This window comes from Excalfactoria chinensis, chromosome 5, assembly GCF_039878825.1.
Source record: "Excalfactoria chinensis isolate bCotChi1 chromosome 5, bCotChi1.hap2, whole genome shotgun sequence".
NCBI lineage: Eukaryota > Metazoa > Chordata > Aves > Galliformes > Phasianidae > Excalfactoria > Excalfactoria chinensis.
Genome location: NC_092829.1, coordinates 55,212,556 through 55,355,483, shown reverse-complemented (window position 1 = coordinate 55,355,483; position 142,928 = coordinate 55,212,556). Strand labels below are relative to the sequence as shown.

General features: G+C 46.1%; 3 protein-coding genes and 2 long non-coding RNA genes across 18 annotated transcripts; 2 read left to right on the top strand and 3 right to left on the bottom strand.

The window, feature by feature from the left end:
• Positions 1-35,217: 35,217 nt before the first annotated feature.
• Positions 35,218-59,527, top strand: FIBIN (fin bud initiation factor homolog). Of its 7 annotated transcripts, XM_072339022.1 has the most exons (9): positions 35,218-35,290; positions 40,483-40,564; positions 45,075-45,153; positions 48,204-48,388; positions 52,987-53,129; positions 53,379-53,456; positions 54,394-54,531; positions 56,819-56,989; positions 57,539-59,527. In XM_072339022.1, the coding sequence occupies exons 7-9, from the start codon at positions 54,502-54,504 to the stop codon at positions 57,902-57,904; spliced, it is 567 nt and encodes a 188-aa protein (XP_072195123.1). In that variant the 5' UTR covers positions 35,218-35,290; positions 40,483-40,564; positions 45,075-45,153; positions 48,204-48,388; positions 52,987-53,129; positions 53,379-53,456; positions 54,394-54,501; the 3' UTR covers positions 57,905-59,527. The 7 variants fall into 7 exon arrangements, with proteins under 7 accessions (XP_072195123.1, XP_072195124.1, XP_072195125.1 ...); XM_072339023.1 differs by lacking the exon at positions 45,075-45,153; XM_072339024.1 differs by lacking the exons at positions 35,218-35,290; positions 40,483-40,564 and adding an exon at positions 41,046-41,109.
• Positions 59,528-66,009: 6,482 nt separating this feature from the next.
• Positions 66,010-77,046, top strand: LOC140252547 (uncharacterized). Of its 7 annotated transcripts, none has more exons than XR_011903671.1 (10): positions 66,010-66,144; positions 66,216-66,516; positions 67,293-67,528; positions 69,964-70,056; positions 72,031-72,272; positions 72,790-73,072; positions 73,272-73,356; positions 73,471-73,571; positions 74,085-74,444; positions 76,048-77,046. It is a non-coding gene; the product is annotated as an uncharacterized lncRNA (long non-coding RNA). The 7 variants fall into 7 exon arrangements; XR_011903668.1 differs by having other exon boundaries at positions 69,969-70,056; positions 76,048-77,031; XR_011903670.1 differs by having other exon boundaries at positions 73,272-73,345; positions 76,048-77,029.
• BBOX1 (gamma-butyrobetaine hydroxylase 1) lies at positions 68,460-92,562 on the bottom strand. Of its 2 annotated transcripts, XM_072337381.1 has the most exons (10): positions 92,393-92,562; positions 92,253-92,310; positions 90,415-90,513; positions 88,300-88,651; positions 87,477-87,591; positions 77,112-77,310; positions 72,920-73,025; positions 70,768-70,964; positions 70,044-70,210; positions 68,460-68,772 (listed from the first exon to the last, which is right to left on the bottom strand). In XM_072337381.1, the coding sequence occupies exons 4-10, from the start codon at positions 88,648-88,650 to the stop codon at positions 68,612-68,614; spliced, it is 1,296 nt and encodes a 431-aa protein (XP_072193482.1). In that variant the 5' UTR covers position 88,651; positions 90,415-90,513; positions 92,253-92,310; positions 92,393-92,562; the 3' UTR covers positions 68,460-68,611. The 2 variants fall into 2 exon arrangements, with proteins under 2 accessions (XP_072193482.1, XP_072193481.1); XM_072337380.1 differs by lacking the exons at positions 92,253-92,310; positions 92,393-92,562 and adding an exon at positions 91,592-91,764.
• Positions 92,563-117,575: 25,013 nt separating this feature from the next.
• Positions 117,576-119,258, bottom strand: LOC140253256 (uncharacterized). Its single transcript, XR_011903810.1, has 3 exons — positions 119,059-119,258; positions 118,423-118,679; positions 117,576-117,890 (listed from the first exon to the last, which is right to left on the bottom strand). It is a non-coding gene; the product is annotated as an uncharacterized lncRNA (long non-coding RNA).
• Positions 119,259-131,442: 12,184 nt separating this feature from the next.
• On the bottom strand, positions 131,443-136,606 carry LOC140252532 (kinesin-like protein KIF21B). Its single transcript, XM_072337365.1, has 6 exons — positions 136,497-136,606; positions 136,228-136,392; positions 135,633-135,750; positions 133,513-133,683; positions 132,949-133,148; positions 131,443-131,778 (listed from the first exon to the last, which is right to left on the bottom strand). Exons 1-6 carry the CDS (start codon positions 136,604-136,606, stop codon positions 131,724-131,726), a joined length of 819 nt encoding a protein of 272 aa, XP_072193466.1. The 3' UTR covers positions 131,443-131,723.
• Between the last annotated feature and the right edge of the window lie 6,322 nt (positions 136,607-142,928).

The window sequence follows — 142,928 nt, the reverse complement described above, 5'->3', positions numbered from 1 at the left end:
CCTATTCTAACAGAACCTGCTTTAACAACAGGTCCCTTCCAACCCTGACACTTCTGTGATCCTGTGAATTGGCCTTTTCACAGCCAAAGTTTTTTGCTCACCTATTGGTTCTGCATAGGGAAATGCTTTTGTGTGAATGCAGGTCACAGTCATAATGCAGAAGTGTCTACGTTGCTCTACCCTTGCTCCTTTCCTCAGCTCTATCTCTAAATTTTGATGGATGTTTGGGGTTAGGACCTAAGTACTCTTTACAGGCCACTTATCTTTGATTTATAACCCTGGAACAAGCTATAGAACACTTTGTTCTCAACACTATCTAATCAGGTAATTGAATTAGACTAATACAGATGAGCGCTCAGGGTAGTGCAATTCCTCTCAAATACCACTGTATGCATTAAATATTTCTGAAGTCTTTTGCAGTGTAACTGGTTCATTATCACCTTTCTCCAGGCTTGGTGACAAGGCACAGTTCCGTAATACAGAAAGAGCTGATAAGTGACGTGTCCAGAGGAGAAACCAGATAAGAATAATCAGGGAAAGATACTATAGAAATTGAGATATAACTATGTAGAAAGCTTGGGCTAACATAGGTTTATAACAAGTGGCAATGAGTTGTTCTTTTCCCATTGAGACTGAGTGAGTTTTGCTCAACAGGCTTTGCTCTGCTTTGTTGATCCAAAAGAGTTGTAGGCATCTTGTTTACATGGAGTAGCAAGAGTTGTGGGGAGATTTGAACTTCACATTTATGTTTGCACCATAGCCTTAGGTAATCTAGAATGAAGAGCATAAGGACTGTATGTATGATTGAAGCAAAACATACATATCAAAACCATTTAGCTGTTAGTATTCCAGTCACAATTACTTCTGAGCTTTGTGTGGGTATGGCTCAAAAATGTGTGAAAAGACACTGTGCTGCTAAGCAGCATCTTTGCAAGGCATGCTGTTCTTTGTATGTCGATCCATATTTTTAACATGTAATCATGGTCTGATTTTGAAGGTGAATATCCCAGTTAGCAGTGATTTCTGGCATGAGAAAAGCCTGTTTTAATGTCTCAAGTTGATGAGTGATTCTTTCCTCCTCATTTGTACTTAATTTACTTAAATGTAGACAGAATTTAGATGTTTAACAATTGGAAAATGAATTTCAAGTGCTTAACCTTTTTCAACCTGCAGTGTTTTGGTTTTTTTTTCCATGGTCACATTTCTCCTGAGCTGTTTGATTTTCTTTTTTGTTTTTACTCAAAGTTTGTATCAACTTTCAACTGCAGTTAAACCCTAGGGAAAAAGACGCATATCTGTCTGTCATCTTTAGTGCCCATGGGCTATTGACTGTTGTCCGTCAGTAAAAGATAAGGTTTGAAAGGAATATCAGAGACACTGGAAGGGCTCCTGCATGTGCATATGTAGATGCTAAGTGAGCCATTGGTACACATGAGGGCTGTTCCTAAAGTAATGCCTTCTCTTTTGTTATGTTGGCCCACAACATCAGAGATGGGTGTTGGTGGAATGCAGTAGAGGGTGAGCCTTCCCACTAATATTTCATTACGTTTTGTTGTCGTGTGACAGATGGCAGCAGAGGGATAAAACAGCATCTGACATGGAGGTGTGTGTGTGAACCAAAGGTGTGTCATTCGATCCCTCCATGTGGAAAATTTGGACCCACTGACATCCATCAGTGTTCGCTGTGCATCTGTGCAGACCAAACAGTGGATGTGAGCACAGTGAGGTGGTAGGTGGTGCATTTCAGCAGCGGTGGCAGTGGGTCACCTCTGATAGTGCAGATTTTTATGAGCATGGCACGCAGCCTCTTGCTTATTGCTGGCAAAAATGCACAGCTAATTGTGGTGACTGTGTTGAGAAACGGTGTCTTGTAGCTGAGAATTTGCTCTATCAAATACTGTTATTGAGCTCTTTGTATCAGTTGTAGTTTCTATAGAAGTAAATAGGAAGCTTTATTTTCATACATATTTGGTACCTGTTGGTGTAACTGTACCATGTTGATGTACCAAAGATGACCAGGCCAAACACCAGAAGCCTCTTTGGTGTCCTTTTACACTATAAAGGGAAGCTATGATTGCTGAATTCCAACTGTATTTCCAGTTGTTAACAGTAGAGAGAATCTCTTCAGCTCATAATGTACTGTTTAATACCTACTGACTTTATTTTTCTTGTGTAGCAGTACAGAGGGGCTCCCCTTCTAAACCAGGGTCCACACTCTGTCTGGGGACAGACCAAACTTCTCTTTTCAACACTGGAGGTGTCTGTTTCTTAAGTAGAAAAATTTGAGTTGGGGAAAAAAATACATAATTTTATAGATTAAAGTGAACAATAATCTCTTGCACAATTTATATGTTTTTCTATACGATCAACTGAAGTGAAGCATTTTGGAAGTGCTTTTATGGTGTTAATTTATCAGGAGGATTGAGGAAGGGGAGGGTGACTCTGTCCCTGATTCTCAAACTGAGCATGTACAGTCCCTGTCGTTTTTAAATACTTCAAGCTTTAGACAGCCTTGAAAATGTACAATCAGTGTTATGTGATAGGACTTTCAGAGTCACAGGGTGAGTGTTATATGTAAGGAGGTGGAGACGAAGGATCATTTTGTTTCAGTGAAATACAAACCGTTATGGAAGGTGATAAGAATTGTGAAATGGCAGGCTAAAAATCATTGTCTTAAATTAATAGGGCTTCACTCCCACTTCTTCTATTGATGAAACACAAAGTTCATTCCCATAGCTGCTTGGCACACTTTATTTTAAGTAAAAATACTTTCAAGGTATAATATTTTACAAGTAATGTTTTGACAGGGATGCAACCCCGAAATATCAGTTTATTTTCTCATCTGACTTCCACATCAGCAAGGTGTAAAGGAGAATAATGACCTCTGTAGGGAGTTTTCACTTAAGTGAATGTAGCTGGCTGAGCTGCTGAGATGGCTGGATGGAGCATCCATTCTTGCTACAGGAGCCCTAAATCAAGGTCAGCTCTCGGCTGCAAGGATAGTAATGTGTTTGTTTTTATTATCTTCTGGTGCTGTGTTTACCAAGCTCTGGCTTTTAGTTCCATCATTTAAATTTGTGCAGAACAGAAGAGATGTGAATGACTGATCATTCAGTTAATGTTCTGGAACGTCAAAATTCAAAACATTTTATTCTAAAATTACAAGTGCATTAATACTTTTTTTTGTGTAGCTCTTTTTAAAAAATAGTAATTAAAAGTATCTCAGGTTTATACAAATACAGTTTTTACATACTCTTATTAACAATGATTTAGTAACTAAAACGATTGGCTATGTTCACGTTTCATTCTTTTCTGGAAGAATAGAAGCTTGTGAGTTTGGGGTTGAACTCTGAGAACAGGACATAATTAAATCCAACAGCAATCACCAAAATGAAATGACTCTGAGGTCACAAATGACATAAAGAGTGTATATCAGTACCTGTGATATTAGGAACATTATGTCCTAAGCACCGATCTATCAGAGATATTCTTGTTGCACTGAGATAAGAGATAGCGTACCAAGCTTCTGATAACATAAAAAAGGGCAGAGGTCAGTGGAGCTGTACAGGTACATGCCAGTTTGCTGTCTGCCTCTGTATCAATATCAGAGTAGGCCAGGGGGTGAGTTTGTCCACATTTTGTTCAGATAGTCTCTAAAATAATAATGAAATAAAAAATACTAAACCCCAAACTATGTCAAGCTGTGGTATCTGTTTCTCTGTTGTTTGGAGTAATTCCAAGTGTGGACACATCACACTAAAAATTATCAGCGGCTTCCTACACATGACACAGAATCAAACGGTATTAAGGAGAAAAGATTCACAAGCTACTCAACACTAACAATAATTTTACTTCTGCCTGGCACAACAACCAAATGCAATTTTTGCTATCTGGCTTCTCAGCTCCCTAACTCAGTTTTCACAGGTGTGATGAATATTTTGGTGGGAACAGTACTGGGCAAAGGAAATGGTAGAAGACTGTCCTAAATATTCATAGAATCGTTAAGGTTGGAAATGCCATTAAGATCATCTAGTCCATCTGACAACTCATGGGCATGACTGCTCTAGACCATGATCTTCAGTGCAGCATCTACTCTTTTGTTGAACACTTCCAGGAACAGTGACTCCACCACTGCCTTGGGCAGCCCATTCCAATACCTCACCACTCCTTTCCATGAAATTTTACTTAATATCCAACCTGAACTTTCCTTGCTGACACTTGAGGCCATCCCCTTTCACTCTATTGCTGTCACCTGGGAGAAGAGGCCAGCTCCTACCTTGCTGCAACCTCCTTTCAGGTAATTGTAGACAGTGATAAGGCCTTCTCTTTTCAATACTTAACAAACTCAGTTCTCCGAGCCTCTCCCCATAATATTATGAAATATTCTGAAAACAATGGAATTGCTTTTTAATTCAGCGTGCTGGTGTGCACAGTACCTTATTCAATGCCACAATAAACATTAGCATCCATCATTTTGATTCATAGACAGTGGACTTTTAATTGCGTAAGTTTGCTATTTGTCATGCCTGTTACAGGTTCATCATTCAGATGTCAAACTTGGAGACTACTTATTGAGTTGGTTTCATCATCTTTATCATTGGGTTGTTAAGTGTAGTATGGTTAGGTTGTGGTTGGACTTGATGATCTTGAATGTCTTTTCCAACCTGCGCATTTCTATGATTCCACAGTTATTATCAACATGTTACTAAAAAAAATAGATGTTGTCTCTTCTTTAGATATACAGAATAGGAAATTTCTCCCTAGTCTATTCTAATTATTTTGTAATACTTATGTTTTCAAATGTCAACTCTAGTTATAAAAGTTCTGGTTTGTGGACTGCTTGCCTGAAACAAGTCCAAACTTAATCTTTGTTTTTCTATAATTTAATGTGCAAGGTAACATACTGCAAATGTTAGCTTCAAAACTGTAACAAAGAGTGTGTTGTTCTGCAGCTTCCAAACTGCGCACTGAAATTGCTCTATTATGCAAAATTTTATATCAAGAATTTCTGTTGTCTAATCCAACTCAAACAAGATGTATTCACTCACAGGAAATCTGACTGGGTGGTCATAGCTGTTCAGGATGGCCTTGTTGTTTGCATGTATTTTGTTAATTAAAATATTTAAAGTGTGTCAGTTATAACTGTGGCAAGAAATGCACTAATCCTAATTAATGTCGTGTGTAGCTGTTCCTCACTTAGTCGAGTTGCTGCACCAGAAGTAAAAAATCTCACAAACACATGGGAAATCTTATGAAACCCAGAAGTGGGTTGATACCTCATCTTGTTGAGCACCCAGAAATTGTGCCATAGAAAATGGGATCATATTGGGAAGAAAAAGCTCAGCCCCTTAATCATGCCTTAATGCGCAGAAGTTATTCCTTGTGCCCTAGGTAGTTCTGGCTGCATTTGTATTCTTCAGGTGTGGTGACATAAAATTCCTTTTCTCTCCTGTGTTCTAAGAGCTCCCTGGGCAGGCAAACTAAGGCAGCAGGAAATAAGACACAGTGCTGAAAAACTGTCTGTTTTTTACAGTCCTCTGTCTGGAAAATAAATAAGGTACAAAGAAAAGAGTAAATCAAGAACATTTTGGACTTCTAAAAATAAAGCTGATGTTAATTTATTTAAGAGAGGAAATTACAGAAATGATATTCGATATGCTATTTTTCACTGCAGTCTATTAAGTGAAATTTTTCAACTCCCGTTCCACTGCTTCCAGCCTGGGAATTAGAAATCAAAAGAAATGAGAAATAAAGAATGACCACAGAGATGGGACATCTGGATGTAGGGATAGTATAACCTGGTTCTTCAATTTTCTGTAGCCCTTTTGTATGTGTGCTGATGCAGGTATGGCTTTGAGCCTTAATTTTTGAAGCAGATGATTTTTTTTTCAGTGCTCTAGCCACTTGTGTTATTGTTCTTGATTTGTTGGAGTCCTGTAGCTAAGAACTAGAAATATCATTTGTTTCTGCACACCAGGGCTTTGATTCTCCCGCTGCAGTAGGCAAGTAAATCCTATTAAAGTCGATGGAGTTTTATTGTTTTCTCACTGGGGGGTAAATTTGGTCTCCTTCTTGCTACGTGTCTCTAAAGAATGAAAGCTGAACTGCGGGGATTCCTCTAGTTTCCTTAAGTACAAATGGTAAGCTTCATTTCAGTAGTCCAATAGTCCAAATTCATGTTTGCTGAACACATCTCCTCATTTGCTGGTAGTCACACTAAGGCAGCCCAGGTAAAATCTTCCTTTTCTTTGTTTCACCTTCTCCTTTAAAAGATCACTCTGTCCTCAAGAGGGATTGAAAAACATGCAGACTGCATACTTTGCAATGCAGATTCATTTAATCTAAATTATTCTTTTAGACTGGAAGTAGTGCTCTCCTGAGAGAAAAACAAAAAGCAATATATTGTTTGTACTCTTGACGGTTGGACTGGATGATCTTAGAGGTCTTTTCCAATCTTGGTGATTCTATGATTCTATACAGATGGTTCATAACATAATAATGAAACTGTTGTGGTCAGAAGAGATCAACAGGAGATAACTTATACTCTAGGTGTCTCTTATAGTTGCATCTCTCCGGTCATTTATCTTGTCCAAGTTTTACTAAATCTAAAATAATAAATTGAAATATTTATTTTCCCCACTGAAAAGTAATAATTACTGATCTTGTGAGATGGAATAAGAGTTTGCTTTTAAAGGCTTCAAAGCCCGCAGTCTCATTTTAAGAGATTTTGCTCGTCTTGCTCTGGAGAACACCAGTGTGCCTATGGCCACACACTTCTTGAAAGCTCACTTAGGGCCAGCTGAATCTTGCATTACTAATTTTCACTGTTTAAGCTGGTCTGAAGTCTCCCCAAGAGAAGTGGGCCAAATTCATAGCATGTTAAATGAGTAAGCAAATAACAGTTATGCAATGGTAGTTTTAATTAAAACTCGAAGCATTGCATTCTCTGCAAAAATGTACCACTGTGGACATGCTGCTGTTTAGTGGTAGCTCCTTTGAGTGTCTGGAGAAGAAGATAACCTCAGGAAAAAAACATAAGGAAAGGAATGAATCTTGGATAACCAGAAAATTTATAATCATGCTTATTGTGTATTTTTGAAAGGAGAACAAAAATCTTGGATGTAATGATAGCCAACATACTTTCCTATTTCATACAAGGTTTGGGGACATTGAGATGACTACAGATGCAGTACAAATGTTCCAATATTTGCTGAGGAGTGGAGGGGCACTTTGAAACATCAATTTAACACCCGTGTCTTGTAATAAATAAATAAAAAAAGGGGGGGGGGGGGGGGGGGGAAGCATGGAAATAATACTTAGGGGCAATCAAAAGAGTACTGTAGTAATTCTGCAGGAGAAGACAAATGTTTTTCAGGAAAGAAAATTTTAGTGCTGTTTTTTGTGAATTGGTGCATGCACTGATATGAAGGTTTTGCAATTAACATTGTATTTCAAAGAGTCTAGTAAGATTTCAGCATGAGAGACTGCTTCAGTAGTGTGAATAGAAACAGAGCGATACAGAATCCTTATCCTCATGGGACTTCAACCTTAAGACATTAATGGCAAAATTACTGAATATATTCAGATTAGAATGCTTATTTTAATTACACTAACTAAATGGGAAATGTTTTAGTTCTGTTCTTTTACTTCCTTCATGCGTAGCAGAGGGTGTGAGATGCTCTCAGTCTTACTGAGCTTCATCAGCTTTCATAGAATGGCTTGGGTGTGAAGGGACCTCAAGGACTGTCAAGCTCCAACCCCCCCCCCCCGCTGTGCATGCAGAACCACCACCCTCCATATCTAATACTAGACAAAGCTGCCCAGATTTACCTTAATTCAGCTTTATCTGAATTCTTGCCCAAATTGCTTCGATAGAATTGCCAGTGTCATGCAGCTTAGAAAATAGAGACAGTTTTGAGATCCACAAACAGCCTCCAAATAAATCCACCACTTGTTTCTAAGATAACTGTGAAGTACTACGTTCATCAGTCCTTTAGGAGGACTCCATTGCACTGCAGGGAGAGTCAGACCAACACCATGGGGTTAGCCAAGGGAGCATCTCTAGCATTGACCTGGTGAATGCAGCTGAATAGGTTTCTTCCCAGTCTACCTTCTCATACCCATTTCAGTGATATGTGGATGTGGGGCTTTTGCCATCTTTCTCCGAGGCCTCCACTGGAGAGGGCCTTGATCTCCTCAGAAGTCTTTCAGAGTTATTGTCAAACAAAATTTTCATAAATTACTTTTCTTGCCATATCACATTTGGAAGAAAAAGCCTCCATGGCACAACATGTATTGTGCTTCTATAAGCTTGTTCACAGCCAGTCCCAATTTGGGTTCTGTGGATAGTGCCTTGGATTTGAGCAAGGGAATGCTGTCAGGGCTCAGGCAACATTTGGTCCTAATTCTAAAATAATTCAAGCTGTGTTTAAATACTTACTTGGAATATCTCACTGCTTGGAGATTTTATGCTGGCAATCTCACGAGTTACCTAAATTGTAGAATCATGGAAAAAAAAGTATTTTTATTGAAGACTGTCTCATTTTATTGTAAGCTGGCTAAAACCCAGAAAGCACTGGCTAGGAAATGAGCTTGTTCAAAATGGAAAGATATTTCCACTTAACTTTTTATGGGGGTTCATTTTGAATTTCCAAGATTTTCTTTGCATTTCTAAATTGGTTCTGTCCTTGAACTCTTATTTTACTCCGCCTGCATCTTGCTGCCCAAAGCTGTTCATGAATATGCCTTCTGCCAGTGCTTCTTTGATTACTTGACCAACGTCTCTAGTTTTGGTTGGACTACTTCTTATCAGACTAATTCAGTTTGTCTTAGATATTTCCCCAAGCCTACAAGTTAGCTTAAATTCACTGTGTTAAAATTGGGCTGTACAGTCCTTCGCTTCCCAAAATAGTCTCTGCTGCTATGTGCTCCTCTCCTTCCTTGTCAATACAAGTCCTTCAGAAATTCAGTCTGGTCCTCTGTGAAACTTCTACCAAAATATTACTGGGAGGACAGTTTTCCTGACTCATGCTATACATTGCTGATAAGGATAAGAGAACATCACCAGATGTTTATACCAAATACCTGTCTATGCACTGCTTCACGTCTGTGTCTTATCTGTTGTTGACTCTGCTGTTGTTTTGCCAAAAGGATGAAAAGGTATTATTTCCTACATGGAGCTGAAATGTCCTATAGAAATAAGCAAGGCAACCTTTGGCTTTTGGTCTCCATGTCTAACAGTTTATTTCTGTTGAGACAACTAAAATGGTGTGGGAGGAGGGGGGGGGAATTGACTGTGGACAAACAGATGGTATGTTGTAATTGCTGATTGCCCCTCAAGATGTTCTGACTGTTGCCTTGTGCTCACCTACCTGTTCCTTGCATTAACCTTTTGTCTTATTTCTAGATGGTAGGAAATGGGACATTAAAGGGTCTTGAGCCTGTAGGACTTGTTAGAATAATGAACTAAAGCTAATACATCCATACAGGTAAAGCATCTACGTAGACAGAACAAGACTGATGAGTTGATAGTGAAGATAGATGAGTTGTTCAGCCACTTCTCAGAAGTGAGTGGAAAGAATGATGGAAGGGACAGGACTTATATATATGTCAAAGAATATAATGATATATGATGGAATGAAATCCAGAAAGAGCTCAAAAATGACCATATTGTATATATTTACAGAGGGAGATATAGTACTCTGTTCCATGCATATAAGATTATACCTTTGGCACCATAACCAGTTGTCAAATAATAGCACACAAAATGAATTAGACATTGAAGCTGAGTGAAAGTGAGTGCAGCCTATGCATTCCTTGGGGCAGCAGAGAAGAGGCACAAAGTATCCTAAGTGTTTGTTGTAGAAGTTACACTTGGTCTTCTTTAATGCAAGCTCATAAAGCCTTTGACTGTGTGAATTGGAAAACATTTTTCTTGAGTGTTGTGACATGGAACTCTTTCCCACATGTCTGAGCAATGATTTCCCCAAGGTAAAGAAAAGGAACCTAATCTGGGGATCTGAGGCATTTTAGATTGATAGCAGTGTTTGCAAATGATGCAGTGGGGGGTGGAGGAAGTCCCTTGTGCCCTTCTACTTTCCTCAGCAGCGACAGCTTCTTTGGCAAGGACAAACCTTGGGATCTTGTTTCCAGGCAAATGAGATGTTGATTACTAGAATAGTCTGGAAGTATATGGAGAGTTCAAGACAAGGAATATAGTGAGGAATATGCTCATAACCTTTGAAGAAAACATTCTGAATGGTAGAAAATCCACTTCAGTTGGACAGATTTCTGGCTCTTTGCTTGAGTTTCCCAAGTACTTGTAAGAACTCTCTTAAAATGTGTTTGGAAATACGATTACAGCTAGCGTGAGCTGGTGACTTTATGTCTGAAGGAGTCCCATTCAGTGGGGGGTGATTGGCTCAGTAGCTCTGTGCTGATGACCTACTGGAGAGCTGATTGAAAGGCTGCTGGCTCCAGAGACACTGTCTGAATTTCTTGCCATCATCTCAAGTTAAATCAGAGTAATAGAGAGCCATCAGCAACAGAAGCCATGCGTGCTGGCGAGTCAATCCAGAGTGTACGTTTATGACAGAGTCACAGGCTGTCTCTCATACCGTAACATGTTCCACTTTCTTGGAAGAAACTGTAAAAATAAATAAGTGAAAAGAAAAACATTAAAATCAAGGAGCAAAACTCAGCTGCTTTACATATGTAATAATACTCAATTCAGGTCTGGCGTCTTTTGCACATGGTTGTTTGCAACAAAAGCGACAGGTAATGAGAATATTGAATCCAAACAGAGAGAGGTGCTGGGCAAATGCTCACAGCATCTCTCTCTCATAATTCAGCTCACAGCAGATATTTCACATGCTCGCTTGTACCGGGCTGAGTGGATTTTTTGTTTTCTTTAATCTCATAAACTTTCAGTCTCGTGTTCCTGGCTCAGAGCACCTTGCTCACATACTCCCCTTGCAGCCTAGCGAACCAGCAGCCAGCCCTGCTATTTGTCATCTATGAAATAGAATAAACAATTACATCTGCAGAAATTTTCCTTCCTAGTTTCAAAGCCACACGCTTTTTCTCAGCATGGCAAGAAACTTGCAGGTTCAGTACATCATTAGGGATTTGTCAAATGCTTCTTCAGGCTGCAGTATCACAGAGGGAAGTAAAAACATCATATTCTGTATCTCTTAGATTGCTGCACAGGGAATTTTCTGGAATATGTGATTGTATTTCAGCTCCTGCATATAACTCAATATTGGCAACTGATGACTTCATGGTTGTGTTCTAGACTTCATCTTCTGTTTATTTTCTTCTGGAGGAAAGAACAGCATTCTTCATGCTTCATTGGAGCTGATCTCAAAGCAGGTTTTATTCCTAATGAAGTCAAAATGTTAAAAAGATTTATGTCATAAGTTCTAATCTACTTCTCAGGCTGATTTTTGTGGCCACTGTTTGCCTTGGTGTTTATTCCTTTTTGCATGATCTTCTGTCTACCAAAATAGTTCTGATTTTTTTTTTCTGGCCTTACAGGAGAGGCCTTAGTTGACCAAATTGTTCTGGGTAGGTTTCAGGAGGGCTCCCTGCCCTCACAGGGCTTCTGAGCAGTCATATAGTAACAAACAGATGAGCTTGTTAATAAATATATAAAAAAAAAAATAGAAATTCAATAAGGCATTCCTACATTCAAAACAAAGCAAAAAAACCTCAAACTGATGCATGGTTTCAAATAATGAAAAATAGAAAAGCTAACCACAATGGACTAACAGTGCATTTGTTGGTTTCTAAAGGCAGGTCCCTGTGTACGGCTGTTGGACTGATGACAGTCAGTAACGTCTGCTCATATCATGTCTGCATTAATCACTGTGTCACCCTAAGCTACAGCCCTAATTCCCCATAATTAGGCTTAAGAACATCAAACACTGCCAAGTGTACATTTGTTAGTAGATCATAATCAGGCATTATGTACTCAATATGAAGATAAAGTTCATCTTCAGTTTTTGTCCAGGTGGTATTAATGTGGTGAACTTGGTGGTTGCTATGGCATGGCATGGTTCTAGCAGAAGTGCATACCTTGCAGAACTGGATCTTGAGTCAAAGCCAAGTCCTGCATATGCACACATGTACGGTTTCCATGAAACACAAGGCAAGTTAAAAATTTTCCAATGTACCTTTGTAAATGATGAAGTGAGTTTCTGTTTTCAGATTGATCAGGCCACATATTAATGGTGTTTGGCTGCAAATGAGTGGAATATTAGGTCCTTAGCAGCTGAGTCATTTGAATGAAATGTTGGCAATTGCAGGAACACCTTAAGGTTTTGATGTGAAAGGCCCATAAACAGCTCCCAGTAAATGACAGCAGGTTTTTCTTTCGTGGGCATTGGACTTCTGAGATGAAACAGCATGCATGTAACCACTCAAATGTACTGTGTGTAAACGTGCACTCTGAAGTTTCCTGGAACATTAGAAGTGCTTTGATCTTGGTAGTAGGTTTTGTTTCTAATTTTGTGAACAATTTCATTTTATCCTGATCCATCCAAGAGGTTCTGTTAATCTGCCTTTTTTTTTTTTTGTGGGCTTACCCAATGCAACATACATGTCATCTTACCAACAGGACTGCTTGGACACTGGCTCAAAGCAGCTAAGAAACAGCTGGAGGGGCAAGAGGAAGCATGTGATTTTCTCATGTTTATCTTGGCATGTTAGTGCAGTCTGAGCTTTTCCAGACTTGAGTATTCATTAATACCAAAGAGAAGAAATAAGTCATTCAAGTCAAATAGAGAATTAACGCAGAAATATTTTTGGCTTTCTGTAAACTTGGCATAGCAGGAAGACATGGATGGGTTGAACATGATCAACAGAAAATAGATAACATTTTTAGTTTGGGGATAACGTGAATTTTAACGTAAAGGGAATCTCTACGCATTATACTATGTTTGAAAGGAAAGCGCAGCTGGAATAAAACAGATGAGCCCATGCTCCTAAATTCTTGGCCTTTCAGTCTGTTGCTATGATCTTAGTAGAAAAGGTCTCAAAAAATAAGTCTGGATCTGCAAATATTCCTACCTCCCTCCACCACTGGAAAAGCCATTCTCTCTTTCTTGTTCGTAATTAATCAGCATGAATGAACTGTAGGAGTGTGTTCAGAAGGCATAGAGCACTGAGTAGCCCATGGAAAATTTCTTTCTGTCATCATGTTGGCAGGGAAGTGGTTTCAACCAAATGCTGCTCTGACAGCTGGTACTAAATGAACCCTTCTCCCTCCACTCCTCTTTTCCCCATGGGAAGGTTGGGGGGGAGTAAGGAACCTCAGCTGGGAGAAGGGAGGCAGCAGATTCTGTGCGCTTTGTATTTCTGTATGGAAAGGTCTGCAGTCACTGGTCTTCAGATGGAAAATTTGACCCACATGTGACCACCATACATTCCTGGTTCAGATCTGGACCCATGTGTAGAACAGGGTGTCCTTCTGGGGACCATCCGCTGCAGCCGCAGTGTCCAATAGCTTTGGTCCAGCCTATTGCTTCATGCAAGCTGCAGCAGCTTTTTTTCTTAGTTAATTATTAGCAAATATGGGTGTGGGTTTTTTTGGTTTTGTTTATTTTTTTTTTTAGTTTACTCTTTTGATTCTGATTTTATCAATAAATAAAATTAGGAATCTTTTTTCAAGCAAATGGTCGTTGATAGTTGTAAAATTAGCTCTAAAAAAGTCAGCCTAGAAACAAAGGCCAAGAAGCAGGTTCTATGTGCTTGTGATTAGTACTACTGTCCTTTCCTCTGAATTCCCTGTTACTGCAACAGTTTGATTCCTGGAGATTGAAAGTTCACAAGGTAGCTTAATAGTCATAAATAGTCTGTTCTTAGAACATACTTAAACAATAACTCCTAATTTTATGTTTGGAAGTCTTGACATTTCAACAGTCAAAAAATATTTACTATAATGTAAAATCAGCTTTGAGTTAATAGTAACTACATCTGTGTGTTTCTGCATTCTATGATGGTGAATGTATTGGCTGGCAATAATATCTCAATTGCTGATTATATAGATCCCAAAAAGTTCATCTCGAGACATTTTCTTTTATGAACAGTCATCTCTATTGTTTCTCCTTTTATGATTCACATTACCAACATTTTAAACACGTGAGCTGGTGCTCCTAAATGGGGAGGACTTGTTTTGGAAATAAATAAAATGGAAATAAATATTCTAATGTTTTAAATGTCAATAGATAGATAGATAGATAGATCTCCTCTCTTTTACCATTGCTACAGTGAAGAGGGTGGCAGTCAGCTGCAGCTTTCTGTGTGCTGTGGTGCCCTAGGGCTGGTATTATAAGGAGTGGAACATACCTAGTTGGAGACATGCAATGAATTATTTAATTTTTATAACACCAATTTCTTCAAGGTTTATGTCTAATACAGCAATGTTTTCTGTTCTGAACGGTGATGTAATACCAGGGTGCTACCATAAAACCTAATTCAGACAGATAGTCTAATACACTAATAAAACTCCACACTATTATCTGAAATTACACTTCAATTGCCAAAATAAAGAAAAACAGAGTACAACAAGCTTGATAAAAATCAATCCTTTCAGTAATCGCCAAGTACATTGTGTCTTTATTGTAGCAGAAAGATGTCAGTTCATTTCTTATCATTTCAGGAAACACCAACAGCCCCATTGCTCAACCCATAGCGCGAAATATCATAATGTGTGTGTCAAAGTCCATTTATATATTATGCTTAATGAAATCAATATACCATGAAATTCTGGATTGCTCCTCTGGTAAGCGCAGGAGACAATATGAGGAAACCTTTTGTATTTTTCTTATTCAAGCTTTTGTCAGGCTCCTTCATCCAAAACAGAGAGTAAACTATGATCTTCTATCTAGAATGTTCAGGTTTTTGGTTTTTTTTTTGTTTGTTTGTTTTTTAGCTTATGCAAACCTCCTAGAGCTCCACTATTGCAAAAGAAACCACCTATTGGTTTTAGGTACTCCAAGCCATTGAGTTTTACCTTATTAATCTTTCACAGCAGGACAACCTAAACTGCACTATTTCTGACGTTACAGTCTATCCCACCGCATGACACTGTAGTCATAGGCTCCTTGCTTGGGTTTCTCCATGTGGTTATAATTTGTTGTACTGATTTTTCTAATTCTTCCAAAGAGTTTAAGAATCTTTTTTTTTTCTTTTTTTTCCCCTCCAGAAGACAGTCAAAATTAACAAATTGATGTTCACTTCCTTACCTCTTTCTCCCCTTTCCCAGCAATTGTTCCGAGCCCAAGTGGTTGTCCTCTTGTCATTTGATGCCAAGTCTGGTGGAATCCAGATAGCAGTTATATAAGCTCTGAAGAACAAAGATGAATGTTTGGCATATGCTATTATGCTTTTAAAAATACATTATAAGCATAAATGAAAATGGAAATAATCAATCTTTTTTCTTTCAAAAGAAGGTAACAGCCACTGGAAGTGGAAATTTAAACTTGCCAGACTGTTTAGTCTTGGAAAAAATTACAGGTTTTTGTTCTCAATTTATGTAACACCTTTATTTCTCTACTTATTCAGCCTCAAACGTTGAATTACTAAGTCTTGAAAGGGCCCCCCAAACAAGTGATTCCTACTCATACTATGAACTGACATCAACATCAACAGCTAAGTTGGCCAATTAAATGTTTACCAGATGTTCATTGCATTGACACTTGCCAAAGTATATCCTGTAGCTGAGGCTTTATACTCAGCTTACAGTTTTCCTGCTGTTTCCAGATTGCTTCCAACACCCCACAGTCAAAAGGGGGAATGCTACATAAAAGCCAGCAGGACCATTATGTAAGCTCAAAAGAAGGATATCAGTGTATGTTCACTAATAGGAATGCAAATACAAATAAGATAAGCGTATTTTAGCGAGCCCTGTGTTTTATTATAAAATCATGTAACTGATCAAGTGTGTATTTAGACCTGTGAAGGGGAACTGGCCTATGGAGCAGTGCAGATTTGATTTGAAAGAACAGTGTGGAGCGTGTTGAATATCTCTGGAAAAGACAGTGTTTTTCCCCCCTGGAATAGTGTAGAGATCGTACTGTTATATATATGTTTTTGTGTCTCTCTAAGTATAAGAAAATATCTGGTTGAAGAAATTTCCTTCTACTTGTTTTGGAAGGTTGTGGATTTTTTTTTTCAGGAGTACAACATGTTTTGTTCTCCATCTCATTGCGAGTAGGGGAGGAAAAGAAAATTCCTAGTTTTACAGCTGTACGGAGACAAGAGTCCATCCACAACCTTCTACAAAATGTGGGATCAGAAATTGCTCAAGTGCAGATAAGTTGAAAAGGAATATAAATTAAAGCTAAACTGCTCCATGTGGACTAATAAATAAAATAAATGGCCGTCATCCCAGATGAAATACTCAAATAAGTATTTTCAAAAAGTGCACATCTACTTGGCATTTGCTTCTGTGCTACATCTCCAAATGAGATTAATTAGGTTGGAAATAATGCCTGGTATCTGTTTAACTTTTATTCTCTTGATCACAGATTAATCACCTTCAAAATGCAGACTTTCTCTTTCCTGACAAGTGCTGGTGTTGTCTGTAGGCAGGAAGGCAAGTTGAAATATTGCAATGTTTTGCAGTGTGGAATCTGAATATTTTGGTTTTCCAGAATTCCAAGAGCTTCATAATGTTCTGTCAGAGTTGTAAGTTACCCATGGTTTTCATATCCATGTCTATGATGACTTGTAAGACTTTCTAAGCCAACTACATTTAGTACTGTTCTAGTATGTGATGAACACTACAGAAAATAGTTCCTCAATGAGGAATATATTTTCATTAAAATTAGCTGGCAAGAGTAAAGCTCTGCAGAAACAGCACTTTGAGTAAAAGCAAGTAAACAAATGGGGAAATGATTGTTTATCTCAGCCATCTGCACCGACCAGTACAAATAACACATCCACCAATGCAACCACCTACACATAGGCTGTGTACACAGCCATGCAGGAATGTTTTTTGTTAGGTAAATATGAGATCTTGTTGTTATACTGACATTACTTATATACAAATTTTTGTCTGGGAATCTCAAAGTATTCTCAGCTATGCTTTGCTTCAAATGTTCCAAAATGAAAGGAAAAGCCCACAAGATTTTTCCCATAGTAGGTGGCACTTTTTTTTTTTTCTTGTTGCCAATGTGTAGGAGCTGGTATTTCCACATAGCCACAGATGTTTTTCAACTGGATTTCAGCTCTAGGATGTCTTTCCATCTTTAAACAACTAGCTGCTTACCTAGGAGATACTTTAGCTTGCGTTAAAGAGCCCTAATCTGTACCTTTATCAGAGATTTCAGTAAGTCCCCACATAAACATAGGATTCATCTGTTCCACTGACGCCTCTGCCTTCTCCTTCTCACAAGTTTGAGTTGTTTAAGTGGCCGCAAATGAGAAAAAGGTATATTTTCAAAAGTCCTCAAAGAATAGAAAAAACAGTCCACCATTTCAAGCAGGTAAAATGTCTGAAACCCAGTTGGAATGTATTCAGTCCATTACCACATGGCTGTTAACTGTATCTCCTGCTCAGACACTGTTCCTGAAAGTTTTACAGGCAGCACTGCTGGGAAGGGTGAGGTGAATATGTGAGTCATGAGTTGCAACAGGAATTCAGCTTCAGGTTGAATATTAGGAAAAATTTCTCCTCTGAGAGAGTGGTCTGGCATAGACATGTGGTACCTAAGGAGGTGGTTGAGTCACCACACCTGGAGGGACTAAAGAACTTTGGAGATGTTCTGTAACTGAGAGACATGGTTAGTGGACATGGCAAGGATAGGTTGGGGTTGGACTCGGTGATCTTGGACCTCTTTTCTAACCTTAGTGATGCTATGGTTTCATGATTGCTCTACTCTTGTGGCCAGGGCCTTGCCCCATTATTGCCTTCACTTTGCAGGATGAGTGAATTTGTGAGATGTCTGTTAAATCAACTCTAAAATGAATTGTAGCCTTGTGAAGTTCTCAGAGGGAACTGCGTGTGATGCAGAGTGTACTTGAAAGCAGATGAACCGAAAGGAGTGGAAATCAAACCCTATTGTTTGTAGGTTTAATTTAATGCAGTAACTGCTTTCAATATTTGCCAGTGAGCAGTGGGAAAGATGAATGGAGGGTATAGTCTTACAGAGTCAGAATGAAAGTAGCCAAGTCAAGATGCATTTTGTTTTTATTGTTACTATTTTGATAGAAACTGAACTAAGAGCTTGTATTTCATTTGTAAACTACTTTTGTAGGAAGCCAAGTAATTTGCCAGAGCTAATTGTTTTCACTGCTCAGATGTAACTATCTGATCAGATAAGCCATGAAAACTTAAATAAATAAGAAAGAATTTGTTCCCTCAGCTGTAAGAGATTGAGATCATTTGTTTTTTTAATGGTTCAAGTAAATACTGGCTATTTCTGTTCTAGGCTATTGTCATCTCCTGTTTGTTTGGCTGACCAATATTGAATGTACCCTAACATTGTAAATTCTTGTTTAGTTACCTGAATTCAGTGGGATGTGACCAAGACGTGCAGGTGTCTCTCATCTAGAGACATATATTTGCAAAGTCAAACATTTTCTAAGCAAGCTCATTTTCAGAGTAAACAGATTATAAAGTGCTGATAGAACTACGTATTATCTGAAGTAGAAAACAAAACCAATAGAGTGACTCAGCATGAATGCACTGCAGAAAGAATCTCATCCCTTCGAACACCATGATTAAGCTAAACACTCTCTATTTTTTCTTTAAATGGAATCATACTTCAAGGAGGTTAAGTGAACAACATATACTTGCTGAACTTTATGTGCAGTGTGTTCTTCATGCTGCTGTGACTTCTTTTCATGGATGTCAAACTGTTTTTTCCCCTCCAAAGTGCTGTGCAGTATGTTGTTCTGACCTTGCAATGTCAGGTCTCAGTGAAGGTCTGCTGAAGACAACATTCTGCTGCCGAACATTTTGCCTGATACAGTTGGGTCAAGTCGCTTGTCTTGAAATCTTATGCTGAGGAGAAGTTGTATCAGGCCTGAAGAGACATTAGTTCATTCTTCTATTAGAAGTAATACCTGACCATATCAAAGAAAGAAAAAAGACATGAGTGAATTTTTTTTCCACCCTTTCCAGCTCCTCTGGAGCTGTATTGTATCCAGAAACTGACAGTTCTAATTTCTGTTCAGTAACTGCTTGATTGCATTGCATCATTTCCTCGAAGAAGAAAATAACTATCTTGGTAAATGCCTACCTTTGAAGCTGTTTCAAGTATTTGATTCTGGCTATTTTAGTTATGTGAGCTCTTCCTATGATCCCTCAGGCAACATGATGATCAAAGACAAGCCAGAATATCCCAGTAATTAATTTTGACTATCTTTAATACTGAAGAATGGAGAAATTAAAAGCATGACAGGACAAAATCAATAAACCAAGATTATTCCAGACACATTCTCTTGGGAATGCAAATGAAAGATCAGACTTGCCTGTGATATGTTAACGTAGCCATTCCCCAGGCGATCGGCCCGTCCTGTTTCATGTACAAGCCTACTGTGAGGCCTGGCAAGAGAAGTTTTATTTTCTTTAGTAAGGAGCCTTTTGTGGTAAGAATAACTTTTCAAGAGAAGTACAAATGCAAAAAATACACATATAAAGAAATTGTTCCATAAAACGATATCAACCACTTAGAAATCTCCATCCAGAGGTGTCACCAACACTTGCTGGAAGGAGGCTTGGCAAGGTCATCGGGCAGACACTGGGACGGAGAGGTTTGTGTGCTGCTGCATCTTTTGTTCTGTTGATTTTCTTGGCTGAGAGCAATGGGCTGCAGGACAGGATGTTTGCAGCAAAACAGCCAGAGCAGGAGGACACAGCTTTCTCAAGCAGGAGGTTTCTGCACCCACACAGAGAGGAAACATTCTTCTTGTCTGAGTGGCCTTTAACTTTGTTCTGGATAACAGTTCATTGGTGCAGTTTAATAGAGACTGACCTTGAAAATAGTTTGAGAGTTCATTCAATGTATATTCAGCCTATTTGCAATCATCTTGTTGAGAAAACGACAGTATTTACCTGCTTGTGTTTTAACACCGTTAGCATTTTCCTTTTTTCATAAGCAATTTCCTGAGCATAACTTCCTAAGTTAAAACTATTTTTAATCTGAACTTGCAAATATACATCTCAGATATGATAAAATCCCACTTTTCAGAGATATCACAAGCACAAGAGGGGATTATTGACAACAGCGTATTGGTTTTTTTCTTTCTCTTGGATGCTTCAGACTTGGTTAAAGGGGAAAATATGATTCCCAGACCTGAGGCAGGGTCACTTCCTAGGCCAATACACCGGATTCTGTAACAGTGCCTGAAAACAAGCCAGTGTAGTGACATTGATTTTCTGCCACCGCTCCATAGCTATAGACGTAAAACAGGTAGCAGTTTAAATATATATAAATATTTTAAGGTAGATGCTTTTGATATGTAACCAACAATATATCTTCCATGACAATCAAAGATAAACCTTTTCCTATTGGTTCTTTCAGACCCACTAGGTGACCTTCCACATCTGCGTGCAGAGGGATGTATGTATTATGTATGTGTTGCATCTGTGTTCGTTTAGAGCAGACCTGTGTGTGTATTCTTCATAACTTCAGTACTTCTTTTTGTCCAGTAACAATGATATTAGGGCTTGTTTATAATCAGATGTGGGTTTGAAGACTCCAGTGAATTAGGAACTTAGAAAAGCAGATTTTTGCATTGCTTCAGATACTAAACTGTTTTACGATTTAAAGAATCGTGTATAAGCTGGTGAAAGACTTGGCTAGTGGGGAAGGATGACAGGAAATAAGTATTCTTTGTTGAAAATTAATGATGCTGATTATATGAATATTATCCTCATCTAAACCATTCCTTTTGTGTTTTATCTAGTGTGTGCTCATTAAGGAATCAAAGCTTGTGAGTCAAAGCTGTATCAATTAGAAGCAAAGACATTTGGTTTTTACCTTTCCTTTATGGTCCCTGTTCTAGGATAGTTCTATGTAAAACAAAGTGTCTTCTGAATTGAGCCTGTCAGACACTGGGAATGCCAGTCCAGAGGTGGAGACGAGTGCTGCCTTTGGATGTTACGTTAATTGTCCCAATGTTACTTTAGTGATAATTTATGGTCAGCTCAAGTAGGCCGTATAATAGATGGTTTTTGTGGTTTTTTTTTTCCTTTTTGTTTAATAGTGATTGCACCTTATTTTTGTAACAGTTCTATGCTGCTTGCTCCAGGCTTCTGAAACAGCTTTTCCATCACTTTTATTGATAAAGCCCTAAAAGCTGTTCTAGAAACCACTCAGGATATATTCTGTTAAGACTATTTAAATGAAAGACAGAGGCTCCGTGGCAGGGCTGCCTGAAGAGTAATGTAGCTAATATCCACACAGTATTTTATTGTATTTTGTTCATGATTAGGAGATACAATGTGAAACTGAGAGCTCCTGGGGACTTGCTGAAGTTATACTACACTCCTCTGCTATCTTGAGTTTCTGTAGTTATTCATCTCAGTGTGAAGGTTTCATCACCTCTCCCATAGGGAGGTACGCTTGAATCTCCAGTGGCTCACACAAGATTTTGAAAGCTGGAAAATTCATTTTCCAGCTAACTGTATGTTTTATCAGTCTACTGTGACAATGAAAATAAAGATACTGTGCATACGAAGGGAGATGTGAAGTCACCTTTCAGAGCATGTCTCTATTTGATAGATTTGCTTGGTTTGGGTTGCACCCCATTAAACACAAAATCAGTACACCATACAAACTACTCATCTTGTTAAAAGGCTCTTTTCTCAAATAGATAAGTGAACATATTTATGCAAGGATTATAGCAACAGATGCACTGATGAAATACCTAACGCTGTGCATCTGGGTATTTGTTTGGTAGTGCTGGTCTAACTGTTGCTAGCATCATCTAAGAAAACCCAGCAGGAATGATCCTAAACATTCTGGTATATCATTTAATGCAGAGATATTTTCTTTGCAATGTTACTTGGTAACAAGATGATAGGCATATCATTCGCACCAGAGGGTATATGAGATATTTAAAGTAGTGGGATAATGTGGAAGAAAACTGGATGCCAGGAAAAAATTAACTCTTCTTGAAATCCTATACATTACAGAGCTGTATTCCAGTGCTTAAACCTGCGTTTTCACTTAGCGCACTGGATCTAACCAGACTGAATAAGTGGTTTGTCTTTGGCTTGTGAGCAACCCAAGCATTCAGGCAGCACTTCTAGTTAATGCCAAGTTAAACATTTTCTGCCTTTGACTGTGCCAAGCACTGTTTGCACCCACTGACATCAGGGACAGTGGTACACAGTCTGTCACTGTAACAGTGACCTCAGAAAGCTTGGGCTGATGTGGGTTCTGATGAAATAAGCAATAGTGAAATGCCTTTTTACTCAAGTGCTGCTTGTTTGCCAGTTTGTGACAAAAAATGCTCAGTGTCAGTAGCCATGCCCAATGGACTCATAACAACTCAAACATATGTCTTCAGAAGGACTTAAGTAACATGTAAAATGGTTAAATATATAGGGAATCATAGAATCATTAAAGTTGGAAAAGACCTCTAAAAGCATCTAATCTGACTACAACCCATCCTCACTATGCCCACTGACTGTGTCCCTCAGTGCCACTTGTCCATGGTTCTTGGACACCTCCAGGGACAGTGACTCTACCACATGCCTAGGAAGCCACACTTTCTGAGCAGAAATTGTTCCTAATATCCAACTTGAATTTCCAATTTGTATGTATATACAAATACATGCATACATTTATGTGTTTTTGCTTAATGAGAGAGGGAAATGCACATGTCCTTTGTGCACCCCGTGTCCAGGGATCAGTGGGTGTTTGGGCAACCAAAGCGTAAATGCAGCCATCACAAATCAGTGCACACCAAGCATGGGAGGACTCGCTCTTTTTGAGGGGCACAAAGGTGTAAATATTTGTGTAGATTCAAATCTTGATGGCATGCAGGTAAGCACACACAAACAGTGCAATTCTTCAGAAATGACTAACATCAAAATTGCACGCTGGAGTTTGCCATACTTTGTATTCACTCATCTAAGTTATTTACCCAGGCAATTTCCTTGTTTTCCTTTGTTGTTGCACAACCCTCATCAAAGAAACAGCATAGTGTAAACATGAAATGCGAGTATTTTTCTGACTCTGTTTTTCAGTTTGCAAGGGATATCATAGTATCATAGTATCATGCGAGTTGGAAGGGACCTTAGTGATCATCGAGTCCAACTCCCGGGATTCGAGCCCTCTGTGTAGCAGAGCGGCACTTCTACCCCCTGCTCCACAGGGGGGGATTCGAACCCGGGCTCCCTGGTGTTGCAAACGGGAATTCTACCGCTGCGCCACCGGAGGCACACAATGATCAGGTGTGTTTCTGAAAGTCACTTACCTAATATAGCAAGTGTGCCAGGGTGTTTGAACTAGAAGATTTTTGAGGTCCTTTCCAACACAAGCCATCATGATTGTATGTAAGGGTGCATGGAAACCCAAATTACACTCAAATAATCATTTCAGGCTTTTAAATAAATATTAGATGTTATGACCTTGTGTTCTCACGGGTATCCCAAAGGAACCTAATCAGTATGTCAGTCTGTTTTGCCATATCATCACTAGCTATCAGATCCCACAAGCTAAGCTATAAGTTGGCATCTCTTTTTCTCTGTGCTTTAAAAGAAAATTCCAAGAAACCTTTCAGTGAAATTCTGGGTAGAGATGATGTGTTTGTTTGATAAGGTAGGAGACATGGCATATTACTGAGCTGAAATCACATTGTGATACCAAGGAGCTCATGTGTCCTTGGGTAGCTTGGGACCATTCCAACTGGAGCTTTATAAAGCATACTTAAAATGCTTTTTACTCTGTCTTAACAGTGACGTGCATAGGTGGAATAATAGCTAGGGCTTTGCGTCCCTCTAAAACGAGGGTTCAAATCCTACATAAGTGAGTTAAGACAAGCAAAATTAATTATACTATATGGAAATTTTTGTCTGATGTATGCTTTTCAAGAGCATTGGGCGTCTACAGATGTCTTGTGCACTTAACAGTGTATCCTTCAGAGGGTTATTGTGAATGGTGTCCCCAGCACTGCAAAGATGTATTTATTCATCATTGCAGGGTGCTGTATGGCATGGGGTGAGGAGCAGCCCATCCATTTGGCAGGAGAGAGGTCTGAAGGGCATCAAGCATCAGGGTCCAGTTTGAGCAGTATCAGGTTTCCATCCATTTGGGGACTTTGAGAAGACCAAAATACGTTGCATGTTGCTAGGTATACGTTATTCTGTGCAGCAGCCCACAGCCAGGATTCTTCTGGCTGTTCCCATGCCCCCCAAAATAGACATGCAGCTACTTGAACTGCTGCATGGGAGAAAGCTGCACAGCCTCCTAAAAGATTATAGCCTTTTTAATTTTCCAACCCATAATAGCTGGTTTCATCTTGTCAGTGCTATCCTGATAATGAATAACCTCCACTGTTTTTGCCTCTACTGCATTACATGCACGTTTACTTATATCTAAGCCAAGAGCACAATTTCCACTTGAGTTTCCCACCAACCAAAAACCCTTACAGCCGCTATTGCTCAGGACCATTGACCTTTTGGATAGAAGTCAAGTCATCCTAACAGATTATACTAACTAATGTGTATATTTTTTTTATTTAGAAGGAAAAATAAAAAGAACGCAGTTTATACTAAGTGTTTAATTTAAGAGGACAAGCCAAGTGTTACCACCTGCCGTAAAGTCTAATTGTGCATATTCAGCAGTTTTTCCATGCCTGTGTGGGAATGTCTTCACCCAAAGCAAATTGTTTCCCTATAACCAATGTCGTTTTCACATTCATTCAGCCAGGGAAGATTAGATGATAACTTCTGCAGTATGTGGGTGAAAGGTAATGCCTAAAATATCCACGCTAAATGCCTTTTTTTAAGAGCCATGCACATGAATCTGGAATCTTCCCGATATCCTCGACAACAATCTTTTAGTAAATACTACAACTAATTTTATTTATTAATAGCTGAAATGTACTTCAGCTATTCTTTTGCTTTAAACAGAAGTGCTCATAAATAAATATGGTTAACATTCCAAGGGTTTGATTTCCCCCCTCTCCCCTGCCAAAAGCATGGATTTCCCTTCTTTGTTTTATGAAGAGTTTAGAACCAGATATTTTTCCTTTCAGCTTACCAAGGGATTAATAACATGAAACTTGGCAAGGAAATTGCTGTCTGCAAACTGGAGCTAATATTACTTGATGTAATCCAGATATAACAGTTCCTTGAGCAATCTGTATCTTTTGCAGCACAAGGAACATAGGAACGGTTTGGTGGCCTCTGCACATAAAGAGGAAGCAACTTTATTTGTAAGCATGAAGAAGAGTCTTTGTTTTTTTTCCCCTACAATAAGGCAAAGTATATTTAACACTGAGAAAATAACATTTAAAAATGGATTCAGCTCTGGAGAATTGAGAGATTATGAAATTTGGTTTGGGGTTGGTTTGTTGCTTACACCTTCTAAATTTATGCTTATTCTGGACTGAGATGACACAAATCTCGGTGGTTGTCATGCGTTTTAGAAAGAAAATGAAGTTAGTGGCTCTGAACTATGTAAGCAGCAAACACACAGCTGTAGCAGCCAAAATCCCAAGGCAGAGGAGCTGGGAAGGCTTTGCCACGTCCCTCAGTTATCAGCATGATTGAGAGGGGACAGGGGTCATGCTGCTGGCTTGCAGACTTAACCTGCTATCTTCTTCATCTTATCTTTGAAGTTATTTTTCATACACAGCCTTAATCTCTCTTCTGAGGGTATTTGTGTGTGTGTGTGTGTTATTTCATACACTGGTGTCTGTACTTCCCTGCCTATACAGAGATGATGTGCACAATCATTTGAATTTGATCCAAGGAGTTCAAGCTCTGGTTTTTCCATCTTTCATTTCTACAAGTCAATATCTGCAGAATATCTTTCTCCACCCTCAAGGGGGGCAATAGATCAAATGCTTTGCTAAGTCTTGCTTTTACCTTTTCTGGTGTTTAGGATTCATGAATATCAGCATATAAATCCATCTCATAATAGCAACCTGCTTATCTTAGTGTTTGTTGTACCATTGGTGTCAAATCTCAGAGATTTCATATCAAACCAAGAGCACAACTGTGTGTAAGAGAGTTTGGCTTGTTTCCATGTTACGCTGGTCCCTTTGAACAAAATGTGCTGGCTGTGTGTTTTACAAATGGAAAGCAATTTGCTGAAGTTCTTTAGCTTGCTTTCTCAGCCCCTGTGCTGAACTTGATAGTCTCCTTCATTCATACCCTAAATCCTAAGAGAGCAGCAGTGGGTAAAACTGCCAGTCACAAAAAGTGGTGGGGAGACAAGGGGCCACAGGGGGGCAGGGAGGAATCTTCCAGTTCTGTCAGTTCATAAAGCTCAGATATCCAAAAATGAAGAAAAGGGGTGCATAAGTTTTTACAGGCTTTGGGGAATTTTGCTGTAATTTGCCAGCAGATTTTGTAGGCTTTCTGTTCACAAATGCTTCTTTGCTCACTGAAACACACATATGTACTTTGGCAATGTGTAGATCTCGCAGTAGTGAGGTTTTTCAGTGCTGTCTTTAATAAATATTAGCTGTGGCTGTATATAATGCTAACTACAGTGATGCCTAAGCACTATAGACACTACAGTGTGCTGTTGTGTGCTTTTTCTTCTTCTTCCTACAATAAAAAAGTCAACCGTAGGCCTAATGTTATAATTAAGCTGTTGATTGCAGCCTTAGGGAATTAAATAGGAGAGTGTTATTTAAGATTAAGTGCATAGATAATAGAATTTTACAGGGATGTCATCCTTTGCTAAATACCAGAAGTCATTTTGAAATGTCTTTGCGCATAATGCCTTGATATCCCTTCCATTAATGCTGCAGTTAAAAACATATTCTGTAAATTACACCTTCTATGCATCTGGTAAAATGCTGACATGTTTACCTGGATGAAACATACATTCAATTTATACATATTATATAAAAATACATTTCTATGCCAAAACTTGGGGTCTCAATAGAGAAGGGGATCTTTTCTGCAGGTATTTTTAAGCATTCATAGAGAAAACTTCTACTCTGGTAATCTCTTGAAGCAGTCAAAAGGAGATATTTTGTGTTAAATTCTGTAGGACTTTTCTGGAAAATAATTGAACTGTTAGGCTTTATTTTAGTCTTTTGCTGAAACAAAATAAAGCAGTAATGTTGATTTGGGGGTAATCTTCTTCCGAATATTATGGCTGATCCCAATTTCAGCACAGTGTTTTAGTATCTGTCCATGTCTGTTTCCAGTACCGTTTCCAATACCATTGGTATACTCCAACATCACAAAGCTGCACGTCTTCTTGCGCATATTTTGACCAAGCCATCTCACTCCAAGAGGGAGTGCTTCATAATTTAAGAAAGACATAAATACTTGGAAAAACAAAAACAAACAACAAACTCCAACCAGCAGCCCTAGTAGCATATGGCCTGGCTTTCCATCCCGGTGTCAGAGAGAGTGCTCTCATATGTAAAAGTAAACACATGTCTTTGTAATGTGTTTGAAATGTAGTTTTGTTGCTTGTTTTTTTGCAGAGGGGAAGACCTGATAAGTTAGGCAGAAAGCCTCTGTTTGTCTGAACATATTCTACAGCCATTACACCTCACAAATCATTCAGGCAGCTGCCTTTCCCCCTAAACCATTTGCATCTATTGAATATCACTGTTCTCTCTTTTTTGGCACTTACGCTTAGCAATAGATGTGTTCAAGTAACCTCTTCAATCTTATCATCATCGTGAGCAAACCAAATCATCTACATTTCCAGAACTTGAAGCTACAGTACTTCATGCTCATTTTTCATATCTTGTTTGTTTAGAGTGTAGTTGACGTTTTGTGTGTTCAGGCCTTTTTTTGGCAAGGAGAATGATAAATGTCCTGCATGCTTGGGACAGTGGCTGGCTGAAAGCAGTTTGGCAGTAACCACATAGCTCTGACTGCAGCTTAAAACCCCACAAAAAATATTTTTGTTACCTATCAGTTAGATTTCTTTAAACCACGCCATTGGAATTAGCAGAAAGACTTGTAGTTAGATCTTGTGCAATGTGCAGTTGTTGTGGCACTTCTCATGCTGGCGCTGCTAGAGGCAGGTCAGCTACTGTGGCTTATTGTGTGAACCTGAAAGGTATTTCACACAAATTGGAATGGATGTAGGCTGGAACCCTTATGCTATTTTGAGTGTCTGTTTTCATTTAGACGTTCCGCTGTACAGAGGTAAGATAAGAAAACTTTCCAGGACCAGCTACATTGAAATTTAAAGTAACGTCTTAAACTATTCACAGAAAGCTCAAGATCACATTTTGCCAAGACTTTGAAGCTGAAGTAAATGAGTATCAAAGGAAGACAACTGCACATATCGTTTACTTATGTAGATGAGAAGCGATTTGTGTTCATAGCTGTTGGGCCTCTGTTGAACCAAAATCTGCCTTTTGTCTCTTCTCATGATGGCAGAATTTAGCTGGTGGCAGAAAGGGAAAGTGCTTTTTGTTGGAACCTAGAACACCATCATCACCGGACCGTGAGTTTTTACTCCAGGCTACATCTCATGTGTTTGGCTCATGGCACTCCAAGAGGCACTGAGGTGCCCTGGGTGTTCCCAGTGAGCAAATCCCTTCAGGATCCACACCCTGACTGTGCTACTGTTCCCAGCCCCAGTGCTAGGAGGGAAACAGCCAGCACAGAACTTTAATTGGATCCCCTTTAGAAATGAATGAAAAGAGACAATTAGAACTAATTGGATATCATTTGAAAAAAAACTGAGCATCTTGAGGCTGAAACTGTGAATTTCTTGGAGTCTGGAAATGCCTCGTACATCAGGTATCCAGCAGGAAACATACAACAAGAAGTATTAATTATGAGATGCCCCCAGAGCAGCTGCTGTGTTAGAGCAGATCAGTGTCAAAGGGCTAGGGCAGGACTGGGCATCGTTATCTCTAACACGGTGGCTTGTACAGAGTGGTACTTCTGTTTCTGGAGATCAGATTTGCTCTAGGTTTACTATTTTTAATTTGCAGTCCTTAACATCTTTATTGGAGAGTAAAGATTCCTCCTTTGTTTTCTTTTGAAGTCTTTGCTTTCAAGAGTTTATTTTCTGAATGAAGCCTCAGACAAGCCACAGGAACGTGCTCAGTGAAGCCCAGCATCTGCCCAAGGAGCTGCCATCAATAAGACCTCTAGTTCAGGAACTCGGCAGCCTGTGCTCCCCGTTGCAGAGTGTTGCAGATCCAGCACTTGGCCAGCAGCCTGTTCATGGGCAGTTCTCATCTGAGCTCTGTGTCAAAAGATTATGAGAATGTTTATTCTTCCTTCGTGTATGTGTGTGTGTGTGTTTGTGAGCAAGTCCTGCCTCTGGGCCTTCATTATGGTAAATTGCTATGCTTAGTGGAGAAGGGATCTACTTTTATCTTCCAGCTTCTTGCCTTCAGAATGGCAGCTGAGCCCCTGCCTCTCCCTCTGGTGCTTCTTAGACCAGACTGGCTGGGAGTACAACCAGTGGGGCTGTGGAACATCTCTGCCAGAGCCAGCTACAGGCTTATGTTTGAGCTGACCACAGACAGAAGGGTTAATATGCAATATGTGAAACAGAGGACAGTAATAACCTCATTTTCTTGCTTCAAAAGTCTCTCCAGAACACAGATTTCTCTGAAACTGCTTATTATGCTAGATGATGAGGCACTGGAACAGAATTTCCAGAGAAGCTGTGGGTGCCCCATCCCTGGAGATGCCCAAAACCAGGCTGGTTGGAGCCCTGTGTGGCCTGATCTGATGGGGGCAGCCAGCCCATGGCAGGGTTGAGGCTGAATGGGCTTTAAGCTCCATTCTCACACAAGACATACAATGATTCTACAATTACATGATTCTGTGAATATTATCTGCGGTATGCAGAAGGAATATAACTGCACTGATAAAATGCAGTGTTGCAAGGTGCCTTATTGTAGCTAAAACAAGCGCTTTTTATGTTTGTGTGTTGTTCTGGAATCTGGAAACAAAGCCAGACATTCTCCTCTGCTCTTGAGTTGGGACCATTTGTAAAAGCCTAAGATGTTGGTGACTGTTTTCTGAATCTATTCCAGAAATTACATCAATCAACAGTACATGCTTACGCATATGAATCTGATTACAGCTGATGAACTGGTATAGTGATGATAGCATAGTTTATAAATTACTTGAAAATAATACTCTTATATGAATACCAGGGTATTTCTTCTTTTTCCTTTTTTTTATCTTTTCTGTGAAGTGTTCACAGCTCAGTATTTTCAATTAATACATGTTTATTAGCATGTGAGAGGGCATTTGGGGCATCACCTGTGTGAAACAACACAGAACAGCCATCCATAACCAAGACTGATGGACAAAAGGCTTTTGTAGAGGACCAATATTAGTACTTGTAATGGTTTGGATTTCTTTTTTATTGTTCTCACCATGTTGCAGATCTTGGAGAGTATATTAGACAACTAAATAGAATTACTGTCACCATCTTCACTATGTACTATGTATTCATCTATAACAAACTCATCTAAATCATAAAGAGCAGAGACGTGATGTAGTAGGCATTTACTTGTATGCAAGTTTCCGTGGCAATTTGTGCAAAGAGTAATAAGAAGATGCTGATATCAGGTGAAGGATTTGATTTGCTCCATAAACGCTCTGCTGTCAAGGGCTGGCTACACAGTGCTCTGTCAGGAGCAATGTGTCCCATCCTGCAATCAGTCAAGGAGACCTTGTTCAGGGATGGTTGAACCCAGACAGGTAACACCAAGAGATCTCTCTTGTGATCTGTGAAGTGTTACTGGGAGTCTCCGTCTTCCACTTTTCACAGTATTCATTTCTGTACAGTTAATTAATGTCTGTACAATTAATTAGGTCTCAAAATTGCAAATAGAAGTGAAATTTTACCCCGTGAAGTTTTCCTGCTGGCTTTGGGGGAATGGCTTCGTTGGGAAAGATGATAGCAGTGCACATGGTTATGTTGTTAAGACCTTTACCCTCTGTATGGCAGCCCTGCAGTGATATTTAATTTCATGTCATTACTTGTTCGGTGTATGTCAGATAACACATAATTGCAGCGTTGAGAGGAAACAGTGGCTTGCTATTTGCTTCAGCCCTTTGAATTCTGTCTTGGAACCCTAAAAAAGTGAGGTTTTATGTATGCAAGAGAGTCAAAAAGCAGGCTAAAGACTCCCTTTCTTCCATGCTATTTGTTTCACTGTAAAGTGACAAAAAGTAGCAACTCTATGCAAGAAAACTATAATAAATCCTCCTTAAATACTACAGGGTGTCAGTCAAAAGCATCTATCATCTAGGAGGACAAGGCAGCTGTGGGAGCTCTACTCACTAGATGTGAAACAACTTAAGAACTGGCAGCATAAGGTCTGTGTGCAGTCATCAGCTTAGCTGCTGCTGGGGATACGTCCTATACAGTTTGGCATCTGGCCCCCAGGCTTGCTGGCCAAGCAACGGGGGTGGGGCTCTCGGCCAGAGGGATAAGCCCCTCCAAACTGAGCTCAGACTTTCTGACGTCTCCCATTTGTGTCTGTGCTTCGCTCAGAGCCATGACTGGGACCTTGCTGACAGATTCCATAATGAGAGGCTGAATGCTGTGAGTGTAACGGGTACCCAGGAGCAGCATGCAGTGTGTGAGTGTTCACCCAGCCTGGCTCTTTAATGCAATGGGGTCTTGGAGCTGTGTATTTGTAGCAGCTCCAACACTGTCTGTGTTCCTGTGAAATTAAACCTTAATGTTTTGCTTCACAATCTGCGAAGGTATTGAAGCCACAATATATTTTCTGTAATATTGGGAATAGAAAATTATTGTAACGGAGCATTAAAATGATATCGTATCATTTTTTAATGTAGCTCCAGTGGCATCTCTCCTACCTTGTTGCATACTGTAAACTTGCAAGAGAAACATGCCGGTGGTTCTTGTTTCCAGTCCTCCTCCATCATTGTGAGGAATAAATTATCTCACAGGCTAACAGTGAATCCAGGGCTCTATTGTAATATTTCTTCTAATATTTAAAACTAAGTAGTCCTAGAGATGGTTTTTAAATTGTAGCCATCCTTGGTTGTAATGGAAAGCAAACAGCATCCAAGTCGATACCAAAAGAGGTAAAAATAAGAGCAGTTGTCAGGGCATTACACACAAAGTACTCAATATGTAATTGCATGAAAAAGGAAGAAGTGCATCTATCTGCACTTGTGTTTTCAGGATGCTTTGGAAATATATATATATATATATATATATATATATACACATCATTGTTTTGTAAGGAAATGGGGAACTTCCCAATAAGGGAAGGGACTCCAAGTTCTGTGACAGTCTAAAGTGTATCAATCTATGTTCATGTGCACATCTGTTTAACTTTCTCTCTCTTCACGTATCTAATTTCTGGGTTCTTTTACGATAAAGCTGATAACTCCAGGAAGGTCCTAGGTGAGGACTTAAAAATAGGTAAGAAAGGAACTGTGGAAAAGAGGAACTTACTAATAGTGCAATCTTTTTTTCTTCCTTTCTTTCTTTTTTCTTTTCTGGAGCTCCAGAGAGATGGGAGAAATCTCCCTTGGTAGCTGTGCGCAGACAGTTCCACAAGCTATGTGCTGGGGGGCCAGAGGGGAACTGGCTTAACCTTGTGCTAAAGGAATATGTTATCACTGAAACCAGGGAAAACAAAAGGCTCTTTTGTTTGGAGCTGCCTGCACTGCCCCAGTGGAGGAAGGTTTTATGGCTAGCCTGGAGGGATAAGCTTTCATCCTACCAGGGAAATGACCATGAATCTCTGTAGTGAGGGAGATGACAACCGAGGGTGGGTGGCTGCAGCAGAGCAAGAGTCACATATTCCTGCACACCACGCACTGGTAACATGATTTTGATTGTCTGAAACAATCTGCATTATAAATTTCTGAGATTTCAAAATGCATTTGCACCAATGCAATCGCAGTGAACTGAGCTACATTTTCTTAAGCTCTCCTTCCAAGGAAAAAGGGTGCAGAAATGATTAAGTACCCACTAGTTCCTGTGAATTATGTTTCAAGTTGAAAATATTGCTTCTACATAATGACTTACGTGGCTCCTTTTGCAGACATATGGTTCATTCTCCATGTGTTATATCATGAAGTATGTGGTTTGTAACAGTGCTGGGAAGCATGATGTTAGTGATTACAAACACAAATTACTTAATTACATCAGTATTTATTTCTTTTTTGTTTCTTTTTAAATAAAGTGGGAGCCATTAACTATATTCTGGTCAGGGACAATGACAAGGTTATGCTTTTTATCTGCATTTATAAATGCATATGTGTGTGTACATGTAGCATTCCCAGACAGCAAGATGCAGGTGGCTCTTTCCAGGTCCCAAGAGCTTGATGTTCATCCTGAAGGCAAGCAGTTTTGAGATGATTACTACACACGCTTTGTCAGACTGGAAAAGTGCACCAGCACTGCAATCAGTTAGTAAAAAACTATTCAGGAGAACAGGTTGTCAACAGCTCTGCAGCTTTCATAGTGACAAGTGTGATTTCATGGCTTTTCCACATGTCACTCTGAAACCCAGCTGAACCCATGGAGTACAGCGAATGAAACTGATTCCATTCTGCTGGAGAAGACTGTTCCAGAAGCATTGGCACTCCCAGCATTGGTGTCAGGAGGACTGTGAAGTAGGAAGCATTTATATGTAAGCACAACTAAGTCTTTCTTGCTGCAGAAAGCTGCTTCAGGGGCTGGAAGGATGAGGATGGTAGGACAACTCTTGCTCAGGTTGTAGGCTTTGTTGTGGGATTACACAATGAGTGAAATGCATTATATACAGCTAATTCCTGGGGATGCTGTGCTTGCGACCACAATGGTCATTCCCATTGCAAAAGCTGTAGGGTGAGGCAAAAGGGGCTGAGGAACCCAGGCCTCATGAGCCTGAACAAAGGCACCAGAAATCTCGCAGGAAAGACATCTGCTCTATCTCATCATCTTGAGTGCTTGCAGAAAGCCCAGAGGAGCTTCAGAGGTTTGGCAGAAAATGTAGATAAGATGCAGCCAGACACATTAGGACCAGAATACACTTCTTGGCCCTGGAGATAGAGAATCAGAAAGAAGATACATCATTTCTCCAGACGTGCTTCACCTCTCTTTTTTGTTGTGTAATTCCCCAGTGAGCTTCACTACACTGGAAATTGTCAGTATATTGAGGGTTAGTTGCTTCTCTCCTTCTTTGCCAGTGAAATGTGAAGCCATGAGTAAAAGGCTGGTTGTTCTGATTACTCTACAAGCAGCACATATTTCAACCCTCAGAAAGGAACTTCAGTGTTAACAGTTGTTTTCCAAAAGACTCTTGCTGCTTCGTGAGCAGGAAAAGAATATTTGATGCAGACTTATGTCCTTTTAGCAAGGTTTCCAAGCCAGTCAATTAAACTCAAGACGTTCATCCTGAAGAGCTTCATAGAAACCTGTTAGGACACAGCCCTAAACCTAAAGTCATTTGGTGGCCATTACTGGCATGGTTTTGTCAAAGCAATTATTTTGGTTATGAGGTATTGTCCTTGTTTCAGTGGGCCCAGAAGACTGAAGTGAGCGAAGTGAGAACAAAGCATGCATAAGGGTGGGCTAAAATGAATCCAAGGCAGGAGTTCTGATCCTTTCCAAAGAACCAATCAGTTTAATACTGAAGAAAAATATTTCTGTTGTGTTGTTTTTATCTTCAAATGAGGTCCAAACCAACAAGCAAAATGATGCTAAAGATTGAATTTGCATTCTGGGTTATTTTTTCAGTAGAACACTTAGACAAAAATGCCTGAAAAACAAACAAACAAAAAAAAAAAAACAACCATTTTATATTCCACATTCTTAGACATAACTGCATTATATCATGTCAGGAATCTCTGAAAGAAATATAAAGGAAACAGAACTACTGAGCAATTAAGCAGTTGTCTTTTTAGCAGCAATGTAAGGGAAACTGTTGATCACAGCCTGAACCTCTGATTAACCAGCTGAAGCAAGTGATGAGTCAGCTGCAGGAGCACAGGTGAAGGTAATTCAGCTGTGCTCTGAGAAGGAGTGGAGCTTGACTCCATCTCTCCAAGTCCCATTTAAGGGCTGACCACCACTAAGGTAGCATCTCTTTCTGCAGATTGTTCCTTTGTAGAGTTTTTATGGCAAGCCTCAACATTGGTGGGCGTCCATCTTGATTGAAATCCTCAGCACTGGTGAGTCTTTTCTTAGATACCCTCTGTCTATTTACTCTGTAATACAACTATACACTTGTATTGTTCCAACTACACAACCAAGAAATGTCTTGGCAATTGTATTAGTGCTAACTGCAAATTCTGAAAGCAAACAAGAAAATATTTCCTTCACAGAAACAATAACTAAAAGATGAGGTGACTTCATGTTGTGTTTTAAATGGATTAAGTGGACAAAACATTATCTAGCAAATTTGTGCTTGGTTCCCATTATTTAGTAAAAATGAGGGATTCAGTGTTAGAATCATGGCTTGACTGATCAAATAAGAACTGGAAAAGTTTCTTGGCAGAGATTACTCCAGGAACTTGGCCTATGTACAGTGAAAATATGCTACAGATGTATAAATTATGCAGGTTGGGATAGTGCTGGAGAAAGCCTTCCATGCTGGAGTCATGTGGGAAAGAAAGTCTAGACATCATAGATTAACTTACTTCATTGAAAATCACGCAATCTAGAAATTGCCTAAAATCACATCTGCACAAATACACATACAGAATTTTGTAACCAATGACGCTTAATAGATTTTTAAACCAGGAGCAACCGAAGGATTTTGGCCAATTTGCTCTACTGGTCAAGCTTACAGATAATTTTAGTCAAAACACACAAGAACATTTTAGGTATCTAATAAATTAAGCTAACCAGAGAGATGGGAAAGAAATCTATATTTGACATTAAAAAGAACTCTGCAAATAAGTATAAATTGTTATGGTTTCTCCATTTTTACAGTTTCAAATGGACTTGTTCAGACAAGGATCCAAATTCCTAATTATTATCGCACAAGGCCTATTCATAGTAATTTGATGTTTCTAATAGTTTTAGTCAATGACATAGACTTTTCTGCTGAAGAAGCAAAGTCATGGTGGGAAGGGAATAATGTACAAGTGTGCAGTTATTCTTGGGAAGTGAAAGGAACAATATATGGGACTATAGTCATTTGTGGGAGGAAGGAAAAAATGGAGAGCCTGTAGTGAGATATTACCAGTATGTTTCTAAGAGGTTTAGGGACTGAACCTTTTTGGCTATGCCCCTTTTAATAGTTGTTGATAATGAATTTCTGGAGCTATACTTGCCCATGTCCCAAGTGCCAAGTGTCCCAAGTGGACCTATGTGCTCAGTTCTAAACAGAGGGTCCAAAAATACTGGCAAGGCTCTAAGCTGTTCAAGCAACGCAACAGACTACAGGGAGAAGAGAGCGAGAGCTGCCAAATCTGCTGAGAAGTCCTATGAGCCTGTCTGTGCTGTGTCTGCTGAGAAGACTTACCTGGACAGCCACATACTGTCTTATGTTTAGACATTCTCAAAGAACCACACATATGGACAGCAGGGCTGGAAAGTTTCTGGTTGGCAGTCAGCATGGAAGCACTATGGATGGAGCTGTGCCAGTAGCAGAGGTACTACAAGGTAGCTGTTTAGGAAGATTGAAACAAGTTTTCTAGGTACCATCTCTTTGCTTCCTTCTGTCATGACTCCTTGCCCTCAGGATGCCAATTCTCTATTCCAGCAAGCTGAGTGCGCATACTGAAGGTGTTAAACCTAAACCTTTCTTTGTGGTCTCAGCTCCTGCAACCAATGGGGTCATGAGCCATTGTGTATTCCTTTTTCTCGTAGCTTGTCTGGTGGCCGTTTTCACTGACACTTCTAAATGTTTCCATTTCCAAGTGCCCCTGTGCTTTGAGTGTTCTAAAATAGAATAGCAATGTGATCATGCGCTGTGTGCCTTTAAGCCATGTCCTTTCTGGTGCTGGCAGCTGCCACAGCTCACATTGTATATGAGATATAAGAAATGTCTCAGAACAAGTTGATGCAGGCTGTGCCCAGCTCTGGGCTTTGCTTCAGTCTCACTGCAAACACAAATTCTCTCAGGTGTGTATTAAACTATGAAAGCCACTTTCACTACCTGAAAGTAAACTCTTTCATCTCAAGCTCTGGCATCTACTAGTCTTCTTTTGACCAGTTTCCAGCTCATCTGGTGTTGTGCATTTGTGATTTTTGTTGTCGGTGTTCCACATCAGATCATCATATAAAGCAGTGGGAGTTAGAGAGTTCGTGTTCTAGTGTAAACTGCCTTTTTTGGGGGGCATTTTGGGTTCTTGGTGGGGAGGAGCGGCATTTCCAGAGGTAAAAAAACAAGTGTTTTGGAACTGAGAGCAGGAATTTCTGCCTTGAGCTTGGAACTCAACAAATTAAATGGCAGAAGGAGAGAAAATGCTTTGAGTATCAGTTGATCACAGAATAACTAAACCATTCTAATGCAGCTGGGGGAGGATGAGAGTGGAGCCTAGTGCATTTTAACCAAGATGAGCATGGTTAAAGTTCATGTTCAATTGCTTTTCTTGGTCAAGATTAAATCCATGTTTTCAAGTCTAGCAATTGGAAGATAAGAAATAAATGTCTAACAAACAAACATCCTTCCCAGCTAATATTCTAGCCACCAGCAACTCATTTATCCTTCCAGACACCTCTGCTTCCTTGTGCGAGTGCCCTGCCTGTTGGCACTGTCTCTCCCAGTGACAATATGTGACTGTATTAACCGTTGCCATTCATCCTCTCTGCCACTTTGATTACTCCACGTGTCCTGGTGGTGAACACCCATGTTCAGCTTGCCAGAGCCATGCTGGGCTCTTCTTCCTCTGTTCATCACAAGGACTGGGATGAGCTCAGGAGGAACCTGGACCCCCATTGTCTGCCAGCCCTCTGGCTCATAGAAATGAGCTCCATATCACAAGGGATAACCACGGTATATAATTCTTTTCATAAGCTGCTCAGCCTTTATTTCTGACTTCAGTCCTTGGCCTGTGGTGTTTTACTGGGAGGGTGTTCAAGAACTTTTCTTCTTCAATGGCTCATTTCCATCCAGTTTATGTCTACTTGTTATATTGATGTGTGTATGTATGGTAGTTCAGCTTAAATGATTCTCATATGTTCCTAATATTCAGCCCATAGTGTATTTATGGAAAGAAGCTATATTGCTTCTCAGGCTTTATTTTGCTAAGCTTAATGCATTGAATGTCTCCCACTATCCCCTTTAAGACAGACTTCTCTGTTCTCCTGCTTTTTTTGTTTGCTTGTTTGAAATAAACTTGCTTTAGTAAGAAATTACTTTTAACTCACTTCAAGATGAAGTCCAAGTATTATTTTAATAATCACATTTCCTTGTTTCTGTTCAAAATGTCTTGATTATAATACACTAAGCTTTACTCTCATCTTCCGACAGCTGCATTCAAATGGTTTAGTTATTCTGTGATCAACGGACTCAAAGCATTTTCTCTCCTTCTGCCATTTAATTTGTTGTGTTCCAAGCTCAAGGCAGAAATTCCTGCTCTCAGTTCCAAAACACTTGGTATTTTCCATCCTCTTTCTATTACAGTGTGCAAGTGATACATTCTTATTGATCCACTTTGTAATGATTATGTCTCCCTGTTTTAGAGCACTATCACATTCTGCTAATACCCTGCAGGTTTTTGTGCCAGAATCACCAAGGAAAATGTTAGTTCCAAGAATGGTTCTTGAAGAACTCACTAAGCCACCTTGCCCAAGTCAGGAGTTCTTAGTTTGTTACAACACAAGTAGACCTGCTACTGCCCCTTAACAATACCTAAGTGTGTTTTGATCCTGCAGTACTTAATCTTTTCATCATGAATCTCAGAATGTTTCCTGTTTTTCAACACTGCTTAGTGCATGCAAGATGTATGTCTAGGATCATGAAAAATGACAATGTTCTGATAGGTTCAGTTGGGTTTGGATTTCAATTTTCAGGTCGATTGAAACTTTTAACTTAGCTTAAAATTCAGGGAGATGAGTTCATAAGGCATTCAGCTTCTTGTCTGTTTCCTTTGCAATGTGAACTAGAATGCTCAGTGAATGGAAGATGTTTTGGCATAAGTCTTCATTCTTTAAATAAGATAGCGGTCACGTTACCTCCTGCTGAAATGAAAGTGTGACAGCAATGAACTTTGCAAAAGCTGATCTGTATTATTCTAGGAGAGAAGGAGAGGACAAAGCATGTCAGTGCTTCTATCTGTATAAACAATAATCATATGGAAGAATCATAGAATCATTTAATAAAATTAGTGGTTATTCAGTTACTATCAGAAAATCATTAATGTTCTTCAGAGTATTAAAGATCTATGCCAAACTAGCCAAATGGTCCTGTAATTACAGACCAACCTAGCTCAAATCTGAAGTGTTATCTCCACTTTTAAAAATGCAATAATAATCAAGCTAAGGTACAGTGTAGCAATCTTATCTTAGAAATGTAAGAATACTTGATAGTGTTGGGTATAATCTAATATGCAATAATTGTGAGTATTGGATTCTGAGTATGAGGTTTGCCCTATGTAGAAGACCAGCAGAAGCATCAGGCAGTGCTTAAGTGCCATTTTGGCTTTGGAAATAGAAACCTAATTGGTACCCGGTCCTTGGGCACCCAGGGCAAGATGGGAGCAGTGGGAGCAGAGCCAGCACATCGATGTGTTTTAAGCAGCAGCTCTGGGAACTGGCCAAAACCAAACTGCCTCTGAAAAAATGGACCTAGATATTTAAATGAATGATACTTTAATAAAATCTCATGTGCAATGAAACTGCATGTGTTTTTAGGTGTTGGTATTTGTTAGCTGTATCTTGCAAAATAAGTCATGCGACCAGCTTAGGGAAAGGATTACATGCCCCACTCCCTTTAACATGAGAGGTAGAGCCTCAAGGACCATAAATTCCCTTCTGGAGCTCACTGAGAAGCCAGGTTTTAAGCCTGTGGAAAAGTTTCCGTCATATTTAGCTTGACTTAAAGTAAGTCCAATTCTGTTTTTTAACAAAGCAGCTCTTCCAGCTGCTCACTGGAGTACCTAGTCTGGCCCATTTTGTTACAATAGTTGAAATAGTTTGAGCAATAGTTGTCTATGGTTGTATATCTCAGTTGGGAGTTCACCACTCTGGCACTGATTAAGAGCTCTTCCTGGGATCCTCAAGCGCCTACCTTGGTTCAAATGAAATCTTGACGAAACTGAGACACTCCAACAAAGCACTTCAGTCCCAGCTAAGCAGTCTTTTATTAGATATTTTTGTCTGATTCTTTTCTGTGATCACGCTCACATCTCACTTTCCTATGGCTGGTCTAGCTCAATGTTGTTTTAATTGTTATTCTTCGTTTGAATTGCAGTTGCAACCAGAAGACTCAACTATGTCCGTGAGCTCAGACAGCACTACGGATGGTCTCTGTTTTGGGAACTGTTATCCTCAAGGTGAGACACTTATTATGTGATCAAGATATATATATCATCCCACATCATTTTTGTATACCTCACTGCTGTTAGTCTAAATATTTATGCTAGACCATGAATTTCAAGAACATGAGATAAACTGTATCCCTATAGTGACTTGTTTCATAATGTGTTGAGATTTGCCCAAAAGCAACATAAAGCAGCTTGCTTGCAGGTATGGAGTAAACCAGTGGCAGAGCAGGGAGAATGTCAGTGAAGGGATTCTTTAACTCATTCAGTGTCTGCCACTTGCCACGATCAAACAGAACAGACAAACTTTTCCACTAGAAAATTCCTATGTGAAGGAGACATCCACACAGTAAATTATGTTTTCATAGAAGTATTAAGGAAGATAATCTACTGATTGTCCTACACGGTACATTTTGGTAGAGTTTGGGGAAGAGTCTCTCATCTCCAGGACTGTTAGGTGTTGGTGACAGCGTGTGGACACACTGAAGCACAGGAATGAAAGATACAGGAATGGAAAATCCTTGAAACAAATAAGAAAGCAACCTATCTGCTTTTAGGTAAGAAGAAATACTTAGTCACATAGCTGTTATCGGGGGGAATATTTCACTGTAATCTAATCTAGGGCTACTTAAGAAATATATAGAGTGAGATGCCTGTGCCTTTTCAGGGTTGTAACAGATGTTTTGGCCCCCAAACCAGAGGAGAAGGAGGCTCAGCACTTGACATTCATGCATGAGATGCTCAGTGAGCCCAGAAGGGAAGGTGGTACTGGTAGGAGAGACAATGCCATCATTTTTCCAGCTGCTAATTTGTAGGATAAGTGCCTTCAAAAGAGTAGGTGTCCAGGAAAATCTACAGTTAAGCTAAGCACGTGTATAAAGGCCAAGAATCAGGCTGCATACTTTTTTCAGTACCAAGATATCTTGATTTCATCACATGACCTCTGTTTTGTTTCTCCTCCACTATTAGTTTGCCACAGCAGTGAATGCAAATATGAAAATGAGAGTTTCCACTGCAACTTTAGTGATGAATAGCATGTGGTGATTAATATAATCATGTGACAAAATGCATTTAGCTGCTCGTGGGCCTTTTTGTGATGTGGAAACTGATCTTGGATCAGATCTACCTAAAGCTAGTGTCATGCTGGCAATGCTTTCTCATCCTGAAAGGCTGTCACTAAATCACCAATCCACACTGAAAGCTATTGACGTCAAGATAATGTTTTCTTACTGTCTGATCTTTCATAAAATAAAAAAAAATAGCTGTGGCATGTTGGAAATATAATGATGGCCATTTAGTTCGGATTCTGTCATTGAAGTTAATTTGATTCTGAAGAAGCTGTTTATAACAGTTAATTACCCCAGTCTATAAAGGTCTTGTGTTCTAACCAAGGCAAACCATCACAAATCTCCTTGTCTTCTGGGAAAACAAAAGTTCTAACTGTTCTAACATAAGTTCTAAACACCTTGGATGTGACTGCAATCACAAAAATACTCTCACATTACCATTTTTAATATACTGTTGTAAAAAAATCCTGCAATTAAAAAGGATTTGGCTCTTGTTCTTCAAAATAAATTAATACATACGCAAAAAGACAAGAAAAATTAATAGCAATAGGGTTGCCCTTCCGTATGTCATCCAAAGAAGCTTGTGCTTAGCTTATAGCACTTTCTTGGAGCAGAGTCTTTAGGTAACAGACTTGCTGAAGGATGGGACAGATCAGCAAAGAAAAGGATCATTTACAGAGTCCTGAAACTTTCCCATTAGCAACAGAGAATAAACATAAACAGGAAAATGGATTTATCTGCAAGTACATTCAATGCTGCCTTTTAAACTTGTTAACAGAGCTGCTTCACATATCAGACTTTCTAGAGAAGAGAGCTGTGCTGGATCAGCAAGCCTCCAAAACAGGGACTCTGCAATTGCGTGTAGCTGTAGAAAGAAACTTGAGCCACAAGAGGCTCAAATGCTAATATTTTGCAGCAATGAATGAGCAGGAGCAAACTGAGCTTCTTTCTATGAATTTGTGTAAGGGGAGAATCAAGTCTCATTTAAGAGGAAACTGAGCTGCGTGCCTGGGTTGCCCCTTCCCTCCACGTCCCTCCCATCCCTGCAGCTCAGCACGGCACTAAAACCAAACCTGAGTGCGGACCGTGACCTCTTGGCAGAGGGCTGAAATACGTTTGAAAACTAAGAGCTTAGAATGAGATTGCTTGGTTTCTGCATAAGCCATGGGCTGTTTAGACACATAATTAACGTAGGCTCGCGCTTATGGAAACTTGGCCTTTCTGCTTGGGATTGTTTTGGCTGAGGGTGTGTTCTCACTTTTTTTTTTCTTTAAGGAAGGAATGGCTTGTTATTTATTACTGGGTGAAACAGCAAGCACTATTAATATTGTGGTGCTGACAGAGAAGGCCTTTTCCCAGTTTGCTGTTCTTTTTCCCTTGAAATGCTTGTTCTCTTTCCATGCAGATGCAAACAGGCCAAATGTTTCCTGCAAAATTAGGCAGCGATTACAAAGTGGCAATGGCAGGGCTACCTGATTGGTAAAAAGGCACATCTTAATGTATGTCTTGATGCATCAAAGCAAAAAAAAAAACCAAAACAGTTGCTAAGAAAAGAATTATCCGTGTGAAGGAGTTTGCTTGCACACAACTTTAGGCAACATTATGCCTTATAGAGATGGCACAAATTCACAGGTGAAGGGATGAACTGGAAAGGTTGACTCCTGCATCCCCAGCTGTACGTTGTAATGCTGGTTTGGAGCTCTGAGTTTCAGAGCCACACAGCCGTTCTGTGAACACCAGACTCAGCAGTGCTGCCCTGCCCCAGGAGCGCACGCACTGCAGAACATAGGGCTGCTGTTTTAACCAGAAGTCTGAAATTTGGGAGGCCAGCCCTGCCCCAAACACACCAAACAATGCATACCACATTTCAGGGCAAACTGAGTTCAAACCCCTTAAAAGCAAAAATGCTTTGTAATCTCTGACTGGCAAAGCTGCCACAGCTGGGAAAACTGAACATGAGCATTTCTCACTGCTATGAAAAGAAAGATATTATCTCAACCCAGTATTTTTCATTTAATTATTTATTTATTGTGCCGGGCATCTCCTGAAGCTCTGCCCTTCCTCACTGATGCTTTTGACATAGGATTTTGTTGGCCAGTTTATTTTTTCCCTGGTATGAAGAAGATGGCAAATATTCTTTATTCCTTCAGCTTATCCCTTCTTGTTGTGCCAGGAGCGCTGTGAAACTGTTGGAAGCTAACCAGAATTGGACAAGTATAAGTAGGATGGTAGCTGAAAGAAAAAAATAGTGAGACTGCTTGCTACAGAAAAACCCTGACATTACCATGAGCCTGGGAGTCTATAGTGAATTATATTATGCAACCAGAGCTCTACAGCTCTATTTCCTGGTTGCATGGGTGCGAAGCCACAGTATAGTCATTCATAGAGCTGGTCAGAGGCAAGAGCTGTAAGAAAGAATTGTTCAAGGAAATGTAATATTTTAGGCTAAACCACTGTGGATAAAGAAAAAGTAAGCAGCAGTTTGTGAAATAATAAAAATTAAAAATTAAAGAAAAATAATAGAAGAGGTCTTCATATTTTCTAGGCTTGAAAAGATTTCCAAAGCCTATTTAAAAAGGAGTTCTTTTTAGACCTAGTGATTTACTGTATATGTTCCTGTGGGCAGAGACTGCAGTTTTCTGTTTGTCCAGAACTTACTGCTGCAGGGAGTTATTCACAAGAGAGTTTGCTGTGAAAAGTAAATAAGAAATGACATCTGGAGATAGTAAGAATTTTAGCCAACAGCCTGATGGAATGTCTGCCTGTTGCTTGCATTTCGCATGCCCGGCGCTTCAGTGCACCTCTTATGTTATTATATTCATAATGGTTGGTGAATCTCATTTTTCCTACACGCAAGTGGAAAGAACTGGGGAAATTACAGTGCCCAGCCTCCTCTGCAGTGTGTTGGAAAAAGCACATGTGCCTCTTTTTAGAAGCAGTCCCAACCCTTTCCCAGAGGCAGTCTGAAGCACCAGGAGAGACAGTTTTCCAAACGCTAACTGCTGGAGATGTTGTTAACAATTGCTCTGTTCCTCTCGGTTGTTTGGTTTTAAAGAGCTTACAAGTCAAAAGCTCTGAGGTTTGGGCTGAAAACGTTTCAGGGGTCCCAGGTTTTCAGTAGTGTGGTGCTGGCCCAGTGAGTTATGTGGCAATTTAATTTTCCGCTGGGTTCCGTGGAAGCCTTCTGTAAATGCTATAAATGTACTAGACTGATTTCCCTAGTCTACCCTCAAAGTGTGCTCTCCATACAGGCAGCCTGGGCTTTTATCACCTCATCACTGCTCTTAGTTCCCTGGTAACAGCTGGCGATAAAGGAAATCTCCATCTAGGCTAAAGTTCCCATGTTCTGTCACACATAGACTGCTCTGAGTTTTCCTCCCGTGGCAGCCGTGATTAAAACAATGAACAGATGGAAGACAAAGTGAGTAACCTTGCCCTTCCTATCATCCCCGCAGGGTGTTTCCAGAGGATGCTTTAAGCAATTCCAGGCTAGGCTGTGCTTTATGTTGCTCCACATTGGGACATAACCTTGCCGTAAGTTTGCAAAGGCATTTCTGGATGTATTTGTGTAAGCATGGCTGGGGGCTGCTGAGGCTGCAGGAGCTAGCTGTAAGACAGCTGGCTCACTGTTTGCCTGCAGCAGCACAGAACTGTCTGCAATCTGCAGCGTCATGGGTGAAGCTAGGCAAACACTTGGATGTTTATCTTGACCTGCAATATAGCTACAAACAGCTGTTATCGGCGCACTGATAAAGCGTGGCTAGAAGCTATGCCTCTATATTGCAGGACATTTTGACGGCTGGCGGTAATCCCAAAGATTTCCCCAGCACAGAGCCTCAGTCTCTCACTAATCAGCTAATGGCACTCAGCCTCCAAGGTTATCATTCTGATAACATAAGGACTGGGATTTCTACCTTCAGAGGGCAATTAGGCAGAAGGGCACGTCTCACTGAACTCTTGATGGCAGTATTATTATTATTTTCTTTAAGCTGATGTGCTTCTCTTCTGGCACCTCCAAGCTCTCAGAAGTCACTGAGATCATACCACTGTGTCCATCTTTTCCAAACACAGTGAGATGTTTCAATGGCATCCTGGGCTTCTATAAGAAATAGCGTTGCCAGCAGGAGCAGGTAGGTGATCGTCCCCTTGTACTGAGCTCCGATGAGGCCAGACCTTGAGTACTGTGTTCAGTTTTGGGCCCCTCACTACAAGAAAGACATTGAGGCCCTGGAGCATATCCAGAGAAAGGTGACAAAGCTGTGAGGGGTTTGGAACATAAGCCTTATGAAAAGCAGCTTAGATTGTTTAGCCTGGAGAAGAGGAGGCTCAGGGGAGACTATTGATCTTTTCAACTCCCTGACAGGAGGTCGTAGTGAGATGGGCATCAGCCTTTTCTCCCAGGTAACAGCAATAGGACGAGTGGGAATGGCCTCAAGTTGCACCAGGGGAGATTCAGATTGAATACTAGGAACTCCTCAGAAAGACTGGTCAAGCACTGGAACAGGCTGCCCAGGGAGGTGGTTGATTCACTATCCCTAGAGATGTTTAAGGAATGGGTAGATGTAGTACTTAGGGACACAGCTTAGGGGGCAGTGCTGGTGGTAGGTGAGCATTTGGATTGGCTGATCTTAGAGGTCTTCTCCAACCTTGATCATTCTATGACAAGGACATGTGTATATTGTTTAAATATTCCATACTGAAGGAAGTGTGCCTCAAAGTAGTGTGATGCAGGAGCAGCTGTAATGTACAACACACCTCCCTACATGCCTCTGGTGTGAGAGTCACACTTCCCCTGTAGTTTTAAAGAATTACATTGCCATTATCCCATTGTCAAACATGGTCCACAAAAGTCAAAGTGCAGTAAGGTACAACATGTGCTGTTACCTGTGTTCCACAAGGGATGTGTTCATCAAGCACTCTTAAAGCTCCTGAATGTATCTTTTCTGCTTTCAGTGCTTCTCTGTATATCATGGTATTCTGTCAAGGAGATAAGCAGCCTCGTATACACCAAGAGCAGGCTAAATTTCTCTGATAAACATCCCAAACTGCGTACCCAGCCAAGTTGGGTATTGATGGCAAAATGAAAGATGATTCCAGAGTATAAAATATCGTGAGAATTACACTCAAGTCTGATCAAAGAAAATGTGCTAATACTGCATTTAAAAACAGACCAAATGTCTGCCATCAGACAGGCTGCCCCCCTCCCTGCACTAAACAGAGGCCATGCTGGGATCTGACACCACATCAGTGATGAGAAATGAGGAGGGAGGGAAAAGAGATATGCCATTTCCTACCTGTACCTGCCTTTGACTCTGTGAATGAACCTTTAAGGTTTTTATGATTGGCCCAAGTACAGTGAGAACAAATCAAGCAAGCAGCTGAACAAACCCTTGACATTTCTGACCTTTGCCAGCATGGGAGCATCCAAGTTTGCATCCAAGCATGCCTTGGGATCTAGCAAACCTTTCAAGAAAGGCTTGACGCTTTCTTTTTCACATCTGAGCACCGCAGGTAGCAGCAATGTTGGATATTGTGTGTGTTTTTAGTAGGCTATGTTACCAAGAAGCAGTGTTAAAAAGCTTGTTAAATAGCTCAGTTGTTCAGAACTTGAACTGCTGATCTTTCACATGGACTTTTCCTGAAATGAAATATTTAGTTAACGCTCACCGATAAATGAATGGAAAAAAATACACTTGACTGGCATATATTTTCTTCGATCATTAGTGATTTCAAGCATTTCTGTTCATACTTGTCTTTATTGTCTTCATAGTCGTGGTAAGAAAATGTTATTTCCACATTTTTTCTAGCTTATTCTTGTTTATACTGTATTCTAGTACAATCACCTTCCAGTGTAACTTGTGGCTAAGATAGAAAAGTTGCAGTGGCAAGAAGAAATTCCTGTACATGTTTTTTGGGTTACCCTTCAGTTGATTTGTGCAGTTTCAGAAGTATAAAGCAATTAGGGGGCAGGAGGGAAATGGCTGATGTGCCCAGAAGGGACTTTAGTCAAGCACATAAAATACAACACATCACACAGATATATGTATATAAACATCGCACAGATAGTGATAGCAATGAGAGCATTTAGAAAAGACCTTCAGAGTTGGAAATGTGTCCCTACTTCTGTCCATGTCGGTCCAGGAGCCACTGAGAGGTAACTGAAAAGGTTATCCCTGCACAGCAGTCTGTACAGATAAAGTCCTGGTGTTTCCAAAGACAGTTCATGTTGTCTCTTTGGTCTCAATGTGGCCAAGACCTTATCTTAACTATTACTAGTATGTTTTGGTGGGCACTGCTTTTTCTTAGGCTAAAATTCAGAATTCTCATTGATTTCTTCAAAAAAGAAATATCAGCACTATTCTCACCATGCCCAAATACTACTCCTTCCTCTCAAACCAGACTAGACTTTTCCTTCCCAAGCAGGCAAGGCACAATCAATGCACAGCTCCACTCTCACACTGCTTGTCACGCTCTTCTCTGCTGCCCTCTTTTTCAGAGACCCAGCAGTCTTTTGCTGTTTTTCACTGTTGTGACAGACGATAGGTGATGAGCGCTGATTTAGTCTTGGTTTGGTTTCATTACAGTGTAACATGTGCTAGCTGATCTCGAACAATCTTACTGCTTATGGCTGTGAATGAAGAACAACGTGCTTTCAAATCCCACACAAACCATGGTGTGCACACTAACTCTCGAGCCATCTGCAAGATCCAGAGCCTTGGACATGGCAGTGGAGCCTCCTGTGAACATCTGGTCCAAGCCAGGAGAGGAGGTAGGGCTGTGTTTCCTATGCCTGTGTTGTGTCACTAATCCCACAGCTGCCAACACTGAAGTTGGTGCTCAAAATTGTGGATATGGAGAAACCACTGAGATCTACCATCATTTTGATGAAGTATGTAAGATATCATCATCATCATTCTGAGTTCTTATTTCCTTATTGTCCATAATCAAAGTATTGGTGTAGTCCATTAACTTTTATATATTAGCTTCAAAAAGCATTATGTGGTCTTATTCAGATGGCCATCATTAATCTACAAACTTGTCTGCTTCTAATAGATCCAGGGAATATGATGACAGAGTATTCTTTGTGATTCCAGAGGATGATGGACACCTTTTCATTTGCTAGCATATTCTACTTCCCACATATTTATTCCTGTAGCATGTGAACAAGAAAGATATTTTGTAACCAATGAAGTAACTTGGAAATGTTATGATGTCTGGATGGGATTCCACGTCCTTTTCTTTGTTTATGTAGTAAAAGAAACAGCAGCAAATGTCCAGGTGCCGTGCTTGGAGGTATGCTCACATGTCTTAATGAAGGGAAATAATGCTGATGAATGAAATAAGACAAACAGACTTTCTGGAGTGCAATTAATATGATTCAAATGACTTTCACAGAACTGGTGGTCTTAGATACAGCCTAACAGTGGTAGAACCTACATGGTTTAGTTACTCAAAGAAGTCTTTGCTGCTGTTCCAAGTATTTTCACTTGTAGTGAACTATCCCTTCATCAGATCCATATTCCAAGTGGTTAAGAAAATATGATTGTCCTTCCCTTGCCATTTTCTCAGGTGCAGACTTTGTACCAAAAGGATGTATATTAAGTGCAGTGCTGTACTGCTGCAGGAGCATAACCTGCAAACTATATTCTGAGAAGGCAGAGTAAGTAGAGAGTTAGTGATTTAGCAGTTTTGAAACCAGGGGTGAAATCCCACCTTCCACAGAAATATATGACACGGTGCCAGGGGCCAGAATATACTTGGGGGGATATGGTTAGTATATCATAACATACAAGGGGGAGCCAGAAAGGGGAATGTGCACTGCCTTTTTTCTAAGTGGTGTGTGTGCCTTTGAATGTGCTTGCCTTAAATTTTTGGGAAAACATGATGCAAGAATTATCTTAGAGGTCTTTTCCAACCTTAATATCCTGTGATTCTAAGAGGCCACACACTCCTGCTATTCCTCTCTGGTCAGCCTTTGTGCTGCCACCTGCAGCATCTAATTCTGCAGATCCATCTTTCCATTACACACAAGAGGGGTAAGAGAGGCAACTTGTGCTTCAGATACACTCCTCTTACTCCAAAAGCTGCAAGCCCAGAGCAAGCAGAGTGCATTGCAGTCATTTAACCTGCAGTGGTGTCTGGCACGTGAATTACTCTTGTAGAGGGTGGGTTTTCCTGCCCCATCTTCCAAGCAGTTCTAAATCTCCAGCCTTACCCTCTAAATTATCAATTCAAACAGTTGTCCCAGCAATTGGCTTGGCTTGGTTGAACCTTCTTAGAAGTCCACAAAGCTTTTTAAACACCTCCAAATCTGCCCACTGTAAAACATGAACTTCCATTCTATTAATTCAGTGGGGATACAGCTCCAGAAGGGACTTGTTTGTAAGAGTAAATGTGATGTTCAGTCTGCACACCTGCAGCAAGGCCAAGGTTTTCTCATCTGAGGCAACCGAGATGGAAGAGACTATTTTGTAAACCTTGGTGAACCCACAAACTTGATTCAATCCAGCTTCTTTCCATTAAAACTAATCACAGGTCTTTCTTCTTGACCACAGACCTGGAAGTAGGTGCACAGCATTCCTGTAGGGGTGTGCATTTTGGTTTGGGGAGGGTCTCAGCAAACAAAAGTGCTGGGCTAAGATTTATCAAGGTGCCTCTTTGTCACCCTTGCAGAAGGGCTTGTAAGGCCACAAGTCATTTCAAATGCCAGGTTCTAAGCCACGCTATCCTACATAAAAGTCATAAACTGTTGGAGGAGTTACAAATTCCCTATCAATATTCTGCACAGACCTCAGGCATAGGGAGAATAACGCAGTGTTAGGATTACTGAATGAGTGCTCTGTGTGCACTAAGTCATTAAAAACCTGTGGAACAGTCAACCATGACTGCACAAAAATAAATACAGAGCTGGCCGTAAATATTATCCCTTCACCTGCTTCTTCAAGTAGAATTTTATAAGGATGTTTGTTAAAGGGAATGATCTTTTTAAAAAAAAAAAAACAAAAAAAACAAAAAAAAACAAAAAAAAAAAACAAGGAGATTTTGGTATATTTCAATTGAAACCATATGTTTGGTCTCAGGCTGCTCGAATACAAAGTAAATCTAGTTTTAAATTTAATGCGCTGTTAAAAACACCTAAATAAAAAATCTGCACAAATGTGCTAGGATAAAAAAAATGGACCTTTTCCAACTTCTTAAAACCAAGTCTGGGAATACAAGTGAAATTTACTATGGAAGCGTTGTTTTGTTTTATTCTTTATTTGCCACACGGGGAAGGGAATGGGAGATGAGATTATATCAGTCAAATCCTGCCTTTGTTCATCATCTCCTATCTCTCAGGTATATCTGAAGATACTGCCATAAATGTTTCCATTTGATCTGCAGCAGGACATAGAAAGATTAAACTCTTGTGTGTTCCACGCGGTTTGTTAGGTTGAACATGTGGGCTGAAGCTCTAAACTCACCACCAGGGACATTAAAGCCACGGTGAGAAGAGGAAACTTGATGACTAATCAGTATAAGGATTGTCCATTTTTTTTCAGGAATTAATCCCAATTATGATAAGGCTGTGTGTGTGAATCAGAAAGTGCTTTGAGATCCTAGATCAAATGAATGAATTTGACCACAGGACTGCAGATCCTCAGTGACTGTATCAATGGATTGATCCCATTTGAAACTGCATCAGCATTTTCCCACCAGACTCCCTCAGATTTCTTCTAAAGCTTTTATTCAACTTCTTTTCCAAGCCTGCTGGAGCAAAAAAAAAAGCAGGTTTTAAGCTTATTCTATTTGTGAGAGAGAAAAAAGGAAGAAGTATGTCTAAATCCTAAAACACACTTAATTCTTGTCAGAAACAAGGACACATTATCAAGACTAATGAATGAACTATATTTCCATAACATTTGCCAAGTGTATACAATACACATACAGCCTTTTCACTTTCACATACAGCATAAAAAGTAACACAGAAAGCAACAAAAACCAAATCAACATTTCAACAGCACAACATGCTGACTCGGTAACAAATCACATTTACAGTACTGGGAAAACTTCTCCATGTTCTGGCCAACCGTGATGCTTCCAAAGTGTTTTCATTTCCACTGAGGAAGTGTTATTATTTCCACTTCAGGAACCTTACTGAAGCAATAGCAGAGATATCCCTTTTGGGGTTTGGAGTTTTTTCAACAGCAGAAGGAAACTGCACTAGTATGCTACCAATAGAATTTGACTCCATTTCTCTTTTAATCCCTTCCCTTTCCCACGAGACATCCACATGCAGCACTCCTCAAAACTAACCCAAATAGATCCACAGTTCTATACTTTAACTGATGTATATTTATATGCTATAGAGACAGGATGTGTAAAATGTTTGTCTCTGCATTTTTTCTGCCAACGTTGAACTCATTTTATTACTGGCTGAAGTTGAGGCAGATTCAGTCCTGACTGCATATTCTTTTGAGACGAGCAGCCTGGCAGACCCTTTTTATTTGCTCTATTCACATTCACAGCCTCAAACCAAACTCTGCTCATAAATACTTGTGTTTTTTCACTCAATTTATCTGAGTAGGGGACACAGGACTATGCACCCAGTGATCGCTGTGGTTTGACCTTGAAATAACATAGAACCATAAAGGTTGCAGAACACCACTAAGATCACCTAACCTGACCATAGCCTGTTCCCAAAGATCACGTCCCTAAGTGCCACATCACCACGGTTCTTGAACACTGCCAAGGATGGTGACTCCAGCAGCTCCCCAAGAGACCTACCTGAAGAATGTCTGGGTTATCAAAATTTTGTAAGCTTGCAAGTTAGCAAGAGAGCTGTTTATATAGTTGCTGTAAGGGAACCTGTTGATAGCAGCCTGATTAACCATCTGAGGCAAGTAATGAGTCAGCTGCGGGAGCACAGGTGAAGGTAATTCAGGTGAAGGGATGGAGCTTGACTCCATATACATTCCATATAAGGGCTGGCCACCACTAAGGTAGCATCTCTTTCTGGGGATTGCTTCTTTGTGGAGTTTTTGTGGTGAGTCTCAACACTGGTGAGCATCCATCTTGACTGAAAGCCTCAGTATTGGTGAGTTTTTCTCTTAGATATGCTCTGGCTTTCTATTTACCCTATAATTCCAACTATACAGTTGTACTATTCCTACTATCCAGCTGTATATGAGAAATCTCTTGTTCAGCTTTCCAACTTGGAATTAAGTTTACTTCTTAAGATTTCAGTATAGTCACATGCTGGCACTAGGATGTCTAGCACAGCTTATGTTTCAGCGTATTCATGCTTAGTTTGTGTTTAGTTCCAATTTTATACTGAATGAAGTGTTTTATAAAAGTTACATGTTAAAAATCTAATCTTTTCTGCAGATTTTCTGGTTGTACTCTTATGTTCTTAATATTCCTACCAAAAACTGGCATTATTCTGATGTGTATCCCTCAACTGGTGATGATAAACCTTCAAGAGTGGAATGAAGTAGCGATGACTGTTGTAACTGTTGCACAGCCAAGTGGTAAGAACCAATATTTTTAGTCATGTTTAAGTTGTTAGGCATTCACTTGGTTTGGCAATATTTTCAACGTCTCCTTTTGTAAGTAACTGGGAAAGTTACTGTGTATTTATAAACCAGCCAACTATTAATATATCAGACAAAATCATACACTTTTCACTTCAGAAAAACATACACACTGAACATGCTTTAGTAAACTCTGACTGGGTCATTATTCATGCTAGAAACAATTACTACTTACTTTTCTAACAGCTGAATATTGCCTGACTGCTGGAAAGTATTGAAAATATTGTGTTGGATGAAGAATGTGAAGAACAGGATTAGTGGGGGGTAAGTACCTAAGCTAATATTGACACCTAACTTGATGCCATTTGAGCCTTTGGTACTGCGCCCTACAATTAGCCATTACACTCACATACTTGTTAGTCTCACGTTTAAACAAGGTATCTTTTATACAAAGCTGTATATATACCATTCACAGTAGGGAAACACAAGGCAGTAGTCAGCAAACAGCATTTATACCTTAGAGCCTGTGGGGCCTTTAGGACCATATAATGTGTACCTGTTCTCTAAGTTACTGACTGTTTACAGCCAAAGTGTTCTGATGCTGCGAAGTTTAATGTGATCTGTAGCAGAAATAGCAAGCTGAAAATCAACAACGAAGTATTGCTTTTGGAAAAAGATGGTGTACGCATCACTCAGAGCTGAGCTCGGCACTATATATTTGCCTTTGGTTCATTGGCACTTCCTGGAGCCCAATTTTGGTGCTGTTGCATTAACAGGATAACTTTTTAAGCAGAATAAACGCTGCTGTTCTTCACATTATTACAAACCTAATGCTGCTCAGAGGAAAAAGCAATGGCTTTAGCAGTGCAGAGTGCTCTGCGCCAGGTATTTGTCAAAAGACAGTATCAGTATCCCTCTTTATTTGTATTTCCAATGCTTTTTCCTCATTTTATGCTAAAAGCAGTTTTTATATGCTTAAGCAGACATTAACATTGGGTTAAGTGCTGTTGCTGTGCAGTCAGTGGGGTTGTTGACAATGCCAGGATCACCATGGATGCCTCCATGGGAGCATGTCACAAGGAACAGCCGTTTCCTGACTGCATCCCAAAATCTCACCAGATCTCCAACCTCATAGAACTAGCTGTAAGGGCTCCTAGTAGCAGCCATACCATTCAGCATAAAGCTGCCCTCTCCTGTATTCCAGTAAAAAAAACAAACCCTTCTTTCCTCCTCCTGTTTCGCTGCCTTCTGTGCCTCACAGATAACACTAGAAACTACTTTTAAGAGCTTCTGTGCTGATGCTGTTATGTCGTTGTTTCCGACGCTGCTGTGGTGCTGCTGCTGACGTTGGCTGTGATGTAATTATCTGATGCTTAAGCTCCCGTCTTCTTACATAAAGGTAAATGTGCCTTTCAGTATCTTTCACATAGAAAGTCTGGGTTTTTTTTGTTTTTTTTTTTTTTTTTTTTGCTTGTATGCACACAATGTTTTATGAACAAATAGAAAGGATCCGTGTCAGATTGTCTCAGTGCATTCTAAAGACAGTCGATTCTTAAAAGGGGTTTTGGAGAGATGATGACCACTTTGACAGAGTATTGCTCTGTCAGCTTAAGCCTGTCTCTTTCTCTTTGCTTGATGATTACCTGCATTCTCAGTAAAAATTCAGGATTCTGTCATGTTGTGATACTGATCCATGTAGGTATTGCCTTAAATCAAGCTCTTGCACATCCTTCAGCAAGTCCCAACTCTTACTCTAAAGCTTTGCCCACTGGGTCACGAGGGCTGCAGATCCTGAACTGCAGCCATCATCCAGCAGCAGAGACATTCCAGGTGGGATATTTAAGGCAAGATTAGTTGGATAGAAAATAAACACAGATAATCCATGTTGGATTGCGAACAGTAATGGCAAGGAACAGCAGACACTTCTTCATCTCTTAATATATGAGGAGAGAGAGAGAAAAAGAATTTGCTAAGGCTGAAGTTTTCACCTACCAAGGCACTGGGGAGCAGAACTGTGCTGACAAAGCTGAGCGGAGAGATTTACAGTGCGGTCCTTCCATGAAGAGACGTCAAGAGGGGAGCCCACCACAACATAGTGCCAGCCAAACCAGTTAGCTGGCAGCCATCAGGAAACCAACCTGCACAGGTACAGTGCTGTGGCTGGCACGGAGCAGGGAACCAAGTAAAATATTGGGTGAAACAAGAGCATCCTGGGAATAAAATTGTTTGAAAGAGCTTCTGTTGGCAAACACGCACTGAGGATAAATGCCAAGCAAGCTCAGTTGAAGGAGTCCTAGACCTTTTATAGAAAGCTGAAGCACAAAAGCTTAGCCTAATCCAGCCTATTTATATTAGTGTTTTCTGAGCTTAATTACGAATATAAAATGTTTCCAAACATGTGGAGTGTTTGTGTTTGGATAGCTGGTCTGGTTTGGGCTTCAGCAGAGCAAAGGAAGCTTCTTTTGGACTCCACAGATGCTGTGCACCTCTGGGTGTGTGGGCACACAGCCTTGATGGACCCGGGGCATGAGAGGATGTACAGAGCAGTGATGCAGTTGTTTCCTGCTCTGCTGTCTCTGGGCTGTGTTTTGGTTGCTGACTCACTGGTTTTGTTTTAGCTCTTTTTTCTCAGTGTTTGTCAGTTGTATAGTGTTCTGTGCATGCCTAAGAGCTCTCAGGTCACTCCTTGGGACAGTGATAGCTACAGGTTATCGTTGAGGCTAGGCTCATCACAAGGACAGGACAAAGGGGAGTGACTTTAAACTGGAAAAGGGGGAGGTTCATATTATATGTTAGGAAGAAATTCTTTACTGTGAGGGTGGTGAGGCACTAACACAGGCTACCCAGAGAGGTTGTGGATGGCCCAGCCCATCCTTGGAGGTGTTCAAGGCCAGGCTGGATGGGGCCCTGGACAGCCTGATCTGGAGAGTAGCAACCCTGACCAAGGCAGGAGGGCTGGAACTAGATGATCTCTTAGGTCCTGTCCAACGTTAGCCATTCTATGATCCTATGACTATTCTTCTATACACTCTCTTTTGTACTAAAGGGCCTTTCTCTGTCCTTAAGCCCACTAGCATGCTCCCAGGAACCCATACCACTTACCCATTGGTAGGAAGGCACCTGAAAAGCAGAACCCGCAAGCAGTGCAGAATGCTAGTTGCATAGAAATGCTATGACAGTGGGTTTCGAACCTCATTGCTCTCTAGACCTGCTGGAGGAAAGTAGTTGGGAACTGCAGTCCTGGAGTAAGAGGTTAGAGCAGCCTGTTTTGACAAAACAAAGCCACAGTCCTGCAGCCTGACCACAGCAATAGGGCCATTCAGCAGGGTCCTCTTGGATCTCTCTGGAGAGCAGACCTAAGCCTGGTGCTTCCTGCCCAGTATTTCAGCTCCTGCTTAATTCTGGGTGAAAGTCTCCTACTCTGCATGAGACAATCAGAAATGAGACCAAGAATAGCTGAGGTGTTTCAGCAGGGCCACGTTTAGAGAGCTCGGAACTATTTTCCAATGAAGTAAGTCGTAGTCATCCCAGTTTATGCAGTGCGTGGGAAGCGCTGGATAATAGTTGTAATATTTATATTTAAGAATGCCTATTAATAACGAGGCATTACATATTTTTGTATGCAAAGCATTCGTGGACAGCAGCGGGAATCTGACCTCTGTATGATCTCTGTGTGATCTCTGCAGTCTGGCAACTGCTTCCACACCAGAAGATATGAGGAGACACGGTGTGCACACTCGCTACGCTCGAGGTTCTACCCTGCTGCAATCCAGCTGCTGGATGCACACGAAAGTTTCACGAAACACTTCGAAATCCACCCAGCGCGGCGGGACGGACAGCATCCTCTCTTTTCCAAGGCAAGCACGACTGAGGTTGTCTCGTAGAACAGCCCGGAGGGAAGGAGGGCGGGCGGGAGGGAGGCGGGGGGCGGCCCGACACGCCGGCGGGGCGATGCCCGGAGGCCGTCCCGTCCCGTGAGGTGCCGGGGCCGCTACCTCCGCTCTCGGCGCGGCTTTTAAGGGCGGCGCGGCGTGAGCCGAGCGCAGAGCTCCGGCCGGGCTCTCGGCCCGCAGCGGCGTTTGGGGCGGCCCCGCGGGGCGCCCATGGGGCGGGGGCAGCGCGGCGCCGGCCGGCCCTAGGCTGCACGCAGCATGCCGGCGCTGCGTCTGCTGTGGTTCGGCTGCCTGTGCAGCCTGTGCCGCGGGTATTTCGAGGGCCCGCTGTACCCCGAGATGTCCAACGGCACCCTGCACCACTACTTCGTCCCCGACGGGGACTACGAGGAGAACGACGACCCCGAGCGCTGCCAGCTGCTCTTCAGGGTGAGCGAGCAGCGGCGGTGCGGTACGGCGGCAGCGGGCGAAGGGCTGAGCCTGCGGGAGGAGCTGACGGTACTGGGTCGGCAGGTGGAGGACGCGGGTCGGGTGCTGGAGGGCATCGGCAAGAGCATCTCCTACGACCTGGACGGGGAGGAGAGCTACAGCACCTACCTGCGCCGCGAGTCCGCTCAGATCAGCGACGCCTATTCCAGCTCGGACCGCTCGCTGAGCGAGTTGGAAGGTAAATTCCGGCAGGGTCAGGAGCAGGGCGGTCGCGAGGAAGCCCGCCTGGGCGACAGCTTCCTGGGGCTGCTGCTGCACGCCCGAGCCCTGCTCCGCGAGACCCGTGCCATCTCCAGCGGGCTGCGGGACAAGCACGACCTGCTGGCCCTCACCGTGCGCAGCCACGGCGCCCGCCTCAGCCGCCTCAAGAACGACTATCTGCGGGCCTGAGCCTGCCGCCGGCACCCCAGGATGCCTCCCAGCCGCCCTGGAAACGCTTATTTATTGTATAGGACCTCCCGAGTGAACGGCAGGTTTGTGTTGAACGGAAGGGTGGAGGTACATCTAAAAAGTTGCCTTGTATCATAGCGTGCAACGGACAGAGCGTTCTCTTCCTGCAGCACCGGCTCTTGGCTCACCGCGACACCCGCACGTGCAGCAGGCGAGCAGACTCCTCCCGTTGGTACTGTCATTTGGGGCGAACCCTGTGTTAATTCCTAACCTTATGTAATGGCATGTATTGTACTCATGTAAAGTATTGTTCTGCTGCATAACTCCAAACTGCGATTTCCATCTGCCTTCGGGAAGCTGGGATCTTATTCTGGCAGGGTCTGTGTTCCTCGCAGCTTTGCTTATCGGTGGCTCTAAGCTATCGGAACCCCAGAGCCAGCCAAAAAGGCTGATGTCAGATCCCAGGAATGCCAGTAGAGGCTTTTATAGCAAGAAGAAGGAGCCCTAGCGGTGATTGCAGTCTCAGGTCCCAAATTCAGAGCGTGTTTCTAAAGCAGACAGAAGGTTTTGGTCTGTTCCAGTGTAGTGACATTTCCCGTTGGTGCCTTTGTACTTTTGCTAGCTAAGCTATTAATAGACCTATTCGTGCTCCTGGACAATAGCAGAAGCGCCTGGTGGGAAGAAGGGGGAGGATTGTTTGGGTTCTCACACTCCTTGCTATGTAATCTTCAACTTGGGGTAATGTGGCTACTGGATTACAGACAATGCAGGCAGCATCACTGCTTGGACAAGAGAAGTTTGTGTTGTTTTAATAAACGTTTGGAAACCGTGTTAAGGCACTCTGGTTTTGTACCCTTCTGCTTGAGATGCTCTTGATTGAAAACATGCTGGTGTAATGTATCTTTAAATTGTGAGCATGTAGATCCTACCAAACTAAATAACTTGCTTTTTAGTGAAACCAAATAAAAGTTTACAGACTCAAAAGGTAAGCAAGTTTCATTCAAAGGAACTATGTTATTGTAGTGGTCTTTTCCAACCTTAATGCTTCTGTGATTACGATACTGAAGGGCACGTAAGGCTCTGTTTGGATTTTGTATGTCTTTTTAAGAAGCCAGTGTATGAAACTAGCAACCTCACAGCAACGAAAGAGAAGCTGTTTTATGAGTGTTTGAGGTCTGATCCTGCTACCTCTGCCCCCATTCAGTTCTGCACTGGTCTGCTGACCATCTGGCTAAGTGAGTCCCTTCAGAGCTGTTGGGGGTCCATGTAAGTCACCTGGGACCAGAGCATCGAAGGCATCAGGAGATGTCCTCACAGTGTTACGTGCTTACAGAGCTTGGGGACCATCCCATGTATCTCAAAGGTAGATGTATCTCAAAGGAGATGTAGCAGTGCCCAAGCAGGATATTTTAGGATGTCAGTGTATACCTTTAGATCCTTAGTGTCTTTGAAGATATGGAAAAATAGTACCATTGCATTGACTGAGTTTAGTGGAACTACCCAGAGTTATTTTCACTTATGCTTTCAAGGGAGAAAGTGTGACAGGTTCTAACTCTGGAAAAAATTGTTTCTTTGTCATGCTTTCCTTGCCATTAAGGCCAGGTGGAAAACCATGGGAGCATAGAGGGCTTAAATTTTAGTTTAGTTAATGTCAGTCTGTCTGGTTTAAGTAAAGATAAGTATGACGAATCATTAGAAGTGCTTCAGTTTTGGGTCAGAGCTTGTGTAACTGATTGTGCTTTAGATATTTGCAGTTTGCTGTGCTGCAAAAGGCCTGCACAAACTGGCTGCACGCTGATATCCAGTTGTTTGAGTTTTACTTTTGAAATAGATCCTTGAAACCATTGCAGTCCTCTTTGTAATCTTGTCAGCTTTGCTGCTTTTGCGGTGTTTTGGTTTCTTCTTTTAATCTGATCAGATTTAATTCATTAGAAGAAGCCCGTTGGTTTCATGTGATGTATTTCGAATAGTAAAGGCCTTCTTTTCACTGAAAACTCACGACATATTTTTACCTGGGAAGCCTTACAAGCCCAGTAGCAGCTATTCTGAGCCAACAGCTCCACCTGTTGTGTCCATAGCATCGGGTTTGGGCTCTCTGTTTAATTTTTCTGGGTCTTTCTTATAGAGATCAGGAGATTAAATAAATATTTATGATATTTCCTGAATTTATTCTAGAGATGATGGTATTGAAGAGCAGATGATGATGTTTGCTGAAAAAAAAAAAACCAAAAACAAGTAATGCAAATGGAACAGAGGGCAATAGTCATAGGGAGCTCACATAGAGCTTCAGTTTCCTTTGACATTCAGCCCGTGACTTAACCCATTAAGAGTCAAAGCGAGTCATTAAGAGAGCAGATTATTCTCCTCTCCAGGCAGCTTACTTTTGCAGTCAGTGCTCAGTTGTGGCCAGCCTCCTGCCTACAGATATACACTAAGCTGAAAAAACTCAGTGTCCGTAGAGCAGGCAGCTTTCTCACACCAGCAGCAACAGAAGTAGAGAAAGAAAAGGCTTTGCTTGCAGATGGCAGCAGTTGGAAACAACTATATCTGTGACAGCTCAATGGCTAGGAATTCAGAGCGGTGGTATAAATCATGGCTTTCTAAGTTAAAGCTTACAAAGTTTCCCAGGTTGACCCATCCAGGACCATTCTGATAAAGAGAGTAGGTAAGGGAGGATTACAAAAGCATGGTAAGCCTCTCAAGGATCCCATGTGTGGCCAAGCTAAATGGATGAATATTCTGCAGTTACATTGCTGCCCCTGTCTGCTGTCATGTGCACAGCTGCAGAGGACCAAGACATGTACCTTGGAAGCAAAAAACATACTTGCCTCAGACAAAAGAAGCAACAGGCACATCAGCTCTGGTTACAGTCTTGCCTGTAGTTTGTGGAGAAGGGAGAAATCCTGCTGGGTGTGCTTGTTGCTGTTGGTGCAGCTTATTGAGATGAGCTTCAGGACACTTTAAGAGACGCGCGCTTGTGCTTGTCTGATGTCACTTTTGCTACGGATAGGGGAGTTCTCGGTATTGTTTAGCGAAATGTATTTGCCAGCTATTACTCTTAAAATAGTCCTGCATGTTTGAAAACTATCTGACATTTTTCTGCCTGCTAAGATGTATTTTTATTTACAGTCAACTGGGGAATCGATTCCCTCTTGCTTTCCTTTTTGGCTACCCACTAGCCAAAACTTGGAAAACTTATAGGTATGTATTCTGTTTCTGAAGTATATGAAACTGGCAAAAATACTGCCCCAACTGCATGTCCTTAAAGAAAAAAGAAAGGCTTTCACTAGAATATGTATGTATAAAGAAGACTATATAACTCTGTGATTATTTTATTTTCTTCATAAAGTTGTCATCCTGCCTGTAAGATCAGTTTACAATTGGAAAAGACACCATTTAAAGACTGGTGCTGGAGCAAGAAAAACATATGGTCTCCATAATCATTATGCTTTTAATGATGTGGCTTGGAAAGAGTCATTCGTGGCTTGTAGAGTCATTCATCCTCGCAAACTGCCTTACCTTGGGGAGGTATCGTCGACTGTCTCCAACATACCATTAACATTCCTTCATAAGAAAAGACAAAGCCAAGCGTATTGTATTTTCTCAGATGACAGCCTTGCTTAGGCTGCACGCATACCTCTTTTAAATGCTCGGAGACTGCCTGCTTAACAGCAGTTGTTCACATCTGAGCTTTCTCTGGGGAAAAGGGAAGTCCTTGGAGAAGCTTGGATTAGGGAAAGATTTGTTATCCAGCAATAGTTATTGGCAAGTGCAGGATGACTGAAAAAGCTGCATACTTCCATCATACTTTCCATACTTTTTCCATGCTGCAAACGCTTCAGTGCAAGAGCAGTTGCCACCATAAATCAGTTATGCTGTAAACAATAGAGGCCTTACTATATAGAGACTGTCCAAATTGCAAAATGTTGTTGGTTGGGTTTTTTTTTTTCCTGTCATTTCTTTTCGAAAACAACATGACCTGAGTTTTCAGTTTAGGGCTAGAATTACTTCAGCGGGCCATGAATCAGCCTCTGGTCTGACATTCTCAGCTATTGGCCTTAAATTTGTTGAAGAGCTTATTATGCCTTTACCTGGGAAACAATCACAAAAGAAATCTTTCCCATACGCTTCCTGCGTTGACAGCTCTCTGGTTAATCAAGAACAGCCAACCTTTTTTTTTTTTTTTCTTTAAGGCAGGCTTTGTCCTCTTTTTGCAGATGTGAGTTTGTTTCTAACCTAATGTGATTAAGCTGTGATTCGTATTAAAACCCAGAGTAATGTGAACATTACTTTCCCATTTTGCTACTTTCTTACAGAGTGTTTGCAAAGCTTTTTAACTCTTTGATTCTAAAGGCACAGCAAAGAATAATCTAATTTGCAATTGGAACAACACACAACTCAGGACTGGTAATTTTAAATAATCCCTTTCATAGCTTCTAACTTCAGGGTCAGCCTAGTCAGAGTGCAGTGAATGAACAAGAGGTTGACAGTGATTTTTTGTTCTTTCCTGAGGAAGGAGAATGAAATTTTCCTTACAACACACAATGTTTTGTCAGTTCAGGTTCAAATTGGATCCAAAGGACTGCTTTTCTGTCTTGCAGATTTCTCTGAATCAGAGCGAATGTGCTGTCCCTGTCCCCAGACATACAGGCACCCCGAAATAGACAGGACTATAGTGAGTAAAACCAGGGGCAGACAAACTGCATAAGTAAGTTCAAGAGGAGATGCTTCAGAGCAAGCCCTACCTGCAGCTCCTGCCCTTCTGCCTGTGTGATAGCCAACCTGGTCCCCCCTGGGCCTAACACTACCAGTGCTGACCCGTGCTTGTCCAGTCTGACCTAATCTCCTAAAAGTGCTCATCAGAGTCTGAGATGCAGCTCTCCCTCTATGATCACAGTTTCTTAGCCCAGTCACTCTGTGCTCTTTATATGCACAAATGTGAGTGCAGAGGGATAAACCTGCCCTGAATGAACTCAAGTTCACCCTCCTCTCATTTACTCTACAAGCTAATTTGTGAGCAGGCCCAGTTTCTGTTTCTGACATCTTTCTTTTTGTGGCAGTTAGGGATTTCAAAAGGCCAAGCATCCCCCTGTGCTACATACATACTGATTTATATTTCCTACCCTAATGGCTTTACCTTTGTGTCTGGTTCCACAACCGCGTGCAGGCCGAGTGATGTTTATTTACTTATGTAGTCTGACTGAATTTAATGTGAGCTCTTGTATATTTCTAAGCCACATTTCAGCCTACCCTGCAACGCCGAGTTATTTCAGACAGTAACTGGTCCCTTCAGGATGCTACGCTGCTCCAGGTTGCTGCTGCTGCTCCTTTTCACATCCCTCTGGGGCTCTTCCAGTGTTGCCTTCCAGCTCCTGAAGATCTCCCATTAGATCATAGGCTCACTGCTCATTGCCGCTTCTATCTCTTCAGCATGTGTGCAGAGCTGAAGCTGGCGAGACCAGAAAACCACTATTATTTTTTATAAACTTCATTCAACTGGGAATACTGATAAGACTCTCACTGCTGTGGCAAGGTAACTTGTTGACTGGACAGAAATCAGAGTTTGCTTTCTAAGGACATCCTGCTTTTTATGCTTTCTGTTCTTTTTGCCTATGACTTCGAGTTTTGCAGTGCCCATTGCTGCCAACCTTCAAATCATCTGGCATTGAGTGCACAGACTATTAGTCATATAGAAACCCACAGCGTTACCCCCACTGTATCACAGCTCCCCAAATAAATGGTGGAGACAGAGTAAAGTCCAAAGGGAATAAGTTAACTAATCTTGCACAACAGGATTCTGTAAAACGATACTGTGATAGTAAAAAGATGCGTAAATGTGCCACAAAATAAATAAGCTCCAGATTTTCACTGCACAGAACTTCTGACGTGCCCCCTTTTAAAATTCCTTATTTTATATTCGGCAAATAAAAACACAGCACTAATGAGTCATATTTTGCTGAGTTATTATGTAATCCTGAAGGCAGTTTGTTTTAATTTCCACTTGGATAGGGATACTTTTCCACTTACATATTACATAACGCTGCCTTATAAAAATAGAGACTCGGTCTTGCAAGCACCTTGGAGTGTTCCTGTTACAGAATGAGACTTGTGACCAGAGCAGTATCTCACACCCTCCTTATTATGTTTATAATATCACAAAATAGTCTCTGGTTTTTTTATTAGTATTATTATTTTGAGCTTGATGGGCATATATTTATTTATGTACACTTGATTACTTTATGTTAATGACAGAACATGCTTGCTAAGAAACTCGATTTGAAGCCCTTGTTGCTAAGAACGCTTGAGAGATTAATTATAGGCACACATAACATGAAATGTTGTACATCAGTCAGTGTACATTTAACAGAATGTGCACTGCTCATAAAAGATAACAAGAGAAAATACTTGGTATACATCATGTTAATGAAATAGAATGTGGGCATGAATGTGAAGAGGGCAAGAATGTGAAAGGAAAGTGGAAAAATAGATTTGGGCACCAATTTTAAAGCAAATAAATCCTACCACGGCTGCCTTAAAGGAATGCAATCCAACAGTGCATTACAGCACTGCTTTGGCACACGAAGAGTTCTTTATTGAAGATGTTGAATGATAACTACCAACAAAAATATTTAATTTCCTATAAGTTGCAGACATAAGCCTCAGTCTTTTTAACTGCCAGAACACTTAGAGAGACGGTCTCTAAACAGTCACTTAATACTTTCACTTGTGTGTGTGCTTATTTCCATCCAACTAGCCAGCTCTTCATCTCTGTAAATGTTTTGCTGCCTGTGAAAAGAGCTGTTCAGCCAGTGCTTATATCAAAGGCTTTCCCTGCTTTATCCCCTGATTATATGGAGGCAGCAGCACTTATCTAGGTGCTCTGCAGACCACAGTATGGACACCAAGTACCCATGGGAATATGTACCTCAGAGTCCATCACAAGGCATTACTTATTATACAAGGAACTAAAGCTTTTCATTTTTTTATAAAGCCAGGCGTGTCACCAGTTCATGCGCAGTGAAGAAGGTGTGGATCCCAGTCCAGTACAAGATAGTAACTTGCATACCAGTATGGGAAACTACACTGGAAAGCCAGTAGGTGAGAGCGCACCCTCAACAAGTGTGTAGATACCAACCAAGCTGAGTGGTGCATTTCGTATGACAGAAGGAAGAATCAGTATCCAAAGGGACACTGGCAAACTCAAAAGGTAGGTCTGTCATGAGGTTCCACAAAGCAAAGTGTCAGGTATTGCACTTGGATTAGGGCTGTAAGGGAAACCGTTGATCACAGCCTGAGTCAGCTATGGGAGCACTGGTGAAGGTAATTCAGCTGTGCTGCTGGAAGGGCTGGAGCTTGACTCCACTTCTCCTAGATCACATTTAAGGGCTGACCACCACTAAGGTAGCATCTCTTTCTGGAGATTGCTTCTGTGTGGAGTTTTTGTGGTGAGAATCCATGTCAACTGAAAGCCTCAGCAATGGTGAGTCTTTTCTTAGAAACCCTCTGGTTATCTATTTAATCTGTAATTGCAACTATACCTTTGTATTATTCTATCTATACAGGGGTAATCCTAGATGCGGGTACAGACTGGGAGAAGAATTCCTTGAAAGCAGCCTTGAGGAGAAGAATTTGGAGGGGGGACCTGCTGGACAAAAAGCTGGACTTGAGCCAGCAGCGTGCTGCCGCAGCTTGGAAGGTGAACAGTGTCCTGTTCTGCATTAACAGGGGGGTGGCAGCAGAGAGAGGGAGATGAGGTTCCACCTGGAGTGCTGTGTCCAGGTCTGGGACCCCCAGTACAGGAAGGGCTGGGATCAGTTGATGTGTGCCCAGAGGAGGGCCACGGGGATGATCAGAGGGCTGGAGCAGCTCACCAACAAAGACAGGGTAAGTGAGTTGGGCTTGTTCGCTGCTTACAGCATTCGATAGTGAAATCCCTTGCGCAGTTAACAGCGGATGCAGCTCCAGCTGCAGCAGCAACATTGTTTCAAGCCAACCATCCCACCGAGCCCCCCGGGAGCGGTCGGCCGGCAGCGCCCCGCAGCGGGCAGGGGAAGCCGGGGCCGGGCTCTGTGCAAAAAAAAAGGAGGGGGGGGGCGCGGGGGCTTGCCGACTGTGCGGCTGCCGCCGGAGCTGGAAGGCGGAGCGCGGCCGGGAGCTGCTTCGCCGATGGGAAGCCGCGCGACCTGCGTCTCTGCGTGGCTCTCCGTGAGTGGGACAGCGCCGGCGTGGAGCGTGTAAAGGTAGGCTCGCTTTCCTTTATGGTGCGCGCTTGTTGCTTTGCTTTGGTGTGACTCTCGGCCTTTATTTACAGCTGTGTCGTTCGCGTGGTGAGAGCAGAGAGAGCGCTGCGTGTGTGCCTCCTAGGCAGGGGACGAGAAATGCAGAGAACTGTGATGCAGAGCTCTCCCTTCGTGTTCTTCTGTTACTGAACGCTCTACAGTTTGGTTGTGGTCGGAGCACGCTGATAATCAGGCGAAGCTCTGCTTCTCATTCAGTGCAGAACGAAGTTTCCAGAATAAAATGGCACCAGTTCAGCGTCTGCCCCACGGGGAGGAGGTGAAGGCAATAAGGTGATTGAATCTCCCTGAGCTTGTAGCTCAGCCTGCATTAGGGTGAGACTGGCTTTTTTTTTTTTTTTTTTTTTTTTTTTTTTTTTTTTAAATATTTAAAGCCTCTAAACAATTGTAAATAAAATGAGGAGAAAATTGTACTTGGGCTAACATTAGCACAATTCATATGGAGGAAGATTGGATCGGTTTGATTCTGTGTCACTTTGTGCGGGTGGTCAGACTGCTTCCCACATCAATGAGATGCATAAAGGATATACATATATCTCAGGCATTAATCATGAGCTTTCAGGGAGTGGCTATGTGAGATAGTAATGGGACGTACCTCAGTGACAATATATCCCAGTGGATATGAGATCCATAGAGACCCTTGATGCTTCTATTATTCTTTTTACAGCAGTTCAAGGTTATGGATTGATGTGTATTTTAAATGTCAGGGAGGAGCTGGAATGATCCAGATGGAATTGTATTCACAAACGGTTGTCAATACTGATTTCCTATCTGTGTGCAAGATGGTGTGTGTGAGATTACACATGAGCCTAAACAATATCAGTTCCTTAATAGCTTTTAATCATCAGACATTAGAGTAAAGCATGTTTTAGACAAGTACAGAAGAAAAGCAGAAAGTCTTTCTTGTTAATCATCTTCATTAATCCCAAGATGTCTTGCTCAAAAGCTATAAATGGAAAGCCTCGCTAACCTGTTCCAAGCTAAGTATCACAGTTAAAGCGCAGTATTGCTGGTGTTTTGTAGAATATAGGTGTAAACCTTTCTCCCTTTACAGAGCAAGGGCAATTAATGCTTTCATCTTCTTTCCACAGTTAATTATTCAAGGACACACTGGGAAATCAAACACCTGCTAAAAGCCTGTTTTGTTATGCAGTATATTACTGTCTGTTCAAAACCTGACAAAAGCATTTTGCTGCTTACTGAGGTGGACTGGCTTCAAACCCCTCAAGTGGCTGAATGGAGCTCTCTGCATCCCATTAACTCTGCAGAGGGGAAGATGGTAAAGAATCCACTTGGTGGATGTATTGTCATGTATGGACAGAGATAGGTAAGGGAGTATGTATTTTAAGCCTTTCCCTTTCATTTTGGCATCTGAACATGGCAGGAAATCCAGTTGTGCAAAGCTGTAGCTCACCTGCTGCATACTGTTCCAACAGCAGTGGTTTTTGCATGGTGCAATCTTTAGTTGGAATGCTACTGAGAGGGAAACATCCATCCCTGGGGGGGTTTAAGGCCCAGTTGGATGGGTGCTGGGCAGTCTGATCTAGTACTCGATCTACTGGCTGGCAGCCCTGCTTTTGGCAGAGGCACTGAAACTTGGTGACCCCTTCCAGCCCATGCTGTTGTATGATCCTGCAGATTACTTCTGCTAAAGGTACGCTCTTGAGTTTGGTGTAACGGAGCTGTACAGCTGCAAGCTGCATGTCAGGTGCTGAGTCAGCAACAGCCTCTCATTCCAAACTGAGAAGTGGAAGTTGAATTCCTCTTCCTGACTTTACTCAAAAGTCTTTTAGCCCAGAAGATGCTGTTTTTTCTCTATGAACAGCCCTGCCTCTGACCTCTACACAGAGATTTATCTGTTCCTGGTGCAGAAGAAAAATAACTCAGTGCATTCTCTGAGAGCTCTGTTGTAAAAGTTCCTTGTGGCTGTGACAGTCACTTACACGATGAATATACAGACTTGTTGAATGAATTGCGTTGAAGTGAGTTCAGGAGGTCCCTCTAGAAAAATAACTCTAAAGCAGAGGCTGTTTACTTTAGTAATCAATTTGGTTATGCATTGAAGGACACTTGTTTTGAAAATAGTGGTAAACTCTTGACATCCCTTCAAGCTTTCTAGGGAGGCAGGTGTATTAGTTAAGGCAAATTAATGTGGCTTCATACACAGCTGACAACCTTGATTTGCTTTTTAAAAACAGTGTGAAAAATGGCTTCCAACTCAGTGAGGCAGTGATTTGCTTGTAAATTACCAGACCAGAGACAGACCTTACGATGTATTGAGTGACAGCTTACTTAGCAGCTTGTGGAAGTCAATAACAGATTAATATATTAACAACATTAGTTTGTCAATTTTTTTCTTCTCATTAGAGTCTATGCAATCTAGGTATGCTTGTTCTGATCAGCAGGGAACTCAGTCCCTATTGAGGACCCTCTTTCGGAGGCGCCGAAGCCTTGACATGACCACGTCCCAGTCCGCGTAGGCGCCCTCGAGGTGACGTGTCACTTCAGAGCCCGGCTGATAGCTCTTGCGGCCGTGCAGCACACGCCAGTTATCAAACGTTACAATGTCTCCTGCAATGAGATTGCACAGAGTTTGACATCTGGTCCTTCAAATAGATAACGTTGAGGTAGATCTATATCAACAGCTAGGGAGCAGTTGTTACAAATCAGACATTAGGTCCCTCTCCAGCTCTGCTGCTTTTCTTGTATTGGCCAATCTTGTGGCCCCCCAGGGGTATGATGTAGGCTTGCCACAGCTCAGAGGCACGATTAAGTGAAGTGTTAAGGGATCTATGCTCCAGAGAAACGCGCATCCTGAATGGAAGGACTACTGCAGATCCATGGGAAGGACAGAAGGGATCAAAGGCACAAGGGCAATTTTCACTTGATCAGTCTGGTAGTACTTATACAACGTGCATGCTGCGTTGCTATCCCTGTTAAAAGGCAGGGAGGTAGGAACTGGCATAATTAAGGCAAGCTCGCCATTTCAGTTTTTCTTGTGCTACTGATATGATAAATCAGTAATTAGAAATCTCTAGTTAAATAACCTCATTCTTTCTTTCCTTCTCCCACTTCTTTCTACCACTGTTACGGAGCATTAATTGGTGGGACTTTGCAGTACTTGGTTTTACCATATTATTATTATATGAACATACACTAAAATAACATAAGTTCATAATAGGTAATGATAAGTTTCCTCACAGATATTTTCAATTCAGTAGCATCACAGTGCGTGAATCAGTCAGATACACTTATGAGTTTACTTTTGTGATGCCTTGTGAGAGGTGAGAGACTGTTCATATCTTTATTTTACAGTTGGAGAGCAAAGACTCTGAGATTAAGCCCAAGCTTGCTAAAAATGTGCATGGGCTGACTTTTAAATAACTTTTGTGCAGTACGTTATATGTTGAGAATATAGCCCTGTACTCAGGCATTCAGTGTCTGTGCAAAGAAGATAGCTGGACTCCCTGCTGTGCTGATCAGCCTCCCTTACTACTGTGCATCTGTGACTCTTGAGCTGCTCTGCAGCTCTTGCAGCAGTTATGAAGGTGCCCCACTAACACCATGGGGTGTTGCACGTCGAAGGAAGCAGAGGGATGAGGATGTGGTCCCATATTGTGTGATGAATTGGGATGGCCCATCAGCTGTGCAAGCGACATGCAGAAGAATGGGAATGGCAGAAGCAGCTATGAAATGAATGTAAAGATACATCAGTAAAATAAAACAGGTGACAAAAGGGCTGAAATTACCTCTCTGTTCCAGGGTAGGAGCTAACAGTGCTAGAATGCTGCGATGCATCAGGAAAACTGAAAAATCACTGCAAAGAGAAACCACTTACTGACCTGGCTTCAGCTTGTAAGTAAACTTGTGTTCTGTGCTGTTTAATAAATCATTGAATTCCTTTAGAGCTGCATAAAATGGCCGCACTTCTTCAGCCGGTATGTCAAACACTGTGTCTCTTGTTGCATTATTGAAATTGATGCGAACTACTTGGCCTCTGTAATCCACACTGCAGAACAGGTGAGGGAAGGAACAGAAACCATATGATGTGGTTAACGGATGAATGAACTCTCTTGGTGATTTTCAGTGTCTTTCTACAGCTAAATTCAATTCTGTGTCAAAGGACAAATTTGCTTCCTTCATTCAAGATCATTATTGGATAGGATTGAATATCAAGTTCCTAACTAGAAAAGGGCTTTTTACAGTGTGTAGTTACTAGTCTAAATGCTTCAAGTTAGCCCCTCTCTTTGGCACAGTACAGATGTACTTACACACAGCATGGACTGGAATTTTGTAACAAGCCCAGCTCCTGTGGCCCCGTGGCTAGAAGTTAGTCAAATGCCCACGAGTTCTTCCTAGTGCAGGGGAGTCCAAATAAGGAAAACTATGCTGTGGTGTGACAAAGGAAAGAAAAGCAACGTGCTGGCCGAAAACCCCACAATGAAGATGTAATCCCAGACCCAGTGATGCCACCATTTCCCCACGAGGTGGCAGGAGCAGACATACCCACACGTGTTTTATCATGTATCCATCAGCAATTTTAGCATGAGGATGGAGGTCACTTACTCTATGATCCTTTGTTTACCCTGCACAGCAAAATCACAGTAGTCAACCCCAACGTCTGTGTAGTCTACAGCTGTAGAGGTCAGGATCTGATACGCTTGAGGGTTTAGGTGCTTCAGCTTGTTAGCTGCATGAAATCCATCGGCGATTTCACTCTCGCCTCCTGTGGCTGTTTGTTTAATGCAGTGGAGAAGCTGAACCTGCAATGAATTAAGATCTCATTTCAAGAAGAATTAGCTTCTGTATTTAACAGTCAATTAGATTCAGTCTCCTCATGTCTGTGTGGGTTTTTTCCAGCAAAACACTGAGTTTCAACTCAGGTGGCTTCATAGCACTTTGCACCCACTATCATATAAGCAGAAAATTGAAGTACCGTGTTTGTAAATGCATCCCTTTTGTGTTATCTTCAAACACTTGCAGCCTGTTACTATTTCCTGCACATCAGCTGTAAAGCTCTGCTGTCAGTTCTTTCTCCCAAACTGCTCTTTACTGCAGTCTCCCTCCTTATCTCTGCAAAGAGGATTACTTTGCTCTTGCATTGAGAGTAATCTATTCATTCAAGGGAAAGGTGGTCTACAGACAGCAGAGGCCTAGCGTCTGTAATAAAATAGGATAAAGGAAGTTTCATTGCACTTCATAGTAAAGTTGCCAGGGAGTAGGATGGAACAGCAAGTCTGAGCTCTAAAGTAGTATAAGGCTCTAGCAGAACTCCCTGGGAGGTTGATGAGTCCAGCATTGTGCAAAGCACGTTAACCTTGGCTAAACTGGACAATATACATCTGTCATGCCAACACGACTACCCTTAAAAATGCAAAGCTGACAATAGCCACATTTCCTTTTCATGGTAGTAAAATATTTCTGAGACCAATGGGAGGAAAAAACAGAAACACTGGGGAGAGAAGAGCAGAGAACAATTTGTCACAGTCTCCTGTATTACTGCACAAGTAGTACTTGATGGAAGTCCCAAACATCTGCTGGTGCAGGAGGGAACTCCATCAGCATGAAGTAGAAGAAAATAAGCTCTGCTCAAGACTGGCAAACAGACATTCCTCCTCTAACCTTCACTGGCTTGCAGAAGGCTACAAAGACCTTATCTGCATGGTGCAGCAGCTTCCTGCCCCCCTGTCCCGCTGCCTTTGGATTCTATGTCTTGTGAGCATGTTTGAATGAAGAAGGCTTTGCCCTTTGACTTCTGCTTGGTAGCAGTGAGAACCTTGGTGTACATGAGATGCTGAGCTAATTCACACCTATGCTCGATTCACACAGAACTACTGTATGGGAACTGTTGAGTCGTAGCCCAAACCACTGATTGAGAACCTGGGGAAAGGACCCAGTCAGCTGTGGGAGCACAGGTGGAGGCAATTCAGCTGTGTGACTAGAAGGGGTGAAGCCTGGCTGTGCCTCTCTTAGACCTCATTTAAGGGCTGACTGCCACTGGGGAAGGGTATCTTCTTGGAGATCATTTTTTGGTGAAGCTTTCTCCTGTGATCATGAATCTTCTGATATGGGTGAGCAGTCTTCTTCCTTTCCTTTATAGTATATTTCTACTGTGCCAGTCTTTTTGTTGTCATGCTTTTCCCATTGCACTGATCTGTCCAATTGTTCTATTCTTAGTCTTAGTATTATGTTAATGCACAGCATCTAAATGACTTTAACAAGTGGTGTTAATCTGACGTCTATACATTGGTAAACTGCAATGATGTTTTAATTAATTGAAAATAATGAAATTAAGTAAACTAGAATGAAATTAGCAAACTAGAAAGGGAACTCATAGGGATAGATGCCAAGCCTTGCAGGATTCACCTTGTTCCTTTGCATGCATTTCTATTATTTTTCAGTTTCTCATGAAGTGGATTGGCTTTGCTGTGGCAGGGATGGGGTAAGCACGTATTTCATGTGGTGGTACAGCTTTGCAGAGTGCCCCTTTATGAAAGGGTGAAAACTCATCTAAACTCAGCTGGTTTGTACTAGGCAATGCAACAATTTAATCTTTCTTCTCTCAATTGCTTCTTCTCTTGTTCTAAGGTGTCACAATATGACTGCAGCATCTAAACACCCAGCTTCTTTGATACAATGAAAGCAGTATCAAAAGCACATACCGAGCCCTCATGCTTTCCCTCTTTGAGTTGTGAAGAAGCTAGTAGGTTCACCTTACCCCAGGTGGATGCTGAAGGACAGGGTAGTCGGTGTGAAAGCACAGCTTCTCCGTTGTGTAAGCCACATTGTTGGCATCTGCTTTGTCCTGCACTTGCCAAGTCGGCCTGTACAACGTAAAGAGCAAACATGTTGAACAACCAGCTAGTGCAAGGTAAGCGTGTAAAATCGCAGTAGAGGGCAGTTACTGCCTCTTTGATCCTTAAAAATGATATATAATAAAATGTAAAAGGTTGGTGGCCATGCCCGTGGCAGGGGGTTGGAATTCAACGATCCTCGGGGTCCCTTCCAACTGGGGCTGTTCTATGAAAGGCAGCTTATTTCAGCAATGCCGGTGTTTCTTTTTTCAACAGTGCTACAGCTGAGTATGAAGGGGGGCATCTGGCCTCAGGGAATGATGGCTTCCACTGGGTGTCGTTTGTTGCAGGTAAGGATCAGGTAAGGACATCAACTAAGCCTGTTTGCTGGGCTAAATCATCATTTTCCATTCACCCCTGCCAGGTGGAGTACATGTTGATGAATGTTACATAAAGCTATGTTGTTTTTCCCCAGAGTTCATGTTAAAACTTCCCAGTCTTGGAAAACACACTAACCTTTGCAGTGGGAGCTTTCCTGATGCTCACAGACTCTCTATTGAAGGAAGAACTTTCTAAGTAAGTCCTTTTTCTCTCCTGCTCTTTCTGAATGTTCCCTCCCTTTATTTGATTCTATGGTTTGTGACTTGAAATTTGATAAAACCTTGTAAGAAACTTTAATGACAACCGTAAGAAGAAGTCTAATCATTGTTATCTAGCAGAGCCTTGAATACATCACCTTGCAGCATAACCTAAATATGTTTCAAGCGATATGCTGGGCAAGAGGAATTGTGACCATGAATCGCATGTTAGGATTGTACGGAGCGTATGCCTGAGGACAGCACTCAACAAATGCATACTGTAGATCAATGCCTATATATGTCACCTTAAGCAGTCCATGGCATCACAGGAGCATAAATTACTTAAAAGGAAAATGTAAAGCTCATTTTGTTTCCTATTTGAACTAAGGTACTTCAAATATACTATGTGTAGTGTGCTCAAGTATTACCTCTTAATATTTAAACAAGAGGCCAAAGAACATGCAGACCAAAATCATTTTATGTACTCCACTAATGCTTTTGTTCCTTGCAGGGGAGTTGCACTGGATGGCCTTGGTCCCTTCCAACTAAAAAGATTCTGCAAATCTATATATGATTGCTGGAATGGGAATACTTTACAAGTCACAGTGATACCATGCAGAAGAAGTCAGAGCTGTCCTGCTGCTGGTCCCCGGGAATGCTTCCACGTGTGGAGTTGCTGTCAAAGCTCATCACTGACTGCAGCCGGCCATGGTTAAGGAAAGAAAACCACGCTAGCAGGGAGCTGGGTGCAAGCATGGGAAATTTCACTTTGCTGATTTTCACAATCAGTTTCACTTTGCCAGAGTATCAATGGCTCTGAAGTATGAACTCAGCCACGCGGAGTTCTAGCAAGTGCAGGAAGAAAACACAGGTAACTTAGAAGGCTCTCACCCTTAGAGAGAGGAGAGAGGTTGAAGTGGTTCATGACTTAGGAATCATGGTTAGGTTTCAATGGCTCATTCTGTTTGACTGTGCAAGAAATTTGGCACCAGTCAGGTGTAGCAACTGTTTTTGGCATGCAGAGGCAATGTGAGCTCAGTCTCTCTGAGCAGAGCACTGGTGTGCCTGGCACAGCTGGAGTTCTGGCAAATGGCTCCCGTAGGAACTGAAGCCACATTTAAGTTGTCTGGCCTTGTGCTTTATTAAAGACTGAGATCTCATTCACAGAAGGTTTGGGACTCACATCCTTCTATGGCAGCTGGAGCCCTCTGGGAGGTGCAGGTGGGGCTGCCCGGAGAAGCTGTGAATACCCAATCCTTGGTGGTGCTCGAGGCCAGGCAGGATGGGGCAGCCTGCCCTGGTGGGTGGGAAGCAGCCTGTGGCAAGGGGTTGGAACTGGATGGTCTTTAACTAAGGGCCCTTCCAGTCCAAGTCTTTCTAGGACTCTAAAGACACTGTAGAGTAGCATGTATCAAGAAGACATCTAGACATGAAAAAAAGGCTTAAATTTTTCCAATTGTCCAGGATATATCTGTTACTGTTACGTTCCAGTAAGCATACATGTTCCTGCTGAAGTCTGTTTTATTTACCAAGCCAGACCAATCCTAATTTATTTCTTTTCTTTATGGTATTTGTTAGGTCTTGCATTTGGGCACTGGTGAAATAGCAAGGGGATTAGCAACGGTTACTTTATTGCAGTTCTCAAATCTCTTGTTAGAACTGTCTGCCAGTAATATATCAACTTTTTTTAGAGAGTAAGGGACATAAAATGGCTTTAAGTCTGTTGTTAAGACTGGTCGGGAGAGTTTCTGCTCCCGTCAGCAGCGCAACCAGTATGGCATTGACTGCCTGAAAACTAAACAGATTAAGTTAGGAGAAAATATACCCTAGATGAAGTCTTTTCTCTTCTGTAGTATTTTAAGAGTGGATTCCAGATATACATGGTGAAAATTAAGCACCTGCTTTCTTATAAAACACTTGGGGGGAAAGAAAAAAAAACAGAACTGCTACCCCCCAAAAATAAGCTAAAATAATAAAATGATTTTTGAAAAGACATAAAAAAAAAAAGAGCATGGTCTGAAGGGTCATTTAAAGCCCATTTCATGAGCACCATGTGTGCCGGGTTGTGTGTGTAAGCCTTCTGTGAGGAGGCAATGTGGCTAACAACTGTGCAGCAGGATAGCAAGTGACTCTTTTGAGAATGGTTAATGCTTTGCAGCCCAGTGTTCTGGTTACGGTCCTTGTGATTAACAGCATGAAGATAAGGTTTAATCAACACCAGCAGAAAACTGGGTTTAAACAGCAGAAGCAGATCTAGTTGTTATTTGTCCAAATGATGTGGACTGACGTGCACTTTCCACCTTAGCCTGAAACAAGGGGATATATTTAGTAAACAGTGTTACTTCATCATCATATTCAATGGGAATCAGTGAGGTATGTATCCAACTGTATGAGAAGGATTTAAAATAACCCTGCCCTCCAATCTGATAATGCAATTAAATCTGAATCTCTTGTTGGCTTAACTTTGTTACTAGGATCACGTCAGAACAGCAACAGCTAGAAGTACCGCTTTTGACACGGCACAAGTTGTCAAGTAAGACCTGTGGTAAGCTGCCAAGCAGAGAAGTGCCTGACATCAGGAATGCTTTAACAGCAGGAAACGCAAATGAGCACTGGGTGAGGTTTCCAAGTTGAGCAAAGAAGTTCTGTTCCCGTTGGCTTTAGAAGGATTGGCGTGACTGAATCCCACCTAACACTGGAAACTACTCTCCTTTCTGGCCCAGTAAATACTAATTGGGGAGGGAGGTGGGGGGGAAAAGCATCTGACTGTATGAAGGGGAAGAAAATCCCTCCCTTCTGAGTTGCAGACTGGAGGGAATGTGGTCATTCTAGCAAATTCTGACTTGATGTTTCTGCTTCATTCTGTTTTAAATAGTCAAAGGAGGAGACACCGGTTATTGCCTGCATAGTTTACCTGGTTATTTTCTGAATGAGACAGGTCCAAGTGAAGGACAAGTCTTATATTTTATTTTTTATAGGGAAGAAGAGACCTTTCTAGGTGGAAAGCTCTAAATATTCTGGTTTTGGGGTCTATTCAGGCACAAGAAATGACTGTGCTTTCATATCATGATCTATTAGCCCAGGAGCATACAGGGCTGGGTTCTGCGCCCAGAGAGGCATGGGACTTGCTGTGGAGCTGGGTTCTGCAGCTGGATTTCAGCCAGCCTGCATTTTACTTCTCCCCGTCAATGTGTTGTCTGTTCCTGGACAAGACATGAACTGAAGTTGAGATGTGAACCTGCTCCAGAAATCTTAGCAAGGAAGGGGTAACCTAGGCCAAGTTTCAGAGTCCTCTGTTGTTTGTGGGTATGGCAATTTGGAAGAGGCCTTCCAGGTAGCCTCATGGGGTATGCAATGCTGCCTTCTGGGACTGCTTGTGGCTTTTCAGTAAGAACTGTCCTTGCGTCTGCAGGCAAGGAAATTAATTAATTCTGTTTTAATAAATTAACCTATAGCAGAGGTCCAGCAGACTGGATTCTGATGCACTGAAAGTAATTACATAGCTGGCAAAGCAAGGTTATTAAAAATCCCAGCTCACCCATAGAAAGTGAGACGCAGGAAACCAATCCTGTGGCCAAGCTTCACTAACTCTCCCTGCCTTGCAGCAGCTCCTGTTAGCAGCACAACTCCTGTCTTCTTCAGGGTGCACAGCCACTTATAGGCACTCTCATCATCATACATGATTTCTTCAAAAGGCATTTTGGGAAGCTGTAGGTCTGAGCCCCAGTACTGATGTCCTGAAAAGGAAGGAACAAAGAAGAAACAGATTTAAATCATAAGTTTGCAGCACGGTAAAGCAGAAGAATAGCTACACAGTTTCATCTGAGGTTAACCAATTTGACCTTTGGGGTTACTAGCAGTTCAATCTTGCTTTTTTAGGAGGTGACAGCAGGTCAAACTCCATGTTTTTTTATGTCATGTTTGCTAGCGTGAAGCAATTAGCAATGTGACGTACTAATCATATAACCATTCACATATATTCTATGGAAATATTTCTACTGTGGTCAATGAAGTCCCCATACCATGAACATAAAACAATACTTCATGTACCTGGTGAATAATAGCACCTGGTTCACAATAATAGTCAGTATGCTTCTGCACTGCACTAAGGAGTAACAAACTGCCTTCCTTCCAGACTCAGAGTTTTTTCCAGACTCTTAGCAGAAGTTTCTCCCTTCCAAAACCAAGCCCATTTTGTTTATTGAGTAATGAAAGAGTACACAGAACACAAAGATTCCTGGACTCCATGCCAAATTATCATCTGGCACTACAGCTGTAGACATCCAGGACTTTCTCAGACCCACAATGAATTTCAACTATTTCATCTTTCTCCTTCAAGATCCTGAGTTGTACAGAAAAAGCTCAAAGCCCTGCTTCAGACATACAGAAGACATTACACAGTAAAATATTTCACAAATAACAGATCTGGTTGAGCCCTTAAGAAGCTTCCACAATGACTTGAGGCGTTCTATTTTCTTACTCCTGTGCTTGGAACATCTCTTGTCATGTAGTACAGCTGGTGGAGGTCTCTGTCACTGATGCCACCTTGCACATCTATGAATGTTTCACTTGCTTTAACTTTGGCAAACACCATCCATCTCAGCAGACATTTTCCATGGCAGTACCTACAGCATTTTGGGAGAGCTTCCACCGCAACAGAAAAACTGGCCCAAAAGCCTAGACCACTGAAATGTGAGTAACACAGCTCTGCCAAAGCTTCTACATTGGCTTAGCTAAGGAGTCTTGGTGCTTTCATTCTTCCAAATGTTGTGTATGAAAAGTTGCTCACACGTTAGGAACGCACAGCTGCCATTCCTTTAGAACTAGTTAAATGTGGCCAGTCAAGTCTATTTACAACTTTCATAGGCATTTGCAAAACCAAATTAACTTCCTTTAGTACAAAGTAGTGCTGCAGCAGTTCATCACTGCAGACAAAAAACACACAATAACCATTGATGAGTGTGACTATCTTCACTTTGTCCTCAATTTTCCTAGGCCAAGATCGCTTCAAAAATAAATAAATAAATAAATAAATAAATAAATAAATAAATAAATAAAGTAAAATAAAAGGTGGTTTCTTTCCAAACTATCCCTGCCAGGACCAATTTTGCTAGACAAAACTGAAGTAGATACCACCTCATTTCTAATGGCTGCAGTGTGTTTAGCCAAGACCTCAAGGGAACAGCAATGCAGAAAGTGAAAAGACAGGAAATTAATCACAGAGCCCAAAGCACAGCTTCACACCAGGACACTTGCTGGAGTCTTGCAGTTGTTTAAGCTGTTAACTTTAATTACATTTGTCTGTGCTACTGGCACAGGGCACTGAAATCCATAACTGAGCATCGTATTTTGTACTTAGCTACTGGTGATTCTCTCCCCTGGTTGAAATGACTGAGGAGAACATGCCTCAGCACTGCACAGTGTGGGCCCATGGAACCACCCTGTTCTTCTGTTTATTTGCTTCTTTGCTCAGAGTTTAAAATAGCCACGTGAAATGGCTGCCTGTACACCTGAGAGAAAGCTACTGTGCAGACCCAATCATACTGACATACATACTGAAAGTAATCAAGCAAGAAATCACTGTTAGTAGATTAATACTGAAATAATTACAAGTTCGCAAGCATAAATACATCTCACATTTGTCACAGCTTTTAGCAAATGACCTTGTAAGAAAGAATCACTGGTAAATGTGCTCTCGCTTGTTTCACCCCTCCACATAGAGTTAATAATAAGTAAACGCTGCTACAGTTTCCTCAGAAACCTGTGTTTAGAATGCAAGACTGTTTTCACTCACTTAAAACTCCAGCAAAATATAACTTCCAGACCACAGAATTTTCCTCCAGCCTCTTTCCCCCCCCCATCCCCTCTCTAAATAATTAGGAATTGTGTACAACCTGTGCTGAAATTAAGCCAGCGTGACCTGCATTGCTACACTCTGCACCTGCCCCCCACTGGCCACTAGATGGACCCGGTCCGTGCTGCTTTCGTGGTCACATTGCTCTGAATTCTAATGTACAGGAATTAACTATAACTGTCACTGCACAGCAAGCACACATTGCCCAGCAACTTTTATTAATGCCCCAGGACAGCACGATGTTCTCTTTGATTCTGACGGCCACAGCATTGGAGTTGTCCAGGCTTCATGGCATAGAGGAGCAAAGGCACCACAGCGAGGCAGATGTCCCAGATCCTTTTGTATAAACTGCAGTTCTTCCATTTCTCAGCCTTTTTTGTGCCTTATTAATAATTGTGGAAGTTGACTGCAAAACGAGGTAATGAGGTGAGATCCATCAGCTCCACTGGAAAAGCTGTACTGGTCACAGACACCAAACACCACTCAAACAGAGCCACCTGGCCACACATTTGAGGTGACTGCAGGCATAGATGTCAGTGCAGGCTGATTTCTTTCTCTCCTGTGCAAAAGACCTATTTCAGACTTACACTCCCTGCAATGCCACACTGTCTGTCTCCATACTCTTTTCTCACTGATTTCATAGACCAGGATCACAGAATCACAGAAAGATCTGAGCTGGAAGAGACCCTTTAAGGCCACCTGGCCCAACTCCCCTGCAGTGAACAGGGATACCTAAAACTCCATCATGTGCTCAGAGCCCCATCCAGCCTGACCTTGAATGTCTCCAAGGATGGGGCATCCACCACATCTATGGGCAAATTTCCATTTGTAAGTCTCATAAGCTGTCCAGTTACTGGGTTTGTATGTATAAACACTAACATCTTCAATCCAAAGATGTTGCACAGCAATGGGCGGACAGGACAACGATGCTCTCTTTTTGTTTCACAGAGATCTTGCCTGACTATTTTATTACAAAACTTTCTAGAATCTAGTCTAATGGTGAATGCTCTCTAAAATCAGAGCTCTGTTCTTACAATTAAGACATTATTGATTCCCTTTGCTTAGACTGAAGCTGATAATTCATTAGAGAGCACAAAACAAAACACTAAAAGATTTCTCAGTATTTAACAAAATAATTGTTTTAAATCCCTACTTAACTTACTTGGCACTTGAGCCAACATTTGCTTATGTTGTCTGATCATCAGTCAGAAATGAGACCATAGGAAAATACAGATGGCATCATTTATAAACCACCCCCACCTGTTTGCTGTCCAGCTCCTTTGGCAGACAGAACTGATACCAACCACTATAAGCCCCAGGAGCAGCCAGCAGCATGAGAGCTCTGGGGGATTTCATGTGGTCATGGAGGGACATGTTGCAATGCAAAGAAATGGAAGAGGACAAAATGCAAGATGCTCATAAGAATGTGAACCCCAGTGCTACACAGTTAACATTCTCAACAGCTGCAAAGTCTGCAAATTTCCAACCGCTCCCATTCCTTACTGTTCTGGCTTAGGCTGGTTAAAGACCATCCAAGAAACAATGCATGTACCCAAATATGAGCTGCTCACGCAGGCTACCTTTTGTGCTCCATCCCATGCCTTAAAGAAGCTGCAGTGCGACTGATAAGACGTTGAATCTCACAACATGCTACAAAATGAAGTGCGCCCTGAGGAGACACACAGTCTCACCTCATTAAATTCCTCATCAAGGCTGCTCCACAGCTGTACAATCACTGCTCCACTGTGCTTCAACCACTACACATCTTCTCACATATTTGAAGGATTGGAAAAAAAAAAAAAAAAAAAAAAAAAAAAAAAAATAGATAAAAATGTTTACCTCCTTACATAAAAGGATATTATTATATCAGGGAATATACCAAAAGATTTTTCCCTCTTTTGGAGGGAAACAAGTAGATGGAATTTAACTGCAGCTCCAAGCACTGACGGCTCCTCTGCCTACAGAAACTGCAACATGGTCCCTTCCAAAGTCTCCATGCTCAACTTGTTGCTTGTAGTGCCACCCCGTGGCAGCACACTCCTTTTGCAGCCAGCAGACAAGGTTTTAAAACCTACTTCACATTTACGGAAAGAAAAGCTCCAAGATTCCAGCCCCGCAGCCACCTATTGCTGCAGCCAACAGCTTAGTCTTGGAGCTACTGCAGGAGTAAGCTTCCCCCTGGACATTTCCTCCCACTGTATTGTGTAATGACAATGACACTGTAATGTGTAATGTGTAATGTGGTAAATGTACCAGAAGCTGGAAAAGCATTCTGTGCAGCTCCAAGTTTTACTAATCCTTGGGAAATGTATGGAACGCTGCAGCAGCTGGTATCTGGGACAGAAAAATGATCTAGTGCAGCTTGTATAGTTATTTTTCACACATATTCCCTTACTTCATGACCTTTGATTCTATTTGAGTCTTTCAGTACTTCACCTGAACTCCAATTTTTGCCTATTTTGAAAGGAATTAAACACTTCCATACATGCACACATGCATTTATTCCACAATGACACATCCACCACAAGCATGGCAAACATGTTGGGTTCTTCCCCCCCCTTCCTTCTCCTTCCCTTAATTTCTTAGATGTTTGTACAGCACAGACCATTTACAGAGCTTTTTAAGACAGCATGCTGCCTTTGTAGCTTTTTTTTTTTTGATGCACAGTACAAGCAAGTACAACGCTCTGGAAGCTTGACTCCATCAAATGAAGCAGAACGGCTCCTTCATCTCATCCTGGTGGGGGACTTCAACCATCCAGACATCTGTTGGAAAGACCACACTGCGAGCTGCAAGAGGTGCAGAAGGCTCATGGAATCCATTGATGATAACTTTCTGGACCAGGTATTGGACAGACTGACCAGAGGTGAAGTGTTGCTGGACCTGCTGCTCACCAGTGCAGAAAATTACCTGGGTCATTTTGTGATTCAGTGACCCCTGGTGCAAGTCAGAGTTCTCTTTACAACACTGAGTTTGAGCCAATCTGTCAACATGGGTAGAACCAACCCGCTCACCTGGTGGGTTATTTCCCTACCTCAGACTCCAACAGCTGCTGAGCTGCAGCACCATCAAGGAAATTGCCACAACTGTGTGTGCTTCAAAATATGAAGGAAATGGACTGTGGAGAGTTGCCATCTCATGTTCTTCTGCTGCACTGTTGCTGCAGAGCGAGTACTAAGCTCAGTGAACACATTCAAGCATTTTTTTACATGTTTTCACTATTTGTCCTCTTTATGACAATCTTAAGTTGCAACCCACATGCTTCAACCATCAAGGCCACTAAATCATGTCTCTAAATGTTGAAGAAATGTGTAGATGCAACACCTCCAAGGACTCCACCACCTCCCTGGGCAGCCTGCTCCAACACCAGACCACTCTTTCAGAAAATAATTGTTTTCCTAATACCCAATCTAAACCACCACAGGCACAGCTTGAGACCATTACCTCTCATCCTTTCACTAGTCACCTGGGAGAAGACAGACTGATCCTCACCTCACCACAACCTCCTTCCAGGTAGATGCTGAGAACAGTGAGGTGTCCCTTGAAACTCCACCTGAAACTGAACAAGCTCAGTTCCTTCAGCCTCTCCTCATAAGGCCTGCACTCCAGACCCCTCACCAGCATCACTGCCCTTCTCGAGACACACTCCAGTACAATGTCTTTTTTGCAGGGAGGGGGCCCCAAAATGAACACAGTAACCAAGGTGCAGGCTCACCACTGCAGAGTACAGCAGGGCAATCACCTCTCTAGTCCTACTGGCTATACCACCCTGCGCTGTCCCACCCCAGGTGCAGAACCCAGCACTTGCTCTCTGTTAAACTTACTGTAGTTGGTAATCACCCTGCTTGCTAATTTCCCAAGATCCCTCTACAAGGCCCTTGCACTCTCTCAATGGAGCCAACAGCTCCCCTCTCAATTTACTGCTGGCTGCAAACTTCAGAGCACACCTTTAAGTCCTGTACCAAGTCAGTGATGAAAACAAAGACAACTGGCCTCGGAACCCCATTGGTGACTGGCTGCCAACCTGATGTAACACCATTTCCTATAAACCTCTGTGTTCAGCTCATTAACCAGTTGTTCACCTATCACATTGTATTATTGTCTATCTGGAGATGCTGGAAAAGCTGTCCAGAAAAGCACTGTGAGAAACAGATTTGCCGAAATCCAAAATGATTACATCATCTGGCTTCCATTGGTCAACAAGTTCAGTAACCTTGTCAAAAAGGAAGATCATAATGATTCGTAGCAGAGAGTTTAGCACAGCCTTATTAATCTTTATGTTTTACATACTAGTTACTGTGGTAGCTTTTTTTTTGATTGACCAATGGCACAGCAACTAAGAAAACCCGAAATCAACATGCTTTTCAGAGTGTGAAGAATGAACTGCTTTTAAGAGAATTAGTCACCACATCTTCCAACTTCAGAATAGCAATTCTGGGGGAAGGAAAAGTAGACTCCCATTGCTTGATCGCTCCATATGAGCTGTAAGGGCTCTATGTGAGATGTCTCCACAGAATGAGATTACAGCCTTTGCCCAATTCCAGCAGACAGCATGCATGCATCAACACCTGGAATTATTCACCATGTCAGAACTGAAATGCTAAGTACCAACTAGCAAGCTTAGAACCTTCTACTGGACAATAAATTCATATGCTTGCTTTCTAGTTTAAAACAACTTTTTTTTTTTTTTTTTAAAAAAAAAGAGTTTATTTAGTACTCTTAGAGAAGACAGGAAAATCTGGAATATTCTGAGATTTAAGCTACTGAAGGGTTAAGCTACTCAGGGTTATTTTGCCCCCTACGTTTTAGAACCACAATAACATCTACTAAAGAAATGAAAACAAAAGATAAGTAATTACTTGGAGATGCGTGATGAAAAGCCTTCAAAAAAATATATATACCCTTTTATATCAATAGGAAAAAAAAATGTTGAGAGGTAACAGCCTCAAAACTCTACAGGAGAGGTTCAGGTTGGATACAAGGAAAAACTTCTTTGAAAGAGCAGTGAGGCACAGGCTGCCCATTGGGGTGGTGGTGTCACAGCCCCTGGAGGTGTTTAAGGAACTAAAGTATATGGAGAAGTGGCACTGATAGATGTGGTCAGTGGGCATGGGTTGAGGTTGGACTAGCTGATCTTAGAGGTCTTTTCCAACCTTAACGATTTTCTGTTTCTAATAGCCTTTCTCAGAAGACTATATACTGGATGAAAATGCATCTCAGAAACAACTGGGAGGAGAGTTTCCAGGAATGGCCAATTACTTTTAGAAGAAACTTCATGTGAAAACTTTGGGTTTTTTTTTTTGTTTGTTTGTTTATCCCCCCCCTTCCAGAGAAGGAAGAAACACATTATCTATTGGAGCTGATCCACAATGAAGCCAAACAACAGACAAAGAAATATAAGACTACATTGGCACTATTGCCAGCATCTGCAACAAAACAGAAATCTTTTAGGGAAGCAGACAGCACTGTTTTATGCTTGTCTGATTAGCATAGGTACCACTGACAGATACAGGAAAGTTAGAGGTCTCTGTGTATACGTCTGTATTCAGGTGGAGCTGCAAGCTCCAAGACTTATACAAAGGTGGTAAACAGGCTTGCCTATAGTCTATTGTATTTGTGCTTCAAGATGAGCAACTTCACCAGCAATTATCTCTGAAACAGCCAAAGCCACAAATGACCAAAGCAAAGCAACTAAGAACCAGCTGACATACTGCAATTAAAGTTCTGGAAGGCTGTACTGTTATTAGCCACACAGCAAAATGAAGAAGAACTCAAAACTAAAGCGCAGACCTGGGGTCTTCCTAACAAGTGCGCATCCCCTGGTTGTGACTGCTTGTTCTAGCACACTGCTTTCTCCAACACGTCAGCTATTGAGGAGAAAAAGAAGGAAGCAGCAGCCTTCACTATGTCAACAGTGAAGGTTTATCTCTAACTGCAACAGACTGGTCAGCCCACTCTTGTACTTGTTAAACCAGCATACAGGGCTGCCATTTCAGATCATCATCTGTAACACAGTACTGCAAGGATATGATCAATTACTTAAGAGCATGTCAATTGCAGTGCTGTAACTGCAGGGAAAAGAAGAAAGCTCATTTTCACCTTACCCCAGTACACAAGGAAAAGCTGGTCTCAGACAGCCAGCAAGCAAATTCATGTGCCTTAGGAATGCAGCCTTCCTAGCAAACGAAACCTGAGAAATGCTGGAAGAAGCAACCTGTCATAGTGAGCCAGATCATTCACAGAATTATGTGGAAGAGCAGAATGACACTACTAAGCAAGACCAAAGTTCATGTAGTTACTTTTACATCTAACTTCTATAAGCATATTTCCTCAGGTCACCAAATTTACAAAGCAGTGTCCAAAGAATAGGAGTATGTTTACTGTATATTTTCCTGGACTGCCGCACTAAAGAAAAGCTGTATCAAAATGGAGAACAAGCCTCTAAAAGAAGTGTGGTATTTAGATCCTGAGAGTAAGCACAGAGTAAATGTGTGTGTGCAAAGGCAAACCACGTCCAGTTAGGTTTTGTAACAGAGACAAAAAGAAGTGCTGTACCTGAAATACTGCAATCTTACCACCTTGGTAATAAGCATAACAAGAAATCTGGATGCAGTTTTCAGAACATGAATTAGAGCAACATTTAACTTAAAACACTTCCCCCAGATGGTATAAAATATCTTGCCAGCTTTCATGGCATCCTCACTTCTCCAAACAACAACTCAGAACCTGGGAAATCAAGTCTAGTTTGCATTTTCATCATGCTCACTCTGGGAACAGGCCCAAGTCTCCAACATAGTAAACAGCACAGTTTATTCTTGCCAAGGCAAAAATAGACATCAACTTTACATCATACACCAGGGGAAAAAGGTTCCACTCTGGTACTTGTGAACATCTGTTACATGAGCCACTGAAACAAATAGTAATATTACTCATCAGGAGAAGCCTTACGCTAGTTATAAGAGTCTGAATAGAAATAATTGACTTTGGTTTAGGAGAATGAGAGCCGAGGATGGTGTGACCTGTAGAAACTGGATCCTTAAGTGCCAAACAGAGCTCAAGAAGTAGATGATACTTATGGTCTTATATTTCTGCATTTACAGTCTTTTAAGAAAGAAAAAAAAAAAAAAGAAAACAACACTCCCACACTAAAAAAACATCAGAGCATAAACCAGCTTCAGACTCGCCTTTTGCCGAGGAAACCAAAAGCTGGATCTCAGTTCCTCGACATCCATCTGCCTCTACTTTCCTTTACTAGAATAAGACCCTATTTCAACAAAATACATCTTAGCTCTTTTCCACAGCTTTCTGCTACTGCAGAACTCACAGGAACACCACCACGGCCAACTGCTGAAATCTTTCCAGTTTCCACGCATTTCACACTCCCAGTATGAAAGACTGATGAAGAAAGAAGAAACGAGGACGTGCATCGTGGCAAACCTACTGATTTCCTACACATTCATTCAAAAGGGTGAATGATATGCAGCAGGTAACCATCACTTGTACCTGTGCTGCAGTGCCAGTTGCACAAAACACTTCATTTCCAAAAGGCCGTCTGCTATACAAGAGGTACAGAAGACAGAGCAAACACAACCAGAACTTCAGCACAAGGCACTGGTAAGGTACGGTTACCTTTTAACCAAAAGCCATGGACAGGGAAAAAATATATATATATTTCAGTTAAAACTTGCTTGCCATTTGAAACACAAATTGGCCTTATCACACAGACCAACACTGTTCCACAGGACTCAGTTTTGAGGCCTCCAAACCTTATCTGAAAGGAAACAGCTTTTAGGAAAGCAAACACAGCCCAGACGGCAGAATGTCCCCCTCCCTTCAAGCGGGCTGGGACAGAGCAGTGCCATGTGGATGCTCCTGATCCCCAGTCCATAGAACAGAAGAGATGAAAGGGCAAACATGATCCCAGAAGCTGTTCCTGCTTCAGCTGGACAAGGTTCGCTCTCACACAGAGACCCTCTATCTTGATAGGCTCTGCAGTGTCAGACCATATGTGTTCAAAATGTGTGTGACGTGTGTGGGTTTAATTCCTACCTGGTAAAAACAAATCTTCTCGCATTTCTGCTCTGGCCGCTTCAGAGAAACATCGTTTTTTCAACCACTCAGCTTCATATTCGCTCGTGTGTTCATCAGGCCATGTGATAGATAGCTTGTGAAATAAAAAGTAACACAATGTCAGAAATTACAACACAAAATAAAATGAGAAATTATAAGAATTGCAATATTTAAATCAGTAATATCACAGCTCAGGCTTCCACGTAGTCCCACCACAAACAATTAATGAAAACCCAACCTGAACAGCACCCAAATCCCAATGCCTTTTATAGATGGTTATTTCCACACAAGCACATGACCTAATTGGCTATTTTCTGAGGGCTGCTGTCACTGCACGAACTTTGCCCAAGAGAAACTGGAAATCACAAAAGCTGGCACATTCCACTGAGAAGAACACTTCATTACAGCTCAGAAGAGCAAAAACACCTTTCAGAAGCAGAACAGGACAAGAGAAACATAAGGAGAAAATAAACGTTAAGAGACAAGTTGTTCTCCTAATTTTGAAACTTAATTTCCTTTCAAGGAAATAGAGGTATAAAATCAAAATGGCAGAGTTGCTACATGCATCAGAAAACATTAAAGTTTACATAAAGCTCAGTTCTTGTTTTGTCTTGCTCAAAAACCTCTCCTTTTTGTGAAGAAATGCTAATCCAGATGGGTAGATAAAGATGCAGACACTGGACGGTTGGGTTATGCTTGGGTTTGATTGCTTGCTTTAAAATGAAGCATGCTGTGCAGTGAAAGATCAGGTATCAGCTTGCAGACTGGTACCTTTTCTATGGATTAAGATCAACATCCTTACCTTTTTCCTGTCTGTCACAGTGATTTCCTTGGCCACGATGTCAACATCCAGATCCTCAAAGAGCAGCTTGCGGGCCTTGGCAGAGTGCAGGAAGCAGTGTGGGCACTGGCAGTTGTCCCGCAGCCAGACACAGGGGTAGCGGCTCTCGCTCCCATCCTCCCACTGCACACGAATGAGGTGCTCCGCATCTGGAGCCTCCACTTTCCGTATCCCCACACTCATGTAACCTGTGTGGGTCCCCCGCACAGTCCCCCGACGGCAGCACTGAAGGTTTGCAGCCCCAGAGAGCAGACGCTGAGTCACATGGTGGACTTTGGTCCCCAGCAGGACACCAACTGCCAGCCTCCACATGCTGACCCAAAACAGATGATTATTTAGGGAGCAATTACAACAGAAGGAGCACTTTTAGTTGATTCTCCCCCCCTTCCTTCTACCTAAATATTTACGAATACTCATTACCTCATTCATGGCTTTTGGGACACAAAGGATATATCTGATATAGCAGGATATATCAGACCTGCTTGTGCAAAAATCCCTGCACTTAGCAGGGCTTAGGCTGGATTCACTCACTACGTCACCCTCATTCTTGCCACCATTCAGTACTTCTAGACAATTTCCACAGATCAAACACAGGTACTGCTATTGAGCTACTGAGTTTTCCACGAGTTAATTTAGAGATAAGTAATACAAATTAACTGCATGGCACGCTGAAGAAAGATGATGCACCCCAACCTTAAATCAGTAAAGTTCTTGATTAACTCTTTCCTTGGGCTCCTGCCATATCAATAACAACATCTGTTTTTAAACAGGAAGATTAATTAATTCAAAGCTTGTATACCTAGTCCTAATTTGTTCAGTGACTTTTTCCCCCCTGCCGTTTTGGTTCTTACACTCAGAGAGACAAATATTGATGCCCAGTTGCAACCAAAGCATTCCCTCTTGTCCTTACACAGGGCACATCTCTTTAGATTCAGTGTGTAAAGATACTAAGACCTAGAAGAGCTGTCAAAAGGATTCTGACTAGCACAGTCAGAATAACACTGTACAGGACCCCAGGGTCTCCTTTTATTTTTGTTTCATTTGACTAAGTACTGCAAAGCACAATATTGATTTTCTGCTTCCTTTGCTTTGTGCATAGCAGCCCCACCAGAATCCCATTAATTACCAACTTCCACTTGCAACTCAATCCAAAGAATAGCTTTGCTTCTTGTATTCTACCACTGAGTTAAGAGACCTAAACTTGCTTCTAAAATGATGTAGGAATTTTTCTTTTTAATGACAAAGAATTAAGGTGGGTTCATTGTCTTCCTGTCACTCAAGTTGCTTAACTGCTATTACAAGAAAAATAGAACTTCAGGAAGGTACAGATGTAATATAGCCATGATTTATTTTACAGCAAAAAAATGCTGTAAGTCAAATGGGAATTCCCAGTTATGCTTAGATGCTAAAAAAGGAGTACAGCCAGGTACATCTTGCCAAACTTTAGACATCCACCAGGGTCACCTGCATCTAAACATCACAGGCACTACCTGCAACACCCATAAATAACGCACTCATTTAGAACCCAGCTCAACTGACCTATTCAGAAACCCACTTTAGGAAGAGGAGAAATGAACTCTAATTTCTTTCTCTCCACCAACTAAAGAAAGAACCTCTGCAATTAGCTCTGATGTGGAAGTTAGTGTCCACATTCACACTCATCAAGATGTTTCTTGGCAGTAATCTCATTATCAGCTGCTGCTCACATTCACAGACTGCTTCTGCTGTGCAGAACCTGCTACGCACAGTGCGGATGGTAGCAGCCCTGTCTATAGTGACACGCAGAGAAAGCCTGAGCTGCCGTCATTAGTACCCCTACCCTAAAGGACCTCAGCTTTTGGCATCAGCCTAATCTATTCTGAATCAGAGTGCACTCTCAAAATACTTCCAGCCCCAGCAACCAGACTCTGAGCAGCCAGCCACTGCATCCACATGGAGCAAAGGCTCTCTTTCACTGGCAGCCGAAGCCTTCAACACGTTTAAGGTAGGAAACAATTCCACTGTGCACTTGGTGGCTTTTTTAGTATGCAGATCTACATTACCCGCTGTTACTCCACCCCAAGACTTCGGGCCTACCTGGATCTTTGGTTTATGCCAGTTTACTGAAGTCAGTGGAGTTGAACCTGCATGATGCTGCTGTCAACTAGGAGGCTCCAGGGCTATTCGGTTTGCCTGCTACAAGAGAAAGACATGAAAATTAATACAGCAAAAAGATACCCCTAGGGGTGAAAATAACACTCAGCAGTGCTTGCACTACACTTCTGTTTCTGCCTCCACAGTAAAGCAATCATTTGGGTGAGCCACCTATAGAGAGAAATCCCATAAAAACAAACAGCCTGCTTATTGTTTGCCTTGAGTCTATCATAACACAGTGTCACTATTAAAATGAAAACCCAGACAGCAGTGATTATAAATAGCTGCTACAGCACACCCTCTTGGTGTTTATCTTCTCACACACACAAATTAAATATAGAAGCCTAGATGTTGTCCCATATTTCTTCATAGCAAAATATACTCCCCTCAGTAGCTCCCACCCACCGTCAATGATCTCACACCAGTAACCACTGGGCTACACTACTGTTTCCCAGCAGCTAAGGCACAGTACTAAGTGCTGGATAAATACATCTTCAGCTCTTAAAAGCCTTGGAGCTCACGGCACAAAGCTAGCTGCAGATAACAAACCCAAATGCATGTGCAGGCTAGAAGTGGCAAAAGCACACCTTTTATTGTAGGAGGCTATTGATGATGCTTAACAGATCTAATCTCTCACTATATGAATAGTGCTAATCTTAGCTCCAGTACGATTTCTTTGTCTTCAATCAATTGACAATTGTTGAGAGGCTTTAAATGGTAATAAAAAGACGCCAGTCTCACCCTAATGCAGGCTGAACTAAAAGCTCAGGGAGCTTAAATCCCCTTATCCCCTTCACCTCTTACCCTTGAGGCAGACACTCAACCACGTGGTGCCATTTGACACTGGAAACTGTGCTCTACGCTAAAAGAGAAGCAGAGCTCCGCCTGCAGTCGTTTATCAGTGTGCTCCGAGCACAGCCAAACTGAAGAGCGAGGAACAGAAAAACACGAAGGGAGAGCTCTGCATCCCAGTTCTCTGCATTTCTCGTCCCCTGCCTAGGAGGCACCAACGCAGCGCTCTCTCTGCTTTCACATCGCGATCGACACAGCGGAAAACAGAGGCCGAGAGTCACACCAAAGCAAAGCAACAAGCGCGCACCATAAAGGAAAGCAAGCCTACCATTACACGCTCCAGGCCGGCCCGGTCCCATACACGGAGAGCCACACAGAGACGCAGGTCGCGCGGCTTCCCATCGGCGAAGCAGCTCCCGGCCGCGCTCCGCCTTCCAGCTCCGGCGGCAGCCGCACAGTCGGCAAGCCCCCGCGCCCCCCCTCACCTCTTGCGTACAGCTCGGTTCCCAACTTCCCTTTTCCGAGGCGGGGCGCTGCTGGCCGACCGCTCCAGGGGGGCGTGGAGCGGAGCCGCAGGGCCGGGCGGCGCGGTGGGATAGTTATCGCGAAACAGTGGATGGAGCTGTAACTGCTGAGTTAACGGTGCAGGAAACTTTAATGTCGAATGTTGTGAGCAGTGAACAAAACCAACTCCCTCAGCCTGTCTTAGTTGCTTCAGCCCTCTGTTCATCCCTATGGCCCTCCTCTGGAGGCACACCAACAGATCCAAGCCCTTCCTGTACTGGGGATTCAAGACCTAGATACAGCACTCCAGATGGAACCTCACAAGGTCAGAAAAGAAACAAACCACCCTCTCCCCCTCTCTGCTGCCATCCCCCTGTTGATGCAGAACACAATACTCATGGCCTTCAAAGCTGCAACAGCACAACACTGGCTCAAGATCACCTTCTTGTCCAGCAGTCGCCCCCCCCCCCAAAAAAAAACTTCACCTCAAGGTGGCTTTCAAGGAGATCTTCTCCCAGCCTATACTTGCATCTAGGATGGCCCCTGTATAGAAAGAAAAATAGAAAGGAAAAGTTATAATCACAGAGAAAATAAATAGCCAACAAATAACTAAGAAAAGACTCACCAGTGCAGAGGCGTTCAATCAAGAAAAACACCAATATTGAGACTCAACACAAAAACTCCACATAGGAACAGCCACCAGAAAGAGATGCTGCCTCTGTGGTGGTCAGCCCTTAAATGGGATCTAGGAGAGGAGGAGTCAAGCTCCACTCCTTCCGGGAGCACAGCTGAAGTATCTTCACCTGTGCTCCTGTAGCTGACTGTCAGTTGCCTTAGCTGGCTAATCAGAGGTTCAGGCTGTGATTGACAGTTTCCCTTACAGTACCCAAAGTGAAAAGCCAGTTCTTCAGTTGGCTTCATTCTACACGTGGCATTATCTATAACTACATACTAAAACCAAAAGTTGCTAGTATTTCATCATGCAAGTACTGTATGAATTAGCAGCTTTTGCAGGCAGACAGTCTGCTAGCCTGTCAGATAGCAGCATCTTTTATTTTTCATTCTCCAGAGATTAATAGCCCTTCTACTCTTTTTCTTAATGAGAAAAACAGGCAGATGTGATACAGCCAAACACTGGTATTCATTACGATTCCCTCCAGTTTATATTGCCAAAAAGAGAAGGGGAGGGGGAATACTATGAAACCACTAAATTGCTTCTGTAAGAAAGCCAGTTAGGTATAGGTTTCAAATGCATTTTCCCCAGTGATGTGCCTGTGGCAGTTGTTGCTGTCAAGCACTCCAGAATAACTAGTGATTTGACAAAGTTCTCTAAAGGGAACAAATCGAGGAGACATGATGGCTTAGGTTACAAGGGACTTCATAGTTCATGTGTAGGAGGCTACAAGTGAGAAGGGGAGAGATTCTTTAGCAGGGCCTGTTCTGATGGGTCAAGGGGAAATGGCTTTATACTAAAAGAGAGGAGTCTGGGATTGGATTTGGAAAAAGTTTTTTCCGATAAGAGTGGCAAGACACTGGAACGGGTCTCCTGGAGATGTGGAGATGCCCTGTCCTTGGAGACATTCAAGATCAGGCTGGACAGGGCTCTGAGCACTGTAATCTAGCTGTAGGTGCCCCTGCCACAACGGCCAGTTCCTTCAGAACCTTGGATGTGTGTTGTCTGGTCCTCTGTTACTGTGTCCTCTACACTTTCTTATACCACCAAAACAGTTTGCCACTATTTGTACCCTCATTTAATGATTCATACTGCACATGATGTCACGATGTTGAATATTGACAGCAACAGCACAAAACCATGACATTCCACCCCTTATTCTACATTATTACATCATGGTTACACGGATACATAGAATTACTGACTGCACTCCCCCAGCATTAATTTACCTTGTGGTACACACTGAACATCCCCATCCTTCTGCATCACCCACCAAGTTCACCCAGGTCCCTGGGCAAAAACAGTTCCACGGACAGGTTTGCCATTTCCAGAGCCTGGAAGGACCCAAACAGCTTTTCCCAACATGCTCTTCACATGCACAACAGGGACTTTATCTCCTTCTATAGTGTGTAGGGGACTAGATTGGCTAGGACCATCGCGATTGACAGATCCTCTAGTATTGACCAACCAAGTGGCTTCTGCCAGGTGCTTCTCCCAGTGCTTAAATGTTCCACCACCCATTGCTTTCAACATCGTTTTTAATAACCCATTATATCGTTCAATTTTACCAGAGGCTGGTGCATGGTAGGGAATATGATAAATCCATTCAATGCCATGATCTTTGGCCCAAGTATTTATAAAGGAATTTTTGAAATGAGTCCCATTATCTGATTCTATTCTTTCTGGAGTGCCATGCCGCCACAGGACCTGTTTCTCAAGACCCAATATGGTGTTTCAAGCGGTGGCATGGGATACTGCGTATGTTTCAATCCACCCAGTTGTTGCCTCTACCATGGTAAGCACATAGCATTTACCACTGCGAGATCGTGGCAAGGTGATATAATCAACCTGCCACGCCTCCCCATATTTATACTTCTGCCATCGCCCTTCTTCCCAGAGAGGTTTCATCCTTTTGGCTTGTTTAATTATGGCACATGTTTCACAATCATGAATAATTTGCGCAATAGTGTCCATAGTTAAGTCCACCCCTCGGTCTCTGGCCCACTTATATGTTGCGTCTCTTCCTTGATGGCCCGAGGTCTCATGGGCCCATCAAGCTAGAAATAGTTCGCCCTTATTCTGCCAGTCCAAGTCAATTTGAGCCACCTCAATTCTGGCAGCTCGATCTACTTGGTGGTTATTTTGTTGTTCCTCTGTTGCTCGACTCTTGGGCACGTGGGCATCTACATGACACACCTTTAGGGCCATATTCTTTGTTCGGGCAGCGATGTCCTTCCATAGTTCAGCGGCCCAAACAGGTTTACCCTTCCGCTGCCAGTTGTTTTGTTCCCATTGCTGCAGCCATCCCCATAAGGCATTGGCCACCATCCTTGAGTCAGTATAGAGGTAAAGCACTGGCCATCTCTTCCGCTCAGCAATGTCTAGGGCCAGCTGGACAGCCTTTACCTCTGCAAATTGGCTCAATTCTCCTCTTCCTTCTGTGACCTCTGCAACTTGTTGTGTGGGGCTCCACACAGCAGCCTTCCATCTGCGATGCTTCCCAACAATGCGGCATAAGTGTGCCTCCGGTGGCACAGTGGTAGAATTGCTGCTTGCAACACCAGAGGCCCGGGGTTTGAATCCCTGTGGCGCAAGTGGCAGAAATGCTGCTCTGCTACACAGAAGGGCTCGAATCCCGGGAGTTGGACTCGATGATCTCTAAGGTCCCTTCCAACTTGCATGATACTATGATACTATGATACTATGATACTATGATACTATGATCCATCAGTGAACAGGGCAAAATTCTTTTCATTTTCCGGGAGTTCATTGTATGGTGGGGCTTCTTTGGCGCGTGACACCTCTTCTGCCGGTGGTGTTCCAAACTTTTTACCTTCAGGCCAGTCCATGATCACCTCTAGGATCCCTGGATGGCTGAGGTTCCCCATCCGGGCCCACTGTGTGATTAATGCAACCCACTTACTCCATGTGACATCAGTGGCATGGTGGGTGGAGGGAACCTGCCCTTTAAACATCCAGTTCAGCACCGGCAGTTGAGGTGCCAGGAGAAGCTGCGTTTCGGTGCCAATTACCTCAGAGGCAGCCCGGACCCCTTCATATGCAGCTAAGATCTCCTTCTCAGTTGGAGTGTAGTTCTCTTCTGACCCCCTATATGCTCTACTCCAAAATCCCAGGGGTCGGCCTCAGGTCTCATCTGAGGTTCTCTGCCACAAACTCCAAGTGGGACCTTTCTCCCCAGCAGCAGTGTAAAGGATGTTCTTCACATCCTGTCCCATTCGTACTGGCCCTAGGGCCACAGCACGGGCTATCTCTTGCTTAATTTGCTCAAAGGCCTGCTGCTGTTCAGGACCCCACGCAAAGTTATTCTTCTTTCGGGTCACCTGATAGAGGGGGCTCACAATGAGGCTATAATTTGGGATGTGCATCCTCCAAAAGCCCACCACACCCAGAAAGGACTGTGTCTATTTGTGTCAGTGGGTGCAGACATAGCAGTAATTTTGTCAATCACATCTGTTGGGATGTGACGACGCCCATCTTGCCATTTCACCCCTAGAAACTGAATTTCTTGGGCAGGTCCTTTCACTTTGTCTCGCTTAATAGCAAAACCAGCAGACAGGAGGATTTGGATTATCCGCTCTCCTTTTTAAAAAACCTCCATTGCTGTATCACCCCACACAACAATATCATCAATATACTGCAGGTGCTCTAGAGCACCGCCCTGTTCCAGCGTGGCTTGGATCAGCCCATGGCAAATGGTTGGGCTGTGTTTCCACCCCTGGGGCAAACGGTTCCAGGTGTACTGAACACCCCTCCAAGTAAAGGCAAACTGTGGCCTACACTCTGTGGCCAAAGGGACAGAGAAGAACGCATTGGCAATATCAGTGGTGGCATACCATTTTGCCTCTTTCGATTCCAGTTCATACTGGAGTTCCAACATGTCTGGCGCAGCAGCGCTCAATGGGGGTGTGACCTCATTAAGGCCACGATAGTCCACTGTCAGCCTCCATTCTCCACTGGCTTTACGCACTGGCCATATGGGGCTGTTGAAGGGTGAATGGGTTTTACAAATTATTCCCTGACTTTCTAGTTGTTGAATTCGTCTATGGATGGGGAGCAAGGAATCCCTATTAGTACGGTACTGTCGTCTGTGTACCGTTCTCATGGCAATTGGTACCCTGTGGTACCTGTGGTGCAAGGGGTAGGAGTGCCGCTCTGCTACACAGAGGGCTCGAATCCCAGGAGTTGGACTCGATGATCTCTAAGGTCCCTTCCAACTCGCACAATACTATGATACTATGATGATGATGGTACCCTTTGTTCTTCCACCTGTAATAAGCCCACAGCAGACGAGTCCCCTGATAGTCCAGGCAAATCAGACAGCTGCTTAATGGTGTCTGTTTCTATAGCAGCTATTCCAAAAGCCCATTGGTATCCCTTGGGGTCCTTGAAATATCCCCTTTTTAGGTAATCTATCCCAAGTACGCAAGGAGCCCCCTGACCAGTCACTATACGATGTTTCTGCCAGTCTTTACCAGTGAGGCTTATCTCAGCCTCCAACACAGATAGTTCCTGTGGAGAGTGTTTATGCAGAATGCAGACCGTCTCCCGCGGTCTTTTCCAACAAATAAAGATGTTGAAGAGGACAGGCCCCAGCACCGACCCCTGGGGAACACCACTCCTGACTGGTCGCAATGGAATCAATGCAGTCTCTCCAGCTCCCTCTGCAGAGCCTTTCTCCCCTCCAGCAGATCAGCACTCCCTCCCAGCTCGGTGCTGTCTTTGAACTTACTGAGGGTGCACTCAATGCCCTGGCCGAGATCCCTGATTAAGGTGTTCAATAGGAGTGGTCCCAGTGCCGAGCCCTGGGGGACACCACTTGTGATCTGCTGCCAGCTGGAAAAGGCTGCTCTGGGTGTCCAGACTTAGCTGAGTCTGAAGTTCTTTGTCTGAAGACAAAACTGCCAGGACCCAAACGAGGCAGAGGACCCACGATGCCATGTGAGGTATCTTGATGCCTGTCTGTCCATCTGCACAGCAGGCCCAGCTGCCCCTGTTTCCCCCCTCCATGTGAGCTGCCCCTGCTGCCGCTCCCGGAGTCTGAGGGGCTGTGACATGGCACAAATGACTGCAGGCAGAGGGATACAGCAAAGGGAACACAAATCATTTAATAAAACATCATAGAGAACAATGAATAAAGGAAACAACAGTATTCCTAAAATTGCCATCCCACAACAACTGAGAGCTCAGACGGTGTCCCATCCCACAGCAATGATGACTTTGGAGGATGGCTCTGTTCTGGAGGGGAGGGATGGAACCGCTGCTGGTACCCCTGGAACGCTGTTGCTGCTGCCCGGTGCTGCGGGGCCGGCGAGGAGCACAGGGTTACAGGTAGCCGTACTTGTGGGCTATGGCCATGTCTATCTCCCGCTGCACCAGGAACTGCACGGGGCCGATCTTCATCTGCTGGGCCGCCCGCTGCCGCTCCACCTGGGCCAGCCTCTTCATGCGCTCCCTCTCGGGCCGCTGCTCGGCTGTGATGGGCAGCGATTCCTCCAGCGCTGTGGGTGCCGCACTGCCTCCCACCCGGGGCCCCACGCAGGGCACAAAGTCCACGGGGCGCTGTGGCCGAGGCTGCTGCTGGTGCAGCTGTGGCAGCGGGTCCCTCTGCAGCATTGAGCTCCTCCGTGGTGACGGATGCAGGCAGCTCGGCATCGTCTTCTTGGCAGCGTCCTCCTCTTGCACCGTGATGCCTGGAGGTGCCGGTGCTGCCTTGTCTGGGCCTCTGTCTTGGGGCTGGGGGGCAGCAGGGCCGGCTCTGGGTGTGGGTTGGGGCTGCACAGAGGGTGGCTGGCGCACCGGCCCCACCGCAGTCACTCTCTGCCCCAGCAGGTGCACGGCCTGGATGGACTTGCACAGGTGTTTGCGCAGCTCGCTGGCAGTGCCCTCTTGCCCGCTGCTGCTGGCTCCTGTGCTGGCCCCAGACAGCTCCACTTGATGTGGGCGTTTGCAGCCTTTTCTTTCTGTTCTTTCCTTGTGAGGCAGCAGCTTCCTTTTCTTTGCTGGAGCACTGCTGGTGGGCTGCTCCTGCTGGGAACTCTCCCCTTTCTGGGTTGTGTCTGCAGGCACAGGTTGCTTGGCCCGCTTGGTGCTGTCCCTCTTTTTCTTATCTGCCACCTGGTAGATAACAGAGCCCGGTGATGGTGGCGAGGGAGCCTGAAGCACCTGGGGCTGCCTTGGCTGCACCTCCTTGATGGGCTGTGCGGGTTGAGCTGAGGGAGCTGTGCTGACAGCCAGGGTGGTCGGCAGCGGACTGAGCCGGGCACTCGCTGGTGGCACAGCAGGGCACAGCTGTGACAACCCACACTGCAGTTCAGGCAGATACCCAGGGGATGGTGGAAGTCCCCAGAAGGGGTCGCTGGGGGTCCCGCTGGCAGCCTGTGCCTCCACGCTGAGCTCTGTGCTGTCCCAGGGGTTGTCAGGAAGCTCAGCTATGAAGCGTCCTGGGGCAGGGCTGCTGGGCTTCTCGTGGGGGAACTCAGCAGCTCTTGCCACATCTGAAAATGCAAGATGATCACCGTGTTGGGGATTTCCCACACACACTCTGTGCAAACACACACCTGTGGGCTCTGCAGCCCCCAAACTCACCACTGATCCAAGAGAGCAAACCCTGAATGTCCGTGATGTCCTCCGGCACATCTGAGCTGGTCGACACTGCTGGTAAAAGCAAGAAAACGCCAAAGACTCAATGCCAGCTCTCCCGTACCATGTTCATCCTGTACCAAGGGATCTCTGGTGAATGTTGGGTGCCCATTACAGATCAGGATGGGAAAGGTAACTGTCAAGCCCAGGGATTAAGACCCCAGGGACACACAACGAGAACAGTCCCAGGAATGGACAGACAGAAAGCCAAACAGGAAAGACAGTGCACCAAAGCCAGATGCCTGCTGTGTGTCTGTACCTCTCTTGGGTGCTGGGCCACACTCTGTGCTCCTCCCCTGGTTTTCTGCAAGGCTGTGCTTTAATGGAAGGCTGCTTGCATCAGCTTCTGACACAAAGGAGACAAGAAAGACATGATGAGCATCTCACTGGAGGAAGATCTGAGCACAGCCAACCACAAGCTTCTGGTCTTCAAGAGCACTTTCTTCAGTTTGCCTTTCTGCTGCCACAACATTGTGCCCTTTCTGCAGTCATCAGAGATCTGCAGTGTCCTTTCTTCTCTCCTCCATCACACACACTGCCCTTCATGCAGCCCTATTTAGAGGCAGGTACCCACACCACAGCTCACAAGAGCTTCTTACCCACAGAGGCTTTCCGTCTCCCCCCTTGTCCCGCACCGTTCCATGGACGCACAGGCTCCGTCCCTACAACAACAGATCAGGTGTTGATTTCACAGATACCAGCAAGCAGCAGAAATACTGTCCAGTAAGCCCACATCCCCCCAGAGAACAAAAGGATGCTACTTTGACAGCCCAAACAGTCTGTTTGCTCACTTCTAGCTGCTCCTTCCTGCAAATGGAAAGGTCGCTTGGCATCCCCTGCAGCACTGCCCCTGCCCAGAAGTAACAGTCAAATCCCTCCACACTTCATGACAGAGGGATGAGGACACTCACTTGTGCCTGGCAGGAAGGACAGGCCGTTCCCATTGCGTCCCTCTGTGAGCTGAAAGGTGATGTTGGATCCCTGGCAGCCTGCTGGCTGCTTCTGAAAAGAGAAATGAATAAACATTGGAGGGAACCCTGGCAGCCACGGTTTGCAGAGAGGTTCTAGATGGTGCCACAGGTGGGATATCAAAGTGCTGAGACATTATTTATCACTAAGGGAAAACACAGCCTGCACCACGTTCGTGCCATTAGCCCAAGTGAGCACAGAACCCGACCACTTATTGAGGTCACAAAGGACCAGGAGGGCTCCTCCCGCTCCGTCCCTTCCCTTACAAATGAGACAAAGGAAGAAGAACCAAGAAAAGAAACCCAGCCATACCTTTCCACTCACAGAGCAGAAGTAGGAATAGCAGTCATCTCCTTGCTGAGACATGGCTGGTGAAGTCTCAGAGGAAGCTGAAGCTCCCAGGGCTCTCTCCACAGGAACTTGCCCCGCTCTTGGAAAGAGCTGGCTTCACTCTTCCTAAGACTGCCTCGAACCCCGAAATCTCCTGTTGGACAGGAACCTTGCAGAAAGTTGCAACAAGTGAAAAACTGTGGGGAAGAAGCATTTTCCCAGCTTTCTTCTGCACCCAGCCACCCGTGGGGCAGTGAGGCACAAGCTGCTCTCTGTGAAGGCCGCGCTCTCCTTCCTTTGTCATGTCTGCCATGAAGCTGGGGACCTGGCCGCAATTTTCCAGGGGAGGAATGCCATTTCATCATCCTCACCGTAACATGGGATGGAATCTCAACAAGAACCCATTTCCCTGCAAACAGCCGTGCTGAGGGCACCGCTGGAGCTGGGAGCTGCTCCCCAGCACAGCTTTTCTGCTGAGACACCTCCCGGCAGCCACCCAGCACCAAACCCAGCTCACCTGCTGGGCCTGCTCAGCCCAAGCTGTGCCCAGATGACACACACGCCGCAGCGCTGCTTCAGACGGGCTCTCACAGGGTGATCAGCTCCAAGGAGGGCCCAGAGCTCAGTCTGCGTGCAGACGCTCACCAGAGCACCAGCTCTGCTCACCAGCTGTGGCACAAACGCTCCCACCCAGCAACGGCTGTGACCTCAGCCTGTGTCTGCATCACTTCTGTGCTTGCATCATAGGCGAAGGAAATGGACTCCTTCTAGAACCCGACTGTAGGAAACCAGCACCAGGGTCATCTGTGGTGTTATCTGAAGTAAAATAACAGAGAAGTGAAGATGAGTCTTGTAACCAGTAAAGGCCAATATGGCCTCATAGTGGTCAATGGAGTTCCAGAGGAAGCTGTAGGAAACAAAGCCCAAGGCCGGTGCAGGCATCTCTGATTGGGGTTTTAAGCCCCAGGGCTGATATGGGCCTCTCTGTTGTTGCTTTAAGTCCCAGGGCAGTCCTGGCCTCCCCGGCTGTGTTTCTGCCTTCAGGCCTTTCTTAACTGTGGCCATGGCTTGAAGCCACTGGACTGTTTCAAGCCTTTCAAGCTGTGCCTTTAGTCCCCAGGGCCTTTTTCAGCCCGTCTGCCTGTGGCTTTGGCTTTAAGCGCCATGGCTGTTTTCCAATGGCCAATACTCCCACATTGCCCATGACCATCAATTTACAGGTGGTAGTGAATGCTGACAGTTCCCCTTTCATTTCCCCTTGGCACTTAGGTTACAAAGTTCTCCTATGCTATGTGCAGGTTCAGTACCTCTGAGCAACTATTTTGATGGGTTCAGCAAAGCTCAGGGCAACGGGGCTTTGGTCGTCCTCAGATCTACGTGATGAGAGAGACAGAAAGACAAAAGTACAAGGTAACAGTCATTTCTCTTCTTCTGGTCAGCATGCCATAACTAAACCTGCCATACTAAGACTTCTGTCTTGGCAGGGATGTTCCCTTAACCTCACACCCTTAGCACAACTCTTTCTGCTCAGATTCCCACCAATGAAGGAGTACTAGTGCCACTCCTCTGTCTCTTTTGGTCTCTGTTTCCTGGATTTCTTTTAGTGGCCTACAAACACTGCCAGGACAACCCAGCCCTGCAGGTGGAGGCAGGGATGAGTCAGGAGCAAGGGCAGAGTGATTTCTTTGTTCCTAAAGGGAACCTCTGTGTTTTCTGCAGGTGGATTCGACACAGTGTTCCTCACAAGGACTAACAGTGCTCACATCCTTTGTGCCCTTTCTGCAGGTTGGGAGCCCCTGCTCAGCCACATGAATGAGAAGCCTCTCTGTGTCCCTTTCCTTCTCCTCCCTTCAGCCGGGCTGAGAGAGAGGAGTTGGACACTGAAACTGCACAGCCCTGGTTCTTTCCCAGAGCGGCTGCTGGGTGCAGCCACCCTCCAGCTGAGCAAGGGGTGACACGGGGCAGGGAGTAACAAGCCTGATGGGCTGAGCAGACTGACTCTTCCCTAAGGGACAGTGAGGAAATTCTGCCTCTGAGCAATGACTTGTGCTTACAGTGAGAACAGAGGGAAGCCTGAAGATTTATTCCATTTCTCAAATGTTGAGAAGAAGAGGCTCAGTTAAGATTTGAGGGTGTTTCAAACACCAGGTCACGTCCCTTAGTACTTGCTTAATTAAACCAAATCTCTGCAGTGCAGTGCCTGACAGCTTGACTCTTCTTCCTCAGCTGGTGCCAAGAATGATGTTGGTCAGCTGCACCCCAAAAGCACTGCTGCTCCATAAAGAGAGAAAATGGTTGTTGCTGTCCTGTGAGCTGTGAGAGACTGGGGATGGATTTAGGAGTAGCCTGTTGCTTTCTGGTTACAATGCTGAATGGTGTATAATCAACAGAAAGAGAGTGGTGTGGTTAGAAGGGATAATCAGAAGACAATGAAAAATGTTCACCTGGGTAGGCTCACAGGGAAAACTCCAAGAGGAGCGATCTCCAGACAGAGATCCTTCCCAATGGCAGTCAGCCCTTAAATGGGCTCCAGGAGAGGTGCAGCTCCCGGTCACACAGCTGAAATGCCTTCCTTCACCTGTGCTCCCAGGGTCGACTCAGTGCTCACCTCTGGTGGTCAATCTGAGGTTCAGGCCACGACTCAGTGGTTCCCATACAAATGGTCACTGAGGTTCATCCCTGTCCCTGTTCCATATGTGACAGGGCAAAGGAAAACTTACACAAGAAGGATGTCGAGTTTTCAGGAGAGTACAGATGTTCTCCAGGGGCATCAGGTACCCAGAGTGGGCAATGACTGGTGCCCCATAGATTGAAGGGCTGCCTCAAGTGGTGTCACGTGTAAGGATTGTGACAAATCAATAAGACATCCTTAGACAAACAAGGAGCCCACAATTACTTTGGGATTCTGTTGGGAGACCAGAATGCAAAAGGAAGGTGGAGAGGGATTCATGTTACCCTCTAGGAAGGACTTTCAGCTGCACCTAGGAAACAGGATGGAAACCTCTGATGTTCTTGGAAATTTCCCCCTAGCCCTTCTGAGCACCTGCCACTGCCATCCAACACAGGGAGAGTAGCAGCAGTGATCTCAACCCAGCTGGCTCTGCTTCCCAAACTGCACAGCACTGATTGCATGGAATCACCCCCAGGGCATCACAGCCTGCTTGGTCTGCTACTAACACTGCCAGCTTGAGGCCCTGTGCAGATGCAGAGGGAACCAGGCATCCTGGTGCACTTCACACATACAAAGAGGCTCAGAAGAAAGGTCCCTCAGCCCTAAGACCAAGTGCAGTTGTTGTTGCATCTGCAGTCAGAAAAAACTTCCCACGGAATTTCCAAAACTTTTGTGCAAAGAAGCAAATACACGTGTGCACACAACACCAGTAACTCATACAAACTCACCCATGTGCACAAAAGGATGCAGCTGATCACACACAGACCAACTGCCCAAGCGGCAGTTGCACTTCCACACGTACTGCAACTACAACAGTGGTCTGTGCATATTCATGAATACCCATCCTTGGGCACAGATACAGACACGGCTTCTGGAGTGGTGGGTGAGCCCTCTGTGAGCCCTCAGATGCCCTGCCCAGTCTCTGGGCTGTTACCTGCTTGGTTCCCCAACCCTGGGTCTCTCTGGAGCCTGCTGTCCACCCCTTCATCCTCTTTTGATGTGTGAATGCTCATTTCCATTCAGGGCATCACAGGGTCTGGAAACAACATAACCCTGGGCAGTGTCCTCCCAGTCGTGTTAGTACTTTGTGTGTTACCACAAGCAAATGTGGGAGTATCTGTGAGCAATGTTACACTTATGAGTGAAAGGAAGAGTTGTGTCACAGGATCCAGAGTGGTTGAGATTGGAAGGAAACTGTGGATCAGAGTGGCTCAAGTCCTGTTCCATTTGAGGCCCCTTTGATGTGGTTGCCCAGCACTGTGTCCAGAGGGCTTTCTGAGTTCTCCAAGGACAGAGAGACTGCAACCTCTTTGGTCAATCCGTGCCAGTGTTCAGGTTACCCAGCATGCAAGTGTTTCCAAATCAACCCTGCCCCCAGAAAATCTCATCCCACCTGGTCACCTTTTGTAGCAGTGCTTTGTGATTTTGGCAGCGCCCTTTGGGCTAATAGCATATATTCCAGCTCAGTGCAGACTGGCACAGGTTCAGTCATGCAGCCTTGTACAGCTGTAACTCTGAAGGTTACGTTCACTTCCTAGAAATGCTGACAGGTTAAAGGTGTCTGGAAGCACTGTAGGCCGGTTTTGGCCCAAGTGTCCTCAAGGTGATAAATGAGGAAGTTTCCAAAGGCTTGAACACAAGCACCAGTTTGTTTTGTGGACTTGTGTGTCTTGTAAAGAGTGAAGAGAGTTCTCTGCATCTGCCTCTCGGGTACTCAGACATCAGGATGGATAGGCCACACTTGGGTGTATTTGGAGTAGTTCTGTGTAGTTTTGTCCATCAGGAGAAGAGAGTGGAACTGTTTAAAAGCTGCTGCAAAGAATAAGTCAATTCATTAAGTCAATGAGGATGCCAGTATTCTATGAAGGTGCACTAAGAAACTGAAGCACCAGCTCTTTATCAAATGGGATGGCAACATCCACCAGAGAAATCACTGAACAGGTTGCCCAGGGTGCTTGTAGATGCCCCGTCCCTGGATACTTTCAATGCCAGGCTGGATGTGGCTCTGGGCAGCCTGGCCTGGTGGTTGGAAACCCTGCACATAGCAGGGAGTTTGAAACAAGATGATCTTCAAGGTTCTTTTCAACACAGCCCATTCTATGATTCCACAATTCCACAATTCTATGATTCTATGATTCTATGACTCGACGATTCTACTGTTCTTTGATTCTAGGATTCTATGGTTCTAGGATTCTAGGATTTTATGTTTCATATCTAGGGTTGCTCTGGGTCAAGTGCAACACCTTGCACTTGGCTTATTGAACCTCACTGGCTTCTTGTGGGCCCACTTTCCAAGCCCACCCAGGTCCTTCTGGATGGAGCCTTCCTGCTACTGTCTTGACTGTATCACTCAGCTAAGCATCATCAGCAAACTTGCTGAGGTTGCTCTCAGTCCCACAGCCCATGTCCTTGATAAAGATGACAGAGCACCTCTCCCCGGATGGATCCTGGGGGACACCACTGGCAACCAGCCTCCCCCTGGATGTGGAACCACTGACAACAAGCCTCTGGCTTCCACCATCCAGCCTATTCTCTACCCACTGAACAGTCCTCATGTGAAGTCCATCTCACTCCAATTGAGAGAGAAGGAGATGCTGTGGGACCGTGCCAAAAGCATCGCACAAGTCCAGGTAGATGACATCAGGTGCACCTCCTTGGACCACCAGTGCTGTCACTCCCATCAAAGAAGGCCACCAGATGGGTCAGGCATGATCAGCTCTTGGTAAAGCCGTGCTGGCTGTCCTGGATCACCTCCTCATCTCACATGTATCCAGGCATCTCTTCCAGGAGCATCCACTTCCAGGAGGGCCTTTCAGATGCTCTCTTGGAGAACATGAGCCTACTGGGCCTTGTGGACAGCTTTCATTGCTGCCCCAATTTCTCCCTCAAAGCACAGCTCCAGCTTCCTCACGTTAGGTTATGGTGACAGACATGACACCAGCACACTGACTGGAAATAATGCCAATGATCTTCATTTATTTTGGGATTACTGCGTCCAGGTCTGGGGCCCCAGTACAAGAAAGACGCAGAGCTCTTGGGTGGAATACAGAGGAGGCCACTAAGATGATGGGAGGCTGGAGCACCTCTCCTTTGAAGGAAGGTGGAGGGAACTGGGGCTTGTTTAGTTTGGAGAGGAGAAGGCTCCGGGAAGAGTGGCCTTCCAGTTCTTGAAGGGAGGATAGAAACTGGACAGGGAATGGTTGTTAACAAGGGAGGATAGAGATAGGACAAGGTGGATTGGGCTTAAACTGTGAAAGGGGGGTTGAATTTGGTTAGATATTAGTTCTTCACATGGAGGGTGATGACACACCGGAACAGTTTGCTGAGAGGTGGTAGATGCCCCAGTGCTGGAGGCATTCAAGGCCGGCTGGATGTGGCTCTGGGCAGCCTGGTGTGGTGACCCTGCACATAGCAGGGGGGTTGAAACTGGATGATCTGCAAGGTGCTTTTCTACCCAGGCCATTCTACGAGCCTTTGCTTCTATAATTTTCCATGTAGAGGTGGAAGGCTGGACAGCTTCCCAGGCCCCGTGCCGAGAGCTCCACTGCGGTCACTACTGTTGCCAGCACCTTCCCCTCTGGAGCAGTGTGAGCATCGATCACTGGGGAGGTGAAAAGAACAGTGCATGGAGCGTTATGGGCTGAGTGCAGGGAAGTAGTGCAGGCTGGGCTCCAGCCCGACTCTCAGGGTCTCAGAGGAGACAATGTCAGCAAACCGGCTGGGAGCAAGGGGCTGTTTCCGAGAGCCCTTCTGTCAAGGGCCCTGCAGCAGGCCCTGGCAAGCAGGAGCTTCAGCCCTGCCAGCCTGCGGCTGCTCACTGCCCTTCTCCCTGCAGGGCTGGTGCCGAGCTCTCCTCCCAGGGAGGAGCAGGCCAGTCCCTGCCATACAGCTTGGTGTCCATCCTGCTGCCAGACCCTGAGCCCTGCTGAGCTCGCACCCTGGCTCAGAGGATGGCAGCTGTCAACAGGGTCGATCCCTGACAGTACCTGCTGTGGGTACTGGTCCTCTGCACTCCAGCCATCCCACGCTGTCCTTAGTGCCCATTCCTTCTCTATTTGCTGCTGGTACACGGGCCACTTGAGGTCTGCTTTATTCCATGACACAGACACTTCCCGGAGCTCCTGCAGAAACACGGCAGCATACAGGATCAGCCTCAGCCCCTGGGGCCTTCCTTCAGCTCCATGGCCCTGCTCCTCGCCTCTGCCAGTGGAAGCACTCCAGGCCAGGCCAGGCTTACAGCAACCCGGTCTAGAGACAGGTGTCCCTGCCTACAGCAGGGGATTGCAACTTGCTGATCTGAACGGTCGGGACAGGTTGGGCACCAAGAATGCAGCCATGAATCCCCATCACTCCGGGAGAAGACACACACAGCCAAATGGCAGCAGGAGTGAAGCGGGAGCCACACTTGCCAGGATTTCTCCCTGAGTGCCTGCTGAGCACAGAGACCCAGCAGGGCACGTTCCGAAGGAGGAGGTGGGAAGGAAGCCTGTCTCCTGGCCAGACAAGTGCTGCAGAGGAAATGCACTCACCTGGGGAACATGTGGATCCCATCTGCGGTGGTCTCTGGACCCACGTCAGCAGAATGTTCTGGCCAAGTTCTCTGCAAAGGGACACAGACCTGCTGGAGGCTTGCCAAGGCCATTTTGTCACGGCTTTTGCTGACAGAAATCAAGCCTGGCTCCCATGCCAAGAGAGAAAGCTGCTCGACACCAAAGCCCCTTCCATGAACATGAGATCTTTGTTCTGCTCTGAAGGTGCTGGATGGCAAAATACCGGGGCTGTGCAAGAGCACTGCCAGGCTGTCTGCAGGGGCAGAGATCCGCGAAATCTCTTTCCCAGTGGAGAAAGCCGTGGGGGCAAGCATGGGGAAATGCCTTTGACTGGCCTGCCACAGCCAGGCTGGCCAGCTGTGAGCTGATGGCGCACCCTCAAAACCTCCTCAACTTACACTGTGGAGCACTGCAATCAGGCTGGCCTTGCTCTCCAGCGTTGTAATGCAGCTATAAAAGAACCTCATGCAGAGGAAGTTGTCCTGGCACGTCATAATGCTGATGTTCTTGAATGAGAAGGAGACGTGCGCCTTGCTCCTCAGGAGGTGGTAATACAAGAGGACGGTCTCTTGCACGCAGCGCTGCACATCGTGCAGCGAGATGCCGGAGGTTCGCGCGAGCTGCCGATAGTTGAGCAGCTCAATCTTGACATCATCTGCAATGAGAAGGAAGATCCTCACTGCCACAGCAAGCCACATTCCCATGCAGCATTCATCACCAAAGCCCAGAGAAAAGGTCCTTCAGAGAAACAGCTCTTGGGCTGTGGTTCCTGTTGGAGGAACTCACGCTGCACCCTGAGCATTGCAGACAATTCTTGGCTGCTCCCACCATTTCCAAAGAGCAGGGAGAGCACACCTGGCTGGATATGGGCAGGGAGGGGGAAGGTGGCTGCTGCCTTCTCACCAGGGATGATGTCAGTGGGGTACTGGAGGTCCTGCAGCCACAGCACCCCAATGTCCAGCTGGAAGATGGGTCTTCGAACTGGAACCGCTACTTCTTTGCTGTGGAATTGCTCTTGGACCGCAGCAAAGATCCCAAGTCCTGGAACCAGGACTCCCTGCACGGGGAAACAACAGCAAGGCTGACAAGCGTGTACTTTAGGGGCAGTAAAAGCCATGATCGTCAGGAGCATGGGGTCACTGCTCTCCGCCCTCCCCATTCCCAAAGGGCAGTGGGGTGAGACGTGGATCTCTGGAAAGCCTTGGAAAACTCTGTGGTCCCTGCAATACAATCAGCTCCGCTCAGTATTTCCCATCATCCCCTTGCTAGAGAAGAGCCTGGGGATTTACAGCTCAGGGGTTAAGCCTGGGACCCATTCCCAGAGGCCAGAAAAAAATAACCCATTTCTCCCTTTGCTCTCCCCGTTCTCACCACAGGGCAGAATGAAGCCCCCACGTGTGCCAAAAAGTAGCTCAGGGCAGCTCTGGCCTTGGGTTTCCCTCCCAGTTGGCCAACAAGCTGCTCTGGGCACCAGGCTTGGGCTCTGTGTGCTGCTGCGGTGCTCAGGGAGGGATTGCTCTGTGGGGCCCACACTGTGGGAAGGACTGAACCCCTCTCCAGAGTGAGGGACACCGGGACGCCAGCCCACCTTGTTCAGCTTCATCTGCTCCAGGATGTAATCCGACACAGCATCCCAGACCGCCACAATCTCTGCAAAGGAAAGAAAAGCCATGTCAGTCACCTGGTCAGCCTCTTCACAACCTCTTGGCAAGCTCCTCACCCAGACACCAATCAATACGGGCACACAAAAACACCCCGGAAAAATACCATCAAGGCTACAGAGCTAGGCTTTGCTCTGATTTCAGCCTTATTCAGAACCCTGAGGGGAATCAGGGACATAGGAAGCCTCTGGGACATGGGATGTCTTTCCTCCCAGAGCGGGAACCGACACAAATGCCATCTCCCAGGGAAACCTGACCTTGGACTGCGCTGTCACCATGCCTAGAGAAAGCAGGGGGCTCTGCACAGTTCTACCATTGGGACCTGGCTGCCACATGGTACCCAGAGCCTAGAGGGACCCTTGAGCAGGGCTCCGGCAGCAGCCCCCAGCCACGTCCAGCCAAGCACAGAGAGAAGGAGCTGTGGCTTTTCACAGCTCACAGCCCCATGCGATGCCTCGGGAAGGGGGTCCAGGAAGCCTTACCTTTGGCAGAGAGATGCAGGAGCATAGGAAAAGTGTGGACTATGTCCGAGCTGATGGCCTGTGGAGAGTCTTATTGGCAACTGGCTAGCTGAGAAGAGTCACATAAACACAGTGCAGCTAAACAAGCAGCCGTACCACCTGCAAGGACAGCAAGAACAGCAGTATGCCCTGAGATGGTGAGAAACTAGCTATGGTTTTGTGAACTTAACAAGGGAGTAACTATCAGGACGATAACTACAAGTTGCAAGGATACTTGGGGATGGTATGTAATTGGGAACCAATGATGAGCTCCGCTTTTGCACTATGTATGAGCTAATTATCCGCATTATAAAGGTACATGCAGCCAAGCAATAAATGAGACTAGCTGATCATATGTCAATGACAGGTGTGGTCGTTTGCTTTTCTCCAGCCGCAGGATACAAGCCTCAGCCCCAGCAGCAACACCCGAGGTCCCCATGCCCAGAGGCATTCCCTCTATGTATATTTGTTTTACTAAGAGGATGGATTCATTTCTATCATGCTGCACTGACTGTAGCTAGGTTTTCTTCAGGCTGATTTCTCCTGCTCCCTTCCCACCTCTGACGATTTGTGGGATTGTCTCCAAGATGCTCTCCTGCACCCTGCCAGCAAGGCTGAGACGAGAGGAAAGCAGCAAGGTGAGGGTTTGAACCAGAACTGCTTTTACACTGGTGAGATCCTGGTCCTGGCTTCACCTCCTGCCCAGCACCACGGGTTTGCTGAGGGTCTGGACGCTGAGCAGAGCAGGAAAAGAGCAGGAGACGGGAAGAGCGGATACAGGTAAGACAGAACTCAAGAAGAGCAGAAGAGAGGAAGAAGAAAGGATGCAGGTAAGAAAGAAGAGCAGCAGACAAAAAGGGCAAGACAGGAAAGGACCGGAGACAGGCAAGGCAGCAAAACAACGGGAAGAGGAGATGAGCAGAAGAGGAGAAGAGCAGAAGAAAAAGGAGAGGGAGAAGGTAAGGAAGACGCGCAGACGAGGAGAAGAGCAGAAAGGGAGAGGAGTGGATACAGGTAAGGCAGAAAGGCAGAAGTGGAGAGGAGCTGAAGAGGAGAAGAGTGAATAGCCGTATGGCAGAAGGACAGAAGACGAGAAGAGAGGACAGCGGTCAGTGAGAAGTGCAGAAGAGAACAAGAGCAGAAGGGAGGAAGAGAGGGCAGAAGAGCAGAGAAGGAAAAGTGCCCTCGAGCAGAAGAGCAGACAGTGGTCGGAAGAGAAGAAGAGGAGAGCATGAGAGGTGCAAAGAGGATACGGCTAAGTCGGAAGAGCAGATGAGAAGAACGGGAGAGGATGCGGGTAAGAAAGAAAAGCAGAAGAGGAGTAGACGTGCACGAGAGAGAGGAGTGAGCATCCAAGGAAAGAAAAGAGCAGAAGAGCTGAAGAGGAGAGGATAAGAGTAAGGGAGAAGAGCTGAAGGTTGGATGGATGGTGGCTGAGGAGAAGAGCAGGAAAGGGAAGCAGCAAAGAGGGAAGAGCAGCAAAGGCAGTGCTGCCTGTTCTGCCCCAAGATACACTGGAAGCCAGGAGCAAACGTCCACGCTATCAGGTTAGAGATGGGACGGGAAGGATGTTTGGGTATGAGAAATGAAACCATGGCAAGCCTGGGGGAAAGGGGCTGAGCCCAACGGTCACAGAAGCCCCGTTGGGGGAGGGGCTCCCCTAACTGCCACTCTCCAGCTGTCATGGCAGGTAAGGCAGCAGGCTCCCCCTGCTCCCGAGCTTCAGCTGGCCCCAGCGCCCCAGATCCCAGCCCAGCGCCCCAGATGCCGCCCTCGTGAGCCAGATCTCAGCCCAGCAGCCCAGATCTCAGCCCAGTGCCCCTTCTGGCCTTTCCCCACAGAGAGAATCCCTCGAGGAGCGCTGACGGTGCCTCTGACACCTGACGCCACCTTCATACAAGCGACTGTGCCGCCACCGGACCCCGCCTGGATGCAGCCCACCATCCGCGGACCGATGCCGGTACCACCCCAACCCCTCCCTGTCCCCATTGCCACCCACCTGGCGCCTCAGGCCTCTGTCTGGCCTGGGGTACCAGGTGTCTGGGGACAGGCAGCGCAGCTCCCAGCTGGGGGGCTGCCCCCAACCGTGGCTCAGCTGCCACCTGGGAGCCTGCCCCCAACTGCGGGGCTGCACTTACCACTGCTGCAGCTGCTACCTGGGGGGCTGCACCCAGCAAGGGCTCCCCCCACCGCCCCTGCTCCCTGCTGGGGACATCCCCTGCCGGCAGGGACGCTGCTGCCCCAGCAGCCCATGGGGCTGTGGCCTGGGGCCGTGCCCCATGCACAGCCCTCGCAGCCCGCAGGCACCTGCCTGCTGCAGGCCCCCGGCCGCCCCGGCCCCCCGCCACTTCTCTTGCAGGTTCCGTCACTGCAGCAGCAGGTGCTCCCTGTGCCCTGCACCCTGCCCGCCAGCTGGGAGCCGCCGATGGAGCCCTTTCCAGACGCCGTGGTGCTCACGGAGGACCAGGGGCACCCAGCACCCACCGACGTCTGCCCCCAGCCCGACACAACTCCGCTCACCTGCAGCGCTGCCACGCTGGAATCAGGAGGTGAGTTCAGGGGCCGCAGAGCAGGCGGCTGGCTGTCCGCACCAGCCAGCTGTGGGAAAGCTGGCATCGCCCCACTGGGGATGTTCTGGCTTTTCCAGCACGGACAACAAGCGCAGGCACCCCGCAGGACACCGCAGACATGGACGATCTGCTGGCATGGATCAACGACGGTGAGTCTGGGGGCAGCAGAGCTGGCCAGGCTGGTTGGCACCCAGTGGGTGTGGGAGAGCTGGCCTTGCCCCACTGGGCAATGATTTTCTTCCTTCTCCAGAAGTCACATCCGAGACCGGCATCCTGGACAACAGCGAAGACTTTGACGATCTGCTGGCGTGGATCAGCAACGGTGAGTCTGGGGGCAGCAGAGCTGGTGGGGGGGTGTCTGCACTGAGCGGGCGTGGGAAAGCTGGCCCTGCCCCACTGGGCATTTTCTGCCTGTTCCAGAAGAGACACCCAGCAGCAAGAGACTGGAGGACAATGTGGAAATGGACAATTTGCTCACCTGGATTGTTGGTGAGTTTGTGGCTTCCAGAGGTGACGGGTGGCTGTCTGCAGCAGGTCAGCAGGTGTGGGAAGGCTGCCATCATCCTTCTGGTCTGGGGGATGCTCTTGCTTTTTCAGAAGCGACGAGTGCTCTGGAGGTCCCCCAGCACAACCAGGACCTGCCTGCATCCCCTGAGCTGCCTCAGCCGACCCCCCTGGCTGCCCCCGCACCTCTGTCGCCCCGCACCGCACATCTGATGGAAGAGGCGCGGCGGAGGCAGCCCCGGGTGCATCTCAGCCGCCTGGTGCTGCCCACCCCCCTGGCTGCCCCCACACCTCCATCGCCCTGCACTGCACGTCTGATGGAGGAGGCACGACGGAGGCAGCCCCGGGTGCTTCTCAGCCGCCTGCCACTGCCACCTGGCTGCATCTCCTGCCGGCTGGCAGACAAGCACCACGGGGACAGCAGCCAGCCGGCCAAGCACCCCGTGCCTCCTCTGATGCAAACTGGACAGCTCATGGAGGAGGCACGGCGGAGGCAGCCCCGGGTGCTTCTCAGCCGCCTGCCACTGCCACCCGGCTGCATCTCCTGCCGGCTGGCAGACAAGCACCACGGGGACAGCAGCCAGCCGGCCAAGTGACAGCACCCACCTGCACCACCACAAGAGGCAAGAGCAGCGGCTACAAGCAGCACACTGGCAGCATCCCCGCCACAACCAGGAAGCCACCGCATGGCCAGCATGTTCTAGGCCACAAACACCGGCGCTAGGCGGAGCTGCCTGTGTCAGCACGGCGGCCAGCAGGAGGACTCGGTGCCCATCACAGCCCAACAGTGGCTCCAGCGGGAGCGTACCAAGAAACCGGCCCACTTGCTGTAGCAGGAGACGTGGCCGTAGCCGACCGATGCGCTTCCCTGTAGCCCTGGGCTCCTCGCCGGCCCCCACGACACCCAGAGAGCAGCGGCAGTGTTCCAGGGGCACCAGCACCGGCCCCAGCCCTACCCCTCCCAAACTGGGCTGTCCGCAAACGGCATCTTGGACTGGGGCACTGCGGGGCTCTGAAGCTGATGGACCGCCAAAGCGCTGCACTGTCAAAGCTCCGGGCTGGGAAATGCTGGGTGGGGGGTGGGAGATGGTTGGCTGGGGGGGGAGGGGGTGGGAATGCTTGGGGTGGCCAATATTAGGGTGGGGGATGGCTGGCGGGTGGGAATTTGGGGTGGGGAATTGTTGGGCCGGGGGACTGGTTGGAGGGTGGGAGTTTGGGGTGGGCAATGAAATGGCTGTACTCTGCTACTGTTGGGGTGGGAATCTGGGGGGTGGGAAACCGTTGGGGAGACAAATGTCTGCGGTGGGAGATGGCTGGCATCAAAAATGACTGGACTCTGTAACTGCTGGCCCTGGGGATGTGGGGAGGGGGAGGGAATTTGGTGGGGTGGCAATTCTGGGGGAGAAATTGTACTCTGATAATGTTACACTCTCAAAGTGTTGGAAATTGGAGGAAGGAATTCCTGGGGTGGGAATCTGGGGGGCTGTTGTAATACCAGAAGAATTTTACAGAGCAGCAGCCGTGGATCAAGAGAAGGACTTGACAGAGCAGCAGCTGTGGAGCAGGATCAACAGCACGAGAACATGGATAATTCCTAATAATTCTAGTTCCTGAGACAATAGTTGGCTAACCTGAACGCAAAAGGCCAGCGCGCTAGGACTAACAGCCACACAGCAACATGGTTAAATAGAGCTGCGTCCATTGACTGCCCGAAAAGCCATACTTTTATAGCAGACAGACGAAGGCGTTTAAAAATCACACACACTCATTGGAGGAAAGCTACCACAATAACAACCCTAAAACCCCCCTTCAAAGCTGCGAGCCATTCATTCTTTTCCTAGAGGTGTCCTTGGTCCTCGTGCTGTTGATCCTGCTCCACAGCCGCTGCTCTGTGAAGTCCTTCTCTTGATCCACGGCTGCTGCTCTGTACAATTCTTCCCGTATTACAACAGGGGGCTGGGAGGTTTTTGGCAGAGGGAGGGAACTATTGGCGGGAGGGAGCGGGGGGGGGAGGGGGCGAGAAACTGATTGGGGGTGGGAGTTTTAGGGGGTGGGATCAGAAAGAATTGTTAGGGTGGGAAATGGTTGGGAATATTGTCATTTATTTACTGTTTGGTATGTTAAATGATTAAATGTCTTGCGTTCACCTTTGCTATACCTCTGCCTGCGGCCGTTCATTCAGTTAGAAAGCCCGCCTCCCTGGGCCCCCTTCAGGGCAAACTGGGCAGCAGAAAGGGCAGTGTCCCAGATCTGCCACCACCATCGGACACAGCCCTCCTGTCCAGGATCCCCTCCCCTGTAGCGGAGGAGGCTCGCTGCGATCCCAGACACAGCCATCGGTCGCCAGGTGCAGAGAGGACTGAGCCAGGCTGCACCCTGCAGTACCCAGCAGCAGGATCAGAGTCTGAGGCCTGCCTAGGTCGTGTGGCTGCGCTGCAGGCTGAGGGATGGAGAAAGCCCCATCTTGAGACTTTGTCGGTTCCTGAGGGTTCCCCCCTCCATCTTGCTCTGCTCCAGCCCCAGCCGCAGGCCGGCGTCCCCGACAGGTTGCTGTGGTTGCAGAGCTGGACTTGGCCCTTGACCTGTGCCCCTGTCCCCACCATCCACCTTGCCTTCTCACCCCTCTCTACCCAGTTCACGCCCCATCTCTCTCACCTCCATGTCCCACCTATGTCCTCTCTACGCCCTCTTCCTAGTCTTCTCCATACCCCCTCCATCTTCTTTCCGAGTCCAATCTGTGCCCCCCCCTTCTACATCCCCCCTATAAGCCCTCTGGGTCCCGTCTGTCTCTGCACACTAGGAAGGCCATACATGGCTGCAGAGCTGCAGCACTTACAGCGTCGATGACTGCTGAGATGACCCACCTCTCTGCAGCCTCACTGCCAGGAACAGAACTGCTTGGAGCATGGCAGCCCCCCAGAATCAAACCAAACCAAACCAAACCAAACCAAACCAAACCAAACCAAACCAAACCAAACCAAAGCAAGAGCTTTAGCACCCAGCAGGCAGAGTGAGGGAAGGAGAACACGGCCCATGTCACAACCCACTGCTCCATACAGCTCCACACAGAACCAGAAAGCTGAGCAGGAAAGTGGAGAGAGCTGGCCTAACTCTTGCAGGATTGTAGCCAATAGCCCAGAGAAGAGGAGGAAGCAAGGCAGAAGGCAAGGTTATGTCTGTGTGTCTGTCTGACACACATCCACGTGAAAGAACATCCCTTCACACGCTGCTTATGCACATGCATCCACATGCTGGCAAACTCTCTGCACATCCACGTGCAAATACCATCCAGGAACGCTTTTGCATCTACACACATGTACAACCGCACACCTTTGAGCACTCCTGGGGACACACACGTGTGCCACCTCTTCCTCGCTTACACACCGATGCATGTGCAGCCCCACCCCTTTGCACACCCCTCTGCTCATACGAATGTGCGCAACCCCATCCTTGCACTCCGCACATGCATGCACACACATTTACCACCCATCCCCGCACACACTCACACATGCACTCACACACTTTTGCTACCCCGCTCCTCCGCACCCTCCTGTGTACACGCACTCCTGCAACTGGTTTTCCCATCCTGCAGCCAGCAGTTCTCCAACCTGAGGCTGCCTGGCTGTGAGAGGAACGTCTCAGTGGGAGTGTGGCTGTTCCTCCCCTCTGACAGGGCAGGTGTGGGACAGAAGAGGGAAGCAGAATGCGTCCACTTTTTCCTCGTTGCTCTTAGTTTCTGTCTTGTGCTGGGAAACAAGCAGAGTGACTGTGCCTCTCTGTGATGCTTAGCTCCGTACCTCTGCCATCATCTCTATACTCAGATGTTCCTCCACGTAATGCTCCACACTACGAACCTGCAGATCCCAAAGGAATCCTTGGCTGCTCTCACTCACCTGGAGGTTGCAGGGTGCTGGGCCTCCTGCCTGTACCTCCGTCCAGGTGTCATTTGCAAGACCCTGTATGTAAAAGTGATATGGAAAGTTTTCCTTTCCCAGACACCAGCTGTACCAGCATCTCAGTGTACCCCTTACGGGAGGTCCCACTGGGACAAGGACAAATAGGCTGTAAACATGCAGTTAGCATGCACACACTCACACAAGCACGCAACCTCAGCACACTCTCTTCCAGTACCTGAAAGGTTCTTACAGTGAGAGTAGGGCAGGTCTCTTCTCACTAGTGACATGTGACAGGACGAGGGGAAATGGCCTCAAGTTGTGCCAGGGCAAGTTTAGGTTGGATATTAGAACTTCTTTACAGAAAGGGTGGTTAGGAACTGGAATGGGCTCCCCAGGGAGGTGGTTGAATCGCCATCCCGGGATGTGTTTAAGAGACGTTTGGATGTGGTACTCAAAGATATGACTTAGCAGAGATTTGTTGTTGTTGTGCTTTTTATTATTATTATTATTATTTTTTTTGTTGTTGTTGTTGTTTGTTGTTTGGGTTTTTTTTGTTTCTTTTTTTTAGAGATAGGCTACTGGTTGGGCTGCGGTTGGACTTGATGATCTTCAAGGTCTTTTCCAACCGGAGTAATTTTATGACTCTATGATTCTAAGTCAATATGAGATGGTCCTGTTTCAAGGTGTGCAGAAATTCCCACCCTGCAGTGGTTTGAACGAGGGCTGGTGACGAAAAGCAAACAGGGAGCCAGGGAGCTCACATGGACTCCAACCCCCACAGACCTGGCAGGCAGCACAGCAGGGTGGGTGAGAAGAGAGGTGAAGTCTTTCCTGGTCACTGGAAAACACCTGAGAAACTGCAGCAGGAGGTAAAGTGGAGCCGATGGTGCTTCATTGAGCTGCTGCTTCACGGGATCGGTCAGTGTTCAATGATGGGACAAGATGGATCTCACCCACCCTGCCAGGTCAGACGCAAAAATCCCCATGCCTGGGCTGAGTTCCTATCGATGGTGGGGTCTTGGCAGCAAAGGAGATGTACCCAGCCTTCACCCTCCTGCCACATCTTCTGGTTGTTCTGCAGTTCCTAGTTGGAGCTGGTGGGTAACCTCCTCCCACTCCAGAGCTTCACTGTCAGGTCGCTGAGAAACAAAAGAGAGCGATGGCATGAGCCAGGAGCTTTGCATGCCTCAGACAGGCACCGTGAGCAGAAGCATCACCCACCCCCAGCCCATGGCAGCACGCAGCCCATGAGGCTCCCAGGCTCTGTCTTGGTAGGAGGATGCTACGTGTCTGTCTGGGGGAGCAGGCAGGCCCAGTGGGACTCAGCCTCCAGCTCACCCCACTGGCAGCAACTGGGGACAAAGGCAAGCAGTGACCCACAGGACTCCCACACTCCCTGCATGGGCTCTGTCTGTAGCTCAAAGTGGTGGTGGCACAGAGAATTTGCTCTCCCCAGGGCGTGGGTTGGTTGGCAGGGGGCTGCCAACTCCCCCCCCACCACCACTATCCTTGCAAGGGTGAGGGCAGAACACGGCTGCCACAGATGTGGGCATTGGGCAGGAGGTTAACAAAAGAAACAAAACCAAACTAGATGGGGGTATGACTGGGAAAAGGGGAATGGCACCTCCAGGAAGGATTGACCAAGTGGGGAAAAATGCAAAAGTTTCATACCGTTAAGAAGCAGCTCAGAGCAGAGAGAAAGAAAGACAGAGAGAGAAGAGCTAAAGCAAGCAACAGGCAGAAAGACAGCAGGAGGAAGAGATGGAGAGAGAGAAAAGGAAAGACAGAAGAGTGCACGTGCAAGAGAGAGTCAGAAAGAGCAGGAGGGTCAAGGCAGACTAGTAGCACGGCCCTTTATGGCAAGGACGCGTTGTGGAAGGCAAGGGCTGAGCCCAGGCACGTAATTCCATAACTTTACCCGGCAGTCACTGTGGCACAGACAGGAGGTGGGGAGGAGGAGAGACAGAGAGACAGAAAAAGGAAGGGAGAAAAAGGACACGGTGGAAAAGAGGCTATCGGAGTCTTGCTGCCAAATTGCTCCCCAAGAGCAGCAGGGGATGCCCAGCCCCAGGGAAGAGGAGACCCTGCAGGGGGATATCCCAGAGAGCGGACAGGGGACAGACTAAGACAGCAAGGTGAGATGAAGGCACAGAGGGACCAGAAAGCTGCAAGATCCCCCCTGCCTTCTTCTCCCTCCAGGCTCCCGGCCCCACTCAGTGCAAACCCACCCAGGCCCAGGGATTACAGGTCAACCCAGGGCTCTCCCACCTCCCGGAGGCTCTGGGGAGCACCAAGCCCGAGGCTCACCTGGAGGCAGTGAAGATGTGCTTGGAGTTGGTGCAGATGGCGTTGATGGGGCTGTCATGCCCCTTGATCTCGCCAACCGGGGTGAAGTTATCCACGTTCCAGACTTTGATCACACCTCCTCGGCAGGCACTCAGCACCATGGGGCGGCCAGGGATGAAGGCCAGGGCACAGACCCAGTCTTTCTGTGCATTTGGGACTTGCTGTAGCTATGGGGGCAGAGCAGAGATCACAATCAGCCTCATGCACTCAGGCTCGGAGCACTCAGCACACAGAAAGCAGGTCTGCTGGAAACAGAGTTGTGTTCAAACAGCACTGCTTTGGGGGGTGGTTGCAGTGATCCACACGTACCTCTCCGTGGGCAGTTTGTGTCACAGCTGAGAACTGTTCTCCTGCATTCCAGGTCAATACATCAGGCACTTACTCCTTACATCTATACTTAGCAATGGAACTATCACTTAATCCTACAAATGCCTAACGACTTCCTACGATAAAGGAGAACTGTCCTGCCAGCATTGCTCAAGGATGATGATTCTCTGCTGCCCTGCGCAATACTTGCACTCCAGCGCAAGACTGTGCCGGATGCGTGTTCCAGTTGGATGGTAACGTCTAACACTAAAATCCTAAAGTAACCTATGTCTAACACCAACACAAAACTTAAAACCTTAAGGCGTCTAACACTAAACTCCTAATTGAACACTAAGATGAGATGGAAGCCCAGAACATGCTGCAGAATCAGGAAGTCCAGCACTCCTGCAGAACTGATCTCCAGAGAGGCCCGTATCGCTGAGGAGGAGGAGATGGTAATACTTGAGCAATGCTGGCAGGACCGCTCTCTGTTATAGCTGTTAATTAACGGCCTCCAGGTTAACGCCGGGTGCAGGCGCTGCGCAGGGGGTAAGGACACGGGCGCCTGGCCTGCCGATGGCGCTGCTGTGAGCGCAGCGCTGGGCGGGCTGACATGGTGGAGGAGCCGGCAGGTTGTGCTGCTGCTGGTGGGTCAACCTCCATCGGCTCCGTATCATCTGGAGGTGGATCCACCTCCATCGGCTCCACGGTGGGTGTCGCGGGTCTGACCCTCCTGCGACAGCCAAAGGCGCTCTTCTTCCTCCTCATCCTCCTCCTCTTGGTGTTCTCCGTGGGCCTTTTCTGCCTCTTGGATTCTGGGCACTCCATCTCTTTCTTGCCCTGGATTGCTGGGCAATCATCGCTCCTGCTTCTCTTGGTGCCAGGCATGGCTGCTTGCCACCAGAAGGCTCAGAGCAGAGTGAGCTCGGTGGGGCAGTGCTGCTCAAGGTGACTGCTGTGACACCAGGAAGGTTCTGTGACATCACAGATGCTCAAGGTGGCTACTGTGACATCAGGAAGGTTCTATCATGGCAGCCGCCCCCATTGGGCTGCTGTTCTCTCTGGCAAGCAAAACGGCACAGAGGAGCCATACCCAGGAAAAGGGTTCTCAGCCCTCGACCCTCTTCCTTTTTCCATAGAGGAATATTTCAGGTCTGGGAGACATGGCTTATAATGCTGGAGAGGGGAAGAACTGTTGGCAGTTCTGGGGGCTAAGGTCTCACCAGACATCCTGCCACCATCGGGAGACATGTGTCACCACTGAGCCCCTATTCTGCTACATTCTTACACGCATCTTCATGAGCCAAGCTAAGAAGAGTGGGATCTTGCCCCTCCCCCACCCCCCCCCAGCCCCATGGTTCCAGCTCCAATTCAACCTACTAAAAGCCAGAAAAATAAAATAACAAAATCAAACTTAAAATAACACAAAAATGAAGCTGTGATCCTTTGCTGTTCTGGAGCTGCAAATGAGCAGGCACAAATCATCCGTAACAGGAGGGAGAACTGAGCAGAATGGGACAGACTGCTCAGCTGAGTCAGATGTAACATGCAAGCATCAACAACGGGGCCCAAGGAGTGAGAAATGCAACCCTCTCCCCCCCCACATCTCCAAAGTTGCATTTGTATCACTAATGAAATAAAAGGCAAGCTTTGGGGTGAGGAGATGCACAAAAAGCCATGTGCAGAACAGGGAAAACCAGAAATGTGGGAAAGGGGGAGAGAAGAGGTCTGAGAGGGGGGCTCTGCCCAGCAGCCACAGGAGAGTACCTTGACATAGTGATCTTTGGAGCCCGTCACCACCAGATCATGGTTGCTTGCTGTCTGGCTTCCTGTGAGACACATCACGGGCCCAGTGTGGCCACTCAGCTTCCCAACGGGCTGCAGCCTACAACCAGTGACAAGGGTCAGTTAGCCCCTTCCCAACAGCCCAGCTCCTCCCCCAGCACAAAGCCCACTGCCCTCAAGCACTCCTGACCATCTGCAGAGCCCAGGCTGCAGTGAGGGCTCCGGGTCAGTGGCACAGCTGCTGCTCATCTCCCATTTCTTCCCTCTTCTCATAGATGGAACCCTCAAGTAGTCCCATTGCTGCTCATCACCCCTTAGGTCCAACTTGTAAAGGCATCAGAAAGGGTTCTGTAAGCCCTCATTTGAGGCAGCTTCCACAGCTACAAAGACTTTCCCTTTCCTAAGGGGAGTCTTTGCAGATGGACACCATCCACACAGCATCAGTAAGTTGCCCTGCCTGCCTCTGTGCTGCCCCTCACCTGCTCAGCTCCCAGATGCGGACGGAGTTCCCAGCGGCAGCACAGAGGGTGGTGCCAGTGGGGTTGAGAGCAGTCGGGTTGATCTGGTGCTCCCCCTGCACACTGGTCACAGTGCGGGTGGTTGTCCCAGTACATGCATCCCCAGAGATCACCTGGCCAGAAGACCTAGAGGAGGGAGGGAGGAGAAAGGATGGTCAGAGACCATGTCAGAGCCTCCGAGGCCCCACTGAGGAAACCAAAGAACTGTTGGTTCTCAGCTGGTCCCACACTGGGAATGGTCCTGCTGCTGTCTGGCCACCGTGGGACCAGCAAAAGTGTAGGTACTGATACTGAAACAGCTAGGCTCCATTTCCAGGAGCACTGCACCCAGCACTGTCATGGCGGCGCCCGGAGCTGCCGCACAGCATCCTGGGAGTGGTAGTTCCTGCGGGGCCTGCAGCTCCCAGCAGGCCCAGGCGAGGGCACAGGGGATAAAGGTAATTAAACAAGTCTATTTGTGCATGAGTATTCCCCATCTTACACCTTCTCTTCCTGGTTTTACGAGGAAAGAGATCAGATGGCCTGAATGCAGGATACAAGCCTCAGCCCCTGCAGCAACACCTGAGGTCCCCATGCCCAGAGGCATTCCCTCTATGTATATTTGTTTTACTAAGAGGATGGATTCATTTCTATCATGCTGCACTGACTGTAGCTAGGTCTTCTTCAGGCTGATTTCTCCTGCTCCCTTCCCACCTCTGACGATTTGTGGGATTGTCTCCAAGATGCTCTCCTGCACCCTGCCAGCAAGGCTGAGACGAGAGGAAAGCAGCAAGGTGAGGGTTTGAACCAGAACTGCTTTTACACTGGTGAGATCCCGGTCCTGGCTTCACCTCCTGCCCAGCACCACGGGTTTGCTGAGGGTCTGGACGCTGAGCAGAGCAGGAAAAGAGCAGGAGACGGGAAGAGCGGATACAGGTAAGACAGAACTCAAGAAGAGCAGAAGAGAGGAAGAAGAAAGGATGCAGGTAAGAAAGAAGAGCAGCAGACAAAAAGGACAAGACAGGAAAGGACCGGAGACAGGCAAGGCAGCAAAACAACGGGAAGAGGAGATGAGCAGAAGAGGAGAAGAGCAGAAGAAAAAGGAGAGGGAGAAGGTAAGGAAGACGCGCAGACGAGGAGAAGAGCAGAAAGGGAGAGGAGTGGATACAGGTAAGGCAGAAAGGCAGAAGTGGAGAGGAGCTGAAGAGGAGAAGAGTGAATAGCCGTATGGCAGAAGGACAGAAGATGGGAAGAGAGGACAGCGGTCAGTGAGAAGTGCAGAAGAGAACAAGAGCAGAAGGGAGGAAGAGAGGGCAGAAGAGCAGAGAAGGAAAAGCGCCCTCGAGCAGAAGAGCAGACAGTGGTCGGAAGAGAAGAAGAGGAGAGCATGAGAGGTGCAAAGAGGATACGGCTAAGTCGGAAGAGCAGATGAGAAGAACGGGAGAGGATGCGGGTAAGAAAGAAAAGCAGAAGAGGAGTAGACGTGCACGAGAGAGAGGAGTGAGCATCCAAGGAAAGAAAAAGAGCAGAAGAGCTGAAGAGGAGAGGATAAGAGTAAGGGAGAAGAGCTGAAGGTTGGATGGATGGTGGCTGAGGAGAAGAGCAGGAAAGGGAAGCAGCAAAGAGGGAAGAGCAGCAAAGGCAGTGCTGCCTGTTCTGCCCCAAGATACACTGGAAGCCAGGAGCAAACGTCCACGCTATCAGGTTAGAGATGGGACGGGAAGGATGTTTGGGTATGAGAAATGAAACCATGGCAAGCCTGGGGGAAAGGGGCTGAGCCCAACGGTCACAGAAGCCCCGTTGGGGGAGGGGCTCCCCTAACTGCCACTCTCCAGCTGTCATGGCAGGTAAGGCAGCAGGCTCCCCCTGCTCCCAAGCTTCAGCTGGCCCCAGCGCCCCAGATCCCAGCCCAGCGCCCCAGATGCCGCCCTCGTGAGCCAGATCTCAGCCCAGCAGCCCAGATCTCAGCCCAGTGCCCCTTCTGGCCTTTCCCCACAGAGAGAATCCCTCCAGGAGCGCTGACGGTGCCTCTGACACCTGACGCCACATTCAGTCAAGCGACTGTGCCGCCACCGGACCCCGCCTGGATGCAGCCCACCATCCGCGGACCGATGCCGGTACCACCCCAACCCCTCCCTGTCCCCATTGCCACCCACCTGGCGCCTCAGGCCTCTTTCTGGCCTGGGGTACCAGGTGTCTGGGGACAGGCAGCGCAGCTCCCAGCTGGGGGGCTGCCCCCAACCGTGGCTCAGCTGCCACCTGGGGGCCTGCCCCCAACTGCGCGGCTGCACTTACCACTGCTGCAGCTGCTACCTGGGGGGCTGCACCCAGCAAGGGCTCCCCCCACCGCCCCTGCTCCCTGCTGGGGACATCCCCTGCCGGCAGGGACGCTGCTGCCCCAGCAGCGCATGGGGCTGTGGCCTGGGGCCGTGCCCCATGCAGAGCCCTCGCAGCCCGCAGGCACCTGCCTGCTGCAGGCCCCCGGCCGCCCCGGCCGCCCTGGCCGCCCCGGCCCCCCGCCACTTCTCTTGCAGGTACCGGCACTGCAGCAGCAGGTGCTCCCCGTGCCCTGCACCCTGCCCGCCAGATGGGAGCCGCCGATGGAGCCCTTTCAAGATGCCGTGGTGCTCACGGAGGACCAGGGGCACCCAGCACCCACCGACGTCTGCCCCCAGCCCGACACGGCTCCGCTCACCTGCAGCGCTGCCACGCTGGAATCAGGAGGTGAGTTCAGGGGCCGCAGAGCAGGCGGCTGGCTGTCCGCACCGGCCAGCTGTGGGAAAGCTGGCATTGCCCCACTGGGGATGTTCTGGCTTTTCCAGCACGGACAACAAGCGCAGGCACCCCGCAGGACACCGCAGACATGGACGATCTGCTGGCATGGATCAACGACGGTGAGTCTGGGGGCAGCAGAGCTGGCCAGGCTGGTTGGCACCCAGTGGCTGTGGGAGAGCTGGCCTTGCCCCACTGGGCAATGATTTTCTTCCTTCTCCAGAAGTCACATCCGAGACCGGCATCCTGGACAACAGCGAAGACTTTGACGATCTGCTGGCGTGGATCAGCAACGGTGAGTCTGGGGGCAGCAGAGCTGGTGGGGGGGTGTCTGCACTGAGCGGGCGTGGGAAAGCTGGCCCTGCCCCACTGGGCATTTTCTGCCTGTTCCAGAAGAGACACCCAGCAGCAAGAGACTGGAGGACGATGTGGAAATGGACGATTTGCTCACCTGGATTGTTGGTGAGTTTGTGGCTTCCAGAGGTGACGGGTGGCTGTCTGCAGCAGGTCAGCAGGTGTGGGAAGGCTGCCATCATCCTTCTGGTCTGGGGGATGCTCTTGCTTTTTCAGAAGCGACGAGTGCTCTGGAGGTCCCCCAGCACAACCAGGACCTGCCTGCAGCCACAAGAGAGAGGCCCAAAGACCCTGAGAACACGCAAGAGGAAAATCATCCTGACGAACTGCTGGCAGAACTGGGCAGCTGCAAAAGGGAAGAGCTGATGCGGTGCATCACTGCCATGGAGCCAGTGAGCCCAGATGTCTCCAGCAGCCCGGACTCCTCTTCTTGCAACACAGAGCCCCCTGAGTCCCCGGGGACCAGCAGGGAGCCGAGCAAAGACAGAAATCCTGAATCAGGGCTCCTGGCAAACCCGCTCTGGAGGCAGCCAGCATCCCATGAGCTGCCTGAGCCGACCCCCCTGGCTGCCCCCGCACCTCTGTCGCCCCGCACCGCACATCTGATGGAAGAGGCGCGGCGGAGGCAGCCCCGGGTGCATCTCAGCCGCCTGGTGCTGCCCACCCCCCTGGCTGCCCCCACACCTCCATCGCCCTGCACTGCACGTCTGATGGAGGAGGCACGACGGAGGCAGCCCCAGGTGCTTCTCAGCCGCCTGCCACTGCCACCCGGCTGCATCTCCTGCCGGCTGGCAGACAAGCACCACGGGGACAGCAGCCAGCCGGCCAAGTGACAGCACCCACATGCACCACCACAAGAGGCAAGAGCAGCGGCTACAAGCAGCACACTGGCAGCATCCCCGCCACAACCAGGAAGCCACCGCATGGCCAGCATGTTCTAGGCCACAAACACCGGCGCTAGGCGGAGCTGCCTGTGCCAGCACAGCGGCCAGCAGGAGGACTCGGTGCCCATCACAGCCCAACAGCAGCTCCAGCAGGAGTGTACCAAGAAACCGGCCCACTTGCTGTAGCAGGAGACGTGGCCGTAGCCGACCGATGCGCTTCCCTGTAGCCCTGGGCTCCTCGCCGGCCCCCACGACACCCAGAGAGCAGCGGCAGTGTTCCAGGGGCACCAGCACCGGCCCCAGCCCTACCCCTCCCAAACTGGGCTGTCCGCAAACGGCATCTTGGACTGGGGCACTGCGGGGCTCTGAAGCTGATGGACCGCCAAAGCGCTGCACTGTCAAAGCTCCGGGCTGGGAAATGCTGGGTGGGGGGTGGGAAATGCTGGGTGGGGGGTGGGAGCTGGTTGGCTGGGGGGGGAGGGGGTGGGAATTCTTGGGGTGGCCAATATTAGGGTGGGGGATGGCTGGCGGGTGGGAATTTGGGGTGGGGAATTGTTGGCCTGGGGACTGGTTGGAGGGTGGGAGTTTGGGGTGGGCAATGAAATGGCTGTACTCTGCTACTGTTGGGGTGGGAATCTGGGGGGTGGGAAACCGTTGGGGAGACAAATGTCTGCGGTGGGAGATGGCTGGCATCAAAATGACTGGACTCTGTAACTGCTGGCCCTGGGGATGTGGGGAGGGGGAGGGAACTTGGTGGGGTGGCAATTCTGGGGGAGAAATTGTACTCTGATAATGTTACACTCTGAAAGTGTTGGAAATTGGAGGAAGGAATTCTTGGGGTGGGAATCTGGGGGGCTGTTGTAATACCAGAAGAATTTTACAGAGCAGCAGCCGTGGATCAAGAGAAGGACTTGACAGAGCAGCAGCTGTGGAGCAGGATCAACAGCACGAGAACCAAGGACACCTCTAGGAAAAGAAGGAATGGCTCGCAGCTTTGAAGGGGGGTTTTGAGGGTTGTTATTGTGGTAGCTTTCCTCCAATGAGTGTGTGTGATTTTACATGCCCTCGTCTGTCTGCTATAAAAGTATGGCTTTTCGGGCAGTCAGTGGACGCAGCTCTATTGAACCATATTGCTGTGTGGCTGTTAGTCCTAGCTCGCTGACCTTTTGCCTTCAGGTTAGCCAACTACTGTCTCAGGAACTAGAATTATTAGGCACTATCCAGGTTATTGTGTGCTTCTATTTTATTAATAGATTAATAGGATGTGAATCAAATAGGATCTGATGTTACCAGTGCTGGAATCTACGGGAATAATCATGGAATATGTTAGTAATGCTCGGTTATGATGGTATTAGCCTATCAATTAGCCTCTTCTTAATTTGCAAAGACAAAACCTGGAAAGGAATCCCAGGCAAAGGGATGACCGTATCACAGAATGGTTACCTCTCTTACATCCAACTCATAGGGGTTTTGAAAAGATGACCACGCATCACTTGAGACAAAGGCGCACGCTAATAGAACTAAATTGGAGGTGTTCCACTTGGGCTCTGTATCACGCGCTGGCCACGCGGATATAGAGTACAACTGGAAGAAATCCTTCAGACCCTGAGTGCAGGAGAGAATCTGTGGTGGGTGAGAGAGGAAAGGTGCACTTTGAAGCAGGGGACGCCCTGCTGGCACTGCCTGTCGCATCCACCACCAACACGGTCTGCTGTTGATCCTGCTCCACAGCTGCTGCTCTGTGAAGTCCTTCTCTTGATCCACGGCTGCTGCTCTGTACAATTCTTCCCGTATTACAACAGGGGGCTGGGAGGTTTTTGGCAGAGGGAGGGAACTATTGGCGGGAGGGAGCGGGGGGGGAGGGGGTGAGAAAATGATGATTGGGGGTGGGAGTTTTAGGGGGTGGGATCAGAAAGAATTGTTAGGGTGGGAAATGGTTGGGAATATTGTCATTTATTTATTGCTTGGTATGTTAAATGATTAAATGTCTTGCGTTCACCTTTGCTATACCTCTGCCTGCGGCCGTTCATTCAGTTAGAAAGCCCGCCTCCCCGCGCCACCTTCAGGGCAAACTGGGCAGCAGAAAGGGCAGTGTCCCAGATCTGCCACCACCATCGGACACAGCCCTCCTGTCCAGGATCCCCTCCCCTGTAGCGGAGGAGGCTCGCTGCGATCCCAGACACAGCCATCGGTCGCCAGGTGCAGAGAGGACTGAGCCAGGCTGCACCCTGCAGTACCCAGCAGCAGGATCAGAGTCTGAGGCCTGCCTAGGTCGTGTGGCTGCGCTGCAGGCTGAGGGATGGAGAAAGCCCCATCTTGAGACTTTGTCGGTTCCTGAGGGTTCCCCCCTCCATCTTGCTCTGCTCCAGCCCCAGCCGCAGGCCGGCGTCCCCGACAGGTTGCTGTGGTTGCAGAGCTGGACTTGGCCCTTGACCTGTGCCCCTGTCCCCACCATCCACCTTGCCTTCTCACCCCTCTCTACCCAGTTCACGCCCCATCTCTCTCACCTCCATGTCCCACCTATGTCCTCTCTACACCCTCTTCCTAGTCTTCTCCATACCCCCTCCATCTTCTTTCCGAGTCCAATCTGTGTCCCCCCCTTCTACGTCCCCCCCATAAGCCCTCTGGGTCCCGTCTGTCTCTGCACACTAGGAAGGCCATACATGGCTGCAGAGCTGCAGCACTTACAGCGTCGATGACTGCTGAGATGACCCACCTCTCTGCAGCCTCACTGCCAGGAACAGAACTGCTTGGAGCATGGCAGCCCCCCAGAATCAAACCAAACCAAACCAAACCAAACCAAACCAAACCAAACCAAACCAAACCAAACCAAACCAAACCAAGAGCTTTAGCACCCAGCAGGCAGAGTGAGGGAAGGAGAACACGGCCCATGTCACAACCCACTGCTCCATACAGCTCCACACAGAACCAGAAAGCTGAGCAGGAAAGTGGAGAGAGCTGGCCTAACTCTTGCAGGATTGTAGCCAATAGCCCAGAGAAGAGGAGGAAGCAAGGCAGAAGGCAAGGTTATGTCTGTGTGTCTGTCTGAAGGAAACTGAGCTGCAGACGTTCAGAGCGCTGCTCAGTGCAGCCATGGCACAGACAGCTGCACACAACAGGGCTCCAGGAGCACTGACAGCTGCTGAGGCACTGCTGGGAAGGAAGGGGGAGCTGCCATTCATCCCTATGGAGAAAGTGCCAACGGAGAACCAGGAACGCCCAGCACAGATCCACCTGGAGCAGCAAAACCAGCAGAGCTCCCCGAGAGAGAAATGCTTCCTCGGCAGCTCCTGCCTGTGCTGCACTGCCGCACCCAGACATGGGCCCTGCTCTCCCTTCTCAAGCCGTGGGCTGGGAGCTGCGTCCTTCCCAGGCAGCACAGCAACTGCTCAGCACACTGCAGACCGCTCCCCCAAACCATCCTCACAGTGCCTTACCTCCTGGCAGGCTCAGGGAAGGAGCACCCGCTGCCCTGAGCCCACAGGCCCAGCCCTGCACAGCCCTGCACCCAGCACTGTCATGGCGGCGCCCGGAGCTGCCGCACAGCATCCTGGGAGTGGTAGTTCCTGCGGGGCCTGCAGCTCCCAGCAGGCCCTGCAGCTCCCAGCAGGCCCAGGCGAGGGCAGAGGGGAGCGGTGCTGTCAGCCCGGAGCTCGCCCAGAGAGCCCAATGTTCGCAGCACTTCACACCAGGCACTTTGGACTCGGCTCTTTCTGTCCACAACGTCCCTGAGCTGCTCAGAAAGCACAACTGTGTCACCCTCGCTGCGCTGTGCAAAGGAGGCTGCCATTGCAGGCTCAGCTCTGACCTGCTCCAGCATTGCACTTCCTTGCAACTGGAGCACTGACACGCTTGCTTCTTGCAAGTAGCAGTCGCCCACCGCTTTGCACACCTCTGTGCTCATGCCAATGGGCACGACCCCAGTCTTGCACTCCCCGCCTGCACACAGACACACACACACACACACACACACACACACACGCACACGTACCACCTCGTCCTTGCACACCCTCCCACATGCATGCACAGATCTCTGCAATGCGTGGCCACACCTGTGCAGCTGCACCGGTTTGCTCACCCCTGCACACCCACGTGTCTGCAACCCCAGCCTTGTCCGCATGAGGGCTTGCACAGCCTTGCTCACAGCCATGTGCATACACACAAGTGTGCAAGAACAAACAGTACACCTGCAAACACCTTTTTGCACACATGAATGCACGGTGCACACCCTGACATTCAACCCCATCCTTGCACACATACACGTGAAAGAACATCCCTTCACACACTGCTTATGCACATGCATCCACATGCTGGCAAACTCTCTGCACATCCACGTGCAAATACCATCCAGGAACGCTTTTGCATCTACACACATGTACAACCGCACACCTTTGAACACTCCTGGGGACACACACGTGTGCCACCTCTTCCTCGCTTACCCACCGATGCATGTGCAGCCCCACCCCTTTGCACACCCCTCTGCTCATACGAATGTGCGCAACCCCATCCTTGCACTCCGCACATGCATGCACACACGTTTACCACCCATCCCCGCACACACTCACACATGCACTCACACACTTTTGCTACCCCGCTCCTCCGCACCCTCCTGTGTACACGCACTCCTGCAACTGGTTTTCCCATCCTGCAGCCAGCAGTTCTCCAACCTGAGGCTGCCTGGCTGTGAGAGGAACGTCTCAGTGGGAGCGTGGCTGTTCCTCCCCTCTGACAGGGCAGGTGTGGGACAGAAGAGGGAAGCAGAATGCGTCCACTTTTTCCTCGTTGCTCTTAGTTTCTGTCTTGTGCTGGGAAACAAGCAGAGTGACTGTGCCTCTCTGTGATGCTTAGCTCTGTCCCTCTGCCATCATCTCTATACTCAGATGTTCCTCCACGTAATGCTCCACACTACGAACCTGCAGATCCCAAAGGAATCCTTGGCTGCTCTCACTCACCTGGAGGTTGCAGGGTGCTGGGCCTCCTGCCTGTACCTCCGTCCAGGTGTCATTTGCAAGACCCTGTATGTAAAAGTGATATGGAAAGTTTTCCTTTCCCAGACACCAGCTGTACCAGCACCTCAGTGTACCCCTTACGGGAGCTCCCGCTGGGACAAGGACAAATAGGCTGTAAACATGCAGTTAGCATGCACACACTCACACAAGCACGCAACCTCAGCACACTCTCTTCCAGTACCTGAAAGGTTCTTACAGTGAGAGTGGGGCAGGTCTCTTCTCACTAGTGACATGTGACAGGATGAGGGGAAATGGCCTCAAGTTGTGCCAGGGCAAGTTTAGGTTGGATATTAGAACTTCTTTACAGAAAGGGTGGTTAGGAACTGGAATGGGCTCCCCAGGGAGGTGGTTGAATCGCCATCCCTGGATGTGTTTAAGAGATGTTTGGATGTGGTACTCAAAGATACGACTTAGCAGAGATTTGTTGTTGTTGTGCTTTTTTTTTATTATCATTTTTGTTGTTGTTGTTTGTTGTTTGGGTTTTTTTTGTTTCTTTTTTTTAGAGATAGGCTACTGGTTGGGCTGCGGTTGGACTTGATGATCTTCAAGGTCTTTTCCAACCGGAGTAATTTTATGACTCTATGATTCTAAGTCAATATGAGATGGTCCTGTTTCAAGGTGTGCAGAAATTCCCACCCTGCAGTGGTTTGAACGAGGGCTGGTGACGAAAAGCAAACAGGGAGCCAGGGAGCTCACATGGACTCCAACCCCCACAGACCTGGCAGGCAGCACAGCAGGGTGGGTGAGAAGAGAGGTGAAGTCTTTCCTGGTCACTGGAAAACACCTGAGAAACTGCAGCAGGAGGTAAAGTGGAGCCGATGGTGCTTCATTGAGCTGCTGCTTCACGGGATCGGTCAGTGTTCAATGATGGGACAAGATGGATCTCACCCACCCTGCCAGGTCAGACGCAAAAATCCCCATGCCTGGGCTGAGTTCCTATCGATGGTGGGGTCTTGGCAGCAAAGGAGATGTACCCAGCCTTCACTCTCCTGCCACATCTTCTGGTTGTTCTGCAGTTCCTAGTTGGAGCTGGTGGGTAACCTCCTCCCACTCCAGAGCTTCACTGTCAGGTCGCTGAGAAACAAAAGAGAGCGATGGCATGAGCCAGGAGCTTTGCATGCCTCAGACAGGCACCGCGAGCAGAAGCATCACCCACCCCCAGCCCATGGCAGCACACAGCCCATGAGGCTCCCAGGCTCTGTCTTGGTAGGAGGATGCTACGTGTCTGTCTGGGGGAGCAGGCAGGCCCAGTGGGACTCAGCCTCCAGCTCACCCCACTGGCAGCAACTGGGGACAAAGGCAAGCAGTGACCCACAGGACTCCCACACCCCCTGCATGGGCTCTGTCTGTAGCTCAAAGTGGTGGTGGCACAGAGAATTTGCTCTCCCCAGGGCGTGGGTTGGTTGGCAGGGGGCTGCCAACTCCCCCCCCACCACCACCATCCTTGCAAGGGTGAGGGCAGAACACGGCTGCCACAGATGTGGGCATTGGGCAGGAGGTTAACAAAAGAAACAAAACCAAACTAGATGGGGGTATGACTGGGAAAAGGGGAATGGCACCTCCAGGAAGGATTGACCAAGTGGGGAAAAACGCAAAAGTTTCATACCGTTAAGAAGCAGCTCAGAGCAGAGAGAAAGAAAGACAGAGAGAGAAGAGCTAAAGCAAGCAACAGGCAGAAAGACAGCAGGAGGAAGAGATGGAGAGAGAGAAAAGGAAAGACAGAAGAGTGCATGTGCAAGAGAGAGTCAGAAAGAGCAGGAGGGTCAAGGCAGACTAGTAGCACGGCCCTTTATGGCAAGGACGCGTTGTGGAAGGCAAGGGCTGAGCCCAGGCACGTAATTCCATAACTTTACCCGGCAGTCACTGTGGCACAGACAGGAGGTGGGGAGGAGGAGAGACAGAGAGAGACAGAAAAAGGAAGGGAGAAAAAGGACACGGTGGAAAAGAGGCTATCAGAGTCTTGCTGCCAAATTGCTCCCCAAGAGCAGCAGGGGATGCCCAGCCCCAGGGAAGAGGGAACCCTGCAGGGGGATATCCCAGAGAGCGGGCAGGGGACAGACTAAGACAGCAAGGTGAGATGAAGGCACAGAGGGACCAGAAAGCTGCAAGATCCCCCCTGCCCTCTTCTCCCTCCAGGCTCCCGGCCCCACTCAGTGCAAACCCACCCAGGCCCACGGATGACAGGTCAACCCAGGGCTCTCCCACCTCCCGGAGGCTCTGGGGAGCACCAAGCCCGAGGCTCACCTGGAGGCAGTGAAGATGTGCTTGGAGTTGGTGCAGATGACGTTGATGGGGCTGTCGTGCCCCTTGATCTCGCCAACCAGGGTGAAGTTATCCACGTTCCAGACTTTGATCACGCCTCCTCGGCAGGCACTCAGCACCATGGGGCGGCCAGGGATGAAGGCCAGGGCACAGACCCAGTCTTTCTGTGCATTTGGGACTTGCTGTAGCTATGGGGGCAGAGCAGAGATCACAGTCAGCCTCATGCACTCAGCTGCAGGTCATCACCACTGCCCCAGAGTCAATCCAGATCTCCGAGCTGGACTCAAGACTTGGGGCCTGAATCCTATTTTCAGAGAGTAACACAGCAACTGATGCTCCAAGCCTGTGTCCCAAGGGGAACAGCAGTTCTGGGTGCCCTTCAGTACACACTGATAGGCACACAGAGCCACTTGGCACATGCACTGTCAGATCCTCAGGCTGCCCTCCCAGGATAGCAGCACCTAGACCAGGTCCCCCAGCCTTCCTCCAGACCCACAGCAGCAATCCTGCTCTGCCCCACGTTACCCCGCATGCTGCCCTCCTGACCTGGAGAAGTTCCTGCTGCTCCAGATCCCACTTTTTAATGCCGTTTTCCCTGGAGCCGCTGAAGAGGATGTCTCCTTGGATGGCCAGGCACTCGATGCCATCATAGTGAGGGGGCTCCAAGTTGTGAGTGGGGCCAACATTGCCCTCCACACCCTCAGCAATCTCAAACACCTGGGGGGAAAAACAGCAGCTGAGAGACCTTGGATGGCTCTGGAAACAGATGTCAGCCCTTCTCCAAGAGCTTGGCCACCACCCTCCATCCCCGAGGCTCGGAGCACTCAGCACACAGAAAGCAGGTCTGCTGGAAACAGAGTTGTGTTCAAACAGCACTGCTTTGGGGGGTGGTTGCAGTGATCCACACGTACCTCTCCGTGGGCAGTTTGTGTCACAGCTGAGAACTGTTCTCCTGCGTTCCAGGTCAATACACCAGGCACTTACTCCTTACATCTATACTTAGCAACGGAACTATCACTTAATCCTACAAATGCCTAACGACTTCCTACGATAAAGGAGAACTGTCCTGCCAGCATTGCTCAAGGATGATGATTCTCTGCTGCCCTGCGCAATACTTGCACTCCAGCGCAAGACTGTGCCGGATGCGTGTTCCAGTTGGATGGTAACGTCTAACACTAAAATCCTAAAGTAACCTATGTCTAACACCAACACAAAAGGCCTTAAGGCGTCTAACACTAAACTCCTAATTGAACACTAAGACGAGATGGAAGCCCAGAACAAGCTGCAGAATCAGGAAGTCCAGCACTCCTGCAGAACTGATCTCCAGAGAGGCCCGGTATCTCTGAGGAGGAGGAGATGGTAATACTTGAGCAATGCTGGCAGGACCGCTCTCTGTTATAGCTGTTAATTAACGGCCTCCAGGTTAACGCCGGGTGCAGGCGCTGCGCAGGGGGTAAGGACACGGGCGCCTGGCCTGCCGATGGCGCTGCTGTGAGCGCAGCGCTGGGCGGGCTGACATGGTGGAGGAGCCGGCAGGTTGTGCTGCTGCTGGTGGGTCAACCTCCATCGGCTCCGTATCATCTGGAGGTGGATCCACCTCCATCGGCTCCACGGTGGGTGTCGCGGGTCTGACCCTCCTGCGACAGCCAAAGGCGCTCTTCTTCCTCCTCATCCTCCTCCTCTTGGTGTTCTCCGTGGGCCTTTTCTGCCTCTTGGATTCTGGGCACTCCATCTCTTTCTTGCCCTGGATTGCTGGGCAATCATCGCTCCTGCTTCTCTTGGTGCCAGGCATGGCTGCTTGCCACCAGAAGGCTCAGAGCAGAGTGAGCTCAGTGGGGCAGCGCTGCTCAAGGTGACTACTGTGACACCAGGAAGGTTCTGTGACATCACAGATGATCAAGGTGGCTACTGTGACATCAGGAAGGTTCTAAGATGGCAGCCGCCCCCATTGGGCTGCTGTTCTCTCTGGCAAGCAAAACGGCACAGAGGAGCCATACCCAGGAAAAGGGTTCTCAGCCCTCGACCCTCTTCCTTTCTCCACAGAGGAATATTTCAGGTCTGGGATACATGGCTTATAATGCTGGAGAGGGGAAGAACTGTTGGCAGTTCTGGGGGCTAAGGTCTCACCAGACATCCTGCCACCATCGGGAGACATGTGTCACCACTGAGCCCCTATTCTGCTACATTCTTACACGCATCTTCATGAGCCAAGCTAAGAAGAGTGGGATCCAGCCCCCCCCGCCCCAGCCCCATGGTTCCAGCTCCAATTCAACCTACTAAAAGCCAGAAAAATAAAATAACAAAATCAAACTTAAAATAACACAAAAATGAAGCTGTGATCCTTTGCTGTTCTGGAGCTGCAAATGAGCAGGCGCAAATCATCCGTAACAGGAGGGAGAACTGAGCAGAATGGGACAGACTGCTCAGCTGAGTCAGATGTAACATGCAAGCATCAACAACGGAGCCCAAGGAGTGAGAAATGCAACCCTCTCCCCCCCCCCCCATCTCCAAAGTTGCATTTGTATCACTAATGAAATAAAAGGCAAGCTTTGGGGTGAGGAGATGCACAAAAAGCCACATGCAGAACAGGGAAAACCAGAAATGTGGGCAAGGGGGAGAGAAGAGGTCTGAGAGGGGGGCTCTGCCCAGCAGCCACAGGAGAGTACCTTGACATAGTGATCTTTGGAGCCCGTCACCACCAGGTCATGGTTGCTTGCTGTCTGGCTTCCTGTGAGACACATCACGGGCCCAGTGTGGCCACTCAGCTTCCCAACGGGCTGCAGCCTACGACCAGTGACAAGGGTCAGTTAGCCCCTTCCCAACAGCACAGCTCCTCCCCCAGCACAAAGCCCACTGCCCTCAAGCACTCCTGACATAGAAAGGTCCTCTTTGGGGCATCACCATCAGGGGTACCCTGCTTCACAGTGATGCTGAGGGATGAAGGCAGCTTTGGGGCACACCGACAGCCATCTGCAGAGCCCAGGCTGCAGTGAGGGCTCCGGGTCAGTGGCACAGCTGCTGCTCATCTCCCATTTCTTCCCTCTTCTCATAGATGGAACCCACACCTCAAGTAGTCCCATTGCTGCTCATAACCCCTTAGGCCCAACTTGAAAAGGCATCTGAGAGGGTTCTGTAAGCCCTCATTTGAGGCAGCTTCCACAGCTACAAAGACTTTCCCTTTCCTAAGGGGAGTCTTTGCAGATGGACACCGTCCACACAGCATCAGTAAGTTGCCCTGCCTGCCTCTGTGCTGCCCCTCACCTGCTCAGCTCCCAGATGCGGACGGAGTTCCCAGCGGCAGCACAGAGGGTGGTGCCAGTGGGGTTGAGAGCAGTCGGGTTGATCTGGTGCTCCCCCTGCACACTGGTCACAGTGCGGGTGGTTGTCCCAGCACATGCATCCCCAGAGATCACCTGGCCAGAAGACCTAGAGGAGGGAGGGAGGAGAAAGGATGGTCAGAGACCATGTCAGAGCCTCCGAGGCCCCACTGAGGAACCCAAAGAACTGTTGGTTCTCAGCTGGTCCCACACTGGGAATGGTCCTGCTGCTGTCTGGCCACCGTGGAACCAGCAAAAGTGTAGGTACTGATACTGAAACAGCTGGGCTCCATTTCCAGGAGCACTGCACCCAGCACTGTCATGGCGGCGCCCGGAGCTGCCGCACAGCATCCTGGGAGTGGAAATTCCTGCGGGGCCTGCAGCACCCAGCAGGCCCAGGCGAGGGCAGAGGGGATAAAGATAATTAAACAAGCCTATTTGTGCATGAGTATTCCCCATCTTACACCTTCTCTTCCTGTTTGAAGAGGAAAGAGATCAGATGGCCTGAATGCAGGATACAAGCCTCAGCCCCTGCAGCAACACTTGAGGTCCCCATGCCCAGAAGCATTCCCTCTATGTATATTTGTTTTACTAAGAGGATGGATTCATTTCTATCATGCTGCACTGACTGTAGCTAGGTTTTCTTCAGGCTGATTTCTCCTGCTCCCTTCCCACCTCTGACGATTTGTGCCATTGTCTCCAAGATGCTCTCCTGCACCCTGCCAGCAAGGCTGAGACGAGAGGAAAGCAGCAAGGTGAGGGTTTGAACCAGAACTGCTTTTACACTGGTGAGATCCCGGTCCTGGCTTCACCTCCTGCCCAGCACCACGGGTTTGCTGAGGGTCTGGACGCTGAGCAGAGCAGGAAAAGAGCAGGAGACGGGAAGAGCGGATACAGGTAAGACAGAACTCAAGAAGAGCAGAAGAGAGGAAGAAGAAAGGATGCAGGTAAGAAAGAAGAGCAGCAGACAAAAAGGACAAGACAGGAAAGGACCGGAGACAGGCAAGGCAGCAAAACAACGGGAAGAGGAGATGAGCAGAAGGGGAGAAGAGCAGAAGAAAAAGGAGAGGGTGAAGGTAAGGAAGACGCGCAGACGAGGAGAAGAGCAGAAAGGGAGAGGAGTGGATACAGGTAAGGCAGAAAGGCAGAAGTGGAGAGGAGCTGAAGAGGAGAAGAGTGAATAGCCGTATGGCAGAAGGACAGAAGACGGGAAGAGAGGACAGCGGTCAGTGAGAAGTGCAGAAGAGAACAAGAGCAGAAGGGAGGAAGAGAGGGCAGAAGAGCAGAGAAGGAAAAGCACCCTCGAGCAGAAGAGCAGACAGTGGTCGGAAGAGAAGAAGAGGAGAGCATGAGAGGTGCAAAGAGGATACGGCTAAGTCGGAAGAGCAGATGAGAAGAACGGGAGAGGATGCGGGTAAGAAAGAAAAGCAGATGTCATAGTTTTGTGGTGCTGCTGTCAATATTCCACATTATAACATCATGTGCAGTATGGATCATCCATACTCCAGTTCCGTAGAATGGTAGCATCCCAGGTGCTCAGCTCTCGGAGAAGAACTACATATCCCAGAGGACGCCGCGGCCAGAGATAAGTCACGGGAGGAGGACATATATAATCTCACTCCCAGGCTGGAACTCTCTCTCTCTCTCTCGGACTCTCAGGGAGTGAGAAGCATTCCTGCCGTGTCGCCTAGACTTCACAGTAGGCCTCTCGGTTTTCGGGGACTCTCTCTCTTTGTTTTGTTCAATTAATTAGCCTCAATCATTGTATTCCGATATCATATTTAGTAAAATAAGTTTTCCTCCTTAGATTGCTGCCACTGTTTTATTTTCCCTTCCTTTCCGGGGCCCCGGGAGGGGAGGGGAGGCCCTACGGGGCAGCTGCCCTGTCACGGATACAGGTAAATCTAGATAATCTGTGACAGATTATTGGTGGAGAATGCGGGCAGATTGCCAGCAAAAGTGGGCATAATTTGGGCAAAAGTGGGCAAAAACTGCAAAAGCTGCTGTCCTTTTAGTTTTTTACAGAGCTACGAGTTTTTTTTTTTCCTTAAGGAGCTATCTAAAGTTTACGTTTCTGCGCCTGGGAGCTTGACCTTGAAATTCCAGGCGAACTGTCAACATTCAGGAGTAGCTGTACACTCTGAGCATTGCTATCTTGCTTTCGTGAAGAAAACAAAGAGATTCTCTTGCTCTCTCAGAGCACAGCTAGCTGGCTTTGACTTTCACAGTGTCTGCTAATTACTACCAGCTATGAATCTACTCTCCATTCCAGCTGCTCTGTTTAAGGGATTGAAAGCAATTATGATCTTCTCAACATATTGGCCATTTGTCCATCCCATGATTTTTTGCTGTGGTATTATGTATATATATAACCTAATAAGGGCACTGATGGAGACACCTGCCTGGTATTTATATGTGATATGGTATAATTTGAATGTTGGCACTTACATCCCAGATGGAATGGTCAATTTTTCAAGCACTTGTTTCCCAGATGGAATAGACAATTTTACAGACACCAAGATTCTCAATCCAGTGTACAGGCTGTACTCTCAGATTGCCGCACATTTTTCAATAGCCGAGTTAGTGCCCATACTTGTGGCCATGTTATCAATATTAATGAATGTATTCCAATACATTCGTTCTATACGGAAGTCTTCTCTAAAACCAGAGAATGCTGACTGGCAGGGAATATGGAAAGGTTTAGGAAAGATCTTAGAAGCGTGGGGACCCGCAGTGTCGTGGGATTTCACTCTTGAACACCTGAGGGACCCTGAGAAATTAAGTGAGTACTTGGGTCAGAAATCTAAGGAGGTAAACATTATTTGGGGTTTGGCTTACGCATACCGTGCTCTGTATAATACTATTCTGGAGAGAGAGAGTTTCCGATCTGAGATTCAAGCCAAAAAAGGAAAATCCCAAGTCAACTCTGATCAGTCACAGGAGGCACCAGTAACAATGTCAGTTGCCCCTGTGGAAGGCAAGAAATGGAAACGGGTGTCCACGCGTCTAGAACGAAGAGAAGGAGAAGCAGAGGAGGCAGCAGAAGAACCAGGACCCTCGTCTGGATCGGCACCGAAAAAGGCAAAAAGAAAAACCAAGAGGCATGAAGAAGAGACTGATGATGAGGAGGAAATTACTTATCGTCGACCTCTGAAGCTGACTGAAATCCAAGGCTCAAGAAAGGAGTTTACACGGCGTCAAAATGAAGGTGTCCTTGCCTGGTTGCTTCGCTGCTGGGACAGTGGGGCCAACAGCTTGTCCCTAGATGGTAACGAAGCTCGCCAACTAGGAAGTATTGCCCAAGACCCAGGTGTCGACAGAGGAATTAGCAGAAGTTCGGATGGAGATGCCACTCTCTGGGAGCGACTGTTAGAAGCCGTGAGAGAAAGGTACCCCTACAAGGATGCTTTGAAGCCTAAAATTATTAGGTGGGATACCATCCAGAAAGGTATCCAGTACCTGAGGGAAATGGCCATGATGGAAATGTTGTACAACCCTGGTCCAAACGAACGTGATCCTGAGAAAGTGAGGACCGGTCCTGACATGTGGCAGAAACTCACAAGTACAGCACCAGAGAGATACGCACAGTCACTGGTAACAACTTTTGGAGGATATGAGGACCAACAGAGAAGACCCCAAGTTGTTGAACTGATTATCACACTTCAAAACATCGAACAGCAGCTCCCCCCACTGCGCGCCGCAGTTTCTGCCATCTCACGGCTAGAAGACCGACTAGATGAAATGTGCAAGAAAATGTTTCCATCAACGAATCGTAATGATCCCGTGGTAGTATCAGAAACGACTGACGAAGGTCAATTCCCGTATGAGCCACCAGGTTTAGTGAAGGATCTGATCAAAGTATTCCAGTCCTATTCCTACCCTGTATCATCAAAAGTCTCAGCTATTAGACGCACACGTTTTCCAGTTCGAGCAAGGAACAACAGTACAATTCCACCACGTGTTTCCATGTGGCGCTACCTACGTGACCGCGGAGAAGACATGAGGAAGTGGCACGACCAACCTACTTCTGTACTACGAGCACGGGTGAGAGAACTACAAAACATCCCAACCACCAGCACCGTTGCTCCAGTCATCACAGGTAACCAATAGAGGGGCCCTGCCCTCAGTCAGGGGAGGGAGAGGGATAATAGAGTTTATTGGACTGTGTGGATTCGATGGCCTGGCACATCAGAACCACAGGAATATAAGGCACTGGTGGATACTGGTGCACAGTGCACTCTAATGCCCTCCAGTCATGAAGGGACAGAATCAATCCATATTTCTGGAGTGACTGGGGGCTCTCAAGAATTGACTGTATTAGAGGCCGAAATAAGCCTCACTGGTAAAGACTGGCAAAAACATCCTATTGTGACTGGCCCAGGGGCTCCATGTATACTGGGTATTGATTACCTCAGAAAGGGGCATTTCAAGGATCCTAAGGGGTATCGATGGGCCTTTGGAATAGCTGCTGTAGACAACATTAAGCAGCTGTCTGTTTTGCCTGGCCTGTCAAAGGACCCGTCTGTTGTGGGGCTGCTACGAGTAAAAGAGCAGCAAGTACCGATTGCTACAAAGACAGTGCACAGGCGGCAGTACCGCACCAACAGGGATTCCTTGCTCCCCATTCATGATTTGATTCGCCAGCTGGAAAATCAGGGAGTGATCAGTAAAACTCACTCACCTTTTAATAGCCCTATATGGCCAGTGCGTAAAGCCAGTGGAGAATGGGGGCTAACAGTAGACTACCGTGGCCTGAATGAGGTAACACCCCCACTGAGTGCTGCTGTGCCGGACATGTTGGAACTCCAGTATGAGCTGGAGTCAAAAGCAGCCAAATGGTATGCCACCATTGACATTGCTAATGCTTTCTTCTCCATCCCTCTGGCCGCAGAATGTAGGCCACAGTTTGCCTTCACCTGGAGAGGCATTCAGTATACCTGGAACCGTTTGCCCCAGGGGTGGAAACACAGCCCAACCATTTGCCATGGGTTGGTCCAAACTGTATTGGAACAGGGTGGTGCTCCTGAGCACCTGCAGTACATTGATGACATTGTTGTGTGGGGTGATACAGCAGAGGAAGTTTTCACAAAAGGAGAGAAGATTATCCAAATTCTTCTACAAGCTGGTTTTGCTATTAAGCAAAGCAAAGTAAAAGGGCCTGCCCAGGAAATTCAGTTTCTAGGTATAAAGTGGCAGGATGGACGTCGTCACATCCCAACAGATGTGATTGACAAAATCACTGCCATGTCTCCACCAACTAACAAGAAAGAGACACAGTCCTTCCTGGGTGTAGTGGGCTTTTGGAGGATGCACATTCCAAACTACAGCCTCATTGTAAGCCCCCTTTATCATGTAACGCGGAAGAAGAATGAATTTGCATGGGGCCCTGAGCAGCAGCAGGCTTTTGAGCAGATAAAACAAGAGATAGCCCGTGCCGTGGCCTTGGGGCCAGTACGAACGGGACAGGATGTAAAGAACATCCTCTACACTGCTGCTGGGGAGAAAGGTCCCACTTGGAGTTTGTGGCAAAGGGCCTCAGGAGAGACCCGAGGCCGACCCCTGGGATTTTGGAGTCGAGCGTATAAGGGGTCTGAAGAGTGCTACACTCCAACTGAGAAGGAGATCTTAGCCGCATATGAGGGGGTTCGGGCTGCTTCCGAAGTAGTTGGTACTGAAACGCAGCTCCTTCTGGCACCTCGGCTACCAGTGCTGAACTGGATGTTCAAAGGACAGGTTCCCTCCACCCATCATGCTACCGATGTCACCTGGAGCAAGTGGATTACGCTGATTACACAACGAGCGCGGATGGGGAACCTCAACCGTCCAGGAATTTTAGAGGTGATCATGGACTGGCCTGAAGGTAAAAGGTTTGGAACATCACCAACAGAAGAGGTGTCACGTGCTAAAGAAGCCCCACCATACAACGAGCTACCAGAAAATGAAAAGAAATATGCCCTGTTCACTGATGGATCATGTCGTATTGTAGGAAAGCATCGCAAATGGAAGGCTGCTGTGTGGAGCCCCACACGACAGGTTGCGGAGGCCACTGAAGGTAAGGGAGAATCAAGTCAGTTTGCAGAGGTAAAAGCTGTCCAGCTGGCCTTAGATGTTGCTGAACGGGAGAAGTGGCCAATGCTTTATCTTTATACTGACTCATGGATGGTGGCAAATGCCTTATGGGGGTGGTTACAGCAGTGGGAACAGAAGAACTGGCAGCGGAGGGGTAAACCTGTTTGGGCTGCTGAACTTTGGAAAGACATTGCTGCCCGAACAAAACGTATGGTTGTAAAGGTGCGTCACGTGGATGCACACGTGCCCAAGAGTCGGGCTACTGAAGAACAACAAAACAACCTTCAGGTAGATAAAGCTGCCAGAATTGAGGTGGCTCAAATCGACTTGGACTGGCAAAATAAAGGTGAACTATTTCTGGCTCGATGGGCCCATGAGACCTCGGGCCATCAAGGAAGAGATGCAACATATAAGTGGGCCAGAGACCGAGGGGTGGACTTAACTATGGGCGCTATTGCACAGGTTATTCATGACTGTGAAACATGTGCCATAATTAAACAAGCCAAGAGGATGAAACCTCTCTGGGAGGAAGGGCGATGGCAAAAGTACAAATATGGGGAAGCGTGGCAGGTTGAT

Bases quoted from the DNA above. Each gene is read 5' to 3' on its own strand.
- FIBIN (XM_072339018.1), top strand. From the start codon at position 57,284: ATGCCGGCGCTGCGTCTGCTGTGGTTCGGCTGCCTGTGCAGCCTGTGC.
- LOC140252532 (XM_072337365.1), bottom strand. From the start codon at position 136,606: ATGACAGTGCTGGGTGCAGTGCTCCTGGAAATGGAGCCCAGCTGTTTC. The intron at 136,393-136,496 runs GTGTGGGACCAG...TCCCTCCTCTAG, and splicing joins CAGCAGCAGGACCATTCCCA to GTCTTCTGGCCAGGTGATCT. The intron at 133,684-135,632 runs GTACTCTCCTGT...TTTTCCCCCCAG, and splicing joins CCAAAGATCACTATGTCAAG to GTGTTTGAGATTGCTGAGGG.
- BBOX1 (XM_072337381.1), bottom strand. From the start codon at position 88,650: ATGTGGAGGCTGGCAGTTGGTGTCCTGCTGGGGACCAAAGTCCACCAT. The intron at 87,592-88,299 runs GTAAGGATGTTG...TTATTTCACAAG, and splicing joins CTGTGACAGACAGGAAAAAG to CTATCTATCACATGGCCTGA. The intron at 73,026-77,111 runs GTGAGCTGGGAT...TACGTTGTACAG, and splicing joins CTGCGTCTCACTTTCTATGG to GCCGACTTGGCAAGTGCAGG.